This window comes from Oreochromis aureus, linkage group 2 (genome assembly GCF_013358895.1).
Source record: "Oreochromis aureus strain Israel breed Guangdong linkage group 2, ZZ_aureus, whole genome shotgun sequence".
Classification (NCBI taxonomy): domain Eukaryota; kingdom Metazoa; phylum Chordata; class Actinopteri; order Cichliformes; family Cichlidae; genus Oreochromis; species Oreochromis aureus.
The window spans coordinates 25452294-25596472 of NC_052943.1; the positions used below are offsets into that span (position 1 = coordinate 25452294).

Below are 144179 nucleotides of genomic sequence, written 5' to 3' on the forward strand. Positions count from 1 at the left end.
CACCTCAGCTTTCACTTTGCTACTGTATTTGCATGTGGTTCACTTTAACGTCAAAATTAGGCCTCGGATCAGTGACGGCGCATAAGAAACCCATCAGTCAGTATAAGGGAATCAGCTCAAACATAACAACAACTTGATATTTCTATCAAAAGCATCCTGCAAGCTCCTGGCTTAGCTGGTGTAATCAGGTTAGCTAAACATCTCCCGTGAGGAAGTAATCTACTTTGATGCTGCCCGTCTGCTACCGAAACATTAAATCTCTGTCAGGCTATACAGTCTGAGCAGCAACCGCCAGTCCAGCCCACTCTGTAATTCAATTACATTTGTTGACTCATGTCCTACTTAGCGTCCAGGCAGTCAACGGCCTGATTACGGAAGCCACAAATTGTCAAATACCAAACCTGAATAAACATTTATGTCTCTCAAAACCAGGAGGGTTGTAATTATGCTCTGTAATGTTATTTCAGAGGACATATGAAGTGTGGTGCAAGAGTTCAGCAACAAACTTCATTTCTCAGATCATCTGCATGGAAATTTGAACAGCTGCTGCAGTTCCAATTCTCAGTGAACTCATTGGACCCTGAACTCTTCCCAGAAGCTATAAACATTTAGGAAATAGAACAATATCAATCCCTGCAAACACAGTGTTTGTTTGTAGGATTGGTTACAAAAATTATTTTGTATTTTTTTGAAAGTATCTGGAATAAGCTGGATTTTTTTTCCATTTACTGACGTTTTCTATCATCTATGTCATACAGTTACTGAACATACAGTGTGAACACTGATAGATATCAGAAGTGACTATAAAGCCTTTATATACAGCACAGCACATGTGATGTATGCAAGTTAGCCACAATATTAGAACCACTAACTGAAGTATAGGAAATCATCTAATTACAGTTTATCTGTACAATCCCACCAAAGCTGGAGCGACCAAACCCCAACAAATTAAATGTGGAGCAGAGTATCTTTTTGTGGGATAATATGGGAAATTCCTTATGATGAGAGGTAAACACACAGAAACTATTTAGACAGATCAATCATGCTTTATTCCATTTAAATATTTTTTTCTTAATTGTTCCCTAAATAAATGCAATTAGTATTAATGGAGGTTAGACTTTTTTTTTGACTGTCTTAAGCAATTGTCTTTGTACACTTCTATACTCCCTTTTTCTATAACAGTAATTGTTAAACTGCTAACTGTTACTACTAATGTTAAAGGATTCACTCAGCTTTAACATCACTCTGGGTTCTTGGCTAGCTGTCGGTGCAGATGCTTGCAAAGGGTTGAAGTTGTGTTAGCAGCATAATACAATTGTTTCTGTCCAGGATGCAGTTTGCACTTCACAATCAGGCTCTCATCTTTTTGTGCAATAAAAATAAAGTAACACTAGCGTCTATGTCCCTGCTGTAGACTGTTACACTATTTCCTCCTCTGGCACAAAAACTGGACAAGCTGATTGCAGAGCAAAGGCAAGCGGACTAACTATTCCAAGGGAACTTAATCAGTTCCCGATTCCCATCCGTAGGCCCCACCCCACAACCCATGCCAAAGTCTCCACTTACACAGGTGCTGTTTCCATGCTTGTGAGGCATTTTGGTAGCAACTGGTGTACGTGTTCACAGTAATGGTTGCTTTTAATGTCGAGACTGCTCAATGTATATACATTGGTGGCAATCTTCTTCTGCATACGGGCCACATAAATTGACTGATTTTTATATAGTGCTTTTCTACTTCAACTGAGCACTCAAAAGGCTTTAAATTACATGTCTCATTCATATCATACAAACACTAAGTGCTTTCTAACATCAGAGAACAACTAGGGGTTCAGGATCCTCCCCAGGGATGGTTTAGAATGCAGACAGGAGCAGCCAGGAATCAAACCACCAGCCTTCCAATTAAAAGATGATCTGCTCTGACTTCTGAGCTACAGCCAGTCCCAGTACAGGGAGACATACATGCGAGTTTGGTCTGAAGGGAAATAGACCATAAAAATAAGAAATAAAAATAAGAAATGCAATTTCAATATTTTGCCTCACTTTTTCTGTCAACTCTGCTCCCTCTAACCAGGAAAACACATGGGCTTGTCTCTATGGTGTAACCATGTTACTTTGGTGTGCTGACATTAATGGTTTGGAAAACCACTCTCATGACACAATTCATTCTTAAAAACATCAAAAATTGTGCTCTCCTTCTCTGCAGTTTTCACACTTTGCAAAGCAATCCACTGAGCCAGACAGGATGGCTCACTGGCGCCTTTGGCGAGCTGGTTCTGACCTGTGGGCCGTATGTTTGACACCCACCAGACTGATGGAGCAATTATGGTGTGACTGAATGTAACGTAACATAAACTTACACAGCAAAAACTCTATTTGTGCAGTTTTTATACAAACAGCAACAGCCTGCCTCTTGAATGACCACATTTCCAGTCACATATCTGCCAGTAATTACAAAATAAGTATTAATGTTCTGGTTCATGAATATAAAATAATATGCTGTTCATGTTGTCATTAATTTACTTATTTGTAACCCTTAATTTATCCAAATGCTGTTTAACCATTCTACAATTATTACCAGTCTATAATATTTGAATTGTATTTCTCTAAACACAGAGTCACTGAAGATGGAAAATTTTGCTTTAATATTCTTATTTTTGGAGCATTTTTTAATGTATTTTAAGAACAGGTAAGCCATGGTTTCCACAGTGAATTAATTCAAGTGTTGCAACCATCTTTCTTAAATAAATAAATATTAAAATCAATTTGTGTACTTATTTTATATATTTTTCAGGAGTGGCTTTGTCCTGTATTCACTATAGTGTTACAGTTTGTTCGGAAATACCATAATTTGGCCACTAGATGGAGCGACTCACCTATGACTTGGACGCTCGCTGTACCTTACATTATATGCAAATATTTCACTTGATCGTATGATTCAGTGAAGAAAAAAAACTTACTAATAAAGCTCTAATAAACTCTTAATTATAACATCTTTCGAAAGAATGCGGTCTTAATATATATAATATAAATAAGTATTATTTTTTGTATGTTAATAGTTATTCTTATATATCACTCTGCAGTTCAAATGCAATATGTGATTTAATAATGATTCATCTGAGTTGTCATTTTAATTCAAGCATTTACTTCCAAAGCAACTTGTGAAGTTTCGACATTTCTTTAAGTTCGTGCAGACTGTATTGTGTTTTGTGCACCATCTTTATATTTGAAATCTTTTATACCATTCTGAAAATATGGTCTAGCACATCAAAGAGGACTTTACAACGCCGTGAATGGTTTTAAAATGATTATTTTGAAGAATTTCACCTCGTTTTATGCAAAGAATTTGTTAAACTATGCCTTTACTGTATACATTTATATTCTATATAAATAGTTTCTGTGGTGATCACTTTCTCTTTTTTTCTGCAGAAAAGATAATATGTCTCATATTATTTGACAATTAAGATCTCTTGGGGCATCGTTACCTGTCGTGTTTGATTGACGTCTTCTTCCACAAGCGGGGACAGCGAGCTGTACTGCACAATAGAGGAGGAAAGGCTGTGGGCGGGCAGGCAGGAGCACCGCTATCCAATGGGATTGGCGATGGGAGGGAGTTTGGCGAACTCCAGCTTTGTTCTAACTTACTGGGACTCCAGCACAATATGACTGAAGCGTCTGCACCGTTATTCCACGGGACGGTGCGTAGGCTCACTCGCCTGCATACACTTAACACCGCTGACTTGCGCCCCAACTTTGGATAAACTTTTTTTACGCATCTCCAAGGAGTCGGGAACTTTTATTTTCTTTTGTCTTTCATGGGATTGTCAGATTTCTTCTTGAAAATGCTATTTAAGGAATTGAAATGAGACTTTCCTGATCTGCAGGAATCATTCTCTCCGTTTAGAGGATTTTGTTGCAATTAAACGGCGCGGTGCGCAGGATAAAATAACACTTCTGGAGCACTTTGGCACACTGACTAAGTCTGGAAAGAGTTTCTCGTTGAGTTTTGTCTGCACATTTTCTGGAATACAATGATTTGGTGACTCGTCCAAACTCAGTAAAGTTGATGCATCATAGGCATGAACTCTGTCTGAGAAAGGTGGACTGCCTAACTGACCATGGCGCTCACAGGTATGGGCTCAGGCCGGCTTCATTTGATTCTACTGATGTTATGGACTCTGTCGCGGTACTCAGCATCCAGCCAAGTCCGTCAAGAGTTTCAAGTCCTAGAGGAACAGCCCATTGGCACCTATGTGGGCACGATAGGGACCAAGCCCAGCTTCACGTACCGCTTCAGCGAAAATCACAAACTTTTTGCAATTAACGCCACCACGGGAGTCATTTCCACTTCATCTGTGATTGACAGAGAGGTTTTGCAAAGTGATGTCATCAACGTAGTGGTGCTGTCCAGCCATCCCACCTACCCCACTGAGGTCAGGATAGTAGTTTTGGATATTAACGATAACTCCCCGGTGTTTCCAGATGCGTCGATTGTCGTGTCTTTTAAGGAGGACGCCAGCAGCGGCAGGCAAGTGATCCTGGACACTGCTACAGATTCCGACATAGGAAGTAACGGAGTCGATCACACCACGTACAGAATAGTGAAAGGCAACGAGCAGAGGAAATTCCGCCTGGATATTACAGTCAATCCTAGTGGAGAGGGGGCATTCTTGCACCTTGTTTCAACCGGAGGCTTGGACAGGGAAGTTACTCCCTTCTACCAGCTCCTGATTGAAGTCGAGGACAAAGGAGAGCCGAAAAAGTTTGGCTACATGCAAGTAAACGTCACTATTCAAGACATAAATGACAACCCCCCAATTTTTGAGCAGGACCAGTATCAAACCAGTGTTTTTGAGGATGCAGCTGTAGGTTCAAGCATCCTGGAGATTACAGCATCAGATCAGGATGAGGGAGCAAATGCCGAGATCAGGTACTTTTTAGATGAGGGGACACCTTTCCAAATTGACCCCAAAGCAGGTACTATTATAATAAAAGAAAGTTTGGATTATGAGAGTAAAAAAGAATATTCTCTGACTATTCATGCTGTAGATAATGGGGTGCCCTCTCTGTCAGGCAGAACAGAAGCCACTATCAAACTTTTAGATGTGAATGATAATGACCCTGTTGTGAAATTTCGTTATTTTCCCACTACTTCTAAATTTGCCTCTGTAGATGAAAACGCACAGATTGGCACAGTTGTGGCTTTGCTTACCGTTTCAGATGCAGACTCCTCTACAGCTAATGGTAACATATCTGTTTCAATCTTAGGAGGCAACGAGCAGAGGCACTTTGAAGTGCACACGTCTCCTGTGCCCAATTTAAGTCTGATCAAAGTGGCCAGTGTGTTAGACAGAGAGAGAATTTCCTCATACAACTTGACTGTGTCTGTGTCAGACAACGGTAAACCTATGGCCAGGTCTTCTTTTGCTAGTCTGGTTATTTTTGTGAATGATATCAATGATCACCCACCCATATTTCAGGAAACAGTGTACAGAGTAGATATCAGTGAAGATATACCAAAAGGCAGCTACATTAAAGGGGTTTCTGCAACAGATGGTGACTCTGGGCAGAATGCCAACCTGCGCTATTCCCTGGTGTCTGGAAATGCTTTGGGCTGGTTCTCCATCAGTGAAAACAGTGGTCTGGTAACCAGTGCTGCTTTGCTGGATAGAGAAATAGCATCTGAAATTGTGCTCAATATTAGTGCCAAAGACCAGGGGCTGCAGCCCAAGATTTCTTACACTAAACTGATAGTCAACATCACAGATGTGAATGACCAAGTGCCTACATTTACACAGAGCACCTATCATGTTTCACTGGTGGAGCACGCTCCGGCCGGCACAGAACTGGTGGTGCTGTCTGCCTCAGATGACGACCTTGGGGCCAATGGAACTATCCGGTTTTCATTTGATGCAGAGACTCCAGCCAGCGTCCAGGAGCTGTTTCGCCTGGATGTCGTGTCAGGGCGATTAAGCACAGCCGTGGAGCTTGACAGGGAGGATCAGGCCTCCTACTTACTCCACATCCAGGCAGCAGATGCAGGCAGCCCCCCTTTGCACTCTGTAGGAAAAGTCAATATCACCCTTTGGGATATCAATGACAATAGGCCAGTTTTCTATCCTGTACAGTATTTTGCAAATGTGAAAGAGAACGAGCCCTCTGGTTCTTATGTAACCACGGTTTCAGCCACAGACCCCGATTTGGGTAGGAACGGCACAGTCAAATATTTCATTACAGCTGGAGACTCTTCCAAATTTCGCATTAATAGCAATACAGGCAAAATTACCACACTGGTGCCCCTGGATAGAGAGGAGAAAACTGCTTACCAGTTGCAGGTGACAGCAGCAGATGGCAGTGGCCTGCGCTCACACACACCGGCCATTGTGACTGTAACTGTAATAGACACACAGGATAATCCACCAGTGTTCAGCCAGAAAGTGTACAGCTTTGTCATGTTTGAAAATGTAGGTGTTGGGACCGTTATAGGGACAGTGTCAGCAACCACAGTTGATTTAAATACAAACATTTCATATCTGATCACCTCAGGAGACCAGAGAGGGCTTTTTGATGTCAACAGTGCAGGTCAGATCACAGCATTGAGCCAGATAGACAGAGAGGAGCAGGGCTTTTATCAACTCAAAGTTGTAGCCAGAGCTGGGGAGATCACAGGAGAGGCCTTTGTTAACATAACTGTAAAGGACTTAAATGATAATGCTCCTCATTTTATTCACACCGTGGAGCATGTGAGCGCAGTGGAAAACTGGAGCACAGGTCATGTAATATTCCAGGCCAAAGCTTCAGATCCTGATGAAGGTGCAAATGGCATGGTGGTCTACAGCCTCAAACAAAACCCCAAAGGACTGTTTCATATTCATGAGAAGCATGGCCTCATCACGCTGACCGGGCCGCTGGAGATCACGACAAGTTCCTATGAGATTGAAGTCAGTGCATCAGACATGGGAGTCCCTCAGCACACCTCCAGCCTCATCCTCATCGTCAGCGTATACGACGTCAACGACAACTCACCTGTATTTGACCAGCTCTCATACGAGGTCATCATCCTGGAATCTGAGCCTGTCAACAGCCGTTTTTTTAAAGTGGAGGCCACTGACAAAGACTCCGGTCTTAATGGCGAGATTATGTATGACATCGCTGGTGGGAACACAGGTGATGTGTTTGGCATTTTTCCAGACGGGCAGTTGTACATCAAAGCGGAGCTGGACAGAGAAATCCAGGACAGATATAACTTGGTGGTTACAGCCAAAGACAGGGCTGTGGAGCCGCTGAGTGCCACTGTAAATGTAACAGTGATTCTAGATGACGTAAATGATAATCGTCCTCTCTTTAACAGCACCAATTATGTGTTTCATTTTGAGGAAGAACAGAAAAGAGGGTCGCTTGTTGGGCAGGTTTTTGCTGAGGATAAGGACTTTGGCCCAAACAGTGAGGTCAGATACACATTTGAGACTCCACAGCCCAACTTTGAGCTGAATGCCATCACAGGGGAGTTGACGAGCACTTTGCAGTTGGACCGGGAGTCACTCATGAGACAAAGAGGCGCCGCTGTGTTCAGTTTTGTGGTTGTCTCGTCAGACCAGGGTCTCCCCAAACCCCTTAGAGACCAGGCCAAAGTGCAAGTTTACATACAAGACATCAACGACAACCCGCCTAAGTTCACCAAAGACATATTCCAGGCCTCCATCTCTGAATCAGCTCAAAACATGACACAGCTGCTACGGGTCTCCGCCTCAGATGTGGATGAAAACAAAAATGGACTGCTCCGCTATCACATCGCTGAAGGCAACGAGGAAGGCCAGTTCACAATCGATAGCAGCTCTGGACAGGTGACCCTGGTTGGAAAGCTTGACTATGAATCTACATCTTCATATTCACTAAAAATCATAGCTGTTGATGCTGGGGCTGTGCCCTTATCCTCTTCTTGTATGCTTAGCATTAGCATCTTGGATGAAAATGATAACTCTCCCATCTTCCCTAAATCCTCACTGTCGGTTGACGTCCTGGAGAACATGAGGATAGGGGAACTGGTGGCCTCTGTGACCGGCACCGATGCAGATTCAGGTCAGAATGCAGACATAACGTACAGCATCACAGCCACAAACAACCATGGCACTTTCAGCATCAGCCCTAACACTGGCAGCATTTTTTTGGTTAAAAAGCTGGATTTTGAAACGCAGTCATTTTACAAACTCAACATCACTGCAAAGGACAATGGCAGACCTCCCCGCTCCTCATCCATTCCTGTGGTTATTCATGTCAGGGACTTTAATGACAACCCTCCCGTATTTACCCCTGGAGACATTTTCAAATCCATCCCTGAAAATCTTCCTATCTCTGCCTCAGTTATGACCATTACAGCTCAGGACACAGATGCAGACATAAACGGCCAGCTGCAGTACTCGATTGTTCAGCAGATTCCACGGGGAAACCACTTCAGCATTGACCCAAGCACTGGGCTTATATACACCAGCAAGGAAATTGACAGAGAGTTCTCAAATCTCTTTGAGTTGACAATCAAAGCCACTGACCAAGCATTTCCAGTTGAATTTCGTCGCTATGCCCTGAAAAATGTAACAATATGGGTCACGGACCTTAATGATAATGTTCCCACTTTTGTGTCCCAGAATGCACTTGTGGCTGAGCCTAACATAGTCATCGGCTCCATCTTGACCACAGTGGTGGCCTTTGACCCGGACGATGGTGCGAATGGGGAGGTGGAGTATGAGCTTGTGGAAGGGGATTCGGACACTTTCATCATGGACAGGTACAGCGGGGATATTCGCCTGGCGTCCCAGCTGGTTCCATCCCGACTCATGTACACCCTCACAGTGTCAGCCACGGACCACGGCACTGACCGCAAGACCTCCAGAACTGAGCTGACCATCATCCTTCAAGGAGTGGATGGACCTGTTTTCTCCCAACCCAAATACATCACCATCCTCAAAGAGGGCCAGCCACCGGGCACCAACGTCATCTCCCTGGATGCCTCGAGTCCTAGAGGCTCTGCAACCAAAGTGGAGTATTTCATTGTGGCGGTGCGCAGCGGCGGAAAAGCTGTGGGTCGCCTTTTCACCATCGGCCGACACACAGGAGTGATACAGACAGCTGCAGAGTTGGATCGAGAACAAGGGTCTGACCTCTACCTGGTGGATGTGTACGCCATTGAGACAGATGCCAGCCAGCCCAGAACACAGCGTGCTGAGGTAAGGACACTGCTGACTTTTCTATTCTCTGCAGGTACTGGAAAGCCAGCTTATATTTTGCACTATTGGTCTATTTGATCTGTTTGGCAGGAAAAGGGCATGAACTCACCCACTGGCATTTGTTAGAGACATTTGGATTAAATAAATGTAATAAGCAAAGTTGGAGGGTGGGTGACTGTCCAAGTCACACATAAAACAGAGCCACCAATTGCATTTGGGTGTGCATTAATTTTTTTTTTTTTTTACACACTTTGCATTATATTAAATCATAATTTTGTTGGACACGAGTAAGAAAGCCTTGTTCTTTGGCATGATAACTTTATTGTTCTCGTTTCCAAAGCATTCTAACCATAACAATTCATCTTGAGTGTGGCTCCTATAATATTTGAGTCACGGAAAGGAAATGAGCATTGCATGTCTTCTGCGCAAGCTCCTCTAGCGCTTTCCTGAACTGAAATATTCTTATCAGCAGGTTATGAACTGCACAAATCAAAGAAAGAAAGACCACTTTTTAATTTCCCCACAGTTGACATAATTCATTCAAGGCTGCTCAATTTCAAGACCCACAATGGTTTCTTTTGTGTCTGAAGCAGAAATGAAAAGTAGAGCCATTCATACGGTGTTCCAGTACAGGTATGCATCATCAGCGCTGGTATTACTTTGAGCCTGTGGGCCTAAGGCTGTTTTGGCACTGGGGTGGTCTTTGGGTGCCTTTATACCACCAGGAACTGCTCCACAGGCAATAAGTGACCATTAAAATTAGTTGACCTCTTAAGACTTTGTAAAAGGATCAGGGCAGAGAGAATGAAACTTAAGCTGTCCATTGAGTTTCTTTGCATTATGCGATGCACTGTTTTTAGGTTTTCTCTGAAGAAGATGGAGTTAATTCTCTCAAGTGTCATGTGGAAACCCTAAGGCCAGTTTGGGTGACTAATACCTAGCCGCTAGTCAAATTAAAAGCAAATGTGATTCTATATATGTTTTTGAAATTTTATCCAGGGCTTAAAATACCATGTTGTTACAGACTCGATGACACACATATCTCATATATTTAAAAAAAAAAATGTGTTTCATGTTAGTGCATTTCTAAGAATGCCTGATGCAAAATGATTTAGGAGTTTAAGATTAGCAGTTCAAGATTGATGCCTTTTCAACCAAGACGCATATTGAAACTGAAATCCAATACAGCAATCTGTTATTTGGAGACAAACTCACATACTATTGAAATCAAGGATTACTTGGCAAAATCGTGTTAGCAGAGTTAACTTAAAAGTTTGCCCAGGCCAAATGGGAATATCAAATGTTCTCTCACTTTGCCTGCAGCAAAGATGGCAATCTACTTTCCTGCAGACTCTGCTGTCGGGCTAATGAGAGAATATAGTGCTTCACTGCTTCATTCCCAAACCTTAAACTCTAGATTGGTTTCATGGTAAGTTTGAACTTTCTCACCCCTTGGAGAGATGACTTTACCATACCACCTGGCCGAGTAGTCAATCTCTCCCGTTTGAGAAGCGTGAGATCTAATAACGTAGTGGAATTCAAATGACCGTCCACATTTGGATACACGGGCTGGTTTTTGTGCTGCAAGGCAATAAGCAGTCGGTTTTATGGCCACATTTTTTTTAACAGCACAACTGAACAGGTTCTGTTCAGACTGTTTGGGTCTCCTCTGTCAATGGGACCTCAATGCACAGTGTGGTACAATAGTGTAAACCTTCTGACTTAGACTAATGTTTTTCCAGTGCAGTGTTTATACACCAGATACCCGGTAGCAACTTGGGGAGTATTTCCATCCAAGAGGTTATGACCCTTTCACATTCTCCATTTCCCATTTTCCCCATTGATTGGATGCATGAGAGAAAGCTGGCATTTTCTCCTGCACTGTGCACCACGGTTGATGTTTTGGAAACACTTAAACATAGAGAATCTTGTTGGAGATGCTTTATCAGTGGCTACAATCTCAAACAGCTCGGGATGTTTGTCAGTAATTGTTGGTTGGTGCCTTCTGGCAAACATCTGGGTCATATGTAATATCCAGTGAGGTCTTCATTTAACTAAACAGCGATTCTTCTTAAAGTTTGTTAATCGTATTTTTGCTGTTGTCATTTTGCATTTGGAAATGTTTTTCTTATGACTTCATTACCCAGAGATCTCTGAATTTCTTTCTCCTATTTCCTACTTTGGGTAAATATGCTGGGGAAAACATGTCTTGGCGGCAGCTTTATCTATTGTTGATGAATTCATTCAGTGTTTAGAAGGATGTTTTTCATTTGAGTCAAAGTTTTGATTCATCACATCCTGGAATGTCCGTGTTTACAGGCGAAGAAATATGTTGGTTCCACTTTGGGCCATCGGCGACATGACAGGAGGTGTTTATAAGCTAGATGAAACACCTGCGATTAGGGTTTATATGTTAACTGCCAAAAGTAAAATGGTCATTACATGCAAATGTCACCTGCCATGTTACAGTGGGGCTGCAGCAGACTATTGTTTATTATTGTTCTTTAGAATGGCAAAAGCATCCATCAAAATGACCCAGAAACTGTGTCTTGTATATTAAAATCATATTTCGGCATTAGTCAGAGTCATAGCCTTTGATCAGTAAACGCTAAGTGACTGAACACTTTGCTGGTTCTTAGAGGAGAAATGAAACTGTAGTTGCAAAAGCCACTCTGTCTATCTCCACTGTCTGTCATTGCACTTTCTGGGTAAAATATGTCTTCGTACCCTTTTAATGAACTTAAGCATCCTAGACATGTCACACAGCTTCCATTTGTGTTGGCAGTTTTTGCAGACTTTTCATTGCCACCTTTCACAATCTATTTTTTCTTCTTTTTTAAGTTGCATATTTGGTTGGAGCATTCCTTTGCATAAAGGAGTGAATGCTGTTGAAGAAACCAGAGAGGTCTCACTAGTCTCTGTTTCTTATCCTCTCTGCACACTCTCCCTTCATCAGCCCCCTCCTCACATTCAGACGCATCAGCCCCTATACACTGTAGTGCTACAACTGTTTTCTTAACTTGCTGTGAATCAAAATGAAGTGCTGTTTTTTGGACAGACCCTCAAGTGCCACGTCAGGCCTTGCCCCCTCCTCCTAAAGGCATTGTTCCCCCCTTAAAAGTAAACACAGTCGCAGTGTTGAACAGGCCTTCCTTTGTTTTACTTTCGCGGATAAAGTGTTGCGCTGCCCCAGCCGTGATTCGAGGGGCTTTTATTATTTTTTTGTCTGTGCCAGCGTCTTTCCTTGGCAGATTTAGGCGTGTGTATGGATGCCCCTGTCAGACTACTTTCCTCCCCTGTCTGCACCAGTGAGCGACACACAGTCAATCTGTTTGGGCCCATGAAACTGAGGAAAGAAAAGAGTGTTTTGGGAGGGTTGTGGACATGTCAGACGGTGTTATTGGGAGTTGTGGGAATAAAGGAAGAGGTGGGGTGACGGGAAGCGTTATTAGGAGGGTGTTCGAAGTGCCAGACACAGGGACCTTTGCAAGGACATGGGAAGTAAGAGGCACAGTCGTGGTCCAGGATCATGTTCAAAGCAGGTTCAAGAAAGAGGGATCAGTCTGCTAGCAGGTTTTGGACATCATAGTCGGGGAATGCAGTCAGATACTAGGCTCAAATTAGTGTTGATCCATTGTTATGGATAGTTTGAACTCCATTACTGTAGATTCGTCCTCCCCTCCTCATTAAAGCTGTATATCTTCATGTCTTTACATCTCATTTGTATTTGCGTGCCTGTTTTGTGTCTCTGAGAAACTGCTTGCAGTCTCACTGTCAGATTCATAAATCTCAATGGTAGCAAAATGTCAAAGTCCTTTCGCTTTCTCCATATTTCATGATGCTGAAGCTCCTCTAATGTGAATTCTGAGGGAAATGTGATCAGAGGCATCGTTGGCGTTGTAGAGAAGACAAAAAAAGCCTCCCTGAAATACAAAACCTGTAAAGCCATCCAGGTCAGCGAGGCAGGAGAACAAGGTCACGTACACGATGATGTGATATGCATGCTGGTTCTTCTTTGTGCATTCGTGTCGTTTTGTGAGCGTAATAAAGGCTGAAATATTGATGACTACAGTTTCCACAGAAAAGAGGGAGTATTATTACCGATAACTCCAGCTGTGCATTTAAACTTCCTGAATAAAAACAACTGGAAAAAATGCTTTCATTAGATTTGAGTCATATGCAAGTTTAGTATGAAAATTTCATGTTCCTCAGAAGGCACATTTTACAAGAACTGGATGAAAAATGATGCAGAACAAACTGCATCCTTGTGTATTGTAATTCATGCTTTAATTGTGATATTTTGCTTGTGCACATGTGCTTGGGAAAGGGTGGTAACACACTAGTCTGGCCATTACCCAGGTTGTAATTCACCCCGTAATCTGGCTGGACAAGCGATTTAAAATGGTGACCGAAGAGGTGACGCATCTGCTCAGCTCTCCTGGTAGGTGGTCTCTCCGGGTTTTGGGTGAACCTGTGAGTGAACCGGTGTTGGGGAGTGCCGGTTGTCTCAGACCGTCTATTCGTTTTACGAGACGCCATCGCCATAAAAGCTGAATAAACATTCACTCATGCGTAGATGCCTGCAAGCAAATGCTGCCAGAAACACACACACACACACACACACACACTGACCACAAGCTCACACAGACTCATGTGCAGAAATATGAAATGGTAGCAACAGTCAAAATAATTGTTTCATTTTAATTAGTATGATTATGTTACTGTCAAATAAGATCATTGAGAGCTCTTTTCTGCGGATTCAAAGTCAAACTCATGTCCGCCTTTTATTGTATTGAACTGTCTGTTTGCGTTTGCCTTTTAGTTTGTGCTTTGCTGAAATTTTGCTTGTGTTAAGTTCTTACAGATGCTTGTATTAGTGATGAAGATCAAAAATACTGTCCTGTACATTTTTTCTGAAGAGCTCTTGTACGCTAGAGTAGTTGCTACAGCAGGCCTCCTCAACATATGACTTTTTTCTCATAACACAGCTCATAACACACACTTATGAAACTCGGGCCTGAAAGGTCAAGACCTGGATCATATTGTTCTGCTGTGCCATGTTCTATAAAGTTAAGCCAACCATCGCATTAGTAATGAAACGGCTAAAGTAACCCTTTTTTTGGCACAAGACACAGAAGCTGGTAAATCCCACAACTCACTTTCAGTTTTTCACCTGCTAAATGAATAAGGAGTCAAATTCTTTATTCGTGGCATAATCATAAATGAATCTCCATGTGTTCTGTAGCAGTTAGGCTTGAAACCTTCCTTTATGATAGAGTTGAATAGTTAGAGTTAGAGCTGGATCAGGTAACTCTGAACCATCCATTAGTAAGGCGGCTGTGGGTTCAGGCTCCTGAGGGACTTCCCATGATGCACTGAGCATTTCTTCTCCACTTTGCTCTTTTTACTTACGATGCATATGTATGCCACTACTGCATGTCATTAAGTTTTTTTAAAAAAAATTAGTAGTTGTGTTTTGTCCTTGTCTCTCTACACTCATCTTTTTCATTTCTCCTTCCCGTCACCCTCCAACCATTAAGAGCAGATGGCTGCCACTCCCCGAACAGGGTTGTGATGGAGGTCTCTTTCCGTTAAAAGGGAGTTTTTCGTCCCTACCATGCCAAGTGCTTTCACATAGGGGAATGTTTGATTTTCGCTAATATTTTAAGGTTTTCCTGGGAATATAAAGCGCTTTTCCTAGTTTATAAAAGTTCTTAAATGTTAAATATTGTGCAAAAACAGATAATTAAAATAACGTTCAATCAAGAAGTCAGGAACAGAGTCATATTATGTATCTGACCTGCAGTTCAACTCAGTCTTTTGGTATTTGGGAATTTGTAATGGTGCTTTGGACACATGTCGAATCCAGTAAAGTAAACTGTCATCCAAGTAAACAACATTACTTTTAAGATTTCACTGGCATTGTCTGAACTTTCTAACACTCATTGTATTGTCTTCTGCGGGAAACTGAATTGTGCTGGTGTGGTAACCCTGCCCTGTTCTACTCTAAACAGGTTAAAACAAAAATTATTTACATATTCTATTTAAAAAAAGAAATGGCTAACCGCTGAATTATGTTCATGAAAGGAATGTATGTGTGTATTAAAAGAAAAATCTTTAACTCTGCAGTTGACTGTCCGCAACTTAAAAAAAACCCAAAATAACTTTTTCCCCGTGTTCTGCCTCATGAAAAGTCAATGCAGGACCTTCGGTTAGAATAATAAATGAATGCGGCCAGAGCTGTGCATGCTCTGCAGAGTTTTGCATCATTGCGTTTATTTTCACTTCAGAGATTCATTTCTCTTGTTGTGTGACTTTGATTGTCATGCCTCATTTGGGAGGGGGTCATTCCTCTGTCTTAAGCACACATGCTCGGACCAAATGTGCGACTGAAATAGTATTAATCTCCGCTGGGAATGCCTTTCTCCTTTGGTCTGCAGAATCTGGCCTGATCAAAAGGGAGACCTTTACTGTTTGGTACTGTAGCAGGTGGGATTTCTTCAAGTGCAATCAGAAAGGTCGATGGGAAGCTGTGATCTAAAGTTTCCAACCTTTCCAGTCACCCAACCACAAAAAAGTTTGATTGGGAGTAGCTGAAGTGGGAATGATCAGGTAGAGCTATGATTTGGTTTGTACATTTTGCCTGAGCAAGTGCTACATAAGGATATAAATCTTTGAGAGTATGACTACATCCCTGTGATTTCTTCATCACTCCTCTCTGCTCTGCTCTGACTGTGAAGGGACCATAAAATATACCCAAGTCTCTCCAGCTGAAAAAAAAAATGTTCCACTACTTTCACTTGTAAAACGAATGGAGTTTGAGAGAGAGAGCGAGAGCGAGAGAGTCAGAGTGGTGGGTTGATTTTGGCACATATTCTCAGTGGTAATAATGGATCCCAGCTACAGAATGATTTGTTCTTCCACGTGACTTACCGAGCTCTCTAGCATCAACAAACACTCCACATGCAGAAATACACACAGCAAATTTCCATTGTTTTCAAAGCTCAGACTTGACTGTGGTGCCTGGTTGACCTGTCCGTCTGCTTTGTGTCCCAGAAAAAACAAAAAAGAGCTACTTGCTGCTCTTTCTGCTCATCTCACTTCCCTCTCCCTCACGTCCATCAGCGGCACCCCTTGTGTGACATTTGGTGCTTTTGGCTCACTCACTGATCCTCCCATCTTCAGGGACATCAAACAAAAAGGACACAGAGAGGATTTCTGCTGTGCATGCAGAGTTCTCACGTGCACACATAGCCCTCATCTCCCCTGCTTGCGGTAAGATGAGCGACCCGGAGGCAGGAAGGGGTATCTCCCACAGCCTAGGCAGATAATTTAGGATCTAGAGATGGAGGGAGGTAAAAGGAGGAGGGGTAAGGAGAGTTAAGGTTGGAGCTGGGAGAAAGGGAGGGAGGAGTGGAGTAGGACTTTAGTGTCAGGAGAAGGAGACAAGCAAAAGATAGACTGGCACCAGAGAGCAAGAGCTTGTGTTATTGTTATCTCCCATCTTATTTTACGAGTTTTCCATCAAGAGAGTCACTGTAGCTCATGCTCTGCGTGCGCCACACTTTTAACTTTATTAAGAGGTTAACCATACCGTGATTTAGAGTCTAAGCACAACTTATTTTTTTTATGTTTTGTAGCTGTGTTGTTGTGATAATATTACTTTTCAAGCTTGCAAAATCTTTGCAAGCTTTGTCTTGCTCAGTCTGCTGTGCAGGTCTTAACTCAAAAAATAAGCCAAGCTGCGGTTGATTTGCAGCTGTTTTCAATTTTAGAATTGAAATATTTCAGCTCTCAAAATGTCCCTGCATGACTTTTCCGGCACTCAATTTCTGTGCAAGTTGTTAGATTTTTAGAATCATGCAATGGAGTGTTAGTCGTAATTCTGTTCGTGCTCTTCATTTGACAGCTTTTTGGACGTTTCTTTGACTTTGAAAATCCGCTGACCTATCTAATGTGATCTAATGGGTTTTTCCCCCATATTATAGCTGATTTTAATGTTTTGTTTCTTTTTGTTTTCTAATCCTTTCTTTTTCTCCTCTTAGAATTGTGTACTGCGAATATTATGGAGTGCTATTGAGGTCATTACAGACTCACGCTGTGCAGCCAGACATTGTTTAAACCCACATCATAAATCAATATATCAGCCTTAATTTGAAAGAAATGTGTACAATATATTTTTTTTAATAGCTTCAGCTGAGGAACTGAAAGAAAAGCCTACGGCTAAGTGTTTAAAGGGTTTGTTCACCTAACAAATAAATATCATTTTATCATTATTTGATGAACAAGTTAAAAATAAGCCTAGAGAGAGATTACAAAGATATTTATGTTTAACCATTAAGGTTTTACTTAACTGACAGGTGCCTCTTATCGGGTGTTTCTGGGCAGATTGATTGCTTCTGAACCACCTTACAAACAATCAGAAAACTCAAGCTTCCTCGCTGCTTAAATTCCCCGTATACATCTTCCTCCCTTGGGTTGTTTTGCTCAAACGCTGTGGTTGTTTGAGCACGTAGTCGAGTGGAACGTCCCGGGAAAATTGCTCGTGGTCACCAGGACAATAACTGGAGAGTATGAGCTTCACTTTGTAGGATTATTATCTCATTGAAGGAGATTCTTGGATCCGAGTTGTCTCCGTGCTGGCGCTGGTGCGCTGTATTTCCAAAGCAATAATCTTAAAGCATCTTTGATGGTGAAATCTCACAGAATATGCTGGGTGCACGCTTCGCCTTCAAACATTTCCATCTTGCACGGCATACTGTGTGGCTCTGCATGGCAGCTAGCAAATGCTGGCCCTCGATAGCAAACAAAACACAATGTTTACACAAATTTCGAACAACTGATCTGCTGTCAGAAACAGAGCAGCAAGAACTCCTGGCTTGAAATAGCTAACCATTTTGGTGAGCGCGGCCCTGCTCTCCCCTCCTTGGTTGGGTCAGTTTAATTGAAACCAGCTGGGGAGGGTTCTGGGTAGCGATGCATGGGGGTCGACTCAGCGTGACTCAGGCTTTTACCTGAGCTGCCCCCCCTTTTGCTTTGTTGTCAGACAAAAGTTATGTTTTTCTCAAGGTTTGTGATATCTCATGCAGCAGACTAAAGGAAAGTCTGACTGTTTTCAGCTCCTAAACGAGAGAGAAAAAGCTGTGGTTCTGGTTTCGATTACATTCGTTGACATTGTGCTATTTTCGCTCTTTTTTTTTTCTTTTCTCTTTTTGCCCCCTCTGTGATTTTCCTATGCAAATGGATGAAGTGGCCTAATTTCAGCAGGTTCTTTTGTGTCGAGGTGTAATTTAACAAACTGCTGCTCTCACAGTTGACTTTATGGTCTTTCCTTTCAAACACTGTTGTTGACTTTGTATACATTTCTTAGTTATATGTGTGTTAAAGTGCAGATACGTGCCTGATTGCTCACATGCACACCTCCGTATGCATGCCTTTAACCTACTGTTCTTGCGTACTTTTTACCAAATTTTTCAGAAGTTATCCTGCTTGCTGTCTCTGGCACTGACACGTAGTTCACTGAGATGGGAAAAAAAACTAAACAGCCCACTGAACAATGAATCATCCGAAACATCGTCTAAACTTGGCTGGCCGGCTGTTGACAGACAGATCGTAATGAAGTTTCCCTCCCACGACACTAAGATCTAAGGGTATTACATAGAGGGTGATCAGATATTACATTGTGTTTCTATCTGCTCCTGGGGGCTTCTGCTATTGAGGGCTTCACTTACAGTGAGGCGTGCAGACTGAGCACAGATGCCTGTGGGTGCATGAGAGCAAAATAGCAACAACTCAACACTTACAATTTAAGTCAATCGAAATCTGCTCACGTGCTTCTTAAATAGCCAAAAGGATCTATTATTCTTCTCATTGAGTCTTTTTTTTTAAATATTTGAGTCTCTTTGTAATCATTGTGAATGCCATACTGAGGTAATCAAAACAAATATTTATTCTAGGAAAATGTGAAGCAACTGAAATGTGCTGAAAACAGTGCCAGCTTGTTCTATGCGCTGTCAGTTTCGTTTCACTAGATGAAGGACTTTAAAAAGAGCTGCACCCTTTTTGCACGTTAGTATTTTGGCGCACGTTTTCATGCATCTGACTGATGAATTATCAAATTATCAAGGCTATGAATAAGCTTGGACTTGACTCCTGGAGTTTTTGTTTAATGATCAGTCATACTGGAGTACCAGCGTCTGACCTGGAAATACCATCAACGACCTGCCCAGCACCCTGCTTCACGCCCAGTGTCAGCTGACATAGGCTCCGGGGCCCTGGTTGGATAAGCTGTTAAGAAAACAGATTGATGGAATTAATGTAAAAGTATAACTGAATCAAGGAAACTGAGATTTCTAAAAGCATCAATATATCCAGTGTGTGCCTGACAGCTTACTTAATGGACTCTGAAATCACATAACTGAGCTGTTCAAAGGTGCAGTGCTTTTTTAGAGATGTCTCCTATTAAAGACACTTCCATTAGTTTGCATTTTATGGAAATATGTCTCTTATCAGTTATTAAAGTTTATGGAAATGCAATATACAAGTGACGTCTGCATTCTTCAGGCACGCCAGCTGGCTCGGTGCTAATCCGTCCTCCTGCAGATTTACACATGATCCTGCACAGGTTCCGTGCCATTCGATGCAGCTATTTGATAAAGACTCAGTGATCCAATGAAAAGCGACACTCTCAGGATCCTTCCCAGTCACTCTTGTGACCTTTGACCTCACTTGGCAGAACTGGAACGGAAGCACAGCAACATCTCTTGGCAGCTAAACAGCCAGCTATGTGTCTGTGACAGTGTCTGTGTGAGTGGATGTACTCTTATAGAAAGTGCGATTGTGTTTCATCAGGCCGAGAAAACACTTGTGCGTATGTGTGTGAGAGCATGTTAACATGTGACAGAGTCTTACAGCGTGGTAGACTGACAGCCCGAGCGTGAACTCTGCATGCTTTCTTTATGCCTCTGACGTCTGACAAGGCTGAGGCGCTGTTGGTAATGATGTGGTTATTACTTCCCATCATGCCTCACTGCAGGCCGGGCCGTAAAACAGTGCGGTATATTCACTGTGTCCCTCACCGACTGCCTACTGTGGCCAGCACTTTGTGGCTGTTTTATGAAGCGTTTTTCACTAAGGGATACACTCATGGGACCTCGTTCACCAAACTGCTCTTCAATATGATATCATCATCATCATCATGTAAAAGATAAAATTATAACTTTATTTGCTTTTGTCATGTCTTTGAGACAGTATTTTTAAAATTTGATAGATGGGAGATATTCTTCATTAATAATAAAAAAAAGATCCATTTCACATATGAGAAGTTTTAATATTTTGTTGATGTGTTGTCTAAAGTCAAATAGCAAATAGCCTTTGAAGACTACATTGCCAACACTATAACTGGTTGCTTATAATACAAAACAGACACCCGACAAAGAACTGTCAAGTGATTTTGCATTTTTTCTCAGTTATGACCCTCAATTTTATAAATCAATAATCAATAATGAGAAAGAGAAGTATCACAGGAAAAGTCTAATTTTCAGGGCTTCCATTACCTTTTTTCCACCTGCGTAGTGCTCCTGCCCAATCTTGAAACTTTTCCACAGGTTTTGACAAAAAACAAAAGACTGGTCCCAGTGCCAGAAAACTAGCACTCGGCATGCCACCACAGCAATTACTGGGCCCAAAGTTGTAACTACTTACATCAGTGGCTCTGGGAGGGGCTACTGCAAGAATTTCAACAGTAATTCATAGATGCAGACCCCAGATATCCATCTTCTGTGACTTTATTCCCACAAAAACTACTCCAATTTCTCCCGTATAACACTACATAACATTAGGTTCTTAAATCGGACAAAATGTGGGCTTGTCAAAGGTAGAGGTGGCACCACCACTGGTGGAAATTAGGCGTATTGTTAAATTGACTTACATGTGGTCATATCAAGGGATACACTATGGAGGACAGCATCTAGAGCAACTTATTCACTGAAGCTAGGATTATCTTGTTATTCTTATGACAACATATTCATGCCTTAAGAAATTTTCAAAGAAGATTGTAATGACAGATTTTTTTTATATTTAATGGCTTTATAGTTTGTACAGTGTTTTCTTTGTCTCGCTTGAATTCGGGGTATTCTCTTTTGGGAATTATACTCTCACTGTGGAATGCAATCAGTAAAAGGGGATGGGCATCGGATTTCAAATTGTCTTTGAAACTCAAGATTTATTCACAGGCTGCATACATAACCCCCGCTGCTGAGTTGCACGAGCTCTCTACTTAGGCTGTGAGGAAACCGTGGTTGCCCCGGGCCTGGAGAAATGCCAGCTGTGGTCATATGGAACCAGTTTGATTCCCTAACTGTCAAATTCTCTGCTTTTCCCCCAGCATATAACTTCATATAGAGGATCCATAGACATAGTGCTGTTTGGCATTAACAAAACAGCGACGTCAGTTTCTCACGAGAGTTTAGATTGTATCCAACTTACCTTAATGACCAAGTATGGGGTGCATTTGACAGTGATAATATGTTCATTTTCATTTTTTTTAAACCTTAAACTCACTGCACATTGCTCGGGATAATCTTTGGAATGAATTAAATTTAGAATTCACAGTAGTGAAATCCGGTAAATTTCCACTCCTTGCACAATCTCGAGTGCAGTATCCTAAATTTATGCTAAAAAAAAGCAGCCGGCATCCCTTCTGCACCATTTAAAATCTTCTTCAAAAAAAGTATTTGTGTCTCCCTCATTAATCTTCCTCGTCTCGCAAAATCAAATTTATATCATTATGACACAAATTAGCCCCCTACAATGATTACCCTATTGTTGTGTTGTTTACATTGTTATTTTTCCGCTGCTTTGCATACATCAGTTCGCTCTGGTTTTAATTAATTCTTGCACAGAAATGAACATGGGAGCAGTCCCGGGGTGATTCATTTAGGGTGTATATGATTAGGACCGGCCTCGAAGATCAGAGGTTCTTTTTATTCTGTGGCATTGATGCTAATTCATTTACCAAAACCCCCACAAGTCTCCTCCTTCTCGCAATCCTTTCCCGTCGTGTTGAGGTTTTATTCTTTCCGATCATAAGAGCCCCAATTCCTCTGCGCTGTTTGTGTTGGATGGAAATGAGGTCTGTCCATTTCTTTAGGGATGGGTAGATCAATGGATGGATGGATGGGGGTGGAGGGTAGAGAAGCTAGTGTGCAAGCTGTCTCTCCAGGTCTCCATTGAGATGAGATTACATCGTTGGTTGGTGGCTGCAAAATGCAGCGCTCTGCTGGCAGACACCAAGCAGGACTCACAGGAGTCTTTTCAAACCTCACCATTGTTAGCGAGGGATTATTCTTTGGGTTGTTATCCCATTATGCTGTAATGGTAGCAATTTTCTGCTTAGGAATTTGGCTTTTTCTAGGGGGAAATACATGCCAGAATGTTTTTAAATCAAGCATTTATCATGTGCAATTTGTAAAAACTGTTAAATTGTATTTCCACAAAGAGTGACATTTTAGACAACTCTGAGTTCTCTGCTGGATTTATTGGGGAAATATTTGTTTACACTGATATCCTGATACCTTGCATTTCAGCATCTTCTTTTAGTTTAGCTGAAATCTTATATTGTGTTACAGAAATACTGTAAAATGAGACAACGGTCAGGTTGTTTTTAAAGTTCCTCTCTGCACAAGGCTGAAGTCAAATTCTTGAAATATTTTGGGTATTAATTTTTTTCCCGACATTAGGGAACGGTCCTTTCTTTAATATGGGATGGGACATCAACAAGGCTTTTCAAAGTAATGCTCTTAACAGGTCATTAAGCTTTTTTGAGTTTTTCTGTAAGTTTGCCCAAACACTAAAACCTTGTGTCTTTCACGTCTGATTAGTGACACTTTAATAAAGTCGTTTAAAGTTCAGCGGACTGAATTTTCCACCTTTTCTAGTGTTTCTATGGTCACAGGGAAACGACCTGCATTCAGGCCTGTACGCAATCTTTTAAATGCAAATCCTTTAAAAGTAACTGTGTAATTCTGTCTATGGGGACTCTCCCGACTTGGCTCTGAGAGAAAGTGTTCTTTTTATATAAGGCAACCACGGCTGTTTTTCTTTCTGTCTTCTTGATCTGACAGCAATTGACTAAGCCAGTCCTTAAGGCGTGACAAAAGCTTGGCAAAATCTTTACATTTCTTTTCCTCCTCTCTCCCCCCTCTCTCCCTCTCTCTCTCTTTTCTAACTTTTCGTGGATGGGCCAAGGTAGACAAAGCCTGTCTTCTCTTCCACTTGATTGGGTCAGAAGGCTGAGGTTAAATGTTTGGTTCAAAATTGTCTTAGCATTCCCAGCGTCATGTTTTTTCTTTCCTCTTTTTTAACGGCGCTCGGGGAAGCTCGGAATACTATGTCGAATCGGCCACAATCAAATCATTTACGGTGAGCTCACAACGAAGGAATTAATGCATTTTATATGAGGATGCCGAGTCTGAGGTGAAGTCCCCTCAGCAACATGTGAGAAAACGCTCTCTCTCTCTCTCTCTCTCTCTCTCTCTCTCTGTTTTACTTATTGAAATTATAGCTGTCACCCATTTCACAAGAGCTAAGGGGAAGCAGGTCATTGACTTGATTTTCATGGGAAGGCTGATTCAGCCATTCAGGGTCTGATAGGTCCAGTATTGACAGCCCTTTGCGCGAGGGGAGGGGAGCATGCCGCCTTCATTGTACCCACGGTTTGCTGAGGAAAAACAAGAGAGCGCCTGGGAGACAAAGACCTCAATGGGAACAGTAGCCCCTGTGTCCCCTTGCTTCTGACTGCTGCTGCTGGGAGGCTTGTGTCTTCCATTCTGGCCTCAAGTGCTACTCCCACCCTCTCTCAAACACCCCGCCACCCACTTCTCCCGCTCTTTTTTCATCCTGTCAAGTGGCTGCAGAGGTGTTGCCGTTTTATCCTCTGACCCTTGACACCCTCCCTCTGAGTCGTATCGTCTCTGGGTGCAGAGGTTGTTTGTCATCTTCATTGGACGAAGAGTACTCTTCAGATCTGTTTGTTGCCGACCGTGCTAGGAGCATTACTAAGGTTCTCAAGTGGGGCTTTTGCTGGAACTGGTCACAGGTATAGGCCCAAAAAAACGAGAACATATCTCATCCATATTACTTTAAATTCATTACTGCACGTTCTCAGATCCTCAGTAATGCACCAGAGGAATGATTGTCGATATAGCAAAGAACACAAATACATGCAGAGGTTTTGTGTCACTCCTTCTTGCTTCTTACCTTTCATTAACCTATTTCTTTTCTAAATAGTGTATGCAGTTGGTGGGTGTTGGCAGCAGTTGTCCAGCTGTTGTCATTTGTATTCACTTCAAATCCTGCTCTCAAGCTCTTGCTCTTGTATTAACAAGTTTGTGTCAACCAAAGAGCCTTGGCCAGCCATCAGAGTGTAGTACATTGGTCTAGGTTTAAGGTTATCGGGTCAGTCTTATCGAGCCCTCTCTTTGAAGTAATCCCTGGCTCTGCTTCGCTTCTGATAAATACTGTATGTGGGCTTTGTCTGGGCAGGCGTCCAGGATGTGTGAAGGATGGAATATTTGCTGGTAGTGCTTACTTAGAAGTGTTCCAAAGCCCCAGCTAATATATTACCAAGGTTTGCCAGATATAATTTTAAACCTGACTTGGAGCTTAAGAACGCAGGGCTGCATTGTTGGGTGAAAACACATTTGAGCTCCTGTGAGTTGTTTCTACAGACGCAGAACTCAAGCTAAACAAAACAGTTTTTATTTTTCATCAGTCTGATATAATCCTAGGTTTTGTCATTGTCACTCATGCTTACTTATCTCATGCTTTTTCACAGCTAAATCTGTAATCTCTCACACCAATTAAAAGAACACACACGACAGAAGGAGTTATGCGATTACAGAAAAAGATGTGGGTCAGAAGCTAGCTTTTACCAGGGTTTCATGAGCAGGGAAAAGAAATACGATTGCACCGCCTGAACTTTAACCCCTCCCGACTTGGCATCCAACCTTTAGAGCACTTTCTGACCTCTAACCTTTGGGCTAACCCAGGAAATTGTCCCGACTCCCTTTGACAGCGAGTCAGTACCATCTTTCCGACGTTTGTTGAAAAGAATATAATGAGAACACAATGGAGAGTAAAATCATGCTGTGGTGACAGTTGGAGATCACAGCCCATGAATTTTTGGTTTAAGACATCAAAATGATGATAAGCCAACTGGTAACCATTAGGCCTGTATCCTTCAATGAATTTCGAGAACACACACATCTTGGCTCCCTTCAGATTTTTCCTTTCTTTTGGTGACCACAGTGGATCGGCATGGCAGATTTTGTAGGGGGACTCTATCTTCCACACATCCCACACACCCTCCTGCTCCCTTTCCCCCTCAATCTAATACTGGCTTCTTTTGAAGTGAGGATTTTCTGGAGAAGTGCTTCAAAGCCCCTCCCCTCCACCCCACACCCAAATCTGTCTATTGAAGTATGAGGGCCCCAGCTTTCATATGGGGATATGGTCCTTCGATTTTGGGTCGTGAGCTCTTTATCGTAATTTACTGTATCAGAGAGTGCTTCTCTCCTGGTATGTGGGGATTGAAAGGAATGGTCATGTGCTGACCTGATTAAGAAGTTAGCGGTGACCCGAGGTTAAACCCTTTGAGTGGAAGGGGGGTGGGGGTGAGAATACAAAAGACGAGTTGGAGTGGGCATAGTGGGTGGAAAGAGGTGGTAAAAGATGGAAAAATTATCCCAGTTCCAACTACACCACTCAAGAAGTGAAACTTTGCAGGAACTAAGGTCAAGGATTCTTTTCACTTGCTACTCCCAGTGCCTACACCCTTAAAGAATTTGAGATAATGCCATTAAAACTAACCTTTCTATTGTCACTGTGACTTGTTTTGGTAAGGACACATTTTCCTTATCATGTTCCATTAACTTGACATTACCTCACTCTTGTCTCTCCCCTCTCTGTAGCCTCATTCCTTTTCACGATTCAAGGCACCACCAGACTGTTTTTGTAGCTGGCTTGTCTCTTTGGAGGACCGGAGTAAACTGAATGGTGACAGCTTTGCCTGCCAGGCGAGTTGTGTGGCGCAGTGTCTGTATTGAGTCTAGGCTTGAGTTTTTTTTCTTCTCCCTCTGCCTCTCCCCTTTCTGTGTTTGATGAGAATCAGACAGATTTAGCCGAGGTTTGAGCAAGCACAGAGGCCGGCCGGCTCTCCGCGTACCACTGCTGCCATGCTAATAGTGGCACAGCCTGGGACCGCGGAGATTATCTGTTACCAGGCAGAGATGTCACAAACCCAGGGGGTTTTTGTTACCTTCAAAGAGACGCCTGGTCAGTCTTTCCCCTCGTTAGTTATCACACTGACTTAAATGAAAACAAAAAAGGGCAAAAACAGGGGAAAGAAGTCGTGAACTGTGACACATCTCATCAGCCAGCATTTCTAGTCTTTCTTTTTCCATCCCATTATACAGTCTATTGACCGTCCTAGAAGTTTTTATTGCAGGATTTCCGCTTTTCACTTTGACAAATAATTGAGGGCTGATGTCCTTCCTGGCAACGGATTTACATTAAAATGCTCTGACCCGTTTTGATGGTTAACTTAACCCAGCTGAGCAAAGCTCGCTCCAGCAATCAGATGTAACGGCATATTGCGTTTAATTTGGAAAAAGTGTGTTAAGGATTCTTTTCTTTGAGGCTAAGTTGCCTTAAAGGGAGGGCGGATCGGAAACTTTCTATGCCAAATCGGTGGTCAAAGTCACAGTTTCTCTGCTTCAGCAGCGTGACAGTAGCCTTATCGAACTTTAACAGCTCTCCCACAGAAGTGAAGATGTCTCAATGCTGTCTTTGTAGCAAACTCTGTCAGTCAATGCTCAGTGAAGACCGTGCAAAATTGAGCTAAGTGGAATTAATGAGCGAATTTTACCCTGGAGACCCGAGCTGCCGTTGTCTTTGTTTGTTAAAATGAACGTTTTCACTGCAACCCTCTCACCCTTGCGTTGGACTTGCCAGGATTGCTTGGGTCCAACAGGTAATTCCCAGGCATTTCCCCTTGTTTGGCTAAGGGAAAAAAAAGGAGCATCCACCCGTACTACCCATCCATGTATGTAAAAGTCATTAGCCATCGGGAGAGGAAAAAAATGGAGAAGAATTGAGGTTGATGTGTGCAAGAGTGTCCTTAATGCTCATTACTTCATTCAGGAAAGATTTGTCACATCTTGGGAAATGTTTTAAAAATGTAGACGTTAAGAAAAAAAGCAGAGAAGTGGCTTGTCAAGTTAGGGTACATTTTTTACATTTGTCTCAATGCATTTAGCTTTCAGTAATGGAAAAGAGTTTACTCAAATATTAGATGTCAGTTGCCAGGATTTCCATTTAACTCTACATATGTCTAAAAAAGAAGCAGTACTTTTAATTCTGCTAAAACTTGAACTTACTTAAAGGACGCCGTCTTGCAGTTTGGTTTAGATAAAGCTTTGACGGTTCTGTATGTCTCATTGGGTTCATCTCTATGATACTCATATCTCACTGCAGGTTTTGTTGCGAGACAGTAGTCTTTTTTTTCCAGCATGCACTATACATACTCATTTTTGATGATGCAGCATGTATGTGTGGCAGTTTCAAAGCAAACAAATTGAGCTATTGGGACAGAAGTGACAAAGAAGGACAAAAAAAGCCTGATTTCCAAAGATTTGTTCTCGCCAGATCTTCCTGTAGTAGTACTCCACATCCTTGTTTTTATAAGTGGCAACTTCTGGGTTGCATCATGGTGTGTAATTTAATTAATTCTTACAGTAACTGATAATTTCTGGGTCTATAAGGAGATAGTCATGTCATGCATCACTACTACAAAGTATTTTCTCCACAAGAAGAAATGAAAAACCCAAAGATATCTACTTTATTTTCACCTAACATAAAGAAAAGCAATAAACTGTAATAATTTCAAAGCTGTAAGTAAAAGACGTTTGGAAATTTTGCAGTAAAATTGGTGATTAATTGGTAATAATTGAATTTCTATGAATGTGTAAGTATTTGTGAATGTGTATTGGCGTGGGGCTTTGTGGGTCTTAGTGGGGATCCTCTCGGGCCCCATGGGAAAATGATAAAAGCCTTGTGAGACACTGAATCACCGGCCTTTGAGGATTTCCACAGGCCTGAAAGGCAACTGTGATAATTCAGGGACAATCCTATCCCGGTGGTCTTCCCACTGGCATCCCTTAATAACTATATTAGCAATTAAGAGAGGACGCTGAGCCACACTCGGAGCCTATAGATTGTCCCTTTTTCCCTCATCTCGGCTGGCTGTGGCAAGGCTTAATGGGCTGTGAGAAGACATCATCCATGTACTCTTTAACCCTCATCCATTATGGTCTCACCATAATAGATAACAGACTTAAGATAATGTCACTTGACGATATAACACTATACGCGGTGTTTATTTTCAGTTGCCGTCCCTCGACGGTTGCTCAACATTATAAATGAGCAGATTGTAGAGCAGCTGAGGGTGACTTAAATTTAGAGTTTGAGGTTACAGATATGGGAATTTCTCCCCTGATTTCAACACCTTCAAGGAGGGTGAGTGATGTGGGGCCCAGGCAGGATCTCATGATGGATTCTGGGTAGCATTCTTCTAGACAGGCATTAATGTAATGTAATTTTACCTAATTCACCAAGAGGATAACCCAGCTTTCATTCCATAATCATAGTAAACCTCACATGTGCACATTTCTCAGGGATGATTTGCAAACCTCCTCTCACAGCCCAGTGATCTGTCAGCTTACCTCTTTATGAAGCTCCCCTGAGGGTTCATAGCATGTTTGCATAGAGTTGTTGTTGGATGAAGCCCACATGTATGATACATAACTGGGCGCTATCATATTCATCGCATACTTAAAATTTGAGCAAGCCTTAAAATGTTACAAATGTTTCCTAATAAATCTGTATTATATGTCTTGTGTGAGAGACCAGTGATTTATGCCCCACTATTACCTTACTGGGTTGTGTCATTTAGCTAATTTTTTTGTCTTTGGTTTAGTTTCCAAAATTGTGCTTGTCACTACCGCTTATTTTTGAGTGGATGTACATCTGTAGGTAATGTTTTGGTACTTTATTATGTTACCCACCCACCACAGAAATGAGGCTTTAAATATTGTTACATACTTTGTTTTTTTACATTTAGGTTCATTTTGATGGTGGTGTCTTTTCTTGCAGGTTTTGTTAATCTAAGAGAAACTACAAGACTAGCTCAGGCATTTTTCTGTCCAAACTACTTAACTTCATAATTGTTGCAAACTAGAAGTAATCCATAAGCTGCTGTACTTACCAGTATATACATTGCCTCACACAGAATTGTTGTACTGTATTTGAAAAAGAGTTATCTAGTAAAAACAACAAAGGAAAAACTAAAAAAAACACCAACATAATTTTATCTAACAAGAAGTTATTCTACATTTTGCATTCTCTGAGATTTACTGATCGGGTCCAGACCCTAAGGCTTGGAAACAGTTTTGAGTTGATTATTTACGGCATTTTATCGTATTATATTTCTTTCCTTCCTTTATCTTTCAGTCCATCTAGATAAAATATGTGTGTTTTATATTCCTAAATCAATACTATGACTTTAATTTTAATTGCAAAATGGCCAACAATAATAAGTAAGCACATTTCTCAGCTGATGGATCCGTGTGAGTCACAACCATTTCTCTGTGAAGAACTAAAGAGCGTGTGTGTAGCTCAGGTTGTATCATAGCGCCTGGAAGAGAATAGATGCTGTGAATTATTTGCTGACAAAAAAAGCTAATTCTCCCATCAAAGTCTAAATAAGTTTGTCTGTAAGCAATTCTTTTTTGGTTTTTATTAATTTTTTTTTCTGCCATTTGCTACCTCGATTTGCCTCCTCTTACCGCACAGCATTTCTCAAACTATGTGGTCAGCGAACGTTAAGAAGTTATGGATAAGCATACTGATTCTGCTGATGAGCAACACTACCCTCCCAGCTCCCCATCCTTCCTCTATTCTGTCCTAATAGGAAACAGGGGAGATTCATCCTCCAATCTGCCGTCCACCCTCGGAGGCCCATGATTGGGGATGTGTATGGTGGGGAGAAACCAGGGATGACAAATAAAGGCTGAACTCTTGAATGGCAAGGTTCTGCTTCCCGTGGCTCTGTTTGCAGCGTGGACCCCGGAGGCCATAGCCCCTCCGCCCGGGGGGTTGTCAGTTACTGATGGCACTGTTGTTGGTTCCAGTGTGAAGGGGGCCGAAGAAGCCCCACCACAATCCCACTTGTTAAATAGCATGAATTAATGAAGTGGCAGAGCTGGGAACTTCCTACCCCTGAGCGACTTGGGGAAAAAAAAGAGGGCCACTTCCTTAGCATTTCTATGGGCCCCCAACTTCTTTTCATCCTGTCGGCTTTTTTCCTCCCCAAAACCCTCACCCCCACCCCACCCTTCTACACCCTCAAAAAGTTTTTTTTTTGAAGTCCTTTAATCCTCAGGATTTATGCCGGGTTGGTAACAGCAACTGATAAGCGGCTTCAATAAGCAAAAAATAAAATGGCTTTTGCAGAGTCGTATATGTAAATGCAAATGTGAACAGTGGTCATGGCTAACGGCACGGAAAGTCGAGATGAAAGAAAGTTGCAGATGTGAATGTTTGTGTTTCTGCTTCTTCTTTTTTTTTGACTCCCTCACTGAAACGCATCCTGCAACTATTTTTTCTTGTAGCTCATTTTACAGTTCATGTTCCAACTTTGTCTCAAACTTCGTCTCTTCTCAAACCAAATGCGCTTCTTTAAATATCCTTTCATAAGACTGCAAGGAATAAAAATTGCCTTAGCAGCAGGACACCATTCCCATGGAGCACCGGTCTCTATTTTTATTGCCAGCCTGCCTTCTTAATATATGTAATTTATGAAAGTTTCTCAGACTTAGTTTCTGGTTTATTAGCCTTGTGTTACTTGTGATGTCAGTTTTCTACACACCTGATTTACAGACAGGCAAAGACAGAGTAACACTTTTATAGAACTGTAAACTGCTCTGGTGATGCTGATGAATAGCAGTACTACAGTGCCTTTAGTGTTGTGCATGACCACAGGGGCAAAATCCCCTACAATTACAGATACAGAACAATATTTATCAACTCTTAAGTAGAAAACTCCAAAGAAAAATCCCACCTTTTTAGATATGCGTCAGGCTGTTTTAAATGAGACTGCTATTCTTAATGGTCCGTGAGGCTCATACTTGTTGATTTAATGCACACTTGAAACGTAAAGGTTCACACAGAGCGAGTGTAGGATTGCTTTGAGAGGCGACACACATGGATCCAAACACGCTGACACCTCTTGTTCTTTCATTTTGGACGAACGAGTCAATTTTATGGAGATAGATTGGCCTTTAGGCTACGGCTGCACTGAGACCTGGCTCGTCTCAAAGTTCTCTCCGGCAGTCCCCAGTGAATCACTCGGACTCAGGCCGAGGCTGCTTTGCAGATAACACAGATCACTTTGAGGTAAAGGTTGGTTGGCCGCCAGTTCCCTAATGGGAGCGTGTTTATACTTTGAGTTTTTATCTGCTGTTAAGAGCGCTCCACCATACAAAGGCTGGAATTCCTCTAGTAAATGCTTGGTACCACAGCGCAAATCATGTGAATAAAAAAATGAAAGGGCTCATTCGTCAAGGTGGGTGGAAAGGTAGATGGATGCCTATTGTTCACATATTGAAGGGGCTTCGATGTGCGATGATATCTCCTCCTCTGCCCAGACATTTACGGAGGGTCCACTTTGCCGTGAAAGGGCAGCGTAAACACGGCCTCAGAGCCTTGGTTTGTTTCCTTAGTTTAGGGGCAAAACACTTTAAAAACTGTGATCCCGAGCTTTGATAGGGAGTTTTCCACAATACCTTTCTTCCAAGGGAGCACTATTGGGACGGCAGCTGCTGCAGGCAGAGTAACTGATGTAGACATGTCTGGCTGCACCAATTTCGAAGGCGGCCATTTAGTGTTGTTATTATTGAGTGATTATAGTTGGCTGTTTTGGTAATACACAATTATTGTTAATTCATTGAATGTTATTTCAAGCGTATTCAGTCTATTTTCAGCTTCATGTAGAAGAAACAACTTCCATGGTTGGCAAATAAACATTAACACTCTTGTGCACAAAGCCAAATGACTCTCTTGCGTGAACAAAATGCAGTTCGGCCAAAATTAGAATCTGAGTCACTTCACTTACTAAGTGAAATAAGCACAAGAGAAATTTGTTCTGGCAACGCTCGCGCATGAACACATAGCCATGAATATAATTCCCTGGACTGGACACCACTACTTATTTATAAGTCCAAAGTTTAAGGATATGAAGGAGCTTTAGTACTAGTGCTAGTTAGCTTTACCGGCTAGTTTAGGTAGCTTTTTATTGTAGCCATTAAAATTCAAAATAGACTTAAAAAAGAGCTGGCAGTGTATTCAATTTAACTACTTGGATTGTTTTATACACAGAAGAAATAGTTTTCAGTTGTATTTGGTAGATATGTAGTGCTAAAATATCAGATTTAAGTGAGCCTAGTAGTAGTTAGCCTGTATTTATTAGCATAAAATCTCAGGTTTTGAAAGTTTCTGTCACTGTAGCAGTCATGTGTCAAGCTAACATTAGCGTGTTAGTTAAGCTTCTTTAACTATGTAAGGTGACAAGTACTGGGTGTGACTATTTTCCAACAATTTATCTCCAAAACTTTCTCTACAACCAATTTAAATGTAGCATTTGAGTTAATTAAGTAGTTTTGAAGCGCTAATGCACCAGGCTTCCTAACTTCTATTCCTATAAAACAAAATGCAGGCAGTGTTCTGTTCAAATAAACCTTGCCAGGCACGACACCAAATGCGCTCAATTCCCTGACCAGCTTGTTAGCTATGATATCACGACAGCACCCCAGGTTGAAATAATGAGCAGGTCATAGACTTTTTACCATAGACAAAACACTGAGAAGTGACCAGCTTCGCTCTGGGCTCAAAGGTCTCCCCGTCTGGGCCGAGCAACGTGCCCATTATCTCCGTGCTGTAGTTCCCTGTGAAGGAACCCCCTGCAGTCGCTGTCTGACTCTCATCCCCCACCCCCTCAAAGACCCGAGGATCTGCAGGTAGCGATGCTCAACTGGCTCCTGTTTTTTCAATTAAAGGGAGGGAGGGCCTCTGTGTGAGCCCCTTTGAGAAGTTTATGAAATTAACCAATTAGGACCTGCAGGGTAGTGAGATAGAGACAAGAAAAGGGAAAGAAAGACCCTTCTCTTTTGCTCCCTCTCTCTTTTCTCACACACATTGCCCACTCTCCCAAAGCCCAGCATGGATTAATCACTCTGTCTGGGCGAATGAATGGCCGTTCACATCGCCGAGGCCTGTTATTTACAATTAAGTAGTTAGACAATAAAAATTACGCCACAGAGTCTGCTCAGTCCTCAATGGCTTGCTGTGAAGTACTTTGTCATTTTATTTTTTTGCCCTTTCTCATAGTTTTCTCAACTGTTCACACCCCCTTTATCATCTCTGATTGGTTCTGTTTTTCTGCTACTTTCTTTTTTACTCTTTCTTCTCTCCTTCTCCATTTTGCTATTTTTAATTCTTTTTCCTTGTTCTCTCCTATTTTTCTGAGAAGGAGCAGAACCAGATAATGAGGCGAGGAAGGGTCCCGGCCCATTAGTTTCCGATGGAGGAGAGCATCAGATTTGTATGCCTCTCATGTTTTTATGGAGTCGAATCACTTGAGTCAAATCGCTCAGAAGTAAACATATTGATATGCTGACTCATGTAACCGTAGACACGTCAGAACATATCTGCACCGCAAATACTCGGCATGTGTTTACTTCTCTGTACCCCTGTGTATATATTACCAGCAATTGTGCAGTGCTGGCTGCATATTTTTAAACAAAGTTTCAAGTAATTTCTTTCACTGAGAAATAAATACAGATAAATTGCTACTTTTGAGTGTAAAGGAAACAAGAAAGAAAAGCAAGGATGTTGGGAGCTTTAGATGAGTGGAAACAAAATCAAAGCGCTGCACTTATCCACAAATTCTTCAGAATCAGTTCAATACCACAAAAAATGTGAAGTTTTTTGGAGATTTTAATGTCTATTATATGACGGATTTTGTTAGAGTTTGAATTTCTTAAAGGCAAAAAAGACTTCACTAATGAGAAATTTTATTGTTCACCCTGGCTGCTGTGCCATCATTACTTCTATTGTATGCATGCGTTTTTGTTAAATCTGCATCTGTTTGCAGCACTGCTCTTCACTAAAAGAGCAGTGCTGACCATATAAAAGTCATTAATAATGCATATGCAAGTTGGCATTCATTGAAAAATGTGAAGCAAAAACAATAAGCTGACTCAGAAACACCGAGTCATAGCACATGCAATTCTATCCGTGCATTCACATACATACGAACATATGTCCACTCACGCGGAGTTATGCAGACAACAGTGGCGGTCAGCAGACAAACGGCGACTTGTGTCCAGCATTACGGTCACTCATATCCCCCCAGAGAGTCAGCGTTTACTACAAAACAAATAACAGGAAGCGGCGCTGGCAGTGCTCCGAGAATTCCAACAATCCCCACCCTTGTGTTTCGTTCCTTCCCTTCTGCTGCTGACTTAACTTTATGACCTCCTTCAGCCTCGTGTCACCTCGGTCAAATCTGGCCCAGAGTGGTTTGACACTAGGCAGTGGCACTGGGTATTGTTTCAGTCACATTGTGACTCAGGGGCTGTTTGTTTGTCCAGTCACAGTATAATTTAGTAGCAATGACCAAAAATGGAAAAGAAGTGGACGGAGTGTGTTTACGTGTACATACATTGTTCTTCATAGAAATGGCGCTTAAAAAAAACAAAGCAAAACAAAAGAGAGAAACTATCTGAACTCTGGCTTGTTGCAAGCTTTGTGTGTTTCGGGCTCAGCTGCTCTTCGTCAGGGTATCGTTTTCCTCTACTATGCTGTATTTATTCTAACTGCAGAAGTAGAGTTTAACTTGGATATGCTCGCTTCCATCTTAGATCTCGCTCACTTGAGGCAACTTTTTTTCCCCCCATGTAGTGTTCCTCCAAGTAATTTGTAAAAGTAGTCCACTAAAAGCTTTTCTGCCTTTGAAGCTCATGTTCTGAAATGGTTAAAGACGCCATTTGAAAACTGTCACATTTCCTCTGATTAAATTACTCCTGAGATCACAGTAAATGGATGAGTTAGTGGTTACTCTGTCTACTATAAACAGCCCTGTGATTGATAACTGAGCCAGCTGTTGTCCCAAAACTTTCAAATAATATTTTCTTAGAAAGTAAGTGCAGCATTTAAGCTGTTATTCTCCGCTGTTAATCTTCGCACGTATAGTATGTCGTATATGAGCATATAGCTTCCAGTGGCGAATACAGTGGGTTAGGTTGTAAATTCCACATACTTGTAGTAAAGCTGATTTAGAGACATTGGAGCCACAGTTGGTTACATTTTGAACTAAATCTGGCTCAGCCCTGTTTATCTTCTAAATCTGGATGCTGGAGAACCTTCAATTACTGTCAATAGTGGTTTAATTATTCCATTTGTTCTCATGTCTTATGTCATGGGCAACATATATACATTTGTGTCACTCTTGTGGAAAATGAAATGGAAAATGATCTTGATGTAGTACCCATAAATTTGACATCCCCCCCTTACTCACCAAATAGAGCCTAATCATCCTCAGAAAAGCTAATCATTATTTACTCCGTATTTATCCTGCTTTGTATTTCATTTGAACAAAAAACAGGCCTTTCCTGCCAGAGTTTTTAATCATAATGTAAGAGTATGGGTTTGAGAGTCTTGATGTTTCATCCTTAAGCATGAACCAACTTTGGACAATGTCATCAAGATAGAAATAAACAGCCTGGCCGAGTGAAGGCGGGGAGCTTTGTAAAACTGATTACAGGCCTTCGATTTCCAGCCCACATTTGCCCAAAGAATCAACATATTTACTGTATAGCATTTCAGGAATAGATGAGAAGCGAGAGCAAACACAAAAAAAACCTCGAAAGAGAGTGTTTAACAGAAAATAGCATCACTCGTTGGGATTGCCAGCTACAGGGCATTTGCCAATAACAACATTGAGGGGAGTCTGTTGCAAAAAGGAGTGCACTCCTTTTGGGATAGATTACATTTACAACCTCTGTTGTAAGAAAGAAGAAAGGAAAAATATAACCACTGTCAGTCTTTTGGAAGCCATGGCAGCACGTTGCAAACACTCTGCTTTTATCTGCTCCTGAAAGCAGCGATACCACATTTAGAGTGTTTGGGGGTACGTTTTACCCTCTGTGCATTCACTTTACCTTTGCCTTGGTTTGACTTATCGAGGATATATGACGTCTGTAATCTCTGTTTGTTTTCATGAGTGTGTGTGCGTGCCTGCTGGTGTGTGAGTGTAGGTGAGATAATGCGGCATACATCAGCTGGGGTTTAGATTAGGTTTAGAGCATGTTGAATGATTCACTTCTGGGTTATCTTAATTCTTTAAGATAATGTGGACAGTTCTCAGACTCCCACACTCTTGCTGCTCCACTGTCCTCGCTGCCTTGGATCCTACCTGTAGTCTGCGTGAATGCAAATTAATGGGAGCGATGGGAATTTGCCATTTATGCAGATAATTGGGCTCAGAAAGCAGCAACATTTGGACAGCAACTTGATCCGTTCAATCAATTAAATTTTGCAGATTGAGCCAGAAAGCTCACATAGTACGCAGCACTCATCAGGCAAGAATTACGTTCACATTTGGGTTTCATTCCCATGCATATGCTGCATTGGCCTCAAATGGCTCCTAGTCAGGGCTCCAGCCAATGATCTATTCTCCAAAGACAAATGGCAAAACTGTATACCACTTATTTTCTTAACCCTAGCCAAAGTATAATGAACATCTGCAAAAATTACACATCTTAATAAGATTTTCCAAACAGTCCTCCATGGTTTGTTTGACGTCACTTCACCCCGCTTTCATCCCGTTTTTACCTCGAAATTCACAGTTCCTTTAAGAAGCAGGCGTTCCCACTCTCAGTGACAGACACCATTCATTAGTCGCCCATATTTGTCCATGCTGTTCAGCCTTCTCTAAACAAAGGAATTGAAGCAAACACCCAGGAGTGTCTAATGGTCTCTCCAGCTGTTGATACACTAATTGTGGAGGCCTCAGCTCTCAGCGTATCTATCTTAGAGGCTGTGATGGATCTTTGAGAACAGTTGCAGATCAAATTGGTCGCCAATGAGACGATGCATGCGGGGTTAGCATATATCGGTCCCCATTTTTGATAAATCATTTCCTTTCAAAAACACAGCTGCCTAGTCAAATTTGGGCCCGTTTTTCCCCCCTTTTGCGCTGACGCCCCAAGAATAATGAAGAGGTTTTTATAAATGTTACTGTCCAGCACACCTGAAATTGCTCACAAGCGCTGTATGGGATGGATTATCCATGTGTGTCTGCAACACCGTTTGACCATTCTCAACCATAACTCATCAAGAAGTAATCCCATATGTTGACATGCCCAGAAACCCTAAAATTATTTTGTAATAGAGATGTGAAAATGTGCAGAAATGTGTCAGAAAATGACTTGTTTTGTTTGGTTTTTTTAATTATTGAACACTACACTTGCAAGAGATTAGAAAATACAGGATAGCAAGTGTAAGTATGTTGAAAAATCATACATTTGGTGATCTTTGACTCTTTGTTTCTTTGTCCTCGTTCTTGAATTCTCACATACTTGGTCCCCTCTGGTATGCAGTAATAGCCACAGAGTGTAAAGCACAGCACTTGATGCCATTCGTCATTGTTTGAGAGGTTAATCCCAAGCACCTCACAGTGCCACGAGACCTTTATAAACTTGGCAGTGTGCATGATATACTCTAATCTCACAGTTATGTCTGACCACAGTTACAGAGTGATACAATGAGGCTGGAACCCATGCTTATTCATCAACACTGGCAGGCATCAGGCATTCCACACTGAAATATTGTGTAGTGGGCAAAATAGGAACCAAAGCAGAAAATAATCCAGAAGGGTGGAGCAAGAAGATGTAATAATATTCCATGACTGTGGTCCCAGCCTTGACAACTAGCCTCTGCAATACTGGATGGCAAAATGGGCTTTTTAAAAGCAACCATGCTACATCACTGGTGGTAGAGTAAGTCACAAGTTTGTCAACCGGCAGAAAGTGGTTTGTGGCTTCTTTGTAAGCTTTCTCACCACGTTGTTTTCATTCGCTGTTTTGTTTCTTTTTCATTGCACTTTTTTGCTGCTTGGTTTGGTTTAGGCACCAAAATGTTCTTCATTAGATTAAGGCAATAAAATCCATTGGTTGTGTTTGGAAAAAGATTCTGATTTGGGTTAAAGCATGCCACCTCACACCATAAACATGCTGAAAAATGATGCTCGCAAGTACTTTTGAGTGTAATGCAAAGAGGTCCTTTATATTCAGAAGCGAGACCTATCTCACTATCTCCAAAAGCTTAGTGCTTCGTGTCACTGACACCAAAGGACATTTTGTGTGCATCTGTTAGTCCCAAATGCCCTGGGGATAGGAACGGGCTGGCTTTACACATGAGTGGGTATCCTACTGAGTGTGTAGAATAGTCCAGCTATATTATAGCTTTCACTCTTCTATACTTTCACACATTCAGATTTCAGTGAGGGGTGGATGAATGTCCCACTGTTTCATTGATGTGAAAAAAAGACAAAATCAGTCAATATATTCTGTAGGTGGTGCTGTTGCTGGAGTAACAGAAAACTATTTAGGAATTTTGCCTGTCAACGGTACACTCATAAAGAGAAGTTGTGGCCCTTACATTTATCTACTGAGTGAAGATGGGATGGGTGGTGAAATGCAGATAAAACTGGCAGATGTGTGTCTGTAAAAGAAACTTACTGAGTGAGAAAGTCGGTTTGTCTACGGTCAGCAGATAAGTAGAGAGTGAATTAGACACAGTTTTGTAGCTATGAAACCGATAGGCGTGCAGTTCGCATCTGCTAATGCTATCAAATAACCCTTCGTCTGCTCGCTGCTCACACCTAACAATTCTCTTGTTAAATTTCCATTCCGGGATCAGTCCAAACAGACATTTCTCACAGTGATCTTTGTCCGGTTTGGAGCCTTAGTTTAGCAGAAAACAAACAAACCAGCAAGTTGTTGGTGTGAGATTATGTCAAAATCTTCTCACGGTGCGACAAAACCCTGAGTCCATTTGGTGTTTGTTTCACGTGAGCATGTTTGGCTTTCAAGTAATGAGCCCGATCTTTAAAGGTACCCAGCAGGCCGGGGAGTGCCTTTGACAATTCCATTCCCCGCCTGGCTGACCTTAATCTGGATTAGTTGATTTTCTTTCCTTGGATTAACAGCTTGTGGTTCAATTAAACATCACGCAGCCCAATGAGTTTGAATCATGGCTTTACACAGTGCTGCAGGGAGCTTTAAGCGTAACTGAAAAAGCTCCAAGCTCAGTGTTTCCTCCGTGGGAATCCAGACCTCCACTGTCCGGCCAAACCATCTGGCTTGGATAGGTTTTTTTGGCCTACTAAGTCTAAGGGCTACAGTGCTATGTAAAGGCATTCCTAGACAATGTGGAGACATACAGAGGAGCAGTAGCTAAAGAGTTAGAAAGACTCTGAAAAGGAGTTAACGATGAGAACATACCTTAGAAGTATTTTTGCTTGAGTTGAACATTTTTAAGCCAAACCATGTTAGCCTACAGAACACTGTGTAGAGTTTGCATGTTCTTCCTGTGGTTGTGTAGGTTTTCTAACTTCCTCCCACAGCCCAGTCCATATGTTTGACCAGCTAGCACAATTATGGTAAGGCGTGAATGAGAAACACTTGCTCACTGTCAAGCTTTTAGGTGTCCTTGAGAAATCAACTCATTCAAGCTACATCAGCTTCAATAAAACTTCCTAGGTACCAACAGTAGATGGCTGTGTTAGCACTGAGCAGCTGAATGTGTGTAGATTTATGAGCATGAAGCAGACTGTACTTCAACGTCTGCACAGCAAAGCCTCCCTGGGTAGAAAGATGAGAATTCAATGGTCCACTGATGAACCAAGCTTGGTGTCAGATGGAAATTATATCACGCTAATAGAAAATAAACCTCTCACTGTGTGACAGTCTGGTGTGCTGAATTTCACACAGTGAAGCCAGTAGCGTTTATTGTCTTAGAAGTATTCTTAGAAGTATTGTTCTCAACTTTTGAGCTATTGTTTTATCAGGTAGGAATAAACAGTTGGGGTCCAGAGCTGGATTTACTTGAAACCTGAGCTGCGTGTCAGAGGAACCTCAAATGCAAGAGGAGCTCTAGTGTGCTGTGAAAAAATAGAAAGTGGAATCAAGAATAGCGTGATGTGCATGTGAGCATAGTGGATGGTTTGGAGATACACAGTAAGACTTAGTTTGACTGATAGTGGACATGGTTAATATATCTTCTGGCATTTTCACAATAGCAAGCTTATAACAGCTGAGATTTTCTGCCTTACTTGATGTCAGATCCTATTTATGGTTTAGTTTACAATTAAATTATTTTTCAAATGCCAAAATCAGCAGCTTAAGAATTATTTGCACATCTGTAACAGGACATGTACTAAAAAATAAACTTTTATTAGGGAAACTTGGTTTAAAGTCTGCGCTGTTTAGGAAAAGACTCCTACAATAAATTAAGCATATATAGTTTAGAGGTGCTGATTTACCCTAATGTCTTCATAAATGCTGTTGTTTGCATACACCCACTTTTGTATACAAATGGATTTTTCTGTTATTTAGCCTACGCTAATTAGATGGACAAAATAATCAACATTAGACAATTTAAAGGTCGCACGAGAAGGTATTACTTCCTCAATTTGCTCTTTTTCCTGTTCAAACAGGATGCGCAGGCAGGATATAGCACAATGAAGGATCAATCTTGAGTCCAAAAGTCTAAAATGGGAGGTTATGATGTTTTAGCTTATGTCTAGAAGTGGAGGGTGAGATCACCACTATAGAGTAAGTGGTTACTTTTATTCGAGGCGCCGAAAGGTCATAGCAGTGTTTTTACAGAACGGTTTGTACTCTAATAATGTCTGCAACTTTTTTTGAGGAAGAACATCCCCCATATCCACATCGGATATTTAGTGCATCGCCTCAGCTTATTGGTATAACACTACGCTGTAGAACAAACCCTGCAGGACAGCTGAGAGACAGACTGAAATAAAGTGTGTATGTGAGTGTGTGTGTGTGAAGAAGAGGCTAAGAGGAGGGGAGAGTAGAGGAAAAAAAGGCGCAGAGAGGGGAAACAAGAGGCCCGATTGACTTTAGGGCCTCACTTGTCTTTTTCTGCCTTCTCAATTGCTGCCCTCATTCTCTTTTTCCACTTTCTAAGCTCCCCCTTTTCTCTCAGTCCCGTCAAGCCAAGTGGCTGATTTCATCCATGCATGCCGTGCCATGGCTATGGAGGGGGTTGGATGGGTGGAGGTGGAGGTGGTGACTGCTCCTGTCGGTGACTAGATCATATGTGACACGGTAAGCCTTTTTACCCCGCCTCGGCCCTTCTTAAATCCTCTTCTCTGCACTGAGTGACAACAACCAGACGTCCTCCGGCTTAGACGTTGGGAGCTCTTTTCCCTTCTGCGTTGGATGACGTGCAACTGTCAGTCCGGCATTTCGACTCTTTGACATGCACTGCCTGTTGCATGGTATTGATACTGGCGCAGTTTCCGATCACACGCTTTGCCCAAATCCGCAATGAAGTCATGAAAGGGGTACTGACAGTTTGTGGGTAAACTCTGGCTTCGTTAGGGACTCATCTGTGACATCCCGTTCGAGTTTCCCAAACAAAAAAACCCATATCTGATGTATAACATTGTACATGCCCAGGATCAAATCTTGCCCACTGTGTATTTGTGTTTTCCAAAGCCACTCAGTCTAAACATATCTCATAAAGATTATGGTTCCGAGGGCAATCCGCCTTTCCCTTTGTTTAAAATGTTGTATAAATGTTGAATTAATATGCCACTTCTCAGGCTCTGTTTGTGTGCTTGCCTGGGTGCGGAGTGAGTTCTGGACACGTTGTATATGTTATGTTTCATCTCCACATTGCTTGCCACAGATATTGATAATGACGTTTGAATTTTGTTGTTGCTGTCTGTGCTAGACTAAACAATTTCCCCACTAGTAAACATCAACGTTTTTTTTTTCTTGTTCACCGTTGTATGAAGTCCTTTGTTTGAATGCTTGCTGATTGCTGGTTTCACTTCCCAAGTAAAAAGAAGAGAAGAACAGCATCGCTCTTTTGTTGTCTGAGTATTTATTTCTGTCAAATTCCCAAATACCCACAAGTCCTGTTGTCTGGGCAGTCTGTCTCTTTTTTGAGGTAAAAGTCTGGAGGATTTATTTAAAGCAGCAAGTGATAGAAATGAACAACAGAAGTCATGCGCTCTCCCTATCCTTTTTGTCTTTCCCCCGATCGACAAAATGCTTGTCAGAGCCGCAAGAAAGGTCAACTAACAAATGACACCCTTGTACTAAACTGAGCTTTTGACCCCAGAGTAACCAAGAGCTCCCACAATGCAACTTCTCAGAGGAAGTTGCATTGCATCCTGACCTCGTGCTCTGACCCTCTAAACCCTAGAGAAAACCTAAAGGTGTTATGGATGATAGCAGAGACAGCTAAAACTGAGGAGGAGAGTGAGAAAAAGAGTCCCGGAGTATGAGGTGCTTCCTCTCACATGGGGCGTCTATGGGGCCTTTATGAGTTGACAATTAATAGCCTCTGTAGGCGCCCTGAAAGCAGAATTGAGACGAATTGTCTCTTGGCTATTCAGCTGCGTTCAAGCGTGCCGCCAGACAAAGAAAAAGAAAGAAAAAGAAAAGAAGAAAGCAATGGCTGTGAAGGCAGATTACCCATAAGGCTGTTTTTGAGACATTTCCTTTTTGTTTTCCAGACATAGGCCCTATGGGAAGACCCCATGCACTCAGACGCACACACCACCCAGAAAAGTGACCATTTCGAAAGTCAGGCATCTGCCAAAAAGGCGCCACTTTAAAATAGTGATCTTTCAGCGGCTCTTCTTATTGCGAGCCTGTAGCTTCAGAACTGGTGAGAGAAAACAGATCATATCGAGGCTGACGTTTGTTTGTTCGTGCCTGACGTCTAAAGGCAGAAATTATATTCACTCGTTTCGGTAGCCGCAGAGCGACATGCTATACGTCAGTTGCTTTAACTTTACAGACGGCGAAGGCAGGGATGTTAAGGCCGGGCTGTAAATCAAGATGAGAGTGCCTCAAATTATGTTGAACTTTAAAGGAATGAGAAGCAAGGCTCTCGCTGCATGGAGAAAGTTTTGGAGCTCATTGGTTAAAAAAAGCCCAAAAAACCCAGAGGATGAAACTGGGAATTGCCACGAACAGTGGGAGATAATGAAATATGCAGGCAACATGGGAAGGCCGTTAAAGGCCTTTCTTTTTTTTGTTTTTTAATCCACTAATGATGTCTTAGAGCTCTAGAATTCGTCTTTGGCCACAGGATTTCTTCCCATGCTGCTTTGTCGTGGGGGCTGAAGCGCATACAAATGGCTTGTTAATTAAGATGGATGGTACTTCTAAAAGGCCCATCTTCATCATAATAAATAGGGAGTTAAACATGTGAGGCCTTGTAAGACCTCTGTGTAGTGTGGAAGCGGAGGTATGTGTCCAGAATAAAGGGGGGAAGGGTGGCTTTACCGTCACGCATGTATGAATGAGCATGTCATAGCCTCCTGTGCGATCGGTGCAGTCTGCATCCGTGTTTGTATCTGTGAGTGAGAAGAAGAAAAGAGAGGCAGAGCTGTCTCCAGGCCCTCCAGCCTGTTTCCATGAATGGCCTCAGCAGGGGGAAACTGTCCCTCATTGTCAAGTTATTTGGCAGAAGACTTTTTTTACACCACCTCATGTTAAATTCATCAACATTTCTCTGTCAATTTTTTTTTTCCTTTTGCCCCTCAGAATGTCTTCAGATCAGGTTTTCTTGCCAAGCTGTTTCCTGCTGAGGCCTAAATGACCGAGGCAGATGTATAATACACCAAAATTACATTTCATGGCAGCGAAGCAGGAATAGGAATAAGGTATTTATAGGATCAGGAATAACACGGTCGAATATGTGACGTGGAGCTGTGATTTTAGGAGCTTTATTAGTGTGGTCACTGGGTAACTGGTGGTCAATATTTTTTAATGTTATTACATGATCTGGTCAATAGAATCAGAGTAGAGGGCAAAGGGGCCACTGTTACGGCTTTTAGCAGTTGATTTTACAGTGAGGCTGAGGCTTAAATGGGATGTGTTACTGTGTGATATTTTGTGTTGAAATTGCCTTTTTTACAATAATCTACAGGACATGATACATTTAGATTAATTTGGTATGCAAATGACTTTTCCAGGAATTTGCATACTTTAGCTTTAAGACTGAGAGCAGGTGGAAACACTGATATAATTAACATACATAAATAAAAAAAAGGTGGGTTTTTATTTTAGGTCGTTTCCTATTTTTGGTCTTTTTTGATAGCTGAATGCAGATGTTATGCAGCTAACAGAAGTCCTAGGTGGATGGATAAACTTGCTTGTAGTTACAGTACGTAACTTCCCATAAAACCACAAATTGCCGTTTTTACATTTCAGTTTGTGTTTCCATTTTATGGTCAGCTCAGCTAACCGCTGCCCGGTTCAGGCTCCATGCTTAACACACAGACGTGAGAGCGGCGTGTATCTTTTCTAATCATTGGTAAGAAGGAAAAGCAGAATTCCTGGAGCGTAATACACTGAAAATTCCCCATATTCATCTTCAACTTACTAAATGGCGTTACATTTAAGCATCACACAAGAATAGAAACATCTAAAACCATCAAAATGTGAAACCTAAACGTCCGCCCATTGTTCCAAATTATCACTTAAGCTGCCATGTTATTTTTCATTTAATCAGCAGGACCTTGGGTGGCAGTCAGGCTTCCTCCTGGAGCACAGGTCAGCCACAAGTTGACTACTAGAGCTCCCCCACATTCACACACAAAATCGCACACACACAAATATATCCAGTCTACCTACCCCCACTCTGCTGCTCCTCTGCACTAATGTTTTCAGGGCTTTTTCACATAAACAGGGGCTGCAGGGGGTGCCTGCAGCTTTTCACACAACAATCCAAGTCCTGTTTTGGATTAAAGCCGGTTTCTACACCACCGCTCACATAGACACGCACAAAACCATATGTGTACTTATATTCCTGACCCTTCCACTCATGCACTTTTTTGTGTTTCGTTCAGCTGATTCTTTTTTCTTTTGTAACTTTACTTGCAAAGCAGTTGTAATACTATGAAATATAGACCCTCTAAGTCAGTGGAGGGATACATCTCAAAATGCTCCGTTACTAACAAACAGGTAGATGAAACGTCTGGGAGGAAATTTCCTTTCATCTTCTTCCAACACGTCACTATGATGGAAGTCAGATCTAATGGACAGATAATCTGATCAGTCGTAAACATCATTAACGTAGGCTAATTGTTTAATTATCTTCAGAAGTAGCAGTCTGCATTGGGGATGAAGGGGGAGAGTGTCATCGCAGATTTGATTTATTAATAATTAGGTCAAATCCAGACCCTTCGTTAATGTGTTTTCTCATTCCCTCAGCTCCTGTAAATCTTATGCATTTATCAGTGGGTGACAGTAACGATGAAACTGATGCCATAATGGTCTTTAAAGCCTCGCACAGACCTTCCAGAAGTCTTGGAAACCAACATTGGCTTTAGAGAAAGATGGCTGATATCTACTGTATGTAACTCAGATTGAGCATTTATCTGTAAAAATCCCACTACTGCGAGGTCTGTGATTACGTGCATTGCTTGGAACAATTTTCCCGTCTCACATATATTTACGACGGCTCCAGACATATTGAAGCAAATTTGTGTAGAAAAATATTACTTGGTCCTTTATTTGAGCACCGCATTGAAATAATAGTTTGTTCATCTAAAGTAAAAATGTACAAGAACCTTTATTAAAGAACCTTCCCATTAGGTGTGTTAAGTAGTTTATGTTGTAGTCTGTAGTCTCTGTTTTTGATGTTCTAAGTGATCCATTTGGCACAGACTCTGTCGTCATTACTGTTAAAGAATTTAATCTGTGGCAAAGCATCTGACTTTACTGCAGCTACAGTACGGGATGAAACATGAAGCTTTGTTTTTCCATTATTTTAAATCAGTTTAAGGATTACAAGCTCATCCACAGGCTGGGAAATATTCTCAAATCTCTTACCCTTTGCAAAAATGTGCTGTCATTAGGAGCATTTTTAAGCAGGGCAGTATGTTAACCCTTAAGAAGTAAACAGTAGGACTAGATGCATTATTTTCCTCTGAAACATAGTGCAAAGTATCCAGAAATGATACTGAGGCTGATGAAAAAGTCACTGGTCACAAGTCGTTTTCTATTAAGCTTTAGGCACGTTGAGCCATTTCTACAATAATTGATGGCTTATTTACAGCAATAAGCCCCAGAAATGGTTAAAAATCTGAACATAGTTGCGTTTTTGATCTATTTTAGGGGTAACAAAGTGCTGTGTTTCTCATTTACTCTGCTTTCCATGGTCTGCATGGCTTGAATGCTGTGATTGGAGGTAATTGTAGCGAGAGCGAGTGAGAGTGATAAGGCCATAGACTCACGCAGAGTCAGTGGCACCAACACCGAGACAGGCGGCCGTCATGGTCTCCTTCCATTTTTAAGAACTCCTTAAAAAAGACAGACAACTGATAAAAACAAAATACATTTCTTCTCTTATATCTTCAAAGCATACTTCTCACAAATAGGCTAATTATTTTGTTTTTTAACTTTCATCTCACCAGAAGGAGAAAATGCTTGTTTTGATGTTCTTCTAACCTTTTAATCCATGGATACAGAACGCGCTGCAGTTAATAGGCTATGGTAATTTCAGCGATGGCTTTGAATTGTACTCCAGCTTCAAGGAGAGCGAAATCTTGTCTCTACTCTGATCTTGCGCAAGGTCTAATTAAACTTTCCATCTAACTCTCCCAGGTAGGAATAATGGAGAAAGAGTTATGGCTGTTTATAGTGAAGAAGAACCCCTGTATGCGCTGCTCGCGGCCGGATACGAGACCATTAAAAATAGCAATCCATCACAATTTTTTTCCACTCTGCTGTGTGCACAGATGGCCCAGAGCCTGGGTGAAACAATACGCTGGCCCACATGACCTGGAAGGTTATTTGTTCTGTTGGATTATACAGTATATTCCGCTCGAAACACTCGGAGGGAACCTCATTTGGCAAGAGTTCGCAGGGGGCTTGAAGAGGCCTGCTGTAGACAAACAATCTTTTAACAGTTGGTGAAGTGGTCCACCGAGAGCAGAGTGATCCCTTTTATTAAAACCACTTGTCCAACATTGTCTCTCCCCTTGTTGGTTGCGTATGGCCGAGGTGCTCTCTGATCATTTGCAGACTCTCCTGGTTTTTTTGTGTTGTTTTGTCTCATTTTATTCCTTAGTGTTGCTCTTTTTTCTTTTTTTCATGGGACTGCAGAAAATTTTGGGGGGGACTTGAGGGGGATATGATCGTATCCTGACTTTTCCCTTGCACTGTGCGCTGAGGTTTGGCTGACATCCAGCTTTGTCTGCTTTTTCCCGGGCACGTTCCCATCTCCAGCAAATTCCTGTCTCCAGGGCGCGCATGCACTTTGCCGAGCCTGATGACTGCGGTTGGAAGATGAATTACTCTGCAGGCCTTTGTTTGACAGATGGAGCCAGTTGCGATTGTACACGTGTTAAAGAAGCCGTACAGAAGAGCTCCGTTTGACCTTGTCTTAATTATTTAGTTGTGTTTCCTTTTGTTGTTAGAAGACTGAACCAAGATGGCACTTTTACCAATATCCTTGACCCACAGAACTCGTGACTTCTTTAGCTCCATAAATCTGGAGACAAGAGTCTACGATGTTCTGTCTAAACAGCTGAAATAACCACAAGGAGAGCTAGAGGAGGAAGTGAAGATGAAGTGAAATAATGATGGTCTTTGTCTGTGTGCCTCTAGAGCTGCGGGAAATGTATCATGTTGAATGTGGCCTTCTATCATTCAGGTCCACTTTACAGTTTCTCTTTATACATAGCAGGGAATTCATCAGATGCACATGGATCATGCCATACGGTTTTCAGATTAAGTAAGGCAAACACAGACACGGGCCTGGGCTTTTTCTAGACGGTCGGTAATCCATTTCAGTTCAGAGATGACAGATTCCTTCATACAATACAGTGCCCCTTATATAGTGCAGGAAGTGTGGAGACTCCATGATTTTCCAGTATGTTGAGAGTTAGTTTGAAGCTCCTGGAAGTTTGATGCTTTGTCGAAGCAGTTATGGGAATTGTTTCAGATGTCCTTACTGACCTGCATGGGTGTGGTTCCTCAAAGGTTTCCCAGTTAGTGGTTGGAAGGGATGTAACCTCTCAGTCAGAATATGAGAAGGCTCACTGATGACTCTTCTGCTCCTTTTTGGAAACGCAACACTTGAAGTATTTTTCAGCTTCTGTTGAAATACTCAGCTAACCGCCGCAAGCTGTACCAACCTTCAACTCTTTATAGTCCTTGCGTTACACCAGCTGAAGTGTTAGATCAACAGAACCTTAGACGTCCATCAGGTCGCTCTAAAGAAACAAACCTCGATGGAATTCATTTTGGTTATTTGTTTCTTACACGTCATCATAATCAAAGGCTTTTAGTGTCAACTCTTTTATGGCACTGCGAAAATTCCTTTGTCCAGTTTAGTTGTTTCAACTCGGCCAAAAAAGCCTGAATAATTTTAACAGCGTATGATCCTGGCTCAGACTCTGTGATGAAGTGTGGTATTTTGGATTGCTTTGTGATCCCAGTTTTTAACACATTAGGCCCAACTTGATCTTCGTGCACATCAGTGAAAAACGGATGATGCAAAGTGGAATCGTTCAATCTCAGAGGCCGAGTATAATGAGCACGGGAAGTCGGTGCTTCCCCCAACCCTTGACCCCAAGTCGTCGGCGGCATCTAATGAGACATTTAATCATTTTGAAATGATTATTTCCAGCAGGAGGCGCACCCAGCTCCAGCAATTTTTTCTCCTTTTTTTAACGATCAGATGATCTCAACATTTACAGGCCAACTGTTGCATCAGTTGCACTCAGAGGTCACATTTTTTTCAGCGAGGTTGGAAGAAACGTTTGTGCTAATGATGTGAAGTTCACCCTTTTCACTCAGAGGTTCGTGGCGTTCAGTGGAGCAAGCATGCACTGCATTACTCATTTTTAATGCACACCATTGCTCACTTAATTATCAGACTCTCTACTAGTTATTAAAAACAACTGAGTCGCTAACTGACAAAATATGTGTGCAGTGTACATGGGACTGGACTCAAATAATACATCTTTTGCTTCTGCATTAAATCTCCCCCCTGCCTGTGTCTGACTGTCTGCAGTGGACCTGGCAAGAGAGCAAGAATGAGATTTTTTAAGTGGGAAACATATGAAAACCTGTGCAACTTCCACTTTTTAGATGTGGTGAAAATGGCTTTCAAGGACGCAGGTGATAGATATATATTTTTTTCCAGCTGTAACCACAACTGGTTCCTTCTCATTGTGGAAAATAAAATGTGGTGGAATCGAAGACGTGTTCTGGTATATGCTGTTACGCTTGAACTGAATTCCTTTACTTTGATATTGCTTTTAATCTACGAAGGAGGCGCACCCAAGTATTTCTAAAGATGGATAAATGTGGAGTGTTGGTACCTGGAGGCAGCCTCTCGGGTTGAGAAATTGAAGCAATATGGAAATGCCAGAAGCTGCAGTTCCTTGTAAGTCCACTTTATGTCTGACTCCAAAAGTCAATCGACCCCCATTATGTTGAAATTTCCAAATGTACAGCAGAAATAAGCATGTTTACAGCCTTAGCCTTTACAGCCTTTGTAATAGTCTTTAGATTTAGTGTAAAGTGGTCATGAGCAATAGTTTTCTAGACTTTAAGAAAGAAAAAACATGCAGTGGAACACTACCAGTCATGGATTTGCCTCACCACAGCGCAGACCTCAACATTATTCAAGCAGTGTGCTATCATCTTGACAGAGAACAGGACAAAAAACACCCAAAAAAGGCTTTGAATATCCTACTTAAGCACTACTTAAAGAAATTACAAGAAAGTTTAGGCTGTGTTGAAGAATAAAGGTGGTCACTCCAAATATTGACTTTAAAGCTCATTAGAATTGTACAAATTCTTTTTTTGCATTGTGTACTATGTATGTTCCCACATGCTTCAATACATCTCTGCACTTTTTTCCCATTTTCCTAGCAAAATGTAAAGAAATGAGGTGTGGCTCAAGATTTTTGCACACTACTGTGCAGATTTTATTTGTAGCAGCGTGATGATTTTTAAAGTTTCAGTTCATCATCTTTAATCGTCCCCAGTGTTCTGTATTGGTAGAAAGAGTATGTTACCGTGTAACAGTGACATTTGTACTAGAAATACACATTGCTTTTGAAATACTGAAATATATATTTTTAAAGCTCTGAGCACAGCAAATTTGACAGTTCATTCGCCCCATCTGTGTTTGACTCGCAATCAAAACAGAGGTCGGTGAGAAAAATGTCTCTTGTGATTTAAGGTGAACTTACTCTTTAAATTTCAACTTTATTCTTAAGAAAAGAGATTTGATTACATAACATGAGATCAGACATCTACATTTTTCCACCTGTCATTTCTGCATGCATCATACAAGCTCTGGGAATTTTAGATGAATTTATCACTCCTGAGCTCCAGTCTCAGGCTTTCGGACAAATACTTTCCATCACTTACGGTCTTATAATCGACAGCGCTCAGGAACCGCTTGACACCTGAATCATTCATACGTCCCCATAAATAATAAAACTCTGGCAGCCAGTTAGCAGCACCTGCAACTTGAAACAGTAGTTCGTGAAACACAATCTTTGCCTTGTAAACTAATGTGTTTCACCTGCCTGGGCCACGGCGTCTGGGCTAACCGCCTGCTCGCCATGAGCAGCAGACAGGTAGAGGGAACAAAACCTCTCTTCCTGCTTCTCTCAGCCTCCCTCTCCTGACCTCGCTTCCTCTTCCTCCGATGAATTTTTCACCAGAGCGCTTTGATATGTTGCTGTCTCGTGGGAGCCCGGGTAATGCAAACTGGAAGCATAAGGCGTAATTATTTCTCAAAACTGCACTTCTACCCTAATTAGTTCACTCCTCAGAAGTGGGCCTTATTTACACATCAAGGGGACACACAGGGCGGGAGATAAATATTCATTGTTTGTTGACTTTGCCCCGGTCCCTCGGCTCGGGCGCAAGTTGAGTCGAGAGCCGCTGTCATTGTGGTTGTTTATGAGACTTCTGTATTGCCGGTGCCCGGGACATAATCTGTCTTGTTCTTCTGTAATTATCTCCACTCATGCAGACAGACAGACACCAACTCAGAGTGGGTTTAATAAGTGGACAGCATCCTGGCATCCAGGCAGTGTTAAGCGATTGGATTCGTTCTAATTGTGACCTTGCTCAGACTTGCCCTCGCCGTGTCACATTAGTGAACAGCAGAAGCGTATTTTATTCAGTCAGGCTGTGACACTATTCCAGCCGTCTCCCCCATCAGGCTTTTTGTTCTGGGTCAACTTTAATGAACTAAGCTTTTCCCAAAAGGCGTCAGTGGCAGCTGTTATGAAGCACTTCCTGCTTCTGTTGGTTGCAAAGCAGATTTGTGGGACATGTGAAGGCCGCTTTTCCTGTAAATAGCCCAGTATGAATAGACCGCTGTGTTTAAGCCCCCCACCTCTGTGGTCATACGGCCTTGAGGCCTGTTGTCTGCTCTATAAATGCCCACTGGGAAACTCTTGTTACCTCAAAAAAAAAAAAAAAGTGCTGCACCCATTGTAGACTTTTAACAACTGTTCTTTTCCCATTTCTTTATATCATCTCAGTAACGGTTCGCTGCGTGCGCGTGTGTTACAGTGATGCCTGGCACAAGAATTACCATAATCACTGTCAACATTAATGGAGATCCTATCACTGGAGAATTTAAACACGGCTTTTCCATATTTATAGAAGCAATAAACAGAGAATGCGCAGCAAAATGTCTGTTATGATTCAAAAGCGAGCCATGTTTACTGGCTTTGAAATGCATATTTGGGTTAGTAGATGAGGTGGAAGGGATAGCAGTTTAAGTTGTGGGATGCGAGTGGAAATGTAATATCGCCATGCTAGACGCAGAACATCTGAAACCATAAATGTGCCACTCTCACTGTCTCCAGGGTTTCCACTTTCCCCCTCAGACGGACAGACAGGGTCATGTGACTGCTCATACCGTGCTCTTATACCATAGGTGGTTGAAAGCAAAGCAGTAAACTTATTTAAATGCACAAACCATTGAAAATGCATAATGTGCATGTCTGTTGCTTGTAGCTTGTTGAATTTCATTCAATTTTTTTGTTAGAAGACCTGGCTCACGGTTAGCATTCTAAATTATCGATGGAGTACCGATTGCTTCTTTATCATCTGCGTTAAGCTTTGTCAGTGAGGGTGCTGGCTAAGTGGAGCATAAAAGATCGTCAATTCAAGAGTTCCTTTACTATAAACAAACAACTTGTCCAATCAAAAGCACAACAACAAACGTTCTTGAAGGGGCGTCCGCACATGGAGTATTAGCTGCAAGCCGGGATGGTGGCAGAGGGTTCTCCACGTGTGGTCACAGGACGTTTGTGCTCCACATGGTCTTGTGTGAATGAGCAAAAGCCAAAGGACGCTTTGATTCACTTGAAATCGTATAATTTCTATAAACAACTGATCTAATCATAGGTTTCACTCTTCCCGCTGTCGCATCTGTATTAGATTTAATTTATTAGAACAAGTCTCTCAGTGTGGGGGGGCAAAGTTTTTCCACATGGGGGGTCCGTGGTCTACTGTAATGTGTGTTTATTTTGGTTTGTAAGACTTGAAAGTGAAAATCCCTGCGCTGCAGTTAGTTTGCTCTACTGTTACATTTGCTGCGCGTCTCTGCGGAAAAGAGCCTCAAGTCAATTTGTAAATGATACAGTTTCCATGAGCTCCAGTGACAGTGGGGTATATGAGGTCTACCATAGACCCACAATGCACCTCTCTAGATATGTTGGTTTACAGAAGCTTATCGTGGGTTGGTGTTGCACCTAAAGAAGCACCAACTATCAGTTCTTCACTTTTCATTTATCATCACATTTTTATAGAGCATTCACTCTCGACCAGTTATATAGTTTTGTCTGTTTAAGATGTGACTTGTTCTGTTAGTAGATCAAAATAAATTAACTTTGGATGGGAGGAAAGTTCAGGCTTTCTTGTTTGTGAGCTTTCACTGCAAGACTCGCAGCTGATAATTTCACACTTTTTCCTCTCTATACCCTGTGGAGCCAGAAAATGATCAATTTCTCTGCTAGTGCAGCTTCTTCATCTGAAACCCGAGACGCCTCAGACGTGTTTTTTTTTTTCTTTACAGCAGTCTTAACAGCTGTTGCAGACAGACTGTAGCAGGTTGGCGGGACGTTAATGGAAAGTGTGGTGTTTATTCTTCCTCCACAGGTGGAGATCACGCTGCAGGATGTCAACGACAACCCGCCCGTTTTCCCTAATGACATTCTTGACGTGACCATCGAGGAAAACGTTGGAGATGGCTTCAAGATAATGCAGCTAACAGCCACGGATGCAGACGAGGTAATGGCTCGGTGTCTTTGTGCTTTTCTTTGCCCGGTTTCCACTTCACCGCTTTCTGAATAGATATCCTGGGAGCGATTTGAATTAAAAACGTGCTCTAAATTTTTGTTCCTACAGTGTCAAAACCACTAAAGATTGAAATGTTTTTTTTAACATCGTTGTCAGTATTAAAATCTTTACGTTGGACCGTTTTCATACCAAAATTGCAAATATTCAAGGCAGAAATGAAATGGAAACAGTCTAGACTGCATGTCCCTGATTGATTATGATTGTGAGTTCATTATTATTCTGATAAGGGTAGTATTTATTTTTACAGCAGTTTTTAATTTTATAGTCGCTGTCATTAGCAATAAAAGTCAGTAAATCGTAACCTGACATATGGAAAATCTCAGCAGTATATTACCTCAGAATTAAATAAAACATTATTGTCAATTATCAAGAAAAAATTTCTGGGTTTTTGCTGTGATTTAAAGACGTTGCCTTTAGCTGTGGGGAATTTTGAGGCACATTTTATTTTTCACTATCATCTATAGATATTGCAGCAATTATTTGATTAAATTTCATAAAAACAGGGAATTGCCTGTTTTAGAGTACAGCGTTAGTTGAGTTCAAGCTCAGATGTGCACGTACTCACGACTCCACACAGTGACACAAAGCAGCCAAGACAGTTTGGGAAAGCACCATCCTCTCCTCCCTCAATACTTACGCACTACCACAAAAGCATAAATCACCACTTTATAGCAATTAATGTGCTTTCCCCTAAGACACACACACATTTAGAGTCTGCTCATTTTCCCCCTTAAATGTTGATGTTATCTGAGATGTCTTGAGTCCGCTGGTGTCGCAGAAACATCGATTGATTCTTCGTCCTGTCGTCCTGATAGTCCCTCCGCGGTCCCCGTAGTTCACATTACATCAGCAGTATCACTCTGAATTAGTCAAAGGCTCCATCTTTGGCTGCTTTCGGCAGGATACGGACATTAAATCCTGCAGCGAGCAAAAAGCAGGCCCTGCCGGCATCTCAAAGGTCTGCGGTCCCTCACCCAAGCCAAAGGACACAGTTGAAGTGAGTGGAAAGAGTCGGGCCATAGAGGGGCGAGAGATTAGAAAGCAGGAATATGGACTCAGATTTAATGTTAACTTATGAGGCCACACGTTTTTTATTGCACAGCTGTTACCTCGCTCCCATCTCTTTGCTCTGAATGTGAGAAAAGTAATACAAAGTCCCACTTTATGCCATTTCTCTTTTGTCAGATGACTATATTGACTGTAAATCTCGGACCTGGAGGCAGGTCAGTCTTTTCAGTAGGGGGATTTAAGGACGTTATTTGATTATTTTCTTTTTTCAGTTCCAAACTATTCACAGTTTTGATCTTGAAAGGCTTAGCATATGGTATTGAAATCAAACTGCACAGTTGTTCACTTTTTCCACATATCTGAAGTTAAGAAAAGCCTGACCTGTGGTGCTTAGGCTGAAATCGAAGGCTTTTCGGTAATTTGTAGAAAATTAAGAGTTCATTCGTACAAGCACGCATATGCATATGAGCCGTGCTTGAATTACCAACCTAAAGAACTTGAATTGAAGAGAAGTCACATTTCGCTTCCAAGCAGGGATTCAAATGAAAAAAAGAAGTACTTAAAGAGAATGTAGAGGAGCCTTTTTAGGAATTACAGATTCTAGTGATGTTTACTCCAAACTTCAGCGCTGCCATGAATAGGCTGCTAAATAGAAGCCTGTGCTTCATTCCAGCTCTCACTCAGAGCCAGATATGAGGCCAGCCAAGCTTTTGCCCACATCCTTACGCAGGAAACTTAAGTTGCGCTGACACTAAGCGTACGGAACGCATTGGAGCTCTTGTTGAGAAAGCCACATGTGTGAGCCAGCGCAGAGTAGCCAAGAGTGCAAGCTGTTGGCCAGCTGACGGGCTGAATTCAGACATCATAATGATCCCATCCAATTTAACAGTGCTACATGTGGGATTCATGTGTGAGGGTATTAAAATGCTGTTTCTACCCATCCGCTTTTCACTGTGCCCATTTCCACCCCAAAAAAGGAGGGGGGGATTGCAGTGGGGTTGAAAGGAAATCAATATAAAACTCTGCTTCTTTGTGTAATGCAAGTTAGGCCTCTCTGAGAATGTTTCTCACCTCATTTAAAAGAAATATGCAGCCATTTGTTCTTTTGGAGAGACTGTGAGCATTTTATTAGAATTCTGACCTAATGTGGAAAATATGTCACAGGTAAAAAAAAAAAAGAAAGAAAAAAACTTTATTAATGAAGAAAAATGCAACAATGGGGGTTTTAGGAGAGATCCCTGGAAGGAAGCACAGGCTCCAAGTGAACAGTAATGCATTCCAGAGGCCTGAAAACCCACAACAAGGAGATTTCTGGCTATTTTGCACACTTGTAGAATGGATTTACACACCAGCAGCGCAGACTGTTGGGTCATCCTTAACTTTCTTTATCTGTAGCTGTTAGTGACAACACAGTGCTTGTTTTCCAAGAGTCTATGTTATGATTGGCTTGCTGTCTTGGTGCTGTTGCATACAGGAAGCTTGCTATCCCCACCGGCGCTGTCTGCTTCGCACCTCTCGCTTCTCATAGGAACTGCGTGCTCCCAAAACCCACTCATCTACTAAATGAGTTTCCTTCTGCCCCTGCCTGGTGCGCTTTGCTCCCTGGAATGCTGCTGTTTAATTGGCCAGCCCTCGTTTTTTTTTTTCTTTTCCTCCGAACAACCCTCCATGTCTTTGGAGAGCCGTAAAGTAGTCAGACTCTTGAGTGGAGGTCAAGAGGGCGAACAGTGTCGGTGTGAGTGTGTTTGAGTGCGTGTAAAGATTTTATGAAAAGAGAAAGACATGGGATTGTTCAGGAGAATCAAACAGTTTAAAAAGAGAATAAAGCTATTTTTAAATGCCTGTGTTTATAGTTTTTGTTGGTATGTGTGTGTGTTGGACTGAAGCCTAGATGGACCCCCATCTCGGCCTCCCCCACCTTCCTTGCTCTGCCTTTGAACCCTATCAGAAAATTAATTGGCAAACCATGGGTGTTGGGTTCCGGACTGCGGCCCAGGTGGCTAATGAGATTGCCAGATCTGGAGCCACTGATTGATGACAGCAGGGTCCTTCGATGAGCAGAACCTCACTCCGTCCTCCTCATCTCCCCCATTTTTTATTGGGCCTGGATCTCAGACCAAGTCTGGTAATGCAATGAGAGACGAGGTCAAGAAGACAGAGTTTTTATCTATCATAAAAAACAGGCCATGGGAAAGAGATAAGAGCAAGTAAGAGAAGTTAGCCTTATGATTATATTGACTCTGTGTGTTAAATGTCTGCATTTAGGCACAAAGAATGTGCCTAAATGCAGACAGTTAAAAAAAAAAAGTTAGACAAGGGAAGAGAATATTTTATAGTTTTGTGTGTTTTTCTTCTGTCAGACATGGCCAAACAGTAAAATCTCCTCTACATTCACTTAAAGTTTTTAACCTTTCAGAGTTCACTGATTTAATGACAGGATCGCTTTAAAGAATCCCACTGTAAAACATTACATTTGCATTTGTCTATGTACTATATGTATAAATAGTTTGTTCAATCCCAAATGCATTTTAACAGTGAACCATTTAAACTGTGATTACCTTTCAAATGTCTTTCAACATCAAAAAGTAAATAACAAGTTCGAGAATTCTTAAATCGATTGAGGGATACAATCAATAAGATGTGGCTCTGTGGTGTAGAGGGGAACACATTTATCCGCTTTGATTCCAAAAGGAGAGATGGACTCGTGTATTCCTAGTGCCAGTCCCAAGCCCGGATAAATAGGAGGGTTGCCTCAGGGAGTGCATCCGGCATAAAATCTATGCCAAATTAAGCATGCAGATCCATTCCCTGTGGTTTCCCCTTGAGAAATAAGGGAGCAGCTATTTTCTTACACATGCAATTATATGCATTATAATACTGTAATTGAAACCACTGAGTTAATGAAATAAATAGTTATAAATAAATATTGTTCATATTAACAAATGCAAGTTCACTATCTGTTCAATAGATTTGGAAACGTTAAAAACCAAAACAGTGATCTGATCGACTTGAAATTCTTTATTTTTACAAAAATATTCATCTGAAGACTGTTTTATTGCCAAAGGTTGAATCTGTAAAACATGTCCAGAAAACAAAAAAATGAGAGACCACGAGGAGCTTTATACCACAACCGCCAACTAACACATCATTCTCCAGCTGATTTTACCATGAAGCACCGCTGCGTACATACAGTTTATTTCAACACAGCTTATTCACTTAGGCAGTAAATGTGTCAATACGCATATAAAAACCAGCTTAATGCAGCACTTCTACTCTACAAGCCTCTCCATTGTTCCAAGGGGATCAAAAAGCATCACACAAACATCAGGCATAGCTGAAAGAGTCTCTTTTAGCTTAGCTCTTAACCAACTGTAACCGGAGCCCTCGCTTCGTCTCGCTGAGCAGCAGTAGCTTTTTGATGTTGCTTTTGCCTTTTTGGCAGAAGACACAGAGTGAGACAGTTGTCTGATCTCCTATTGTCCCCAGCACAAATGTAAACGTCAAGCTCTGTCGTCAGCCTCATTCACATAACATAGTGCATTCAGTCCCCGTCTCTGATTCCAAAGCCTCTCGCTATAGTGATCGCATGTGTTATGGCGCTTGTACTTGTCCAATGTAATAGATGATCTATTAGTTGCACTTATAGACGAACACTATACCCCCCAAAAGTTCAAAGAGGAATCTCTCGTGAATATCACCACTCAGCTCTTGTGTTTCTTCGTATTTTTTTCTGTCTAGTTTGACCTTTAATCTTAAAAAAGGCCATTTATGTTTATCAGCTTTTCAAAAATCTTTTATTCCGTGTCATTTATGCTTATAAATGGGTCCTCTGTGTTGTTCAGCAGTGTTGCCTTCGTCCAAGAAAACTTGTTCCTTCTCTCTACACTGCTAGACATTTTCCCTTAACCTAAAATCTTAGTGCTAAAGCAACAACATTAAGGGCCTGATAAGATGGGTGGATTTCTCGTTAGCATGCTCAAAGCTTTTTTGTTTGTGAAGGTCAGTGAGATGTAATCCCTTCAATTCAGTTTTTTCCCACTTGTGCTTTATTTGGTGTCACTATCTTGATCTGTGATCTTATTCATGGCCTTTTTGAAATCACAAGCCTCCACTTTATGTACTGTCTCTGTGGGAAAAGGCCATGTTAGGGGTTTCATTCATGCTAGACAAGTAGATATTTTGTTCTGGAGACATTTCCTAGTAGATAGATTTGCTTTGATGCCTCTAATTGTGATGGTCTTCCTCCTGTATCTGAAGAACTTAAATTTCAACCGTGATTCAGCACAACAAATCAAACTGTTTTTATAAATACTCACTTGAAAGTAATGAGTTTGGGTTTACTTCCTGAAACAAGGAAAAATCATATTGGAGTGAAATAGATGACTCTATCCTAACTTGTTGTTTGGTGTTATCACATTCTTTTTAACCTCAGGGTCCCAATGCTCTTGTGACGTACACGATCATCAGTGGGGCAGATGACAGCTTCCGTATCGACCCTGAATCCGGGGATCTCATCGCCACCAAGAAACTAGACCGGGAGAGACGTTCAAAATATTCCCTCCTGGTGCGTGCAGACGATGGAAAGCAGTCATCTGACATGACGTTGAACATCACCGTCAAGGACGTGAACGACCACACGCCAAAGTTCTCCCGTGCAACGTACTCATTTGATATCCCTGAAGACATGGTGCCCGGTAAGATTTCTTTAAAAATTCAAGATTGCAAAGGCAGACGAGCAATGTTTGATCTCATGCAAAAGCCCTTCAGACTGGACTTCTCTGTTAAGATCATCAGTTACAAATTATTGGGGGTAAATTCTTTGTAGTATTTTTTTTTTCCTGTGCATCTTCCTTCAGGGGGAAATCATGAGTTTAATGGGTCAAAGTGACAGTAACTGATATTTGATTTATATGGAAATCTATCAGCAACAAGCAGGATTTACTACAGTACTGACAGTTGTCTGGCCTCGCGTCCTCACTCCTTTCTCCACTTAACTCTCAAGAAAAAGACGCATAATTTTGGTAATCAAAGATGAATGAGGGTGTCATTTAGAAATGTTTCATGTAAAGCTCTAATAAAACACTTAATGATTAGCTGTGTGCTCAGCCTCAGCTGTAAGCTGAAAACATCAGCGACTGCTTTTAGTCCAAAGCAGAAAAGGCCAAAACATTAAAAAATCATCAGTTATTTTAGCAACTGGCGCAGCAATAACTGAGTCACTGGTATTAATAAACCTCTCTCTAACCCCCTGCAGTTATTGTTTTTTTCTAAAGGGCCATAAAGTCTAACTTCTCGCCTCTGTGTTACAACCCGTGTCTCACAGGCTCCATCGTGGCAGCAATCCTGGCCAGCGACTCTGACTCAGGGGTGAACGGAGAGGTCACCTACTTGCTGGAGGAAGACGACGAGGACGAGACGTTTCTCCTGAACCCCGTGACGGGATTTTTCAACGTGACACGTCCACTAGACTATGAAACTCAGCAGTACTATATTCTGACAGCGAAGGCCCAGGATGGTGGGGGGCAGGCCAGCACAGTCAGAGTGTACTTCAATGTGTTGGATGTAAATGACAACGCGCCTATTTTTAACACCGCCACGTACAGCACGTCTGTCTCTGAGAGTCTGCCGCCCGGATCCAGTATTATCACTGTGGGAGCCACTGATGCTGATGATGGTATGTATATATAAGAATTTACATAGGATATAGTAATGTACTAGCACCTGACTAGTACTTTTGAGCTCATCCAACCACAGGACCAGCATATCAGTCTAAGCAGGTTCACATGAGCACATATGCGTCTGGAGGTGTTGTGATGAGCATTGCAGTATGTTGCCAGCAACATCGTCCAGCATGACTGGTTTGGTAGTGGGTCAGTGAAGGTGCACTTCAGACCTCCATATGCTAGCTACAGTACCCTGACTTTTGTTAGGTAGTAGCACAAAGTCCCAGTGTCAGACATACTGGTGCAGTGGGTTCCTCCTGGTGCAGGATAATATCTGGTGGGCAGAGTATGTAGGCAGTGGTGAAGGATGATGAAGGCATTGATCCCAGTGACTGGCCCTCACGTTCCCCAGGCCTGAATCCAACAGGCACCTGAGGACACATTACTGAGCAACATTATGACAGAACTTGGATGAACCTGCGATTTCAATATTTAACCTTGACTTTGGCTGTGATTTTGAATCCAGGTCTCAAAGGGTTGATGATTTTTTTCCCCCTGATTGTTAGTATGTCATTCAATTCTTAGAAAAAAATTATAAAACATACATCAGTAAAGATTCTTTCGTTTGTCAAATCAAGGTGTGATTTAAGTATTAATTTTACATATACGTGTATATATAGTGTAGTGTATATATAAACACATCACATCATTGTGTGTAAGCATATTAAATATGACAAATAGGCATCAAATTTTTGTTTAAAAAAAATGGATGAATGTCCTCAGTTTTTTTTCCCACACATCTATCCAAACAAACGAGTGAGTCAGTTTTAATACACTTGTGATACATTTCAATTAACAAATATTCAACTGATTTTAATATCTGCCCTTCTAAAGTAAGCAATGCGGAATTGTCCCATGTTTTGATATATAGTGTTTATAATTATATTTTTTTAAATTTCTCGTAAGCTTAGTTTCATATTAAACATCACCTATCAGACAAAATGAGAAATAAAGTACTGCAGCTGTGGTACTGATTTCACTCTATGCAACAGTTCAGATGACTTAAAACTGATATGCCACTAAATATTTTGAACACATGTGCTGAAGATAAATATGTCCGAAGATGAGCATTTTTAACTGACTTGAAAAGTCACAGTCGTCAAGTTAAGTCCTGGAAGTATTCCGGTGATGTCAGTGTATTTAAAAACGCTGCTCAGTGGGCATGTTTAAAGCAGTAATGTACTCTCATCGTATAAATCAAATATGAGCTAGCCTTAGTAGATTAATTTAATAGAGGCCTGTCACTTTGTTATGACAGTTGGTTACACAGAAGCTCTCAAGCCTACATTTTATTTTTCGTTTTTATTTTGAGTCGCACATAATTGATTTGATGAAATACAACATCTTCACCATGTGATTAAGCGGCCGGAGTTATTTCTGCGTTTCAGGTGGTGGGTTTCGTGTCTGTGAAGAAGCGTGTGGTATTTGAACGGCCACCGCTACTCTCCTCTGCTGTAATTATCGCTTCACCCGGGCCTAATGTGGTTATTGTGACCTACATTCCTGGGAAATATGCTGCCTAGTTCTCAACCAAAGTCTGGCTTCTTTCTCCACCGTCCACATAATCTGACCACGTCCTGCTCCCAGATATATAGCTGCCACTCCGCACTGTCAAAACAAAACACCGCCATTGTTAGCGCTTCCTAAGCCCTGACCCCTGACCCCCAGACTTTGGCTCTAGACAGCGTAGCCAAAACTCAGATAGAAGTAGCACTCAAGCTTTTGATAAGAGATTACTTGTATACTGTAAATGCACACAAGAGTGTGGGAAGGTGGCACATGAATACCCCATTGAGTTGAATTACAGATGCTCAATTTAAGCTTGTTTTAACCCCCACTTCCAGGGCGGTTGTACAGATTAGGCCAGATTTCAAGGTTGGATAGTTTAGTGCATCTATCCATTCATTCACAGACATTGTAGTTATGTCACTTAAAATAAATATTTCAGTTCAGAGGGATTTTCCAAAACTGCACGACCACACTATCCATTGAGGAAGTGGTTACAGTGGTATTTCTTTTCTGATAGCAATCTGTCATTTTACATGAATAGATTGTCTACTTGGATGATAAGAGAAGCACAGAGCTGTTGCACATGCACAATTTCTGGAAATGGAAGTTGATAATACATATAAGTGCCTAATTCAAACACATGGAGAATATCTTACAGTTATGTCTAGAACAATGGATGTCAGTCAGAGTTATCAGTATTTGACCTCCAACATACCGGCCTTTCTGTTCAAGGGCACATTAAATAATTTCATTTAAACTCAATTTAAAATCTCAGAGTGTAAAGTGAGGTCTTTTAATATGAAAGAAGTGACTGCGTGGAAGACTGTGTTTAAGTATTTTCAATTATCAGATTGTTTTGGTGCAGAAAATCGCTTAACAGATCAGTTTCTTTCACCTTCCTGGTATTGTTTTTATCTTCTAAAGACCTGCATCTTGCCATGTTTTTCAGGCCAGAATGCACAGCTCCTCTACAAAATCGCATCTGGGGATCCCCAGGGCCACTTTGTCATCACCAAAGATGGGGTCCTCCAAACTAAGAAGTCTTTGGACAGGGAAACCCAGTCTTTCTATAACCTGGTAGTCACAGTAAATGACCTAGCCCCACCTCCCATTACCCGCTTCACCAGCACTGCCCAAGTGTCGATCATTCTTCTGGATGTCAATGACTGCCCACCAACCTTCACGTCTCAGAAGATGACTTACATCCAGGAGAACACTCCAGTGGACACAGTTGTGTTCACGACCCAAGCCACAGATGCTGACAGTGGGCCCAACAGCTACGTGGAGTACTCCCTCAGAGGTCCGTTCGGTAACAAGTTCAGCATTGGTACAATAGACGGAGATGTCCGGTTGATTGGGGAACTTGATAGAGAGGAGCTTTCCAACTACACACTCACAGTCGTAGCTACAGATAAGGGCGAACCGCCTCTCTCTTCGACAATGGATGTGACTATGGTGGTTTTGGACGTCAACGACAATACCCCGAGCTTCTCGCAGAATATCTATGACATCGAGATCGAGGAGAACATCTTGACGGGGACCGATGTCATCCAGGTGTTTGCTAGCGATGCTGACGAAGGCACCAATGGACAGATACGTTTCTCTATCTCTGGGGGAAACACCAACTCTGATTTCCGGATCGATTCTGTCACGGGGGTCATCTCAGTGGCCAAACAGCTGGACCGAGAGGCACGTTCATCCTATTCATTGGTGGTCCAAGCTGCAGACCGTGGCAGCAGCCCCAGGGTGGACCGAGCAACAGTCAACATTGTTTTACTGGATGTTAATGACTGCTCACCTGTTTTTGAGCTCTCTCCTTACACTGTCAATGTTCAGGAGAACCTTGAGAACCTACCGAAAAACATTCTGCAGGTTAGTTTTTGGGCTTTATTTATTTTCATATGCCAAGACATTAAGTGAAATTCACAGAAAGGTCTTCCAGGGTGAAAAAAGGTTCTAACAAGCTTAATGCCTCAACCAAATTCGTAGTAGTTAAACTAACTTAATAAGTGCAGGTGTGTGAGTGCTATTAGGGCACTAAACCACTAAGTTTGGTGGTCTTATTTTGCTAAATGCTGCAGCAAATACTTGGGTGAAATGATAAAGAAATGATATACAACTATCATTTGTTCTGCTCAATTAGGGCTTTATAGGATTTCAGCGAAATATGAAACTCAGCTAAATTGCATGACAAGACGATTAACATTCTAACCACCCTGATGACTAAATGAGCCATGCATAAAAAATGGACTGGAAATGCAGATTTCCAGTGACAGAGCAAATTGCTCTTTCACTCGTGTACCCAGTGAGGAAATGAGGATACAGTTGTGGGCCCAGGCGCAGTGGGTTTAGCCACATAATTTAGCTATACCTAACTGATACATGCACAGGAAAGCCCACAATGCATCTGGGCACACCAGTGAGTAGTTGCAGCAAAGTAAGATTGGCAAATAGTTATATACTTTAGAAACCATTAAATAGATGTCTGTCTGCAATTCCCACAGCAGCCCACAGTGTGTGACTCTGGTTTTCTTCTTGGTGGATTCCCTTTGAAAGTCTGATTAGACAAAGTGAATAAGTAATGATCTTCCTTCCCTCAGCAATTACCTTCATGGTGCCGCTGAACACCGTGACGGTAATTAAGCCTCAACTGTGAGATTCAGTGAGGTCCGTGGTTATGCCGGGTTACTTGCAGACAGGGTTAAAGTGATGCAGCTTTGTAAATCAAGCTCCATGGGATTAAAAAAAGGGAAAATTTAAGTTTGTTAACAGCTTATTTTTGATTTTAAGAATATAAGGCTTAGATCTTGTAAACCCTGTCAACTGGTCTATTTGCTCAACACACTGAAATGTCAAGATTATTTATACAGACGAAGAAACTTTTATCTTCACTGATGGAAGTGCACACACACAAAACCTGTACCTTAACCTAATTTTACAGGACTTACAGAAAGAGATAACTTTTACCATTATCCTGTACAAGTCATATAGGTTGAGAGGAATTATTCATCACCAACCTCATTCAGTTATTTTAACTGCATATAAATCTCAGTCAACATGTTTTATTGCTTTTCATTCATAAGAAGAAGGTGTTGTATCTTCTTTTAAAACGGACACTGTTTTACTTTAAGTATTTATATTTTACCGTTGTATTTTTCTTTCATTTGCATTCTGATAATGTGCCCAAAGCCTGGAATAAGAAGCTATTTAATAGATTTAATTATGTGGTTAAAATTAACTCGTCTTATAAAGCTGCAAAATTGAAAAGTTAACACATAATAAAACACATAATGAACACATAATAAAAAATTAACAATAATTACAATCTTTTCTTACATAAAAGAAGGAATATCACATTAAAATAAAAATGTTACAAATTTTAAAAAGTGTGTTTACTAAAGTAAAAGAGTATTATCAGTAAAGTTTAGTTCAAAATACTGACTAATGAGGCTCTGTGTGTGTTGTATCGTTACTTATAGAGTAAGTTTACTGATCCAAATGCAATTACAGACTTATTTTAAATTCACTGACTGCCATATACTGACTAATCTGTCTAAAGCATCATGCAATTTCTCCGCGTAATTGGCTGGAATTTGTATAAAAAACTAACGCAAACTTAAATTACTTTAAAATGATCCATTTTGCACTTTTCACCTTTTGCTTTTTGTATTATTTTTTCTACATTTTTTTCTGTTTATTGTAAATAAACATTTTTTCATGATTTCCAGGTTATTGCCAGAGACGATGACCAAGGTGCAAACGGTCAGCTAAGCTACATGCTCAGCGGCGGGAATGATGAAGGCGCGTTCACCCTGTCCTCCAGCGGTCAGCTCAGCCTGACCGAGACGCTTGACCGGGAAGTGCAAGAGAAATACATCCTTCTGATCACAGCCACCGACTCAGGTATGACCAGTGTTGCCAACTTAGCGACCTTGTCGCTATATTTAGCGAGTTTTCAGACCCCCTAGCGACTTTTTTTCTATAAAAAGTCGCTAAAAAAAGACGTGAAAGCACGTATCGCTTTTACTCTCAACAAGCAGCGGGTGCTGTAACGCAGTCAGTTCTTCTTTTACTCTTTTACTCTTATGCTGTTTTGTGGATCACAAGGTTAAAGGAGCAGGGTTGAAATTGTGACATAAAAAAAAAACAATAATTGCTAAAAGAAATTTAATTTGTAGTTCTAAATAAATTCTAAATGCATTTAGGACGTTTTTTACTCACTTTATGTCTTTTCCACTTCCACTTCCACTGCAGCACCCACGGTGTGGGACGGAGAGATTTCGCAGGTCTTTCCTCCCCACTGCTGTCAGACTCCACAACAAAGACTTTAACTGATCAAACACACACATCCACACATGTGCAATAACACTAATGTGCAATAATCTTTTCTGGCATCGTTGTATTTTTACTCAGTTGTATATAGCATTTGTATTCTATTTTTATCTTATTGTATATTTTATTCTATTTTATTCTACTGTATATAGTATTTTATTTTATTCTATTCTGTACAGTTGTGTACTGTATTTATTCTTATTTTATTTTTATTCTAATTTTTTCTTCATAACTTTGCACTGTCCACTTCCTGCTGTGACAAAACAAATTTCCCACGTGTGGGACTAATAAAGGTTATCTTATCTTATCTTATCTTATCTTATTTCTCTCTCCAACAACATAGGTTACAATTATATTAGCGTGACCAATTATGCAAATTAGGTGATGACGTCATTTAGCGACTTCTAGCGACTTTTAGGACAACCAATAGCGATTTTCCTTACTGAGGAGTTGGCAACACTGGGTATGACTGCATTAAAGGTTTCGAGCTGCGAAGGCAGCCGATAGCGTCTTGAAATGTTTGGCGCTTTTTAAGCAAAAGATTATTTTATGCAGGCTCAGCCGCCTTATGTTTCAGTATTCCAGAATCAATTGTTTACGTCTGAACTCATTCCACGTGTAACGTGTTCAAGTTATCATCCATGATCTGGTTTATCTAGTGAGCACTAAGCATTGCATATGTCCCTATATGGACATTGTTGAATTTAAGCAAAGCGCAGGCAATATTTTGTAATCAGCCTGCAAAACAGCTGAAAAAGAATATTGTCATGAACTAACAGCAATGTCAACAAACAGCATTTTGATTTCATAGTCTGCTCCGAGGTCTTTTTGTGTGGCACAATAACCCAAACAATCTGGAGTTTTTAGCTTGCAAACTAGTGGGTGTTTTTTTTTTTTTTTGACCTATTCCACAGAAGTCTTTTCAGCGGGTTCAATTGAATAGCATCCTCTGTTTATTTGGATACGGCGGTAGAGCTTGTTATAGCCAGATAAAAGGTTAACTTGTTATTGCATAGAGGCCAGTTAATGTGCAGTTAAAGGAGTACATGCATATCCCCGTTGCAGCCAAATCACATGGTATCCCAGTTAAATATATGTTTCCCTGAGCTCCTCTGGTGCGGCCGTCATGGTCTCAGGGTGGTTCCGTTTCATTCCTGGATTGACCATGTGACGGTTCATAATGCTGTGTATTTTTGACTTTATGCTGAGACTTTGGTGAGAATTGGCCCGGTGTTGCGTGGAGTATCTTGTTTTGAAAAACACTTAGGCGGTATATTCATTACCTCATCATTTAATCATTGGAATATTAGAATATTCATTATAAAAGTGTCTATAAATCAAGTAAAATCAAGTCCCTGCTCAAACATGGGTTTTTTTGTTTTGTTTTGTCAAAGTAAGCCGTTGTGAGATCTGTGCCACATGGACAAAGTTGCCCAACAAAGCGAACATGCTAATTAAGATTTGATCTCGTTTTGTACCCTTCACGCTGCGTCCATATTTAGAGCCCTGACAACAATTCCAAAATATTTTGACAGGACGTCTCAGTATAATGCCGAGGCAGAAAGAGGGATTTGGGGTAGAATATCTAAATATCAAAAACACCATAATCATAGTACAGTCCAAATTACCCAGCAGCATTTTCTCACATTTTTGAGGCCTCAGCTGAGTCAGTGGAGGGAAATGTTTCTCCCAGGCGCTATCTGTCAGGAAATGTTTGAAGGTGGATGGGGCAGACATGTCTCCAAGTCTGCCGTCTAACGTGACCCATTTGCCACCGCACGCATTCATCTTTACTTTTTAAAGCCCGCTTTTGTCTGTCGTAACATAAAGAACATAGAGAAAAATAAATCCGGAGGATTTCTTACGCAAAGGCGTCCTATTCTTTCAGAAAACGTCTCGTCTGTCTGTTTGCTGAAAAACTGTTGTCATGGTTGTTATGTAAAATCCAAGGGAAAGTCTCCCTGCAGCCATTGTGCCCTAAAAACTTGATTATGACAAAGAGAAAGTGCTACATCACTAACTTCTTCTTTCTTTCTAACTCAGCTTTTTTCTTTATACATTCTATAAATAGATCCTAGTCTTTTTCCACACTGATGTGTAGAGCTGTGTCCCTGTGCATTTTTGCTTTAGTGGTCCCTTGTCATGTGTCATTTTGGGTGCTTTTTTTCTTTTGGTTTGTTTTTGTAGTGAAGGTAAACTCATTAAGAGAACTCCTGTATTCTCCCTCTGTTGTGCTAACGGCGAAATCTTTCATGAAATGGTTGGAAACAAAGGCGCCCACTGGGTGCTTCTCATAATGTGTTCTGGCTCGTGAGAAGAACACAATTTGGTAAACTTCTGCAATTATTTGAAAGTCTGTGCTCAGCCCCCACAACTTGTGGCATCCATACAAGCTGCATAAAGGTGTTTTACAAGGCATCATGTAGAGAGGAAATCTGACACAGAATATTTCTTCTTCTTTTTTTTAAGTCTCCCTTCCTTGTTTATGGGAATTTGTTTTGTTTCTGCATTTTTGAGTTTACTAGTTGTGCAGATACATGAAGATATTTGGGGTTTGGAGTACGCAGACCCGGACTGTTGTTTTTACTCAGCCAACATCTGGGATCAGCTGCAGGCAAGTCAGATTTTCAAGCCACTGCTTAGTAATGTACAAGTTTTGCCTGCTCGGAAGAATGTACAACAGTGAGATCTCCCACAGAGTCGCAAATGCTTTTGCAAAACAATGTTGCTGTTATGGCTTTAAGTAGGCATCTGTGGTTGTGGAGAACATATTTTCATGCACACGGCAGTTTGTCGGGTTTGAGGTTTTTGTATCTGATCAGCTTTAAAGTTAACCCTAATGCTTTTGATTGATAGAATGTATTTTTTTATTTTGTTTTTCCTGAATCCATGAATTTTTGAAACAGTAATATAGCCAGAAGCTTCTTTTTTCATAAAGGAGTTTCTTGCTAAGGGTGTGTCTGCCTTGGTTTGTTAATCTCTTGGATCTTTGTAAAAGTAGGTTCTCCCACTTTAACTTCCTCTTTGTCAATGTTTTTGGAAACCCTTTAAACTAATAAAAGTTATAAAAACTGACCTAATTTGATTGGAACATTTACATTAGAGATTAACTGATTGCGTGCTTATGCTTGTATCTGCAGATTAGTAGACATGCATTGATTATTTGTTCATACATATGTTCATATTTTTTTGTGCATTTTTGTGTTGCCTTCGAGTTTGTGCAAGTCTGCGTGTGGTGGTGAGAGCATCCTCGGGGCGCATTGACATGCAGAGCATTTGACCACATTTATTAAAGAGAAGGCACAGTAAATCCCTTGGCCCATGCCTATTATGGCGGATACGAGCGCATAGAAATCCCATGTCTTTCACATCCCTCCAGCACATCGCTCCATAGTGCCGCGCTGTTTGTATATGGTCTTTTGGCTGGTGGGTGAGGGGAGAGTTTTGGGGGGCTAAACGACCGCTTAGCAGATAAAGAATTTTAATGACCATGCCTATTTAAAAGCAGGATCCTTTATGCTCTCAAATGGCTCCCATGAATCTGGCGTGTAAACCCTTCAGTATTCTTGAGTTTTCTTTCCCCTGGACTTGTTTGGTTGAATAATGATCTGTCAATCTCCAGCCTGTCGTCAGGTTTTGAGCAAAAACAACAAAGAAAATTTAATGCCAGCATATATCCATCGGTCTTTGTCATATTAGGCAAACATGGACGGAGCAAACAAAGTCCTGCGCGTACACTGATAACGTGGCGTTAAAACGTGGCCTAGACATCGCTAGATCACTGTCCAACACTTGCCGTAAAAAATCTTTAATAGGGTCCATTTCTGATGGTTTCACCCAGTCTGCAGTCTAGTGGCAACAAAGGACTTGGCCAAATAAAATATCAGGTTCCTCAAATGAACTTTAACAGAGCAGTAACATTCTGGATCAGCTCTTAAAAAACTCTGCAGTAACAATGTGGTCTTGCAGAGTTTTTTCCTATCGCCTGTTTTCTCTTTTCCACTCTCTGGTACACACTAACAGTTGCTGGATCTGAATGTTTGTGTAAATAGCTTTGGTAAATTGTGGAGGAGGGAGAAGGCGTGTATTAAAAAGGTGGTGTGGGCTGAATGATTGGTGCTTCGGCCTGGCAAGATCCACTTTTTAATGATGTTTATTCACTGAGGAGCCTGGCTACCACATCGCTTTCTCACAAAAATAAACCCATCAGAACTATATGTGACCATTGCTAACATACTTTTTTTTTTTTTGCTTACTGAAAATCTGTGTAATATGTATGTGAATATAAGTGTATGCTTTCGCTCTTAAACACTTTTCCAAAGTCATATTTCAGCTTTATGTGGCCCATGTATGAACATTATAGAGTTGTGTTATGAGCAAGTTATTCTGGCAGTATAAGTTTTCCACCTCTCACACTATGTTATGATCTGCTGGTATTGCTGTGTCACCATAAAATGGAAAGCAGTCACTGAATGGTGCACAGACCCAGTGCTAGATTGGGATTTCCAAATATTCTTCAACACAGCAAATAAAAGCACCACAGTAATAAAAACACAAAAGGCAAATCACTTCATTAAATTTCACCACGGGCCCTAAACTATGAAAAAAAAAAGCTCCGCTCTGTGTCTGTCGATAGGGTTTTTTGTTTTTTTTTGCATGCTTGCAAACCGCCAACCCGTATCTGTAACATATGTGGAAGAAATTATGCAAAAGCATTCAGACGCAGCACTCCATAAATAACCGGGGAGCTGTATAAAATTCTAGGTTTAATTTGATGGATGCCACTGACATTGCCATATTATTAGGAATATTCTATCTCCCTTTATGCTGGGTAGCAGCTTTGAGTGTTCTGCTGAGATATCCCTTTCACTCTGTTGCTTGTTAACTGTGAGAAAACCTCTGTTTACTCTGTTATGTTTGGCAAACTGTGCAGTGGGACAGCTTGCACCCTGCTCTCGGCTCCATGAGGTCTTTCATGGGTGCCGGACAGGGTTGCATTAAAAGAAGCTTTGTCGCAAAGCAACAGGTTCTCAGAGGCAGAAAAATGTCAATTTTGGCTTGTTGGCAGCCAATTCTCACCCCCCCTGAGTAATGATGTGTTTTATTTACGCTGTCCCTTAAGAGCACAATCTAGCCGCAGTCCATAAACCGTAATTAACCGTTTAGCCTTAAGCTTCAGGCTACAGATGGGCTGTCTCATAAATTTACACATTCATTCGTCTTCCCAAAGTCAACCTGTCCTCAACTTCCCACTTTAATGAACCTGGCTGTTTGGACATCCCAGCTTTGTCCTTCCTCATTTCTTTTTTCGATAAAACATCAGGCAGTCATATATTAAAGAAGAGATTATCTCTTGTGCCAGCACAGACACTCAAACCTTCTTCTTAGCACGGCTTAAGCTGAGCAACTCGGGGTGACTCGCAGCCTTTCCCAGGAGGTGAGCGCTGCTGTCTCCTTAAAAACCCCCCGTGAGGCTCTCACAGCACCGTGCACCCTCATAGCAGCTGCAGCGGTCAGAAAACACGTAGCTTAATCATCATTAACACGTGTATTTGTACCCCCTCTAGTTCAGAAAGTATGGCCACAGCACCTTCTTAAAGGTTAATGTGATTTGTCCAGCGGTAATGTACACTAATAAGGTGCTTAGACCCTGCCATATGTTTTTGCTAGACAATGCTTTCTGACTTGAGAGGTTTACGGGGAAAACTGTCTGTGGATCTCTTCGATGGAGGAGGCTACAGCAGATGGTCAGTTGGTCTACTTTAGTCAGAAAGCTTGTTATTTTGGACACTTCTTCCTTGGGGTAATTCTGGGCTTTTCCAGTTTCCCCCAGTTGTGATTCGAACTGAAAGAAAGCTCTTAGATGTGATCTCAGATGCAGCAGTGAAATATTAGTGGGAAGGTTTATGTGTCAGTCCCATTGCCAGTTTAACAAACACTTTAAGTTCTTTTAGGATTATTGTGAAATATCAAACAGAGGACTCTGTTTTAGTTGTCACTGCTCCAACTGTGTCATTCCTAGATCTGAAGGGAATGCGCTGCGTTTAATTAAATGGTAATGGTGCATCTAGATTCAATTAAAGCAGGGTGGAATCCTCATGTGGCCCGAGCACTTTGAGCGCCCCCCCGACGGCTTGAGTTGCTTTGTGTGCACTGACGCCAGTGTCTTTTTCCTTTATCCTGTAGTGTAATGGCTGCTCACGGGATGAAAACCTTTTATCTGAATACCATCGGTCTGATGTCTTGCATTGGAGAAAACCCTTGAACAGAAGGCAGAGTTATCACATCAGAACTTTGTGGCTCTGGTACAAAAGCACCTCATGGAAACATGGTGCCAGAGAGTTCACTATTTTCTTTACTGATTGAGGCAGCACACTCCTCTCGGCCCAAACCTCGATTCCTTCTGTGCAACAATAAATAATAGTAAGCCGTCAGTGGCAGTAGCTTTCAAAGCAATTTTCTTTGACATTTGAATGAGATTTTAATGAGACAGTGCGTAATAATGCGAGGTTGTACTCACCAGGAGTGTAGTGTCGGGTGGGGGGGGGTGGGTTTGCTTTCCTAAATGACTTGAGATTAACCCCTGAAATAGGATTACACTCATGGCACAAACATCGGCAAGAGGTAAGGTAGTGCCTTGATTACCTTATCTGTCTTATGGCTCTTAAGGCATACTGGTGCTATGAATGCAAACAAAACTGATCACGTTTTCCTAATATCAACTTGAATATGCTAAATATGCTGGTACATATGTTGTTGAATATTGTCTTGGATAGTTTTTGTTTCATGGAGGCTAATAGCATTAGATTACCTTTACAATGTCTTTAATGTCTGTGGTTAATGCAGCCCTATAAAAGTTTAAAATTTACCTTAAGAACTACTGCTCACATAAAAGAAAGGGTCTGGGGACAGGACTTGCCAATGGAAAAAATATTTGTCTAACCACAGTGCATGGCTGCCACTGGTAGGCAGCTGACTTCCCGCTGCAAGTTTCCACCAGTTCTCTTTCCATGGTAAAATGATGTCATTTGTCGTCCAGCGGTGGGCCAAATTGTGCTCTGCCAGATCCAGGCAAATTTCCTCGCCATATCCCTACCGTGCACGAGGTGACACCCGCCTTGTCTGCAGTAATCTAAATCATTGACCCTGACACTCTTCCCTGTGCTTTGCCAGATTCCAGCGAAGACTGTTTGGAGGAGATGCTGGCATTTCTCAGCACTCTTGGAGAGCATTCCTCTCCTGTTGAGTCACTCCCTCCACAGAAAGAAGAACTGGACGGAGATTATTTTGTACGTTTAAAAAAAAATGCTCTGGGATTGATTTCTTACTATTACAGGTACAGGATGCAGAGGAAATTTAAGAATCGGAAACAGATGATGACTTACTCGGCTGCAGCGCTGACCCTGTTATTTAGTCTGCCGTCATATGAATCTCAACAATGTCTCACACCAGCCATAACTATTTGAAACAACTGTCATCTACATACATTTGCATACCTGCCAAGATATAGTGTTCCTTTACTAAATCTGTCGTCCCACGCAATGTAACAAGATAGATCTGAAATATTTACACATCGAACAGGAGGCTTGGAGGGGGTAACAGCTGCCAGGGGGTTATGTGATATCAGTTAGCCCCATGAGGCTAAGAAGGCACGTCCAGAAACTGCACGGAGTTGCATGATGCTGTGAGAAGCGATACACCAAGAAAGATGTGAAAAATCCTCGATTTGAGCCCATGCCTATCATCTGCGGGGTCAACGCAGGTTCAGGTTTGCACAGAGGAGCGTCAGAGGGCTTTGAGAGCCCACAAGTGTAGTTTAGGTCTTTATTAAGGGGGGTGGGGTGTCTCTGTTCTGTGCTTGCTAAGGATTAGCTGGTGTAACAGTGTCCTGTGCCCCAGAGTCCCTGATGTGTTGGGTGACAGTCTTTGAAGGTCCCAACAGAGAAGGCTGACCGTCCACAGGCAGTAAACAGGTTGTGACATCACATCCTGTGCAAAAATGAAATGCCTAAAAGGAGGGCGGTGTGCTCCACATACACATAGATGCACACAGTCGGCGCTAGCGTTTTAGCTTGGCTGGCTTCCTCTCTTAGTGAGGGGAACAATGCTATTAAAATGCGACTGCTGCGCTCGGTCGGTATCAGTTAAGTTCAGAAAAATACTGCAGCGCACTTGATATTCAAAAACAAATCATTCCTGCATTGACTCAAGTCTCTTGGTGTGAGCTAATGGCTTTGGTAGACAAAGCCACTTAGCTCTCAGAGCCTCTTATCAGCCATCAGCAGCTCCAGCCTGTACAGAACATCTTTGATCAACAGCAGTCTTAGCGAGTTGCTGACTGTCAAACACACTTTACTTACCACCTGCGGCTCCATGCTGGTTAATTTAAAGTGATACAGACGCCTTGCTGACTTGGATCGCTCCTCAATTAAGAGGATCACCTGAGGAGGAGCGAAAGCTGCTCTAATCTATTGCCATGACAACCTCCTGAATGATGATTCGTGTCAAATGAAACGTGCTGAGACAGACGATACCTCGGGTCCAAGTATAGGTGGATTAGAAAGCCACAGTAAAGCATGATGTTAATTAAATAATCTTGCTGACACATGTTGTGGTTATTACATAATAGGACTGCGATGAAGCTATATAGAGGGGATTGGTTTACATTTTATGCTCAGATTATGTTTCCCCTGCTGTTAATTCTTTGTATTTGGCACCAAATTTGTGGTCAGATGTCCCGTGTAACTAGCTGCAGAGAATGTTGTTTATAAGCGGATTTCTCATAATCACAAATATTTGTAAAGGTGGAAATACTAAATTCAACATTGCCTATGTATGGGTATAAACACGGGAGTCAGTATAGCTAGAACAGCAGAGGACTCTTCAGTGATTCGCTTTGGTAATGAGTCACTAAAGATTAGTGTTGTATGGTTTCTGGGTCTCTTTTGGGATGAAATGTGTTTACTGTCACCTCTTTTTGTGTCATTTATTTTGCTTCTGGAATTCAGCTCTGTTTATTCTGAATGCCAATGTCAGCCACTTCTGTTCTGACCAGAAAACCTGGGTGCATTACAAGCCTGAGGCCAAATGTCTGTTTATTATCATAAAGCCAGGCAGTGAAGTGATGTTACGGTAAACTATCACAAATCTCGTTTTTTGAGGAATCCCCAACCCTCCTGAAAGAAGTGGCTGCGGTATCCAAGCCCCACAGTAATGTTCAAATTTGTTGATGTTCACAGGGAAAGATCTCTTTTGTGCTCTCTGCCCGCAAGGACCCAGAACTCAGTGTCAGCAATTCCCCAGCAGCTGTAGAGCCTGTGGAGGATTTTTTTTTGTGCTCACACACACAAACACACACACACACTCTTAAGTAGTTTGAGCATAGTTTGCAGGGAGCTCCGATTTGCATGTAACGTACAGGGCTCTAAACTATATTGCTTTTCATACTGATAAGGTAGTAACAGTTGATATTCAGTTTTATTTATATAGCATGAAATCACAACAACAATTGCCTCAAGGCTCTTCATATTGTAAACTAAAAAACCCACAATAATACAGAGAAAACAGAGAAACCCCAACAATCAGATGACACCCTGTGAGCAATCGCTTTGGTGACAGTGGGAAGGGAAAAACTCCCTTTTAACAGGAATAAACCTCTGACACAACCTTTTAGTGGCATATAAATATGACTGAAAAACATCATTGTGTCAACAGCACTCGTGTATAATCTCGGGAGACTGCAGCAGCAAAGATGTTTCATCTGACTTCCAAATGAGAAGAACTGGTGCAAAATATAACAGCATGTTGGCCTGATTTCCTCATATTTATAACTAATCCATGCTGGCTACGCAATAAAGCCATAGAATCCCTCTAGCTTTCTTTCTGAGAGAATCTTGGTGGCCACCATCCAAATGTTTTTTATTATCTCTTATTAATCCAGGCCTCCACGGTACACAAGTTCAAGCATCTGATGTTTTGAGCAGCTGAGTACACAGGGAGATGAGACACAAGATCGGGATCGTGTATGTTTTTATTTGGTTGTATTATAGTTGACATATTCACACAGATTCCTGAAGAGAGCTGCAGGAGGGAACAACTACATGTAAGAGGTGGGAAAAATAGCTCCTACAGCTTTCACATCTCAGCTTTTTTCAGTCCTCAGGTGCTCTCTGTCCTTGTATTATTCATACTGTAAACCATATGGAAATCATTCAGAACTCAAAATAGCATCAAGCTTTTAAGGATGTCTCCAGATCCCATATTGTGACTTTCACTAACAAGCCTGAAAACTCGCGCTTATGTTTGGAATATAGATTAGGCAGTTTGCTGTGCCTTTTAGGGATGGATTATAAAGGGCAGCTCAAGCAATGCAGATGCTTAAATGTCTTTTTTCTGTTCAGGTTTTTCTGCATTGCGGCTCGTTTTCATCTGCTATTGATTTAAATCCACCCCCCCGGGTCGCAGCAAACCGTGTTTCGTCACCTGCTCTGGGAGAAAAAAACGGTCGGATTTTTGCTGAAAATAGCACTTCTTCTCGCTCGAATATCTCTCACAGTGCCGCGCACCTTAAAATAGATACCTCTCTGTGGAGATTAAATCGGTGAGCGTCCAAGACCCCAGGAAGGACGCCTGAAAGATTTGGTTTCAGAGACATTGAGCCCCTTTGATGTGTTTTTCGCTGATGTGCGTTGATGTGACAGTACAACCCGTGGAAAGTGCATACCCACGACTAAAGACATTTTCTTGAATTAAATGCAGCAGGAACAGTGTGGTCGAGTCTTTGCAGGAATATGAATTGCTTCAATGTGAATCTTGCTGCAAATGACAAGTCATGTACAATAAATCATGTGTCTAAAGTCAGAAGGGGACTTAATGGCACTCACATGTGTCTCCACAAAAACAGAGTTTGTAATTGTGTCATTTGGAATAATCTCCATATTCAGTTTGTCGGGCGAGCTGAAAGGTTAATGAGCTGTTTCTGTCCCAACAAGTGAGTCAGTTTCTCCTTCACTTCTCTTTAAGGTGTTCACTCAAGGAGAAGTAAACTGCTACTGTCAGTCATGTTGCTTTTTTTCCTTTCTTCCACCTCCAGGCACTCCATCACTGAGTGGGACAGGGACGGTAACAGTTATGGTGGATGACGTTAACGATAACGTCCCCGTTTTCACTTCTTCTATCTTTCACACCACCATCATGGAGGATGCCCCAACTGGGACAGATGTGCTTTTGGTCAACAGCTCTGATGCAGATGTGGGAGTTAATGGTGTTATAAGGTATTCTTTTTCATTTTCAGTTGTTTATTCCAACCAGACTCCAACTTATTGCAGTCAGTGGGACCCCTGGTGTGCTGTAGATATTCTGATCATTCAAAGTGGGAAATGGCTCTTTTGAACAGGATTTATAAAATGAAACCACTCAAACATATTCAGATAGCTGAAGTTTGCAAGTTCCTGAGCTGACTTGGAAAATCAGAGTTTTTCCAAAGCTCTTTTTCTAAAGAACATGAAATATCAAATAGAGAAAAAGAAAAACATTAGTGTCCATATGTCAGTGAAGCCACTTCTTATAAGATGTCACTCTATAAGGTCCCAGCAACTACTGAGTTCCACAGTCAGGCCAGCTTCAGTTTGATTTCATGCTCTGATTTCATACCCTGATGTGAAAATACCCTTTTGGGGCCGTACAGTAAAACTCTTTACCTCACTTCCAACTCTGTAAAATTCCAGACCAATGTTGCAATGGATGATAGAAATTTAGTCACGGAGTGTAGCGTCATAGTCAAAACCCAAAGTCATTGTTTTGGGTTGCGATTTTCAAGCTTTTTCACACTCACAAGCCCCTCCATGGGGAAGCTTGTAAGAGTTTCTGGCCAGTCTCTCTCAGGCCGGACACTGACTCAAGTCCAGCCCCCTCTCTTTCTTCGGCAGCCCCACTGGGTACACATTGGGGGGTACCGCAGCGTGCTCCAGTTTCCCAAAACATAGTAATGAGGATGTTAATTGTCTATGACAGAACGAGATGTACCCATCAGGGGTTCGGGGCCCAGAACTGGTTACAAATAGTTATTAGTTTTGATTTTCACAGCCCGTTAAATGTAAGTCCCGAGCTTGGACTTGTCTCTGGACTATGTTCTGACCACAAGCATCTGTGGACAGTTTACATTGTTTTCAATGTCCAAATAAGCTTTACACCCGCACTGCATTCACACGTTGTTCTGCAATTTGTCATTCCATCTCTGGAGGGGGATGTTTTTTCAAGAAACCTTTTCAAAATATGCACTGGTGTGTACATGTATGTGTCAGTTTACATTTATGTCTGGGTCCTGCCGGAGACTCGGGAGATACAGGGTGAAAACTGATATTTGTTTGAAAGCAAAAGATTTTAGCCCCCTGAGTCTTGACCTGATGTTATGTATGTTTTGTTTGCTTTCTATACCATGTATTTTTATAACTATTAAAATTCTTGTCATTTTTGGATTACAGTGTTCCACAATAACAAATATAACAACGAGGAAGATAAACCAAATGCATGATTCTGGAGAATGCAGCCTAGACCCCACAGAGCATTAAAGCAAATGGACACTTTAGTTAAATATGTCACTGATTTGATGTGACTGCAGTGTAGTGTGGGGACCATCTCTGACCATATTCCCCCCTCACTGTGCTAATGTGAACCTTGAAACAGTGCCCTCTATAGGCAACTTTGTGGCACTGAACAAGGTGCTTCAGTCAGTGCAGAGTAGCAGACTATATAACTACAGTCTATACAGACTGTATCAAGTCATGTAGTATTTGATGTCAGAATCAGAATACTTTAGTAATCCCCAGGAAATTATGTGTGGATGAATTCAAAATTGCTGTTTCAATAAAGAATAATAAAAGATATTCAATAACACAAAATGAATAATATTGATTTGTATTAGAGATGACTGCAAAAATTCCTGATACAGCATCATTATCATCATCAAATTGGTATGCAGACTTTGTTTGTGGGTTGTTTTTTTTTATCTCAAAGGTTTCACTAAAACATGTCCTTCTGTGTTTATCCTACAGCTACAGCCTGACCGGAGGACACGGTCAGTTCTCCATCAACCCAGCTACAGGACAGATTATCACCAGCTCCCTGCTGGACCGAGAAGACAGGGCCAATTACCAGCTGCTGGTAGTGGCAACAGATGGAGGCCAGCCTGAGGGCTTGTCCAGCTCCGCTACTGTGTCCGTGACAGTGGCCGACATTAATGACAACCCCCCACGTTTCCACCACCACCCCTATGTCACCCACATCCCCGCCTCTACTGCAGCAGGTGAGCACATGCATTAAAAGGTGCTAAATAAAAGTTGTGGTGTGCACCTTTTCTCTCTGTCATTGTACTGTGTTATTAGGCATAGCTTAATGTCAGAACATGCTAAAATAAACTCTATTTTTTAATGTCTACATAAATAATTAGTCTGCTAAATCATTGTGCCAAAGACTCATTCATTCACATTTATGTCTTCAGGGTCCTTGGTCTTTGCTGTTACTGTCACTGATGAAGACTCTGGTTCAAATGCCCAGCTACACTACTCCTTGATGGGCCGCAACGCTGAGAAATTCAAGATCGACCCAGTCAGAGGTGCCATCACTGCCAATGAGAGGCTAACTGGAAATTCAGAAGTTACACTTACAGTTCGAGTAAAAGACGGCGGAGCTAATCCCAAAACAGATACGACTACCGTGACTGTTCGCTTTGTTACTGGAGGAAACTTCCCTGTCATTAAGCTGAGGGAGCGTGCGTTCACATTCCCTGAAAGCCAGCCAAGCAACCACATTGTTACAACTGTGACCGGGTCTTCTATGAGAGGTGGGCCGCTGTCATATTACATTGCCAGTGGGAACCTGGATAATGCTTTTCATATCGACCAGCTGTCAGGCAAGTTGTCTATCAGACATCCACTGGATTATGAACACATACAGAAGTATGTCCTCTGGATTGAGGCCAGAGATCAGGGCTTCCCACCTTACTCCTCTTATGAGAAATTGGAAATAACTGTGCTGGATGTGAATGACAATCACCCAGTATTTGATAAGGATCCCTTCCATGCTGAGATACTGGAGAATCTTCCACCCAAGGGGGTGCTCATGGTCTCTGCCGTTGATCTGGACAGTGGGACGAATGGACAGCTGGAATATGCTATCATTGAGGGCAACAAAGAGAACAGTTTCAGCATCAATCGAGCCACCGGTGAAATACGAACCACCAGGCCACTGGACCGGGAGAAGGTGGCTCTGTACACTTTGAAAGTCAAAGCCACTGACCGTGGTTTGCCACCCAAAAACACAATAGTCAAAGTACTAATCAACGTACTGGATGTGAATGACAATGCCCCCAGGTTTTCCAAGATCTTCAGTGCTACAGTGGCTGAAAACGCCCCTGTGGGTTACACTGTCACCAGAGTCACCACCACTGACGAGGATGCCGGTTCAAATGCCATTAGCCGATATTCAATTACAGATACCAGCCTTCCATTCAATATTAATCCAAACACAGGAGACATAACAATTAGCAGGCCACTCAACAGAGAAGACACTAATCACTACATTGTCAAAGTGTCCGCCCACGACAGTGGCTGGACAGTAAGCACAGATGTCACCGTATTCATAACTGATATTAATGATAATGCCCCCAGATTTAGTCGACCTTCTTACTATCTGGACTATCCTGAGCTCACAGAGGTGGGCTCTCTGGTCACACGGGTGTCTGCCACTGATCCCGACGAGGATTTCAATGGCAAAATTTTCTATTTCATCCGATCCCAGTCAGAGTATTTTAGAATTAATGCCAGCACTGGAGAGATATTTGTAAAGCAGCAGTTAAAATATCAGAACTCAACAGGTGCTAGCAGTATAAATATAAACCGCCACAGCTTCATTGTGACAGCCTCGGACCGAGCACTCAAGCCTTTGATGAGTGAGACAACAGTTATTGTGAACATTGTAGACAGCAATGATAATCCCCCTGAGTTTAATTCCCCCAGCTACTTTACACCTGTCACTAAAAGTGTAAAAGTTGGCACCCGACTGCTCAGGGTTGTAGCTCAGGACAAGAAAGATTTTGGCCTTAATTCCGAGGTAGAGTACCTAATGACAGGTGGAAATAGCTCTAGTAAATTCAAACTAGATAAAACAAGTGGATGGATTACTGTTGCCTCTTCCCTTACATCTGATATGAATAAAATTTTCCAGATTAAAATCACTGCAAGCGACAAAGGAAATCCTCCGTTGTCTGCACAGACGACAGTGAGTATAGCAGTCACGGAGGAAAACCACCACACACCCGAGTTCTCGCAAAGCCAAATCTCAGCTACTGTACCTGAAAGCCTTGCTGTGGGAACAGCAATAAGGACCCTGTCTGCAAGAGACAAAGACAAAGAAATGAATGGCCTTATCACGTACAATATTACTTCAGGCAACGACAAGGGTCTGTTTGCACTTAACAGTAGAACTGGAGTGTTATCCTTAGCTCACCCTCTGGACTTTGAAGAAAAGCAACAGCATGAGCTTAGGGTTTCAGCCACTGACGGTGGTTGGATTGCAAAAACAAGCTACGTCTCCGTCACAATACACGTGACTGATGTGAACGACAACCCTCCTGTGTTTGATCCTGACGAGTACTTCCCCATTGTGCAGGAGAACGTTCCCAGTGGCACCACCGTGATCAAACTGAATGCTACAGACCTTGATTCGGGAGCTAACGCAGTCATGGCTTATGTGATTCAATCGTCAGACAGTGACCTCTTTGTTATTGACCCGAACACGGGCACCATCACCACCCAGGGCTTCTTGGATTATGAGGCTAAGCAGGTCTACCATTTAACAGTGAAGGCCTTCAATGTCCCAGACGAAGAGCGCTGCAGCTTCGCCAACGTCAACATTCAGCTAAAGGGAGCCAACGAATACGTGCCGCGCTTTGTCTCCAAACAGTACTACTTTGAAATCTCAGAAGCTGCTCCAAAAGGAACAGTGGTAGGGGAAGTATTTGCCAGTGATCGAGACCAAGGAGAAGATGGAGTAGTTTACTACCTCATTTTTGGTAGGAGCAGAAAGAAGGGCTTTGGCATCAACAAGAGGACAGGCCAGATTTATGTCACAGGTACTCTGGATCGTGAGAAAGAGGAGAAGGTTTCACTAAAAGTGTTAGCCAAGAACGCAGGAAGCATCCGTGGGGCAGATATTGATGAGGTGTTTGTGAATATCACTATTCTCGATGCAAACGATCCGCCTGTTTTCACTAATGAACTTTATGATGTCCAGGTCAGTGAAGGTCTCTCACCCGGTGGTCTGGTGACTTTTGTGAGTGCTGAAGACTCGGACTCTGTCCCAAGCTGGAGCAGATTTTCCTACTCCATAGCTCCTGAGTCTGATAAAAATATTTTTACTATCAACGCAAAAACTGGCCAAGTGTCTGTGGCTGCAGAGCTAGACAGAGAAACAATTCCTGTGTATAATCTGACGGTTCTCGCTGTGGATACTGGCACACCTCCCGCAACCGGAAGCACCACGGTGATTGTGAATCTTGACGATATCAATGATAACGGCCCAACTTTAACTAAAACCTACGCTGAGGTAATGGAGAACCAGAGAGCTGGCACTGCAGTCACAACACTGACAGCCTCTGACCCAGATCTACCACCCAACCAAGGCCCTTTTCTATATAGCCTCCTCAGTTCTGGCTCTGCCAAAAGCTACTTCAGCCTCAGTCCAGCTGGAGTCTTAACCACAAGTCGGGAGATTGACAGAGAGCAGATTAGTGATTTCTACCTCTCTGTTGTGATCAAGGATTCTGGCGTGCCGCAAATGTCCTCCACGGGAACAGTTCACGTGAAAATAAATGATCAGAATGACAACCCTTCAGAGCCCAGATCCATGGAAATCTTGGTCCACTACTTTGGAAACATGTTTCCTGGTGGTTCTTTGGGAGACGTCAGACCCCAAGACCCAGATATTCAGGACAGGTTCCACTGTTCCCTTATACCTCCATCTTCAGGTCTGTTTAGTATCCCAACTGGAACGTGCAACCTCAACTCTAAAGCTCGCTCAACAGATGGAACGTTTGACCTAACCATCCGCAGCAGCGACGGTGTCCACGGTTCAGTTAGTAACACAGCCAAAGTCCTCTTCATGGGCTTCAACAATGCTACGGTGGATAACAGCATACTCATCCGACTCCACTCTGATGGAGTCAAAAGCTTCCTCACCAACCACTACCTCAGCTTCCTACGCATTGCCAACTCTCAGCTAGCAGGACTAGGCACAGGGGTGCTGCTTTATGGAGCGTTTGAGCTCAACAATCAGACTTTCGTGATGGCAGCTGTGAAACGCGGCCACGGACAATATGTCAACCCGAGCGGCGTGGCCACATTCTTCCAGAGTATCAAAGACATTTTATATAGACAGAGCGGGGTGCAAATAGATGCGGTGGACCATGATCCTTGCACACGCAACCCGTGCCAGAATGGAGGCAGCTGCAAGAGGCGTCTCAGTGTCGGGCCTGATATGAAGACAGAAGAAAGCGTCCCAGTGATCCTTGTTTCCAACCACCCCCTGCAGCCCTACGCCTGCAGCTGCAGGCCAGGATACACAGGACCTCTGTGTGAGACTGACATTGATGAGTGCCAGCCATCGCCCTGCCACAATGGCGGCACCTGCCATAATCTGGTGGGGGATTTCTCCTGCACCTGTCCAGAAGGTTTCACCGGCAAGGCCTGTGAGAGGGATGTCAATGAATGCCTTTCCAATCCCTGCAAGAACGGGGCGCTGTGCCAGAATTTCCCAGGCGGCTTCAACTGTCTCTGTAAATCCGGCTTTGCAGGTACTACACACGCAGGAGTCACATTTTATGTCTGACCTCAAAGCCACTCGTGTTAGGCTCGGAAAAAAGCACGTGGGGACACGCACACATGCGCGCATTAAAACTCCCACAATACTGGAATCACACACATGACTTTAGGTCCAATGAAAATATTTGCTTCTGAATGTTTCCAGGAGGTGTTGTAGCCATAGCATACACGCATCGCTGCCAAAAACAGTTTGATTTTTGGATTGCTGTTTGGGGGGCGGGGGGTATCAGCTGTGATGCATATCAGCCCGCCATGTTTGCTTTAATAAAGAGGATGATGCGAAGCTGACCGTAGTCAGGACTTGAGTCTTGGCTCCACACGCAGTTCACCACTATCGCATTTCATTGTGTGCGTTCATGTGCATGCAACTCTGGCCACACACAGATACATTTCTGATCCAACTGTATACACAGGGATTTCTTAATCAAGGATTTCTCATTTGGCAGTGTTTTGAGCTGCATGACAAATGAGCAGCTTTATAACAGATCCAATCAGGCCTTTTAATTTGGAAATGTAATGAATATGCTTCATTATTACCCTTGATAAAAAGGGAGTGGATTTTAAGTGGAATTACTTAGAACGGTCATTTGGACCTTCTATGTTGTTCAGCCTCTGACTGTAGCATCTGAAAGACATTTTCAAAGCGGGCTGTAGCAGGCAATTTGCCTCAAGTCAAGTCATTACTGTCCTTTTTTATTATGATGATAAAAAATGACCACAATTCTTTAGGTTTCATCAAGATAAATGACCATCCTGCAGAAACGCACCTATTGACTTACAGTAGTTTGCATGCCCTCCTGGTGAACTTTCAACTTCCTGTTTCCACAACTGGTGTTTGGCAGCAGAATCTATCTCCATTAAGCAACTTGTCTCAAGATTTACAGCATAAAATGCATTTTCAGAAGTTCGTTGTCAGTCTTTTTCTATTCTAGCACTCGTGAACCGCCTGTTCTCTCCAAGCCAGTGTATTATTTGTATTATCAGTGTCGCGTTCCTTATCGTGATGTTTAAACTTCATTTATATGTTTGCTTGTATGTATGGTGGCCATTTGTGTACATTCCAACTATTTGCCTTTCTGCCCTGCAAAAAAAACCCCAAACAAACAAAACAAAACCAAAAAAAAACCCAGCCTTGTCCAAACATAATTTGCAATGAATTTGAAAATCTGATTATTCCTAGTGAGAAGAATCTGCCAGATGAATGAGATCATTTCTTTTTTTCCTATAAAAGTTTCAAGATGTTGTTTTTGGTCAAATGATATCATCTTGGGCAAGCAATGCTATTTCCAAAATAGCTTTGTGAAACTGCACTGAAACAGGTGAACTTACGATTTTCACTTTTATCGTATTGTTGTTTGAACTTGAATGAGATTTAAAGGTGTAGTACGTAGTTAAATTGACCTTTTTTTGCAGTGCATTTCTCAGCTGTAAGGCGATGAAAGGCGTGCATGACTTGGCCTGTGGGGAAAGTGAACTGTGTTCCCTTTGGGGTTTTCCTGTGTTGTCTGCCACCCCATCCATTTTAATTTGTGTTGTTCTGTGAACCCAGGCAAAACGTGTGATTCCATCATCAATCACTGTGAGTGTAACCCATGTTTTAATGGCGGGTCCTGTCAGAATCGAGTGGATGGATATTACTGTCATTGTCCATTTGGTAAGTAATAGTAGGAAACTTTCAGGGTATTACAGAGTCCCGCTAAATTGAAAAGCAAGATGGACAAATTCAGATGTGCACTCTCCCAGCAGCTATTTCATTCTTAACCCTTGATTTTTTAAACAAATGTGGAAACTGTCATTTCATTTTTTGTCTCCATTTTTCATGTGTTGTATTGCTGTCCTCAGAAGTAGTCTCCAGTTGATGCAAGAAAAAAGTTTTCCACTTTTTGAAGAGTCTTTTGCAAGACTGTGATCACACAGCTACGATATCTGCTTTGTTACTTCTATATACAAAGCAGATAATGCTGCTTGATAAAGATTCTGTTTTATCTGTAGATATTTTTATCACAGCAGCACTGTGAATCATTCATTGGCTTCCTCCATGATTCCACTTTCGGTCTGTTTTTTTCCTCAGGGGTTTTCGGCAAGCACTGCGAGTTGAACAGCTATGGCTTTGAGGAGCTCTCCTACATGGAGTTTCCGTCTCTGGATCCCAACAATAACTACATATATATCAAGTTTGCTACCCTGAAGAGCAACGCGCTGCTTTTGTACAACCACGATAACCAGACCGGAGACAAGGCGGAGTTCCTGGCTTTGGAGATCTTCGAGGGACAGATGCGCTTCTCTTTTAACTTGGGAAGTGGAACTTATAAATTGATGACCATGATAAAAGTTTCGGATGGGCAGTTCCACACAGTCATTGCCAGGAGAGCTGGGATGGTAAGAATTCCTAGAAAATATCTCATACTCTAAATGTTTCTCATCATTTGCTCTTGCTTTAAGTGGCATATTAGTTTTTATGGGTCTAGCAGCAAAAACATTTAGGAAAATCAGAAAACGCTGCATAGTTGCAAAGGGACGGCACATTCAATAGCATTTATGTCCTGAGCTTTTATAGCTGAAGCTGCCTCCAAATTTGGCCTTATATTCTTTTTTGCACCATCAGATGATAATTAAACTTCCCCAAACCACGGGTAGCTCAGCTTATGGTTTTCATGGTTTGTAATTATATTTTATTGCTAGTTGTGATTTACAATACCAGGATCCAAAATGGCCATGAAGGTTGAAATCCTGTCTCCTGTGCTCTGAATGAGAGGCTTCTCCCTGCCAGCAATGCAGTGGCAAGGCAGGAGGAGGAGAAAAAAATCCAGCTAGGCCCTGTCAAGCCTTCTATAATGTAGCTCTCCTGCTGGACTTCAAATCTGTCATTTCCCACCGTGCACTGGGAGTTTCATAGGAAGCTGGTAAAATCGTTAAATTGTCAGTTTTGAGATGGTGCAGAGTGACGGGTGTAAAGGAATACAGCACACGTTGAAAGCCGTGATTCTGTCTGCAAATGGTACCCAGTGAATATTATGCGAAGGTGGTCCTGTTGGGGCTGTTGAAGAATGAGAGAGAAATGTGAGTGTGTCACGCCTGAAGTGCCAGCTCCCTTGAGCGGTGTAAAGTGAACCTGATCACCGTGTTTGCGAAAGGTGCTACGGGTCATTTCGGTGGCCAGGCTTGAGGTCTGTTCTGCGTTCCTGCACCTAAATTCTGAGCCAATCCCGAAAGCAGACACAAACCACGGACACAGTCATGCACTGCTTCACCGTGAAGGCTCCAAGTAATCAGAGGGAGCAGAGAGTTCACAGACACTGCAACCATCTCAGTTACTGTCATCTCTGCAGGAATCAGTTTTAATTGTCAAATACCATAAATGTTAGGCAAATTGTCTCAGTCCAACGAGTTACAGTGTACGAAGACGTCAGTTTTAAACCACAGTAATGGAAAATGTTAATAGTTAAAGGTTCAGTTGAGAGTTTAAGGAAGGATGTAACTGTTTCCAGCTTTAAAGCATCCAAAGCATCGGTGTCAAAATTCAAACAGCCATATTGCCTTGTTCCAAGTGAGTTATCTTAATGTAGCATCCTTTAATATATAATCTACAGTACCATTAACTGTATTTAGCAAAAGCATTTGAATGCAACATCAAAGTGCATTTCATAAAGTTTGACATGTTTCTCTTTGCTTCTGTATTTGTGGTTAACACTGCAGCTATTGGTCCAAGTGCCATAAACAAAGAAGAAGAAAAAGTCATTTCTAATGTAAAATGTGAAATTTCGCAACTGTTACTCATTAGCTCCCAAACAGAACCCTATCCGTGTCAGATTTAGCTTATTTTTTTAACCTAATGAAGGCCAACTGGATACGAGCTGTTTTTGAGAACTACTTCTTCTTTTGGCTGCTCTCTTTAGGCGTCGCCACAGTGTGTGATTTGCCTCCATCTCACCCTCTCCCTGGCATGTCTTTGTGTCACACCAACCTTCTGCACGTCCTCCTTCACTACATCCATAAAACGTCTCTGTGGTCTTACTGTCTTCCTCCCGCCTGGCAGCTCCATCGACAGCATACTTGTCCTCGTGTTGCCGTGCCGGACCATCTGCTCTGCAGTCTGAAAAGCTGATCATTTTGCAGAGTTTGTAGTAATCTTTGAGGACATGAAAAAAGAGGAGTAGTGGTTGAAACAATAAACAGAAATCTCCATGGAGATTTGTGAATACAAAAAAAGAAAAAACTCGGATGAGTCATTCTTGTCAAAGACGCAGTGTTTCTGTACTCCTAGATCATCCTAGAAGAATAATAAGCATTATTTGGATTAAATTATACATTAATACCAATTACAGTGATATCGTGTGAGAACAAACTCAAATCTTCTGACGATGATGTTTCAAATTCAGTTTGACAGTTTAGGTCTCGCTGCCGCTGATTAACACCAGCAGCAAATCATTAAGGTTTGGATTAAGTGAGTTATTTGTCCTAGAAACAAGCACAAAACAAATGTTACTCAGCTCATGTACCACAACACAGAGTAAGGCTGTGGTCCCACCCCCCACCCTATTGTATTAGTCATGGGGAAAACAATGATCTCCTGTGGTGCTTTCTTCAAATTTCCTCCAGCGCTAGCCAAGCTGAAAAATACACTCCTCCTTGTTTTTGGGATGCATTTGCTCTTCATTTCTAAGGTTTCTTTTGAGAAATAATTCCTCCTGCACAGCTCGTGACAGTTGACAGTGAATGCAGAAGCATGACTGCAGTGCCTTTGATCACAAGAAAAACATTAATAAAATGTTTATGTGGTTCTGATGTTCTTTATGGCGCCTCGGAGTCACAAATGCGTTCTGTTGTTCTTCGACTCGATCTTGTCTCTGTAGTTTTTTCTCATTTGATTATGTATGTTCGTGTGTCTGACTCGGGTGTGACACGAGTGTACTAAAAGTAGTGTGTGTGTTTGTGTGCCTGGTGGGGTCGTGGGTGATTTGTGTCAGAAATGTAAGCCAGTGTGGTCCGTATTTACTTAAGCTCCATGAGAGGTGGAGCGTGATTGCCCTGGTTTTTCAACACTTTCACACACTTTTCCGGGCAGTTTCCTCACCAGCCCATTTTGATTTTTTTTTTCCTAGCAGGGTCGTTTCTTCTCTGAGCACAGAGGGAGAAAAGAGAATAATCCACATCTGGCCAAAAGCTTTTGTCCCATTAACGGGAAATAGGAAACGCTTGCTGTAATGTATGGCATTTCTGTGCCCCTCTCCCATCGAACACTCATGAAATAAAGAAAAATAATGTGACTGCATGGCTTGTGGTGAACAAAGCTCACATTAACCACTGAACAAGACTTAGGAACACAAATGTTCAGGAGCAAATACTGTAACTCAGCTGAGTGAAGTAACCCTCAGCTTATGGTGCCAGAACTCATGAATAAAAGATATGCCAACAGTGCTTGAGAAAATATTTATTTATATTCACACATTCTGATGGGTTTTAGGGTTTAGTAATTAGCCTTGAATTACTTCAGGCAGGGGTTCAGGCAGGAAATACAAGTGGTTTGAGGATTTTGCCTCTCGTGACTGTAAACTTTGAACAATAAGCGTATAGCACCCATCAGGTTGCTCTGTCCCTCTGTCGTTCACTGTCACATTATGGGGTTTAATTAAACAGCTGTTGCCATCTTTAGAAGAAAGAAACAGCTTAACATTTTTGGAAATACTTATTCACCATCTGGTATAACAGAGAGAAAATTAATACCGCTTTAATATATAAGTTGGATATGATTTTACCAGCACACAGCTTAGCTTTGCACAAAATGGAAAATCTTTTGACTACTGAACTTCAAAGATGCTGCTAGCTGGATATTATAACCCTCTGACAGAATACGTCTGTACCAGGCTTTATGCTAAGCTAAACAGCTTATAGCTATAGAGGTTTTGCTGACACGTGACCATTTTGGATGCCAATCATGGCGACAATTTAGGATCAAGTGACAGAAACCTAAAGACTGGTCTGCAACCATCTGGCAACCACTGGTTATGAGGTGAATATGAGTATTCCCTGACCACATGTCGATTGTTGGATGCTGAAGGCAGTCCCCACTCACACAGACTGGTCAGTGAACCCCTGACAACCACCTGACCTTAGGGAAAAGTGTGTATTTCCCAAACAGTCGCTAAAAGCTTTGTCGTGATTGCTTTAGTTGGTTGCTGCTATCATAGCCTGCATGGAAGTGACAAATGTAAACTTCCATTTCTGGTTTCTGTCCAGAAATGGACAGACTATTGACTATTTGATGGCCTTAAGATGGCTCCAGTCCAGAAGCTACAGTCGTGTTTTATCCTTTCTATGGGAGTTACCTGCTTTTGAAACCATCCCCAAGTGGCCATTTGAGGAAATGCTGATTTTAGCTCAATTTTTCACTGGTTGTAGACTTTGTTTTGTTTTGTTTTAATGAAGATATAGTCCAAAATATATTGAATTGCTCCATTAATAACATAAAATTAGTTTAGTTACTCAAATATTTTTTTTAACCTGCAAAGAAAATGGTTTACCAATGGTGCCCTATTTTGAGCGTATTTTTAGCATGTGTCCCTTTTTTACATGGGACTGTCTTTAAACTGACCACTAACAAAAGGAGTGTAGATACATTTGCTAAAAACACAATTTGAAATGCATCCCGTGTTTAAGCCCCAAATAAAAAGGGGGGGTTTTCCACATTCTGGAAAAACACTCTTAAAAAAGAAAAAGTGACTGATAGGCTGATATTGACTGAGTGTTTTATGGCCCACCCCCACCACAAATAACAGTGAGTGACACATGTTGTTGGTGTTTATGTCAACCACACTCTTCCAGAAACATTTTTTTACTTAAATGTAATTTCCTCCCTGAACAATAATTGTATGAGTCAGTGTAGCTTCACAGCTGTTTCTCTTAAAGAGAATCACACGTGACAGCAGTATGTGTGTTCTTGTCATCATGCAGGCTGCATCCCTGACCGTGGACCTGTGTGGTGATGACCAGGAACCAGGCTACTGTGCTGTGAGCAACGTGGCAGTGCACACTGACTGGTAAGAAAGCAGCACACACACACAAAAACACATATATGCATGTATTGCCCAGTACGCTGAACAGCTGTTTCTATGATCCGTAGAAACTGTAAATGGGAAAGCGCTGTTGACAGTTTCACTTCTGAGGACTGGAAAACTTGATGAATAATTTTTCACAACTGTAAAAATAATGGAAAGTCATACATAACCAAAAGGTTTTGTATACCTGGTATGAGCATACTTGTCTAATATTTTACAGCTGTTGCGTTGCACTCTGCAGTGAATCAACACTACATAATCAAGAGGTTTAATTAACCACATATTGTCCTTCTCGTCAATGGATGCCGATCCGTGTTTTCCAACATTTTATGGCTTTAAAATGTTGCTGTATGTGCAGCAGCTTGTACAGATGTTCTGTATCCTTGAACTTTTCAACTTTTCTAGAGGTTACCTTAGAAGACTCATTACTCTGCCACCTCCTTAGTACAAATTCCATTTAATGTCCAAGTGTGTCCTTGAGGCTCTACTCAGGCACTCGTGTAAACCAAACTGTGTATTTCGAGGACTGAGAATACATCTAACACAACATCCAAGGTCTCGACTGTATTCCTCTGACATTGTCAATACACTTGTCAAAGTTTACATCTGAAAATGAGAAAACAGCTTACGTTTCAGCTGCCATTTCTCAGGATAAACTTAGCATGGTTTATTTCCCTTTGCTTAATTTAGACATTTTGTGAGTTAAATGACCCACAAGATGATTCATAAGAACAAAGTGAACTTTGTTAGGAAGCTTCATAACAGTAAGCAGCAATTTATATTTTTGTCTTGCCTTAACTGTTTTTCTTTAAGCAGTACTTTAGAGATTAATTGCAGAGGTTCAACCTTTAGTTTCACAGTGATGCTTCCAATTCTATTAAGTGCTAAACTTTAAAGTAAGAGAGCAAAGAATGAAGCTTTACTTTTGTTCAAACAAATATTTCTATATTTTTTTTCTAAATTTTTATGGCTATTCTGGTTAAAGTGTTGACCTTTAATTCTTTTTATTATAGTGCAAATTCCTTAATGCTGTAGAATTATACAAAACATTGTGACCTTGTGTTGTGTTGTGTCTTGTGTTACTAAGTCTCCTGTTGTATGCAAATTGCTTAAAATGCCTTTCTCTTACATATTTCTACACAAATGACCCAAAGTCAGAATGAAGTCATCTGTTGTAAATATGTGATATATGATGTAAACCGTCATTAAATTACTGGATGACCAGTGCTGCTGCACAGAGCCAGGCCCTGTGGGGCGAAAACTTGAGACTGTGCATGTTTTTCTGTGTGTTTTTCGCTGTGTGTGTGCGTATTGTATATGTGTGTATGCGTGAGAGACAGATTTGGCAGATGAGGAAAGGCCACAGAGATCAGCAAAGGTTTATTTTGCAAGGGTCTTGGGACCATATTGTTGTGAAACTCGCTGACCCACAGTGTTTTTCTGTGCAGGCTTGTGAAAATGTGCGTGTCTGTGTGTGTGCTCGCATACCTTTGAATACTTGAATGCATTTTTGAGCTTTTGGATTTCTGCTCATATGTTCTTTTCTGTCGTGATCCATCTTAAGTCTTTGTGCACTCCTGTTCATCTACCTCTGTGCGTGTTTGTAGGATCCTCGATGTGCAGCCCAACAGGCTCTCGGTGGGAGGTGTGAGGTCAATAGAACCCATCCTTCATCGTCGCGGTCAGGTCGCCACCCACGACTTTGTCGGCTGCATCATGGAGTTTGCCGTCAACGGCCGCCCGCTGGAGCCCAGTCAGGCGCTGGCATCGCATGGCATCCTTGACAGGTCTGCATCCCAACCTCTCCCCCCTTACTCCCGCTCCCAGCCTCTCTCCATCTCCTTTTTCTTCTTCCCATCTGTCCGTCTTCTCTAACCTCCTTGACTCTCGCTGTGGGACATCTGTTCACACTTTCAAACCCTCTCGGGAGTTTTTAAAAAGATGTCTTTTTTTTTAAAGTACAAATGGCAGATTTTTGACGGGGGAAACCAATTGCAGAATTCCAGAGAATTTTTTTCTTCACTGTCTTCCTCGTGAATAGCGAAGCGAGGACAGATCTTTTAATATGCTAATTCTCTGAGGTTCTTTATGGGTTTTTTTGTATTGCCGCACGGGAAGAGAAATCACAGCTCATCTGCTCCTGTTTTTGGAGTTTCCTTTTTCCGCGGACCCCCCGCCTGTGGGCTGCGTGGCTGACTTGTCAAATTCACTGTCTGATTGTCAGTTTGTGTGTCATTGTGTCCGTAGATGTCCGAGACTGGAAGGAGCCTGCACCACCAGCTCCTGCAGACATGGGGGCACCTGTGTAGACCACTGGTCTTGGCAACAATGCCAGTGTGTGGATGGCTTCACTGGCAAATTCTGTGAGAAATGTAAGTATATGCCTTTGAAGTCTCTCTTTTTGCTGAGTTTGCACTTACTTAGGAATATTCTGCCATGATTATTTATGAATTATCCCTCCTGAGTCATCGTACTGCACCATGTAGCTTAATATAGACCACATCGGTGGGTTCTGAGCTTCATTTCAAAGCAGTTGTGTACTTTATAGGAGAAAAATTAGACTCACATCAGAGACCTAAAAAAATGCAGAAAACCCTTTGAGACACATGAGAACTGACAAAAACTTATAGCTACTGTGTAAGGTGCAACATTGTGTTTAGCGGTGTTACCAGTAATTATTACCAGATTTTTTTCAAAGACTTTGATATTGTTACTGGAAACAAACAAGATCATTACTGCGAGCTTTTCCCTGTTTGCCATCAGGTTTGATTTTGTGGGAAATCTGCTGGTTTGCTTACTGGCACGAAAAAAAGGATGAGAGACATTTTCTTCTAGCACACATGGAGCAGAGCAGGCTTTCTCAGGGCCATATGTATTGTTTGCTGAAAAGAGAAAAGAAAAAAATAGGCAACAACAAGACATGCAGTGAATGAAAGTGTCATATAGACTCTAGTGCTCTGGTTAATTTAATTTAAAGAACAGATTGTGTAAAGATTTACATTTTAAAACCCTGTGAATGTGGGAGAGAAACATTCATCCTCAGATAATATGTGGCATGAAAAACTTTGCTACAGTCCTATTAGAGAAAACAGTGGTTGGAGTTTGCGGCACAACCAAAATTATTGTGATTTGGTACAATGAACATGCAATTTTGCAACTTTGCGGAAATTTTTTGAGATAATATGCCAATTAACTGTGATAAATTAGCAAGAAAAAAGTCTTAAAATGATCCCATCTACTTTCACAATAACTGTTTACATTCAGGGTCAAAATCTTACAAATAGTGAAGTAGTTACTGCAGAATGGTGACTTTGCTACAAAATGACATAGGTGCTCAGCAACATTGCTCTTATTTGGGTCTATAACCAGAATACAGCCAGCTGAGTTGAGTCCCCTGTTGCAAAGAGACACATCGCAGAGAAGTTGCACTCATTAGCACAGACTGACTGAGACTGATTGCAACATGTTGGGAATCTGTCTGGATCAGTAAATTAGACGGCAGTTGTCTCAGATGGAACGTAGTTCAGGTCAGACTACAGTTGTCTAGACACAGGTTTCCTCCCACACCTGTCCAACCGTGCTCATACAGAGGTTGAGGGTGTTGCAGGCTCAATCTCTCGGCAGGAATTGGTCACTGCAACTACTAACAGTCAGTCTCTGACAGTAAGTAAACTCACCACGACCAATTTTTCTGAGTCACAGAGTCATCAGTGACTGCTGATAAATCTTATAATCTGTTAAAATTCTGTTTCATTCTCATCTGTGCTCTTATTTCTAAGCACATTTTAAATAGAAAACTTAAAAGTGACTTTTGAGCCTTTTTTCCGTTTTCCAAAATATACAAATATCCTCATAAATACACTGCTTTTATGAAACAATATCACATCAGTGTTTTATTACCATTTATATGGCTATTTATGCTGGATAACATACTAATCTTTTAATAGTGTATTAGCAAGAAGGCTCATATTCATTACAGTAATAATGAAATATGCCAAAAGGCTTGTTGCTTCTTGAAATGAAATGATGCAATTAGCAATGCCTCAGGTTTATAGTTAATATGCACACAAAATTCACGTGCTTTCCCACTAAGTAATAATGACATGGCTTGCAGTTTTCATTTCAGTTATTTTCCTACTTAATCTCTATTAGAAATTATTATCTTGCTCAGCAATACACGGGCTGTTCTGAAAACTGACTCGATGATGTTATGGGAAGATATCAGTAATCGCTGGTAAGAATGGAAGGACCGATTCGTGGTTATGGCAGTCGGATTAGGAAAATCATTTGCACCTGACCGTCCGCCAGGAGCAGAGTGGAAATGGAAGTTTAAAAGCCGCCTGCGAAACTCGTGTGAAGTCATGCAAGATATTTTCTGTCTTTCTCACACAGACATGACAGCCGACACCGCTCTGTCTCTGGATGGCACTGGCCGCCTGGACTACACCCTGAAGCAGGGCCCAAAACGTGACATCTTGCTGAGACGGTCTTTGCAGGGAACGACCTCTGACCCCATGGCTCCCAGCAACTTGGAGGTCAAGTTCAGGACACGCAGCAAGACCGGCACTCTGCTGCATGTGCAGGAGAGCAGCAACTACACTAGTGTTAAGGTGAGGAAGGTTGCCTTGTGTGTGAGTTTAATGAGTTGGCAATGCATGAAGAGTAAATTTCGCAATAAAAGCTTTCCAAATCATGTTTGTGAACAGTAAATAAGTAGCTATGTTTAGAAAGGGAGGCTGATCACTAAAATCTAAAGCCCCGGATCAACTCAGGTCTAGTAAAATGAAGCTTCTGTCTTTGATGTTTCATATATTATCGATGAAGTTACTATGTAGATGATATTTTAAGCACCTACGTATCAGCTTCTTTTGGTATGACAGAGCTGTTAGCATCACTAACAGTATTTATGCCACAGCTCCTGATACACTGTTAAGACACCTTGAACATTTGTATCCTAAACATGTCTAGGTAATATATATTTCTGTGTGTGCTACGTTCCACTTTCACTCTAGGAAATCTGCCCCGTCTTTCTCGCCCACTTTCCTACTCCAGTCTGTCTTTTCTCTCTTCTCGTCCTGTTCAGTACACCCTCCTCCCTTTGCCTGATCCTGGGCAGCTGCCCAAAGAAGCCTGAGCGGTCATTCATTCTCTTCAATTTCCATGTAGACACCCTGCAGTCTCAGCACCATCAACCCGGTCCCACTTCAGCATCGGGCTTTGTCTCTTATGATTTTGTTTTCCGCCACTGAACGGCTTCTGGTGCTCATCAAATCACCACTGCGGCTTCCTAAATAGTCCAGAAAAGTATTATAAGTGCTTTGAAAGCTAAAAACAAAAGAGCAGTAGGGGAATACATACTGTGGGTGTACATATGTTGAGAGAGAACTATATAAACTGAGAAATGAAAAACAAGATGTTTAATAGATAAACCCCTTGATTGGTTTTCCAGCTTGAGAGCTCTTAGTATTCTTTGGCTGGGGAGACTTCCACTTTTCCCTTTTTAAATCAGTTCTTCCGGAAGCGACTTATCACTGCTGATTTTGGGGGAGGAGGGCAGGATTACTTTTCCATCGAAGTCGGGAGAACACATGAGATTACCATACGCAGTGTAAGCCACAAATTTGCTGTGCGTGCCAAAGCAAGCTTGATTAATTTCTTTTTAAAACACAATCGTCGTCCCTCTTCAGTAAAGAGCCTTCTCTTGTGGCTGTTCGAATATGTGCGCTTTCTCTAAATTTGTCGTACTCGAGCTTCTGATCATCTTCTGGCTGAGTGACTGTAGCTACACACACAAGTTGTGAGAACATGATTGACTGCAGTGTGTCCCAGTGGGAGAAAGATTTATTGTATGAGCATCCAGCTGCATTTTTGTTTTCGAGCTCCGACCAGAGTCTGAAAGCACTGCGGTGGTAGTTTTGTGGGGACTGAGACAAGACTTCCTCTCATCGGTCGTGATTGATGTTGACACGATAACTTATTGCATTAATCTAAAAAACTGCAGTTTTAACCATTGTTTATCTAGACTTTCCTCAAAGAATATTTTTTATTGTATGCTTGACATCAGAAATAATGGCAGTTTGCAGATTCACATGATTGTTAATGTCTTTTATATCCTGTTTATACACATGCTTTTACCAAAGCCAGCTAGATCCGGTTTACTTTGATCACTCTGAGCTGTGAGCGAATAACTAAAATCTAAAATTTGCTTCTCTCAGCTGAGGAACGGCAACATCCACTACATCTCAGACGCCGGCGTTGCGGGGAAGGTGGAGCGCACCGTGGTAGACGCAGTGGTTTCAGACGGCCAGTGGCACACGCTACAGCTGGTCAAGAACGGTTCATCCACTGTGCTCCAGGTGGACAACGGCCAACCCAGGCTCATCCAACATCCCACACAGGATTTTGGAGGTCTCAGCGTTTTAACCTTTTCGCTCGGTGGGATTGGACCGGGGCCGGCTCAGCAGAAAACTGGAGCAGGTAAGCCTGGACAGTGTAGCTGTTACCTGTCATTGATTGGGGGAAGTTTCCAGTTTGGATTTGGGAGACAGACACTCTCTGAGATTAAGATTAAGTTAAAACATTTTCCTTTTGGTAAATCTTAACTATAAAGTTAATGCTGGAACAGGTCTCCCCTTAGTTCCTTATTTATGCTGCAATAGACTTACCATGATGCACTGAGCATTTCTTCTTCACTTACTTACTTACGCCACTTTGCATTTAATCATTAATTATTATTCGTCTCTGGCCCTTTTCCACAGTATGCTTTTTGTCCTCTCTCCCTCCCCTCACCCACAACCAAGTCGCAGCAGATGGCCGCCCACCCCTGAGCTTGGTTTTGTCTGAGGTTTTTTCCTCATAAAAGGGAGTTTTTCCTTCCCACTGTCGCCAAGTGGCTTTCTCTCTATTCTTGCAGGGTCTTTACCTTACAATATAAAGTGCCTCAAAACAACTGTTGCTGGGATTTTCCACTATTTAATTGGAATTGGTGGAAAAAAGCTCCATGCAAAATAAAACTTCACAATGACATACCCTGTCTGCGACCAGACACCTAAAATAACTTCAGAATTCCAGGGTTTGAAAAGGACCAAGATGATTACCAGAAGTTGATCGAGAGAAAGCATGTTGTTCCTTGTAACAGAAGGTTTTGGTTAACAGTAGTCACTCACACATAGTTTTATTTGTTCTCTACATGTTGGAACAATCAATATAGCTTAACTAGCCAAAGTTAGTGGACTAAGTAGTAGAGGGGCTATATGTAACATATATATTATCTATATAGAATAAATAGTTGCTATAAACCAACAAGGTTAAAAATAGAAGACATACAGTAATTTTTCTTCCATATAAGTTGTATTTATCAGTATACAGCAGTTGCTGCCTATAATCACTAGTTAAACAACACATACTGCTGCCACTGACAGAAAACTACACTACACACTGTTGCTACGACTTGCCACCGCAGAACTGGTGGCAGAGTGGGACGGTGAAAGTCACCATCCGTTTGCCAGATTTGCTTGTAACTGGCTGCTAAGAGCTCACTTTAATGTACTGTGACTGTAGTGTTGCAGATTCAAACCCCCAAATTACAGGATAAATCTGAATGGGAAAAGTTAAAGAGGGGAGTTTGCCCTTCCTTAATTCCACTACAGATCCTGACACAAGACTGTTGGTGTGTCTAAAGAAATCGCATTTAGTCAGAACAGCTCCTGTGCTGCCTCCTCCTCCTCTTCTTCTTCTTATTAAAAAGGCTTTTCTAACTTTTTAAAAAACCTCATCACATTTAGTCAAGAAAATCAAATTTTAGATACATGACGGTCCAACTGGAATACATTTAACAATAGTTTCACACACATGTTAATGATTTCGAAAAACTCAGTCACTCTTTACCCAGTGCAAATTACACAGTGTTTTTACATGTTATGGAAAGCTTTTCTGCAGACTAAAGGTGTGTGCATGGACATATAGCACAAGTATGTGACAGCACACGTGAGCTCGTGAATCTTTATGAATTCAGTACCGATTTTTTTTCTCCTGCATATGAATTAATAGTCTGCCTTCAATTGCTGACCATATTTGGTGGCGATCCAACAAGACTCTGAGTAACTGGCCTGAAATCTATTTCTATTTGACACTGCAAAGATTTAAAGTTATGAATTTACAGTAGTTAAATAAATGTTTCTTTATCAGAGTATCATTTATGGACAAAATAACTAATTATAATTTAATCTGACTTCGTCTTGGAGCGCTTGTCTGTGAAGCCTCATCGACTCTTTTCTTAGTTTAGATTTAAATCACAGATCAGATGTCCTCGAGCATGAGTTAAGAACAGTTTGGAAAAGGTGAAAGAGAGGGTTTCCAGGAGGAGGTAATGCAGCACAGTAAATTTCAGGGTTTCAGGGGAGGGAAAAACTAACCTAATACTATGGACTAATATGGTAAAAATGAGCAATTTGGATGATTTGTCAACCTCTTTTACACAAAGACTGGGGCATATTTCAAAACAAACATATTCTCAGCACGCAGATCTGTGGCAGACTGTTTGTGAACCCACCCCCTAACTCAGTGTGTATCTGAGCATTTGTGTAGAGCTGTGTACTCGCTTTCTGAGGGCTAATGAAAAGACACAAATGGATTTAATCTGCACTGGGATAAATTCAATAAAAATGTAATTGCACCGGTGAGGCAGCACTGTTAGGCAACACACAAAGCAAGAGATTAAATTAGACACAGAGACGTTCATCCAACCCAGATGGATGTCTTGAAGCTATAATGCCTCTGACGATGGATTCTCTGTTAGAAAATATTTCATATTTCTTCTCTTAAATTGACCAGTGATTTATTCTGCCAGTTTTTAGAATATGATTTTTCTATTTTTTCATTGGAGGAGGTGCTTTCCATGATGAAAATCTTTTTATGCTAAGCTTGAACCAATTACCCATCTAAACAAAATTCCTTCAGCTATTATTATAGTTGCCAGTTCCTGGTATTTATGAGGAAGCAAACCAGCTTCAGCAGACGTTTTGAAAAAAACAGTTGGTCTGGTGGCAGTCAGAAGCAATTCCCCTTTAGGCCACTGTTATGCCCCTGTTAGCTGCTGTTGGCTGTTTCTTGTTATCTGAGCCCTTTCTTTTCTTCTTTTTGTCCACAGGTTTTGACGGCTGCTTGGCCTACGTGAAGTACAACAGAGAGAACCTGCCATTTATGGGAGAGCACAGCCTCGTCACTTTAACCAAGACCAGTTCATCCGTCAAAATAGGCTGCAGAGGTCCCAACCTGTGTGAGAGCAATCCATGCTGGGATGGCCTCATGTGCGTCAACCAGTGGTACACATACCAGTGTGTCCCGCCTGGCGACTGTGCCTCTAGTCCCTGCCAGAACCAAGGCAGCTGTGTGCCGGACCCCCTCTCTGGTTTCACTTGTGTCTGCTCCGAGCTGTACACAGGCAAGACTTGCGAGACCCTGGTGGCCTGTCTGGGAGTCGAGTGCCCTCAGGGTACTGTGTGCAACACAGCGAATAATGGTGGATTTGTCTGCAGCCCCAGCCCCACATCAGAGACAACGGTCCTTCCCATCTGGGCGGTGCCAGCTATTGTCGGCAGCTGTGCCACTGTCCTTGCCTTGGTGGTGCTCAGCCTGATCCTGTGCAACCATTGCAAGGACCGCAACAAGACCAAAGTGCCAAAGGAACCCAAGGAAAAGAAACCCAAGGAGAAAAAGAAGAAGAAAAAGAAGAAGGGTAGCGAGAATGTAGCATTCGACGACCCAGATAACATCCCACCATATGGAGATGACATGACGGTACGGAAGCAACCGGAAGGGAACCCCAAACCAGACATCATTGAGAGGGAGAACCCTTACCTGATCTATGATGAAACAGACATTCCTCACAACAACGAGACGGTCCCCAGTGCTCCCTGTGCCCCCTGCAATGCCCCAGAGGCAGATATTGAACATTATGATATAGACAATGCCAGCAGTATCGCCCCTTCAGATGCTGACATCATCCAACACTACAAACAGTTTCGCAGTCACACGCCCAAGTTTTCCATCCAGAGACACAGCCCGCTGGGCTTCGCCAGGCAATCTCCCTTACCCCTCGGAGCAACAAGCTACACCTACCAGCCTCAGTACACCCAAGCGCTGAGAACCACCCCCCTCAGCCATTCCCACTCAGCCTGTCCTACTCCAAACCCTCTCTCCAGACACTCTCCAGCCCCATTCACAAAGCCCTCCTCCTTCTACCGAAACACTCCCACCAGAGAACTCAACCTGGCTCGTCGTGAGGGCAGCCCGCTGGATCTGCACAATGACATGTGCCAACCGCCACCCATGTTCAACTACGCCACCCGGTTGGGGAGGCGCAGCAAGAGTCCACAAACCATGGCCGGCCACGGCCACACCTCGAGGCCCGGCAGTCGGTTGAAGCAGCCGATCGAGCAGATCCCGTTGGAGACGGGGCCTCCCGTGGGGCTGTCCATCGAGGAAGTGGAGCGGCTTAACACTCCACGTCCGCGCAACCCCAGCATCTGTAGCGCTGACCACGGGCGCTCCAGTTCAGAGGAGGACTGCCGCAGGCCGCTGTCAAGGGTTCGTAACCCCGCTGACGGCATTCCTGCCCCAGAGTCCTCTTCAGAAAGTGACTCACATGACTCCTTCACCTGCTCAGAGATGGAGTATGACCGGGAGAAGCCTGTGTCCTACAGCTCCCGGGTCCCCAAGCTCTCGCAAGTCAACGAGTCAGACGCTGACGACGAGGACTACGGCGGGAGGCTTAAACAGAGGCGTTACTCGAGTCGGAGGGCGGAAGGAGGGCCTGGCGTTGCCCAGATGCCCTCTACTGACCAGCACTACACCCTACCCCACAAACTAGGTCAGCAAGCCGGTGGCTTCAACTGGGACAATCTGTTGAACTGGGGCCCTGGCTTTGGACATTATGTAGATGTGTTCAAGGACTTAGCCTTGCTTCCCGAGAATGCGGCAGCAAAAGACATTGAAATGAACAGTGGAGATGGCTCAGTGACCATTCTTAATGAAGGAGAAGCTGAGCAATATGTATGAGACTATTTATTACAATGTTGTACAATATGGTGTCGTTCTCCAATTAAAAAAAAAGAAGAAGACTGTACATTTCGAGAGAACATTGGACTTTGTGTTTTTTACATAACTCAAAATAATAAGACGACTTTTAATGCAGTAAGGCAGAAAAATGGCACCTGTAAAACAACAGATTTCATCATGAGCCACCTTGGAATGGTTTACCAGTCTTTTCTAGGTTCAGACTGTACATTCGTGCATTCATCTCTCTGAGGCCTCATTACAACATATCCACTGACACTGAAGAAAGAAGTCCATGTCTGATTTCAATTTGGTGACTGCAAAGCTCCATTCACATTATCTTGATTAAACACTTCTGTTCTTTATTACCAATACTGCTTCTCCTTTCCAGAACCTTCTGTCACATTCACAGCGGAGAGATAAGAGGGTAGATAATTTAAAAACTCACAGGAAGAGAATTCCATAGAGCAAGAGAAATCTCCCAGTTTCTGTCTTTTTAGGGTCATTTTTCTAATTTACTTAAAAGGAAGCATGTGTGTTTGATCTAACTGCACCTGTAGGTGACGGGACACAGCCCTCAGTGTAAAAGTATGAACATTGCTTTGCTCGCACGGTATTGCAGACCCCACCGATGTTATGATCCCTCAGTGTCTGTCCTTCTGCCTGCCCTGGTGTGTTTTCTTACAGACGACTGGCTAAACGCTCCAAGAGTGAGATTTAATCAAGCCCCCTGCCTTACAGACATTTGAGGATTTCAGTACGGGACAGAACTATTCTGGTTTTCGGGCCCAAGTTCAGGAAGAGAGGAGATTTTTCAGGAGGGATGAGGGTGAGGGTGTCGTTAGTCACAAAACCACATTGTCAGACCAGCCAAGTGTTTTCAGGCAACGATGATGATGATGATGATGATGATGATGTATGAATCCTGTAAACATGACCCCAACTAAAACACTATGAACTTGTGTACATTTTTTTTAAAATTCATGAGCAATCATGGAGTCATTTGTCTTGATGTTGGCGTCCCTGTTCATTATTTTGACATGTATGGTTTCTACATTTTTGTACTGTTTATTAACTTAAATTACTTAAGCTGTGTTTTTATGAATATTTTCATATGCTGAAATGTATGTTCTTACTTTCGGGGAAAGTAAGATTGAAGACTTATTTTTTACATTTGTTACAAATGTAACATCAGTATTTTCCACTTTTGATAAAACTATAACATGCTGTATGCTTTGTACCTGTAAAAAGCCAATAACAGAATAAAAAAAGTATTTATTTAAATGTGCTTAATTTCTCTTTTTTCCCTCCTCCTTTCATTTAGATGCAAGTAAGCGTTGGCAGTTTTTAAAAATAGTCACCTTCATGCTCAGATTACAGCCGTTCCCAAATCATTCTGGTGGGAAGTTATTCTGTATTTTTGCCTCAGTCTGTGCAGTTTTTCATTTGTGCAGAGTCTCAACAAAACATTTGAAGAGGCATTTCAGGACCTGAACGAAACTGAGCCACCTCACTCGCAGCCAAACAAAACATCAAGCGGACTCCACGACGCAGGGCCCTATATTGCTTTCAACAATTATTTACATCTGTCTTATTGAGCAGAAAGGCTTTTTTTTTTGTCATAGCTCAGTGATTCGGCATGCAACATGCTTATCTGCTCCATCATCGAGGGGCGAGAGGCCACGAGAGAAAAGGCAGGGAGCCATGAACCCCGTGAAGAGTGACAGCCTGAATCTGGGTAATATACCACGAGGGGCTCGGTCTTGCAGAGAAATCTGTTGACCAAAGCCTCTTTGAAATAAAACAATGATAATGAGGAGTTGGGTGGGTGGTGGGACGAGTGAGTGGGAGATGAATTCAAATAAACCTCACAGTGTCTCCTCTGGTGTGACGGCGGGGGCTCTGAGACATCGGGCAGAGGCAACTTCAGTCCCCCCACCATCCTCTCTATAGGTAAGCAGAAGAAGCTTGTATACATAAAGGGAACATTGTTCTACAGTGCACAAGGATGTAAAACACTCATGAAAACTGACATGAATCTGTCTTCCTGATTTTCTTGGGGGTTGGTTTTGTGACGTGATGTGTATGTGTGTCTGTTTGAGAGGGGTGTCCTGCTGTTTTTGGATGTTTTCCAGATGGCTCCTTGACTTCGGTGAATAGCAGAGGAGCTTATGATGTGTTTAAGGATTAATTGTGGCATATGTCCTGAGTGCAAAAACTGCATGTTACATTATAGGACGTGGCCCTTAAGAAAATACAGCATCTGTTACTCCTGTCAGCTCACTTGCCTGTTATTTCAGTAAGCATTAAGCTATTTGTGTTAGTAATGACACAATTATAGAATACGCTACCATGATTGCAACTCTCATTTTGGAAAGCCATGCAGCAAAGTAATCACGTGTGTGCAAGTCAGCCATAATGCATTTTGCAGATCTTCACATGAACTCGAACGAAGGTGTGAAAGAGGCGTTGTTGGATTTCCCAGGGAGCGCCCCTCCTGACTTTTTTTTTCTCACACATGTCATCAAAACATGATTCCCATTAAAATGATTTCCATGTTGACTCAAGAGTTTCCCTTATGTTTATAGAAGGACATGGCACTGAGCTCTGAGTAACTTTCTTAGAGCAGCGTCTCCCGCCACAACAAAATCCTCCTGAAAGCTTGTTTATAAAGATTGATTATTTTGAGCTTCAGTCTCCTGATGCAGCAACAGTGCCTCCAAAGGTTTGCATTAAAGGGCTCATGATAATTAAAAGCACATTCACTGCGGGATCAAAAAACACATGTCACTCCTTTTCTCATTAGTCGATGCTAATGGACCATGAGTGTGGATGTGTGCTGGACAGACACTGAGGGTGAACAACCCAACATCAAAACAACTTAAAAAAAAAAAAAATAACACTATATCTCAGAGGGAATGTGTCCTTCAATAGATGTAAGTGAATTATTCTGTTCGGCTGGCATATCCTGACTGCAGTCCAGCATGCACAACATTCCCAGTTGACCCCTATCATCCTTTTTTTTTCTCCTTGCTTTAATTCCCCCTCTATGCTATTAAAACTAAGACAAAATTGATGCAGAATATCTCCTAAAATGTGCGAAATCTCCATATCAAGCATGTTTACCATGAAAAATAAAGAAGACAGACTAAAGAAATGAAGGGGAAAAGTGTCTTTGGAAGGTGTTGGACCACTTGAGGCTGGTTTCAAAATGTTTTTGGTCTTTATTGAGGTTTCTCACGTGACATCATGCACACGTTGCTCAAGAGTCAGCTGCCATATTGGACAAAATGCAACCGCAGTTATATCATGTCTTTGAAAAAGCGTGTATTCTCTGATTAGTTGGCAGTAGTTGCTGGACGTGGCTGGCTGTTGCTGAGTGAAACCGGTTGCAAAGAAGGCACTGCACCAAAAACCTCCCTATGAATCTTTGGTTGCTCACAGATTGCCATGATTGCCTGTAGTTTTTTATGTTTGTCTGCAAATGTTTGCTAACTACAACTGTATTAGTAAAATCTGAAAACATGTCATGCAAATGAGAAATGGAGAAGGGTCAAAAGTTGCAAAAACTTCTAGTTGCAGCTTTTAAAACACATTGACTGCATTACTGAGGCACGGTCTCCATTTCCAGTTTGCATCACAGTGTTAAGAGTTACACTGCAGCTTGGAGAGTTGCTGAACTTTGTTTTGCAGACAAGTCTGTCAGTCTGTCTTCACTTCCAACCAGCAGAGCAGCAATATGCCAGCGACCAAAGTAATCACAGGGAAGTTTTTGCCGCCTGGTTGAGGAATATATGTTTTTTGCAAGGGAGTCACTGACTGGTCTGTAGATCTGCATGATTTGGACTGTTGGCAATTATTTTCCCAGTGACCGCTATCAAACTCCAGCAACCCTTCACAGCTAGTTGAGAAAGCCTACTTTTTTTCCCTCATGGCTGGTTGTTGTCAGATAGTTGCAGACCAGTCTCTAGGCTGGTGTGACTTGGCCCAAGGTCCTTGGACCCTGTCAAACTTCCAAAATATTGGACAAGTTATCAAACATCATTAGTTGTAAAGGCAGCGTTATCTCAACAGGCCAAAGACAGAAATGTTACAAACACCACTGATGGGACAGATTTTACTGACTGAGTGGTCACGTTGCACCACAGGCGTGTGTGGCTGTGCTGAGCAGTTTGCAGGATGATGATTTGTGCATTGTTTATTTACAGTTTAAGTATCAGACATGGTTCAATACATTTGATTTTGACGTACTTTTGAAAAATATGCAGAGACGGGGAAGTTAAGATAGCAAACATTGGAAATGTTTGGAAAAGCCGGATGTTCTCGATTTTGTCATTGCACAGCTGGGATTCTCGGGCTGTCTTTCGATGGCTTTTCTCATGCTGCATTACATTTGGTGCTTTCATGATGTTGGTGATGACTGCCGTCCAACAAATCCATCTCCTTTAAATGTTCAGTTCATGTTGAGATGTGACGACTGCAGAGCCCGTCACATTTCATACTCATAAATTATTTCTCTCAGCCTTCCTGGCCAAATTGTGAAATGAAACCTCTCCAGTTAGGACAGAAACATATTAATCAGTGGACTTGCAGTGATTTACAAAGATTTTTCAGACACAAAAGGACAAAACCTCACTGAAGACACTGTCTCGCTTTCCTGAAAGGTTCAAAGGCTGAAGTTTTTAATTAAGCGAAATTTCTACTGCTGAACTTTTGGAGGCATTTTTACTTAAAGAAACACTTTAATAGCATCACTGTTGTCAAAATCACCCCCCTGAGTCACAAAGCACATTGTAAAGGTAGTGTTGCAGGCTGAGTAAAGCTCTGACTGATAATTAAGTTGATCTGTTACATTAATATTGACAATATGTCCATTTAAAATAATCTAAAAGGTGGTTGTTATTAAGTGCATTGATGGTTCTATTGAGCAGTTTTGCTGGGCATGAATATATATATATATATATATATATGTATATATATAAGAAATGAACGACACTTAGTGGTTAGATTATTCACATCCTCCTCTGTTCAGTATCCTCAGTACCCATCAGACAACTCATTACATCTCTCCTTGTTAGTCAGGTCTTTGTTCTGCAGCAGGATGGACAAATCACCAGTCCGTCTTCTGAAGGCTTACACGTGAAATAACACTGATGCTCCTCAAGTTATGCCCCGATCTTTGGGGCTCTCTCGTTTCTCATTTCACATCTGCATCAAAGCTGCGAGGCTCGCCTTCGATAAGTGTTCTTTAATGCTGTGTGTACTGCAGCCAGCTGATGCCTTTCAACACACATGAAAGCTTCTGCAAGGAGTCTGAGTTGTTGGGAAATGAAAGGTAAAGATAGATGTTTGTGTGTGGTTGTGTGAGGAAGATGATGACTGTCCCATCTTTGGAAAAGCTCCTTTCTTCCTCGGTAAAACTCCGCGGTTTTACTCCAGCACCGAGGGCCCTGGATTAAACTCGGCTCTGGTTGCCACCAGCTTGAGAACATTTATAGAAGTGTGTGATGGATGCTAAACAGACGACATTGTCACCAGGAGACCCCTGGCTCGAGTGTCACTGCACTGTCAGGGAGCCACTCTGTCAGGCTCTGCAGAGGCAGCACATCTGTTTGTGATCCCAAGTGTGATATTCTGCTGCTTCAGCAATTTTTGACTTTTGTTTTGTTTTGTATTTCAGGAAGATGCTGCTGAGTTAAGTGCCGGTTAACTCACTGCATGTTTGGCAACCAGCAGAGTCATACATATAACTCTGTATACACTGTTTGAGTACACACTGTACTCCCACCAGTTTCTGTGCTCTTAAAAAGCATATGCTGGTATATTTTACATCGACTTTGGTTAGAATAAAACACAACTAATTAGCACACTGTTGCACAAGACAGCAATATGCCTTGAGTATGAGCAAAAATGTTTTTCAACATCATAAAACTGATTTATTGTTTGTTAAACAGTAACAGTTAATTTTTCCCCTCTATTATGAATTGTTTGCTCATTTGCTATAAAAATGTTGAAAATGATGGTAGGAAAAAAGTGCGGAAAAATGAAAACCTTCAAATAATGGAAAGTACTTCCATCACAACTGAGAAAACTCTAATAACGAGGATCATGTGATGGGGTTGTAAGCTCCAGAATAAGCAATCAGTGGACTTTGAGTTTAGATGAGCTCCTTGAGATGTGCTACAGTTCCGAAAACACACGAATCAAATAAAAATCTGAATCTGTAATAAATCATGGCAGTAATTGGAGCTCCAGCACTGAAATGAGTCACAAGGTTGCAACTTAATATCCAGTTTTGATCCTCACTAATTTCGGCTTAAAAGCAACATTTGATGCTTGAACTAAAATTCAGCAATGGCAGAAATCAGTTCCTTTCTTAACACATGAAGCAAATGTGCATTAATACCCTTAAATTTAGTTAGGACTCTTTATTTAGTTAAATAATTCCAAACTAACTGCAATTAAACTATAGCAACTCTTATCGGAGTTTAAATGCAATGGTTCTTATTCACCCTTTTACTCTGATCTACACTACAAGCTTCATTCACAACATTTTTTTGTATGCTTTTATTTGTAACATTTACAAATATTCATAATCTGATTAAAGCATCAACAGCATCTCGGGGCCCATCAGAATGATCTTTTTCTCATTTACTTGTTATACTTCCTATTATAGTGTAGAACCTTCACACAAGAGCACAATAATGCTCCCCTGGTCACCTGTGGTCCCCATGTGCCCTATAAATATTACCCACAACTCACTTCTGCTTCCCAACAGCCGCTGTTTCCTCCCCTCACCCCCAATTGGTCACAACAGTTGGTTGCCCCTCCCTAAGCGTGGATCAGCCGGAGGTTTCTTCCTGTTAAAAGGGAGTTTTTCTTTCCCACTGTCACCATGTGCTTGCTCACAGGGGGTCGTCTGATTGCTGCGGTTTTCTCTGTTTTATTGTTGGGTCTTTATCTTACAACATAAAGTGACTTGAGGTAACTATTGTTTGTCACTATATAAATATAATTTATTATAATTATCTCATTTTAAATTTATGTAAATATGAAATTAATTAAATGGACTGCACACACTGCCAGAATGTAGTCATTAAACTCCAACCTCCATCTCTGCCTCACTGTTTGTTCCATTTCCACAAATATGTTGTTTATTCTCATCTCAATGATCTCAAGCACTCACCCTTTCCTCTTTTGATTTATACTACAGCACAAAGTGGATATTTTCTGTAAGTAAAACAAAAACTGCCTAACGTCTATCTTCCACCTTATTCTGTGTAAATGTTACCTCTGTTAACCCTGGCATATTTTATCTGAAAAACTTTAAAGCAGCGCACTAAAAGATAAAGCCTTACTTTGTCATTTTGATGAAGGCTTTGAAGCAAAGCAACAGTTTGTAAAGACTGCATCATCTTTATAGTTTTCATACTGTCATCTTTACTATTTCTGTTTATCTACTGTTTACAGAGAGAAGCTTGAGAATGCCCACATATTCTAAAACAAATTTCACAAATGTAGAAAAATTTCAGGAAATGCATTACAGTCAGGCTCTGGTTTTTAGAATTTATCATCATTTTGGGTTATTTGTTTTGTTGTGCGGCTTTTCTCTGTTCTTCTGCAAAGCAGTGTGGGATTTTTGTTTTGAAAAACAAAGGTTGCTATCATACTCATGAAACAGTCAGGTTTTCGTTTCTTGACTCATACAGCAAAGGCGAGCAGCGATGACACATGGCAGTACGTACGACCAGGTCCGCGAGGGTGGATTTTCTCATATAGTCTTCTTCAGAGTTTTTAAACTCTGCGGCTGCAGCGCTTTAATCACACTCAATTTGTTTGGACCACAGCTCCGGCTCCATGGGAGGGGTCTGCCACGAATTAATCATGCTTACACACAAAAACACTGCATACATGATGGTCAACAAGCAAATCTCACAAGCAGGGCCAAAACTCAAGGATCGGTATATAGCAGGACACGCACAGAGGTCTCCATGTGGCCAAGTATGCCTGGTGTGGGTGGACCGGCTATCTAAATGTTTACTTCTCTTTTAGCCACTGATAACAGCCACTTTGAATGCCTCAGCTGCAGTTTAATGGGAGAATAAAAGAGAAAAAGGCTTTTTTTATATAATGTCGAAGAGTTCATTTGAAAGCTTCAGGGCCAGCAATTATATCTGAAGCTTTAATGGCTACAGTGCAGTTATCTCAATCATGGTTAGTCAAGATTAGCCTTAGATTGAGGAAGTGGATTATTTAATTACACTTCAGCAACTACTAGGAAATGAAACGGAGTGCTTCAGTTTCAAGTTTATTGACACCAAATAAAATTAGTGCCGTAAGATCCTCCGTTATTGAGTGTGCTTCTCTATGTTCTGCAGCTTACCTCAGAGCTATGTGTGTGTGTATATGTGTGTGTGTATATGTGTGTGTGTGTGTGCTGCAGATTCGGTCAGGACAGTAGCATTTCTTTTATTGTGCTGAGTAAAGGAGAAGCTTGCTGAGAACAGAAAACAATGCTACTTCTGCTGCCAGGATCTTAATTCAGCAAAACAAACATCCGTGATGAACTGAGGGAGGTTGTTGCTGCTTGGTCCAAACCACAATCACAAACCATCAGCAGAAGAGCAGAGGAAAAAAAAAAAGTTTATTTTCTGCAGCAGGGTAGTACAGGGATACCTCTCCTCAGATTTACATTACACAAAACCCATTCTACTGCCATGTCGCACACATTGTAAATAAAAATGTGTAGTTGTCATGCAGACTTTTCTGCCTTGGAGAAGTTTCCAGTCAAAGCCTTCAGAAGGACATTGTTAATATATTTATATGTGAATGCTGCTTTCTGGATGATGAACACAGGGATTTATGACTCCTGAGTCTCGCGCTATGCTTTGTATGTTTGTGTTATATGCTTTTATGCTTCTGGCTACAAGGAAAAATTTCCCCACAGGGACAATAAAGATGAATTGAAATCGAGAGGATCAGAGCGCAGAAAGGAGCAGCAGCTCTGAGCTTTCAGTTTCTTGCTGAGGGTACCCAGCGGAGTTTTCACGGTAAACAAACAACGTTCAGGGTTTCACACCAAAACACGTTGCCCATCCTTCATGAAGAACAAACGTGCTGAATCCACTGATGAAACCTTTAAAAAGGAGGTTTTATGTTATGAAATCCTGAAAACTCTAAGCTGATTTGCAGCAACTGTGTTTTCTTTTTCTGCTCAAACGGTAAAGCAATACTCTCTACGTTAAAAACTAGACTTACAACTTTACTTTTTGGTAAAGCTTATAGTCAGATGACCCCAAGCTCTCCCTTAGTAATGCTTCAATAAGCTTGAGCTGCTGTGGTCTTCCAATCTTGAGTGTTTGTCCTTCACACATCTCTTTTTACTCTTTGTGTATTTTATGCCACTACTGTATTTATTTAAGAAGTTGTTAAACGCTGGCTCTTCTCCCATAGTTTCTCTTTTGTCCCGTCTCCCTCTGCTCTCATCTTCAACTGTTCAAGGCGGATGTTCGCCCCTTCCTGAGCCTGATTCTGCCGGAGGTTTATTTCCTGTTAAAAGGGAGTTTTTCCTTCCCACCTGTCACCAAGTGCTTGCTCATAAGAGTTCATCTAGTCTACTATATATTTATGCTTTATACTATTGTTTCATTTCTGGCAATGTGGCTGGCAATATCTGCAGGTAAAACTTGTGGAAAGTCAATTTATTGCCATAATAAGAGCAGATTCCAAGAGCAGATTAAATGGCCTTCATGCTAAAAGTCAAAAAGCTTGAGGTTGTGGTTTTGGGAGTAGTGTGTAAATACATTTCTTAGGACAGAATTAAACTTGAATTGAAGAGTTCCAGTGTTTTCTGTAACCTTTGTAACTTTTTTTATTGAGTGGATTATGTTATTAAACTGAACAAGTTTGGTAAGTACTTCAGTTGTTTTATTTCTCTAAGAGCTTGTGAATTCTGTGCGACTTTCTATGGTTTTGTTGTTATTGAAATGAAGCCTTTTATGAGTTTGTGGAGCTGGAATTTAGCATTTTCTCCTTGTAAATATGTTCTCATTCAATTGCTTGTGGGTTTGGTTCCTGGTTTTTTGATTGGGTTTGGAGACCAAGTGACCACAGAGAAAAATTGGACAGTTCTACAACACTTATTATGTACTGTCGATATGTTTGTCCTCAGGCACGGGCAATTCCATGATTTTTTTTTTCCCAAATGGAGCTGCATGGGGCCTGTGGGAAGTCAGAATCGATGCAGCACTGAAAATTCTCCTTTCAAAAAATATCTCCTCCTTTTAAACTGAGTTTTTTCTCTTTGTTGTGGCCAAGTCCTGCCCATAAGAAGTCAGATGATCTTTAGGTCTCTCTCTAATGGCAACCTTATACGCACACCAGACACTTTATCAGATACACCTTGCTAGCACCAGTTTCGGGCTCTCTTTACCTTCAGAACTGCTTTAATTCCAAATTCCTGTCCGTGCGGATTTCACCAGTTTCCTGATCTTTCTGTTGCTGTTGCCCCTCTGCTTCAGCCTTCAGCATGTTGTACTTCTTTGCTGTAGCAAGTATTTAGTCGAGTTACTGTTGCCTTCCTATTAGCTCAAACCAGTCTGGTCATTCTCCTCAGACCTCCAGCATCAACAAGACATTTTCACCCAAAGAACTGCTGCTCACTGGAAAATCCCAGTAAACCAGCAACCTCTGAAACCAGCCATGTTTTTTAGGCAGTGGTTTTTTTTAAGTCATTATATATTGTTCAATAACAAATAAAAGAACCTTGAACCTCGAGAACAACAATCAATCCCCATTCAGTTACTTAAATCACCTTTCTTCCCCATGCTGATGCTCAGTCTGAACTTCAACTTGACTATGTTTACATGCCTAAAAGCATCAAATCTATTGCAGAAATGTCATGTAATTTTGCCAGGCCACAATTGTGATTATGCTATAATAAGGCCACTATTTTCTGGTGAATCCCTTGCTTTTGATGCAGTGCATCACTCAGGTCCCTGGTAAATGTTAATTAGCCAGCGATAACTAACATTGCAGACATCATAAAAGTGGGTCAAGCTGGTGTTAGCTTTAGGGTAAAGCCTTATCTTAGTTTTATAAAAGCATTAAGGATCAATCTTGACTTTGATTTAATTATAACAGTAAGTTAGAATAAAACTCCTCATCAAATGAGTATAAAGTCAGCGTGAACCCAAAGTAAAAAAATTTCAAATGTGCCACCCATTGATTTTAATTGTTTACACTGAGATTGTCTCTCCCCCTGTGGAGAAACCAGACACAGTTTCGCATCGTGGTTATTTCACAGGCTGGGCTCAGCGACCCACACTAATGTGACGCTGAAGTCTTCTCTCAGCAACAGCACATTATGAACCACAGAAACAGCTGCTCTGCACTGTATGCAATTACCACATTTTCTCTGCAGGCTGCTGTTGTGATGTTTATGAAAGCCGAGTGCTTCTGCGTGCACGCTGCTGCGGGAGTGTGAATGTGTGTGAAGCACGTTCGTAAACTCTCTCTCGCACACACAGGTGCATGAATGCACATGCAGTAAACAGCTCTCATGCTGTTTACACAGAGACAGCTGTAACTGCTCTTTTTGACCTTCCTCTTACTTCATCTGCACTCGTTTCCAGCCTGTAGCACAGGATGATTATTAGTTATGAGGTCTGTAAGTGAAACAAAAAAGCCTAAATGTCACAATCCACAGCACCATTACAGATAATCTATTTCATAAATTTGAAACTGCCTATGTTGGGAGGATCGGGAGTTGGCGGAATGACGTTATTAGGATAACAGAACTACAGATTGAATTTATCTGACCTGCTAAATTGGAATTCCTTGCAGAAAATGGAACAACATGTGAACAAGCGGCTCATTAAAGCAATTAGCACAATATGGGCCTTTCAACGGCACATCAGTTAGTGCAATCTAAAACAGATCCCCATTTTTGCCAACACCTGATGGAATTTTGTAGTTGAATAGTTTGCAATAGCCCCCACTTTGCCTGTCTTTCACTCTCCTGACAGACTGGCATCTATATGCAGAGCGAAACAAAAGTCACGTACAAACAAATGCCACTTTTTAGGTATGGAGGAATGTGGTCACACTTGGCAGCTGATAGGAGCACATAAATTTCCACAGAAAAGAAAAAAAATGCTCATTGCCTCATTGTCCCTGCTTTGCTCATTGGCTACTTTAGTGGCCTGCTTCCCTTTGGATTTTCCCATGCCCTGCTATCTTTTCTCAAGTCTTAATCTTTTCATTCTGTCAGGCCCACTCTCGGCAGCCTCCGCGCCATTTCCAAAGGTCTGGGCTTCATGCTAATTGTCTCTCAATGGCACGGTTACCTCCCACCTACATAATGCACCTTGTTTCCTCCACTCGGTCCGGGCTGCACCATTTTTGCTCATTCAAATTCAGGAGGGAGAGGGACTGTAAAAGCACTGCCTCGGGCTACAGCGAAGCAACGCGAAGAAAATACACACGCACACACTCACACACAAAAAATTGATTTGCTTCCCTGTTTTTAGAGGGAAACTTCTGTGGGTGGGCTAACCGGCAGGACATTTTGAAGGATGAGTTGCATGTGATTGCTGTTGTGTTAGACAAAACGTAATTTCTCAACTACAAGTTCTCCGTTCCAACATTTATCACACAGTTCATCATGTTCCTGCGGCGGTGCTACCGAAGCATGCAGGTTATTTTTGAATTAGCTTCACTTTCAATTCAAGTGCTTGTAACGCATCTGCCAGCAGTTTGATCTATAGTCCTCGGATGCAGCGGAAAGGCACAGAGAGGTTAAGGTTATGAAAATCATAGTTACAACATGAATGCTGATCCCCTCTTGTGGGTTAAACGGGAGTACTGTCGTGAAAGGCACACATAAATTGTGCTAATTGTGTCCACGTAGACCTAAATTGGCTGTTTTTCTTTCACTGGAGAGATCTCGGCCACTCAGGACTAAGACGACAGCCATGCACCATTAACATCTATTCAAGTGCGCCCGCTTTGATCTTCTCTCAGAAGGAGAGCAATGGGGGAACACAGGGGGAGAAAAATAAGGAGAAAAAACATCATCAACAATTCAAATGCACCCAATTATTGGACCATAAATAAAAGCCTAATTAGCATAAATTGCTTCCACATTGTTGCTATTTTTACATCATTTCTTCTTCCAAATTTCAGGCTTGTGTATTGTGTGCGCAGGCTTCTGCGTTAGTGCTTGAGTTATGATGGAGATGCTTAATTTCATAGTGAAATTGCCGCGCTAATTAAAACTGGTGGATAAATATTTGCTCGCTGCACAGCACCCACATGTGTTTTTATTTGGAAGCACAAAAAAGCGAGCTGACCCCGACTGTCACCGCAGCAACATTTGATCCGTATCACAAAACTGTCAATGCAGCATCTGCGACGCATCGAACCGATGACTTCAGTTTGCATCTGATGTCACGATCATCAACGTCAGCAGTTATGTAGCCATCAAAGGTGGCGGGTGGGTTGCGTGTAGTTGTCAGATAAGTTCAGGCTCAGTTGATTTTGAGTTTTCTAAAATTAGGAGCAGAGCGAGGGAAAGTACTGTAACACGGCAGCCAGAATTAGATTCACACGTCGCCCTGAAAGGTTTTTGTTTCCCAGCATGATGGTGCTCATAAAGGGCGGCCTGTCTGCTCTGTCTGGTTTGGGTTATGAAGTCACTTTTCAATACAGAAACAAGACGGCGAGGATCAGGTTGGATAAAGGTTCTTTCCCAGCGTCTCCTCAAACATTGTTTTTGATCAAATAGGCCAGGATCTCCAGAAATGGAAACAGTATCTCACCATTCCTCTTCCCCTTTAACCCTTAAGGGACACTTAGTTGGAATCAATCTCTCCACGAATTTAAGGCAAGGCCTGCTGGGAATTAAACCTGCCTTTTACTGGTCGCAAATAGGTCTTTTTGACCAGTACAAAATGATTATAATGAGGTTTAAAGATGGCGTTCCCATGCAATGTGAAAACTAGCTCTCCTTTGCAGCCTCGGGGTTAAAAACCTCAACACCCAGTGATACTCCACTGTCTTCTCCCACACAGTTTCAACACGTCTGGCCAGCGGCTCGGCCTGCCATTTGACTTCAAGACATCTTTTGTTCTCTTGTGGTTTCTAGTTCAGTTTTTATTACATACTCCAATTCATCTAATTCCAATTTATAATTTCCATTCTCAGGCGTAGAAGGTTACAATAATAAGCGGCAGCTTCTCTCAAGTTCGAATGTTTTCCTTGGTCACCGTTGATGTCATTGAGCCATTAAAATGCCAAAAAGTGACTTAATTGTAATTTCCATCCAAGTCGTGGAAGGAAAGCGCACTGATTTCCAATAAGTGTCCCTATAGATTAATGCATGTGGTTGTTTTTGGGGTGGTGCAGGTTGTGTGGTCAGAAAATAAAAGTAAGGGTCTTTTTTTGTTAACCGGTTTGGTTTTGTTAAGAAGTGGTGTCTTGAGGTCATTTCTGGCCCAAGTGGACACAAAATAGGGAAGCTCTGTTTTTCTTCAGTTTGTCTGACGTAAACTAAAACTCATTTGATCTGATATACTATACATATAGGTCTATAAACCATCTCTTCCATCTGTTTCGCAGCTGGAATAAAATGAAAAAAATCAACCAGTATAATATATAAAAGTATTTGTTTTTATTTTTATACTCAGAAAACACATAAGCACAGATCCCTGAGCTTCCCATTAACTTTGTGGAGAGTTTTAGTGTCTTTGAGCTTATTATTTTGGTTTAACAGGTGACTGGTTTCCACAAAAAAAGACCCAATAAACTCACTGAACTACACCTGCTCAGCAATAAAAGCTTCAAATCTTGATAAATGCCTTTGTATTCAATTTGAGCACTCAAAGCACTTTCTAACACAAGGCACACACAGTACCTTTATCTATACCTACCAAAGCAAAAATATGGGCATTGAGGGCAATTTCCTGAAACTGATTATCAGTATCAGGCAAGAAATACATGGACTTTTTCTTTGTGTTGATAGCCACCCTTGAAAACTGACATAATAAATGCCACGTTGAAATTTTTTTTACTTAAAAAAGTGGCATTCTGCAATATATTCAGTAAAAAAAAACAAAAAAAACATTGCCTCTGTCTTCTCCCTGTGTGTGATTAAAAAAAAAAGATGGCAAAAAGTTGTACTTGTTTGCCTCCCTTTTCAGTGTGAGTGGGAGTTTGTGTGTAGGTCAAATGTGTGTGTGTGCCTAAGCACCAGACCACCTCTCCGTGTTGATCAATCAAAGAAAACCAAACACTGCTCTCCCTTCGCATCAGACGCCGTGAAATCAGGCACGAAGAGGAGAAGCTTCTCTGCTCCAACAGATGCTGAGGTTCTGCCTGCTTTTCAAAGCTCCTATCGTGGCTGACCCGCCACTGAACCTCACGGCTCTGTCTCATAGTCACTGCCAATGTAAGCAGATGCCTCTTCGGGGTTTGAGCTCGGTCTCTTATTTATGCATGGGATGATAATGCTACCCTACATGTGATACTTCAAGAGAGGGAAGAGTCAATAACTAATGGAATCCGTGCTTGACCAGCACTCCTCTTCCCTCTCGGTGTACCACCCAGGTTTTCTGCTGATATGCTCACCTCTGCTGAGCATCGTCTTCGAGCCCACACAGTTTGCCACAGCAGCTTTAGCTCAATTACTGCTGGTCCTGCTGGATTGAGCCCTTTATATCCCCAGCTGGGAAAGCTCACTCGTCTAAACTCTGAGAGCTTTTGGAAATATCTATAAAATGACATCCAGAATAAAACCCTCCCTCCCTGCCTCTCCCTCTGCCTACGTACATGGCTCTATAATACAGGGTTTTAGAATTTGAAAGAAGGCATCAGCCTCCGTTAAGTCCTGCAGGTAGATACTTTGCAGGCAAAAAAGTTCAGAAAAATCTCAAGTTTGACTTCAGAGTGAAATTAAAGTTAAAGGACACGTGCATGGTTTGAGGCTTTACCGCCTCGTTTTGATATGACAAAATGCCCTCTATTCTTTACATCTTATATATGGTAGGTTCTCTTGAAATGAGAGGCATAGCGCAATATTCAGGTGATATTATCTCATTTAATTATCTGTGGCTTTAGATCCTTATGTTTTTGTGGTTTCTGTTTTATTATAGAATCTGCAGCACGGCTCCAGAACCCGGAATCCATATTCATCTTTGTGATCTGTAAAGTGATTCAAAGAGTAAACTCTACATGATTTTGATTGAAACTGAGTGGATTTTAACTCTGATAAGTCAGTGGATATTAGTATATACAGTACATGTTCCTATCTAACACCATTTGTTTATTTAGTTGGCTGTCAAACAAAAAGGTAATATTAGAGCAATATTGTACTGTAATATTATAAATGCACAATTTCTTCTGGTTGCATGTGCATTTCTTATCCTACATAACTTCCTAAACGTGCAGTGCTTTGGTCTAAAACTGCTGAAAGGATTTTTTGTGTTAAACCGGCTTTGTTGCTTGTGGTTCTGATTCTTTTGATTGCAGACATTGTTATTGATTGACTTCTGCATAGAAAATTATTGATGCTTCCAAATAAATACAACCCTATGAGTTTGAGTACTGTAACAGTACTGCAACACTGAAATGGCAGTGACTACCCTGTGACAAACTACAGGGAATTTTCAGCAGTAATTCAGTGTTCCTTGTGAATACTGTAAACACTGATGTCTTTGAATTAAAATAAATAAAAGTGCAAAGAATTGTACATATTTGTATTTAAATGTAGTATTTTGCTTTTTTGCTGAAAAACTAGTAAAAGTGTGTTTAGGCTCACTCTGCGTGGCTGAAAACTGTGTTAAAGTTGACTGTTTACAGTAAAAAATTGTAATGTTTGTCTAGCGTTCATGTTAAAATGTTGTTTGACATTGTGTCAGCAAGAAACTGATGTCACTGATTGCAGTGGGCACATGTGAAGTGAAATTTAATCCTGGCAAATCTAGTTAATTTACTGTAATTTAACAGTCTTACAGTGTACATACTCCAGTTTGTTATATTTACTTTCTTTTTTTTAACAATAAGATAAATACACAGTATGAGTAACTATGCCAAGCAAGAGGTAATTTTCCGTGTCCTGAACTTTTAGCTGCTAAAAAAAAGCTTCTGAGCTGCAGCAGAAGGAAAAAGTTTAGGTTAGCTACTAGTTTGGATTTCTGATGATCCCAGCAGAGGCAGGCATGCTGCAAAAATGGCAACAAATCAAAACATACAATGACTTTTGGAGTTGGTTGCGCACTGGCATGAATACTTAATGCACTGTGCATGTGTGCAGAGCCAGAGGTAATTTCCAGTTCCAATTCCAACAATAGTTACATCTAAAAAACAACAAACAGCACCTTCTTTCTTTTACAGCAGCTGAACGTATATGTTCAGTGACTGATTTTAAGTTACGCACACAAATACGCAGCTGTAGTAACGGAGTAATTATATCCCACTGTATAAAATATATGTCAAATAGGCTCTTGAGCCCACTGTGAGCAAAGCATAAAAGGCAGAATGTGAGAGTTCAACAGGTCAGCTAACAGGAGGCTTTGCCTGAATATTTCCAGGCGATTAAATTTGGTGGTGAGCGTCTTGTGAAGACCCTCCAAACTCTGCACCTGGTTCGTATTCCATTCTTACAATCTGCTTTCTTTGGACCCTGCATCTTCCTCTTATTTGATTTCAGCTCTTTGAGATATAAAATACATGCTGATACTTAAAAACTGTCTTTGGGGATGAGGAGGTGAGGTGAAGAGACAGGCCTTTTGAGAAAAAACATTTATTGAGATTTGGCAGGGTGCTGCAGACTAAGACAGAAAGCTATACAGTCTATAGAGCAATAATTATAGGATCTATTAATGCTTTTTTTTTGTACCCACCATTTGAACAAGTAAATCTTGGATTGTGTTCAGCATTTTTACGAGACAGTTCAAAGTACTTATGGCACCAAGTTTTCTTCACATGCTTCCTGTTGCTGCTGAACAGTGTCAGCAAACACATCATCTGATCAGATGGATGCTGTAAATGTAGAAGCCTACACAGACCTCAGTTCACATCTGTGCAGCAGTAAGGATGCTCTACATTTAAGTTTTTATTACTTAGCGAACGGAGGAGGCTCCAAGGTTAACAGATAGCAGTAAATTCCTGCGCTTCATGCCATTATCTTGAGTAAGGGCACATATAATGGATCATGAAGGGTTTACTGGTACTCCAAAGTCCTTTCTGGCTACAAGTATGGAAAGCTACTTCTGCTGGCAAAAACAAAATAATTCATCAGAGACATGAAGATAGTCAAGTAATCAAAGCTGGAGACAGCAGATGCCGGTGTCAGCATTACTGGATTAAGTTGTGCAGAACAAGGAACTGACTGAGCTTCTTTTGTAGCCATAATCTGCATTGATCCAAAAAATGATTTACCCACTGTGATGTCATACATTGTGTTTTTGATGACCATTTCTAACACTGTGACATCGCCATGTTTGGTTATAGAGCTAAAAGTGATGTGCAAGGGGTGGAAGTGATTCGGAACTTGAGGAATGGCACAACTGTTTGGGTAGTGACTTCCATCCTATAAAATACTCGGCATTATATCTATTTTACTCTAAACATTAAGATACGATATCAGCGTTACTGCATGGAGAAGACTTATATATCCAGAGATTGTCAAAATAAAGTCAAGAGGAAAAAGTTGACTGAGGCGATGAATTAAGTAAGAAGGTTGAACTTCTTTGTGGAGACAGGAAAGTTGCCCCCTGCTGGCAAGCATAAAAAATACAGGTTTCAGATCTGTCTATCTTTCATATTGAGTTAAAGGTTTTGATGAATGTGCTTTATACAGCCAGAAGTCAGAGTCTGTTCATTTTAAACCTCGATCCACCTTTATTCTTTTTCATTTTTCAAACATTGTCAAGATAACAGTGGGAAAATTCCATTGGAAAAATAAAGTAGGGTAGTGGGACCCCCCCTGCTCTCATTAGCCATGCTCATGCCCATGTAAGAAGCACAGGTGACACATATTGTCTTAAAGATGGTTCACCTCCCTCAGAGGTCCTAGTAAACAATGGGTTGTCAGTCACGCTGGAACTGCTTCAGCTATAATGAATACAGTCATTCTTTTTTTATTTAGTCATCCCTTAGTTTTCCATCCCTTCCAATGCAGACTACTTAAACTCTCAGTGACCTGACTTCTGGTTTGGCCTTACACCAGTATGCTAACCTGCGGCCTCAGCTATGTAATCAGCTAACCCATAGTTTGGTGTTTACTTCTGGTCATTTTGTAGAGGAATAATCTGTTTATACTGATGGTGGACTCACCTGCTACCCCTTAGGGGAAAAAAACAGCCTTTCTGGTGGACTTGTTAGTAGGTTTGAGCTGCATATGCTTCCCTAATCTGCTGAGAGGCTACTGGTACACTTCATTAAGGTAAGTTGCTGGTCTGTGCTGTTGTTGAAGTTGCTGTTCGGTGACAGGCTGTAGACTGATGCTACTAAAACTTAATTAAGGTCAGATGGATGCCCCCTGCTGTTGCCATTGCTTGTGTGCGGTGCTGCCAGATTTAACTGGTAAAAGCAGATGCTGGCAGTGCCTGTTTGCTATGTACCACTGGATGCACTGACAACTGTCAGTGTATTACTTTTCTGCTGAATAAAACTTTAAAAATATGGCAGATCCACCGCAGGATCTGCAGTTCCATATGATTTCTTAGACAGTAAATGTAATCGGAAGGTGTAAGTCACAATAAATTTAAACTGATGTGCTTCATGCGTGTTTTTTCGGGTGAGAGTTATGGCTTTGGCTGCCTCTCAGTGTGTGGCTGGAAACCAAATGGTACAAAAAGTACCCAAACTCAAAGATAACGATCCACCCAAATTAATTTTCACCAACCCATTTATAGGAAAGCATTTCCCAGGTGGGCAGAAATCCAATCTGGCAGTCCTGATTATGTGTTGCTTCATACTGATTTAATGGAGCTGATTTAATTTTCCTTGCTGCTTGCAGCCTGTATTGTGATGCTTGCACGATACACATTTAGTAAAATGCATAAGCCCACATTTAAGTGTTGTCTTTTAGAGTTATATGATATTGCAATTGCGCTACCACTTTGGTGGGATTCCCGATTGCTCTTTATGAACCGGGTCCAAATGTGATGGATGCTTTGCTGTAGATTTAAACTTTAACACAGACGTCTTGCATCATAAAACCTTTCCCAGTGATGCTGGCCTTTTAACACAAACTGCAGGTCCATTCAGCTCTGTGGCAGAAATATTGGCTGTAGTTTTGTGTCACTTTGCATGACTGCTGTATGGTAGTTAAAACTTTTACATTCAGTCTGCTGCCCATCATCACCATCATTCAGGGTACTGTACATAAGTACACAACTGCATGGGTTTTTTGCTATAAATGGCTGATATAATCAAAAAAGTCATTACTTTTTACTTTTAGATAGCAGTTTACTTTATGATGGTTGAAGGGGTTTTGTTTTTGGAAATAACCACATAGTGGTTGGCACCACATAATGGATTCTACATTAATCAGTAACTGCAGCTGTCTAGCTCTATATTTTACCATGGTTTGGTGGTTAAACGTTAATTATTACTAAGACAGTCTCTTCTCTGCTGAGTTTGATGAATGCTTGCATATATATTTACAGCAAATATAGTTAAGGAGCAGTAACGGACTTTAAACATGCTTTTTGGCATTTGTGTCTCTGCATACGTTTGCATTTGAGGTGGATTCTGGCTGGATTCAAATGAGTAAAATATGTGCAGAGAAAAACAAAAAAGCCATATTTGTCATACTTGACATTCCAGCATTTTGTGGCTTCATGATAGTAAAGATGTTTTCCTGACTTATCCATTCCTCAGATTGTATCTGTGCAGACCAGAAGGAATGTAACACTGTAGGTTCGTAGGCATTTGAAGCCTTTTAAAAATATATATATATATTACTATGTTGTATAGCTTTTTTGCCTGATGTAGACAGCTATTTTACTGAGATGGTCTTCACCTATCACAGTATATATGTGGGATTTTGGCACCATCATCCTCAGAATCAAGCATGCATTCAAACTCTTTCCTTTAAAATAACTCATATCGTAAGATAATTAAGTGATAACTATTTATTTTGCTCCACTTTCCCACCGTTTAGATTAGACTTTAATTGTCAGCTGCCACCCACAACAAACTATCTGCTCTGTTATCTCAGCCGCTCTTACTCATCACTCCGCAGGCACTATCAGCTGTCTGCGAAAGTAATTAGATCATCTCCAAAAACACGGTTTCAAGCAGAGAGGCTCAGCCTTCCACTCAGAGACGAGAGAGATGTTAAAAGACGTGTGCAGTTAGAGGTCGACCACAACTGTGATCCACAGAGATGCGGTCCAGTAATTGAGGATACTTTGGCTGACACTCAGTCCCTGAGATGATTTACAGCGTTCTGATGGTTTTCCCAACTCCAGGGCCTTGGCGTCACAGACAAAAGGAGTCTGTGCTGCCAGTCGTTCAGATGGATGAGACGTGAATGAAGCTGAAAAGGAGTGAAAGCCTGGAGTCTAAATCTGTAATCCACGCTGCGTGCAGCTCATTGATGAGGTGCAGCAATGAAATGCTTCCTCTGTAGTGTGTCTGACAGCAAAGGCTGTTTGTGATATCCAGAGCCAGGAGTTTTCCCAGATGAAAAACTTTCCAATACCAATTATAGTCTCAAGTGGCTTTAAAGAGCCCAGAACCTTTTCTGGTCGAGGACCTCTGGCCACTGGCTTTATTTTATTTTATTTTTTTGAGTATTTCAACATCAGTTTTTATCGACCTGAGAAAGCACTTTGTTTGCTGTGTCTAAGCAGGAGCCCTGTACACTTATCTGAGCAGTGGTAGGAGGCAGTGCACCAACAGAGCTCTGTGCGTTTGTGTGTGTGTGAGAGAGAGAGAGACGGAGAGTGGTTAGTGTTGGTCTGCACGTGTGTGATTTTTCTTTGAGTTTCGGGCTGGATAAGAGAGGCAGGACATTAGAGAGCAGCCAAGAGGGCCTGGGTTTTCCTGGCACACAATAGCAGGAAGTGCTGCCACGCTATAAATGGAAGCTAAAATAGTGGCAAAACTCAGTCAGCAAGGCCTTTCTGCCACCAGCCAATAGGATTTATGGGCTCATACTACTTTTTTTTCCCCCCCAACTTCCACGCTGTGATAATGGAATAGAAAGGAGAACCAGGAAAGTTGTAGACTCAGGCCAGAATGAGTTGTTATTCAACAAATAGCTTTTGAAAGTTGATACTGGTGGATATGGTTTTGAACTGGACCTGCCACTGCTAAATTGGAGCCAAAATTCAGAATAAGCCTGACCACTTACTCCCATAAACTTTCTAAAGACGTTCTGGAGATTCATTGTTTCCTCCAGAAATGTGTTTTCTGGATGATGGAAAAGTTTTTTTTGGTTTTGTTTTATTTATTTATTTTTTAAGTCAAATTATTTATTTTTTTTAGGCAGATTAACAACTTCCTGGCTTCATTTGTAGCTTTACAAAGCTGGCAAAAAAGAAAAAAATCCAATAAACTCAAATCTTATCTCTAGCTGCAGTGTAATTCTGAGTAATTTGGCACAAATCACAGTGGAGGTTATTAAAAAGATCTCATCCTCTGCCAACTTCTTGTTAAATTACTAAATCTGAAAAGATTTATAAGCTCATCTCTCTTTGGCAGCTCAGCACAGTGCACCTCCTTGAAGAAATTAGTTTTGAGCAGATACTAGCAATCACTAAAGGTTCCTGTCATGTTACAGCATGGAAATATTTAATGGGGTGTTCAAAATTAGGCTGGTGACCGGTTCAGGGTGTAAACTGCCCTCATCCAGTGTCAGCTGAGACTGGAAGTGGTTTAAAAAATCCCACTAAGTTTAGGCACACAACTAAAGTGTACTTTAAGAAATGTAGCATAGTTCCTTAAGCCCTGGATTAATACCATTTTGGCCCATGATAGGATTCAAAGGTATGGATAAATACAGTGAGATGAGAAACTGTTTTTGCATATTTATCACACTTACATGTTTCAGATTATCAAACATGTTTTAATATTAGACAAAGATAACCCAAGTAAATACAAAAGGCAATTTTTAAATGAATTTCATTATCAATGGGAAAAAAATGTATTCAAACCTACCTGGCCCTGAGTGAAAAAGTAATTGCCCCCTAAAACTAACAACTGGTTGTGACACTCTTGGCAGCAAGAACTACAATCAAGCGTTTGCAAAAACTGGCAACGACTCTTTTACATCACTGTGGAGGAATTTTGGCTCACTCTTCTTTGTAGAATTGTTTTAATTCATCCACATTGGTGGGTTTTCTAGCGTGAACGGCCTGTTTAAGGTCATGCCAAAGAATTTCATTCGATTTCGGTCGGGGCTTTGAGTAGGCCACAAAAAACTCCAAAAAACAACTACATTCTTTTTTTTGTTTTTTAAGCCATTCAGAGCCATTTTTTTTTTCCACAGTCTCCTTCCTATTGTTGAATCATGACTGTGACTTTAGTTGTACGTTTCTTTAGATGCTCTTCTGGGTTCTTTCGTGACATCCTGGATGAGTCGTCAGTGCCTCTCCTGGGAAAGTTCGCTATTGTTCCAAGTTTTTTTCATTTCTGGATAATTGTTCTCACCGTGGTTTGCTGGAGTCCCAAAGCCTGAGAAATGGCTTTGTAACCCCTTCCAGGCTGATATATGTCATTACTTTACTTCTCAACTGTTTCTTTAGATCATATCATGATGTGTTGGTTTCTGAGATCTTTTAGCCTACTTGACTTTAAAGCAGGGAGGTTTAGGGTAATTGTCTTAGTGGTCTCCAGAAGATAAGGCGCTAGAAAATATATTTTGTTACCTTTGGACAGATATAGGCTATAATTTTCTCCTTTCTTCCAGTCTTTCTGTTAAGATAAGGTTACTGTATTCTCGGGACACTTTATTGAACATATAGACATGAGGTGGGGATTTTGCAGAATGCCCAAAAACTGTGGTCACTGCTATTTCCAGGGGATATTCGCAGACGGGTTACTGTTTTACCCAGTCTGTATAACTCATAGAAAATGCTCCTAAAATATAAATTAGCCTAACGCTGAACTGTAAGGAATCTGCTTGGGTCCTGACCAGTTACTCTACAGCAAAGAACTCAGTGGACCTAAAATGTTGGATACAAGAATGTGGGCTTAGACACTAAAAGGATTAAGTATGCAGCACTATTTTATAGAGATCTGCAGATTAGCTCAGTCCCAACGAAACATAAAAGGTCTCTGAGGGAAAAGTGGGTCACTGCAGCTGCAAAGAAGATACTATAAGTAAGAAAACTAGTCACAAGTTGAAGTTAAATTTTAAAGATGGCACAGACGGGATGACAAAATGACAAAAACAAGAAGCCACTGCCTGCCTGGCCTCACTGTTGTCTTTGTAGACATTCAGTTTACTTCTTAGGCATGCTGATAAAGAAAGTTTAAAATTCATCACTTCTGGAAAAGACATTACATCCCTCCCTGGCTTGTGCTGTGTGGCTCTTTCCCAGGAGTCCATGAAAAACTTCACAACCTCCCCTAAATGTCAAGGGTAAGCTTAGTGAGAAGAGCAGGCAGGAGGCAAGAGGGCAGTGAGCTAGGGAGCGCATCTTCTATCCCAAGTATCTCTGCAAAAATGTGTAGTCATCAGTTTGAGGAAACAGAGATTTCCCTTATTGATGTGCTATGAAATATAAGAACCTTATGTGATATAACCTTACATGTGAGTCAGATATGCTCCGTGCAGAATATATGGAACACCTTGTCCATTTAACATTTATTTTTAGCTGCAGATTTTCTGTAAGTCAAAAAGTGTGTGGGCAGAGATCCTTCTTTGGACAGCAATCTTTAGAAGTAAATCATGAGGATTAAACTCCTACCCTCCGTGAAGCCGACAGCAGGGATAATGGATCGTTTACAGCGCGCTCTCTGGCTTCAAACTTGGACTTTTTTTTTGACACCGAACACAGTATTTCCTTCACATTCCACTCCAAAGGTCCCCTTCAGTCTTTATGTCAATGATAAATCATTGTTATTTCCTCAATTTCATACATTTCATACAATTTCACATTTCCATAATGTTCAATTCTCCTAGCTTTCCATAAGAGTTTCACACATGCACTGTACAAAAGCTGCTTTTCCATTCCACTGCTTTAGGACCATATTTTGTCAAACTGTTGTATGACAACCATGCAATTGTGCATTAGGGCTACATGCTAAAGTCAGTTCTTCTCAGGTTACAGGAAGACACTAACTCTTGAGAGAGTCTGTATGCTAACAGTTCTGCCAGCTGATGAGAATTAAGACGTGGGCATGACAGATAAGGTTAAGAAGCAAGAAGTCTGCGTTATTCTTTTTCTGGCATTCTTTATATTCAGATGAATATTTCAAGCCTCCGTACTTTGCTGGAATGTGAACTTCTTCTCTCACTGGCTAAGGTTTTTAAGTTTGCTCTTTGGATATAAAAAGAGTATTCGAATCATGTCAGAAATGTCAACGTAAACACGTAAGATTTCAAGAAATAAAAACTTTTTCAGATGGTTATCTTTTGGCAGAAACTCCAAGCATGCATTTACCAAAGAGCAGAGATCTGCTGTCTAAGCTGAAACCTCTCAACATTTTCTGTCTGTGGTAAATCTCACCAGTAGCTGAGTCGAGCCAAGGGTGGGCGTGGGTTTGTGGGTCAGCCTGCCAAGCAGCGGCTCAGCTGGCATGTCAGCCCGCTCTGAGATAATGTCAGCACATCTGAATGGTAATAGTAACCAAGGACTTAACACAGAGCAGAAATTCTGATAACATTAAAATGTCAGTAGCTTTTTGTAAAAATTCATGCACCATGAAATCAATCAGGACACGTCAGCGGAGCAGGACAGAAGGAAATGCCACGAAAGATCATCTTCGGAATCAGAGTTTCTATTAATCTCTGGCACTTTTTTACACCAGTAACATTGTTATGTATTTATTTGAGGCCACATTCCCAAACTAACATAGACAATTATTAGAACGACAACCAAAAGTCCAGCATTCACTGTCCTCTTGTTTGTCCACTGTCTTTGTAACAGGCTAAATGTACCATTTTATTCACAAGCCACCTGCTCATTTTATCCTCATTTATCCTTCTGTGACAAACCTGTTTGCAATCTACAACAAAACCTAGAGCAATACCTTTGCCAAGATATATACTAGTCTGTGGTGTGTTTCCATTGCCCCACAGTTTCACTACCAAAAAACAAGTTTGTCTGTTTTCTTTGAGTCTATTTAAAAGGTTTCAGCAGTAGCAGAATCCAGAAATACATAGGAGGAAACAGCCAATCAGTTGTGGCAGGCTGTTTCAAGTCAGGTTACAGTATAAGGTTTCAGAAGGCTTTGACTGAAAACCTAAGGTACGACTTAACTGTAGTGTAAATCTAATGCAGAAGTCAGCCTTGCTGGAGCTTTCTCTCAAGTAGTTTGTGGCTGCTGTTGCTTTAGACATGACGATACCGGTGATAGTGAAAAATAATGGTGAAGTTAGAGGTGGCAATAAAAATAGAGCAGGAAGATTCATTTATAACTGAATTCAGACAGGACAAGAAACTGTTGAGATTAAAAATTTATTTTGCAGAGTATCCTAGGCAAAATTTCCCTAACATGTTTTTTTAATGGTGGGAGATACCGGAGCTCCCAGAGAAACCATGCACACTCCCAGGTTTGAACTTAAACCCTCTTACTGGGAGGCAACAGTGTAAACCACTGAGACATCTGCCTTCTGCTAAAGATGCTGAAAGCTCAGGGAGATGTCAGAATGGGGAAATTAATTTCTTTCTTTCTTTCTTTTACTACCAAGAATAGACTGAGAAATATTTTATAGAAATGTTTTGACATGTGCAGCCCTAAACAAGTAAGCACTGGTTTTAAACTTGAGAATAATCTCTGCATGTATTTTCCCATGAAAACGTGGAGAGACTGAGCCATAACCGGGGTTTAGAAATGGGTGAAGACCAGATTGTTTTTTTGTTTTTATGTATCATATTTCAGGTTTACTACCTGTGCTCCAGTGACAAGCAGAAAAAGCTATAGGTACTATAGTTTTAATACAGTTAGAAGTTTATTTTCTATATCTCCCTTTTTATAAGGAGCAACTGTGTATTCAGAATTATGAAAGATGAGTGTTGTGTGTATAAAGCAAAATAAATACAGAGCTATTCCTTTGCTTCCAGTAAAATGGGACTATGGGAAAGAGTTCTTCTGATTCACTTCTTGTGCCTAAACCAACCATCATAAACCTCCATAATCATTCCTCATGAGCTATGTGTCAGCCTAACCCCTTAATCACAACCCAATCAGAGGCACTGTGGGGCAAGCCATAACTTCATAGAATTCCCAAAGAGTCTTTTCAAAGTAAAAGCCATCTAGAGCACAGATTTATGTGTGCTGATTTATACCGTCTTATTTTGGAGGAGGGGAAAAAAAGAGACCTATGTGAGCTCATAGCTGGTTACGGTCATGTATATACAAGCCTGTGAACATTTAAATTTCCTATTCTGCACAAAGACCCTGACAAATGAAATTACACATAGTGAGACATAACAGAATGGGCTTTACATAAACAAATGAAGCTTTGGTGTAAGTCCTGTTTAAATTAGCCTTAAACCAACTGTTTTTGATTATAAAAACTTAATGTTCCAAAGCCATAAGGATGGTACTAATTTAACAGGTCAAATTAGTTGAATGAGAAACGACGCTTAACATTACGTACAGCAAAGACTGGACTGAATCTGCAGATGAGATAAAATCGCAGGTGTAGTCTCCGAGTTCACGTTCCTGAGATTCGCTCGCATCTGGGATCCACACATCTTGCCACTATTCAAACAAGCTGATTGGATATCTACACAAAGCATGACACCGTGATTGGTAATGTTGCTAATGCACTGCGAGGAATCTTGGACAGGTTGTGGAATGATAATCATTATGCCTGCTGTGACTCACTCAGGGTAAACATTAGCTTAGCTGGTAGATATTTCTGGCCATGTGCACCTGTTTGCATGTCACAAGCTAATTCATAACTCTTTGAGCGCCGCTCTATGTAAGGAACACATTTCAGTCTTAAACATGTCCATATGGACAAATATACTTGTTGGGAAGAGTTTGGTGGATTTTTTTTTTACTCTCCGTGCTAAATTATCTCCATACCACTGAGGCTGCGAGAGGCTGTGGATCTAACACGAGCCATAAATTTGCACAACAGCTTGCATGGAGGATGGACATTCAAGTAAGGACTTAATAACTTAATTACTGCAACACCACATGCTGCTGAGATACATCTCTAGTGTTTCACAGCCAGGCCCTGTAAATCTTGTGTTTAATCAGCTTGTAAGGTGCTCGGGACATCAAAAGCTACCACAGCTACTCTACCATGTGTGAGCACCCGACTCCACACCATACATTACTTAACCTGGGCTTGTGCTCATATAAAAGATGACTGGGCTAATGCTGTTTCGTAATTCTTTGTTTGATTTTGTGCCAAATATTTCTATCATAAAACTTGTCCCTAATTTCAGTCCAAACCCAGTTCTAAACACCATTCTCACAAAGATGCAAATTAAATCATTGAAAATAATTTTAGACAGCGCCTCTGATACAATACAGGCATTAATCTGAATTTCCTGTCATGTAATTGCCAATAAGGCATATTAGCACCTAAGCAAGGCAGCTGAAACCAACCAACATCACCACCCCTCTAAGGTAGATACGGTTACTCTAACATATCCATGCTTACACAGTGCATTCCCAAAAAAAGCAGTATGCTAAAGAGACCAAAGCAACTCCTTAGAGGCTACGTTTTGCTCCTAAAAAGTTAAAAACAAAGAAAACAAATGTCAATGGAAATGTTACTTTCAAGTACCACCAGAACAATCATATCTTTTTTTCAAAAGGTTCACTGTTTAGACCATCCATCCTCCTTTGCTTATCTGGGGCCCTCTGCTCCCAAGCCACCTCCTTCATTGCTTCTGATGAGACCCTAAGGTGTTACCAAGACAGCTGACATGTATAATCTTACCATTGTGCCCTATAGGTCTTCCCTGGGGCCTCCTCTCAGTACTACATGCCTGAAACTCCTCACCTAGGAGGAGTCCAGCACAAACCACCTCATCTGGCTCCTTACGATATGAAGGAGTAGCAGATTTTCATGGGCTCCTCCGAAATGACCAAGCTGTTCACCCCTGGTCTAATGGAGAGCCCAACAAGCCTTTGAAACAAGTTCATTTTTGCTGCCTGTCTCCACAGTCTCATTCTTTCAGTCATTATCCAGAGTTTGTGGGAATAAGTGGGGTGAGAATGTGGGACTGTAGTTCAAGAAGGAAATCAACACTTTTCTTTTATACTCTTATTTCTCTTTCACAACAGACCAGTACAGCATTCACATCAGCAATCTCCCGCTTCTTCCCTCAATCACTCTTGAACAAGTCATTGAGATATTTGCATCTCCTCCACTTGGGGAAGGAACTCTTTCCAATCTGAAGTGGGCATGCCAGTCTTTTCCAACTGAGAAGTATAGTCTTGTACTTGGAGGTGCTAATTCTAATTCTCATCCCACCCTTGGCCTGTAATCCATCCCAGCGCAAGCTGGAGGTGATCAACAAAGCCAAAAGAACCACGTCATCCAAAAAGCAGAGAAGAAATCTTTTAATCACTTAACGCTATGCCCTTCACACCTTTCCTCTGCCCAGAAATTATGTCTGAAAAAATTACAGAACCCAGAAATCCCTGACGATGATGGAGTCCAATCCTGAGTCTGAGTTATTACTGGCAATGCAAACCAAGCTCTCACTGTGGTTGTACAGTGTCAGAATAACCCATAACAACAGATCATACCCCATACTCCAGAAATCCCACCCCCCACATCAGCGACACATCAGATGCTCTCTCAGACCACAAAACACATGTAGCTTATTGGGCAAACTCCCACACACCCTCCATTATCCTCAAGAGGATAAAGAGCTGGTCCAGTTCAGCGACCAGGACAAAAACCGCATTGTTCTCTTGGATGGGAGTATAATATATTAGACTATAAAACACTCTGCAGAGTCTCTGAGGAGTATATGCTGACCTCTGGGTTGAAACATCTCAGGAAACACATCAGGAAACTGATGCATTCAAAAGACCAAACACTGAAACTGAAACTTTCTGAATTTAGGGGGATTCAATATTTGGCATGACTCTAGTAGTTTTATTATGATTGTTCTAATCTGTTGTTTTGAAATGGAAAAAAAATGCACGAAAAATGTATTTATCAAATTTTTACAAGGTTGAAAAAATATTTTTGACTGGTTAGATCTTTATGGACATTTTCTTCTAACCTGGGATAATGCATGTAATATTTTTCATAATTTAATTTAGAATTTGAAGTAAAGTGTAAATGAATAGTAAATATATACTGTAATGCTGTTTTTAAGGCTTTTCTTTCATTTCTAAATGACACTGTTCAGTAACAAATGAATCATCCCACACGCTATGCAAACACCTTACTGCGTCATAACATGTGGCCACTTGTTTATTATAGAGAATACACACCAGCGTTTATTTTCACAGATGACTGAGCTCGTCATGGTGATGCTTTTCACTCCTTTCAGTCGCTGCAAAGTGATTAAAGGCGACACAAAGCGCCATCCTCCCACAATAACTTTGAACTTGCCTCAAAACAAGTTTGAAATGCCGGTTCTCACGAACGACAGCCCCAGAGGTGAAGTTTGTGAATCGAGCTATAGATTGCGAATGTGAGCCTCCCCCCACCCCGGAAGAAAGCGCTAATTAGCTCAGATGTCCGGGCGAATACACACCCCGTTGCACCCCGGGAGATGAGGAAATAAGTTGTTGTTTTACATCCACTGCTCATGCTGCATGAACAAGTTTACCTCAGTTAAATTAATTAAAGTAATCTGTTCATAAAAAGACATATTACCTCATACGCTGCAACAACAGCTGAACAGTTTATAATTATGGGCTCATAACGTTATTTGTGGCAAATAAGGGAATCCCTTGGCTTTCCCAGCAGAGATGAAGCCATGCGGAAGCTTCTGTTCCTGGACTGGATCCGACACAGCGGGGACCACTCCGAAGTTGATTCTGATTGCACTGATCAAAAGAAGCACCGTGTCCCGATATTTCACCGGAGGCAAAGAAAATGAGACTTCAAAGACCTCCATACTAATCCCATTAGGATTATTTCATTAAGGACTCAAGAATATTGGATGCAAAACGAGACGAGGGATGTCACATCGCTTGGTGACCTGGGGAAGGATACAGGTGTCTGTTCGGCATCTGTTCAAAATCACACCTGCATCACTTCAGACTGCACAATACAAGATCAACGCACAATCTCTCTTTTTATTTATTTATTTACTTTTTTTTGCATGCATGCATAAAATGCTGCTCCACAGTTATAGATTTTGGCAACTGCTCACTCTTCCCATTTGTTTTGGTTCATTGCACAGGTTGCTCTTTGTTCATTTAATTGTCATTCCTGGGGAACATTCCCCAGCTTGGTTTAGATTGGTTCATGATGCTGGAAAACAAGTAAGATATGATCGTAACCAGGCTGCAGCCACATTTTATGTTAGATGTGGAAGTGATCTCAAGCTAGGCTATAATTGGATCAAACCCCTTTGACCCAAAGGTGGTATCACTTTGCAAGATATACAGTCTGTATGTGTTTGTGTGTGAAAAATGTGTAGAGTGTGGTTGTATGTTTATTAATCATGATGAAAGCATCCCTGATGTCAGCTCTGAGACAGTATCATGCACACAGGCTATTAGGGGGAAACAGGGCTTTATTGTAATGGTTTTAACCTTTGAATTGCCTTTCTGAATCCTGTTTAATGTTTCCTTTTTTCCAATAAAACATTGTTTTTGTCTTAGAGTCTAAGAAATATACTTATTTTTTAACCTTTCCCCATCAAATGCTCAGAAAGGACAAGTAAGAACATAACTATTCATATGTGCACAGCCTAGTTATGTCATTTTATGACTTTTACACAATGCAAAAAACGGTCAGATTGGGTGATCTTTTATAGTAGACCAAGCTTTTCTCAAAAGTTTGTTTCCACAAACATCTTCAGCTTGATTTGTTAGTGTAACCGACAGTGTTGGGGTGCCAGGGTGCAGCTGTCAGGTTTTAATAGAGTTCATCTTCATTCTGTTTTAATTCATTTATATGTTGTACATTAATCATTTGTTATAGGAGGGGTTTAGCCAATTTAAGGAGCCAGTTAAGGCCAGTAACAGGCCTCAGTTATTAAAGTGTTCAGTGTGTGATTTTTTTGATGTGTTATTAGTTTGTAGTGATAGAAAGATGCCTTTCAAGCTGTGTTATCTCATTTCAGAAGGTGATTAACCTTTCCATTTGTTATTGTTGGCAGTGTTTAATCATTGTATTTAGAGGGTTTAAGTGAACTATTTATGTTATGGTAAGTATTCCACTCCACCTCTGTTTTCAGTCCCATTGCAATAGGTGCAAGTCAAGCACCAGTCTGCCTGTACTAACTTTTGTGAATTTGAACATTCTACTGTAACAGGACTCCAGTGCTGCAGCAATTTGGTTGTGAAATTTCTTCACCTCCAAGATCGTCATAGATTGCATAACATTAAAGTCTGGTACTTTACTGCTGAGGCGGATAGTGGATAAAAGTCACCAATACTCTGACTCAGTCCTAAACCTCCTTTGGTATTAGCGTCAGGACAAAATCTGTGTTCTAGGAGCTTCATGGCATGACCCAGTGTTTTTGCCCATATAATGTAAATTGTATGTTAAGCTGAAAACCAAACCATGTCTTTGATATATTGTCTGTTTGGTGGAAATATCTTTGTAGTTCGTAAGAGTGGGCAGTGTAACTGGTAGATTCTTTGGGTGCAAGTCCCCAGTTTGTATTGTCAGAAGATTTATGGCAATATGCTTCCTGGTTAAATATTCTCCTAACTTAGTTTACTTGGACTGAGGGCTGTTGATATCCCAAGTCCAGATGAGGTCACAGGACAAATGGCTTCTGTGATACAGACTGTGTTTTATTTTGGTAATGGGTCATCTGCAGTGGTGAATAAATTTGGTTTTCTCAGTTCTCCTTTTAAGCCTCTTTCTGACATTTTTTTTTGCCATGGCAACCTTTAAAAAACACACACAAACTTTGTACTAGTTTGTGCTAGTACTGAGTTTAGTATTTTCCATCAAGAGAATTGTTTAGAAATGTGCGCTATTGATAAAATCAAGAATTCTGTATGTAAATATGTAAATTACTGTGGGCTTGGTAGTTTGGTATGTTTTTAAAATTACCACAGATATGGGTGATGAGATGAATGTAGAGATTGTGGAGATTAAATTGTGGTTGTGGAGAAAATGTTTTGCTAAGTTATTCAAAGACAGCTACTTGCTGATGAGGGATTTTATTAAAGAACCTTAGTTCTCCATATGTTTGTCTGCCAGCAAATATTCACTACCAGTGTCAGCTTTATCAGGAAGAGACCTATGTTTGAGTCTTTATTTTGGAATAAAAACACATTCCAGTGTCGGTGTGAATGCTTCTGGGCACCAAGTGGAAACGAGAGAAACGCTTAACGGAGTCTGCTGTTAACTTATCGTGGGTTTGGATAAAAACAGCTGTGTATGAGATTAAATAAATGCAATGCTCTAAATTTTTAGGAGGTTTGCTGTGCCTCCGTTGCTAAAGGTCAGCAGTGAAACGGAGTTCAGGTTAACCATATGAAACTGTAGCCAAGAGGCTGGAGATGGGTGGCTGCGAATGCAAAGGAACAATGCCTGTAATATTCAGTTGAAATAATTTAGGATATGCATATGTAAATATGCCAGTATGTAGCAACAAAAGTACTTTTAAAATGAAGTTTGAGCTGTGGCACTACTTGGTTGATGACCACAAAGTGCTCTTCTCCTCTATGCCTGTTTCGAATTGGCTCTTTTTTCACAACCTTTATGGCTGTCACTCATGGCTATGTTGTAGCGTTTAGGTTCTCCCATCAAACTAAAATAATACTCAAAGTTCAAGAGCGCCATTCTAACATGTAGTGACAGGAGACCTGCTTCTTTTCAAAGATTCGGCACTTTGGGACACAAGAGCCAGCTCTTCTAGGGCCGCCAACTTTTAGCCTAATTTAGCAAATATGAAAGTTTTGTGTTAGTGAGCAATTTGTTTTAATTCAGTGTTTTTATAAAAGCCTTATTTTTATGCATTTACCACTACTGGGGTGAACATGGATGGGGTCAAACCCCTGGACAAAAGTTTGATATCTTTTTCCTCCACCATGGAAAGTGGCTAAAAGTCACTAGCTACCATTCTAGCTAGCTTTTCATCCTTCTTAGTGTTTGGCTGGCATCATTTTGGTCTGAGTAGCAGAAGGTCGTGGTTGACCTGCAGTTTTCAGCAGGACAGGTGATGCTGCAGCACTTGGCTCAAAACTGGACTCTGTTCCAGAGTAAGGGGGTAAGTGGGTGGCATCTAAAAGGAGGTGTGTTGTTGACCCTGGTCTGGCAAATATTTTCATTTTCCATTCTGCACTCAGCTTTGCAGTCTCCAATGTCATTGATATCATGCAGCTAGTTGCTCATACTGTTTCAATTTTTGCTCATTCCTTCACTTTTTCCGGACAAGGTTGCGTCCTAACTGAACGTTAACAGTGAGTGTTTCTGAGCGTCTGCCCCTACCCCCTTGTTTAGCATAATTGTATGATCCTAATCTGTCTTGGCACTTAACTGGCTACATGGTTTGCCCATCAAAATAAAATCCTACCCCTGCCAGCAGGGGATATTCAGCAGAGGTGATCATGAGAGCAAAAAATCTGATTTAAAGCCCGCTCGTTCATAAACAACACGTCACTTGTAACATGAGGGGAAAATGCTGCAGTGCTAGAGGTGAGTGTTGTATTACATATATTCTTGCATATTTACCCCAAGCTTGTTAGTGTTGTGAAACATTTGTGTATTCTCTACCTGCTTTATGCTCTGCTTAGCTGTCCTTGTTCTGTCATTAGCTGCAATCTGTCTGACTGCAGGAGAAGAACCTGGTCAACACAACAAGAAAGGGTGAGCAACTGAACTTTCAAAATAAGATTAGTAGTAATGTATTTGTAGAATAAGTAAAATGGATGAAGAAAACAGATGAAGAAAAAATAAAATGCCAGATTTAAAATCTGTGACAAAAGGACACTTAGGTGAGCGGTATTATAGTTGGGTGACATACAAGTAAACAGCCACATTGTAGAAAACTGAAAAGAAGCACACCAATGACCATTTGATCAATGTCAGCTTTTTAAAATATGAGTTTTTCCAAAACCTCCCAGCTGTTTGACAAGTTGAGAGGTTTTCTGGGAGTTGAATCCTGTCAGTACTTTATTTATACAGGAAAAGTGTATGTGTAGTGTTAATTTTCTGATACATATTTATCGTTGTTTATTGATTAATCCACTACACTTGGTCAGGTTTATAAAATGATACAGCACCAGATGAATTTAAGTTTACTGGCTTTGAGGTCATTGAGTACAACATTTAGCAAATGTAACATTGCAACTTTTAAAAAAATGTATATCTGACAGACAGTATGATGTATGCACAGGTCCTGGCCTGTATTTTAGGTTAAGAACAGTCTTAACATTAACCAGCCACAAGGGAAAATGTTATGAAATACTGAACTGTATATCTGACTATAAACATTTATATGCTCACATCCATATTACACTCCATTTAAACCCAACTGAATATACATACATAGCATAAATACACGTGGATGAAATACATTCTTGACAGCTTACAGGTCACTTGCCAGATTTCTTCTTTGCCTCGTGTTCAATGAAACTCTCTTTAATGCAGTTAAGTGTTAGCTGTGCTTTAGGACATAAACCTAGTCTAACAATAAGCTGAAGAGCTTTGATGTCTCTAAGAGCTTCAAAGATGAGAGGTTTTTCCTCTTAATCATTAATCATGCCCTTGAAGCGGGAAAGTTTTTGAACTGAAATACAAAAAGATTATTTTTAATAAGGATGATAATGTGGATTCATCTAGGCCAAGCCCCCACTGGGATTTCCAAAAAATAAAGACTGTACAAGTGGACGCTGACTGCAGTCCAGCATGAGCAGAGGGGTTCCTCTATAAAAACTCAGCTGGGTAATTGAAACCCAATCACTATAAACAAACTGGTGGGATATTAAAAAGTCATGTAAACAGTGTAACTGTGACAAACAAGCTTCGTCTTATATCATCATAAACTATCTGGTCACTTTTGCAAAATCCCTTCTATCTAAATAAAAGTACTTACTCATGACATACTTCATACATCCAAGACTAACTGTGACATCCAATCTCCTTTGCTTTTGTTTAGCCTTAAATCACTGTTAACTAAATAGTTTGAATGGATGGCAGATGTTTGCCATGGCGGACATTTAAAACTATGTAAACCAAGTAATAAAGTGGGAATTCAATAAGTGCTACGAGGTCGTTCTCTCTTTGCGTTCCTTCTTGCAGATTTATACAGCTCGGCGAGAGCATTCCAGTTTCCGAAAGTTTGCTTGCTTTTTGAATAAATGTAAAACAAACCCAAAGACATAAAAGAAGATCTAACCCAAAACAGCACTTCTCAAAACCCTGAGGGGGATCTTTTATCTCTCTCCTTTTTTTACCAGCATTATTAGCATAAGGTCATTATATTCCCAACATTGTCAGGAAGAGAATCCGCGCTCCTCCAGGAGTAAGTTTAATATTTCTTAATTTGGCCGATTCTTTTGGAATCATCCAGAACTGTAATCTGATTAAAACTCTCGTTTGCGTTTGAAGTCTGTGAAAATGAGGAATCAATTACAGAGCACACACCCATTTATTCCTCTGTTCCTGGAGAAGCACAGTCATTTGCCTCGTTTTAACTGTGTCAGTGCTCTGTGATTAATTAGCCACAGTGCAGGCACACACATCTCAGAAAGCCTCCAAACACCCTCCAGCTTGTTAGCACAACCTGCCAACTGCAGTTAATGTTCCCACCTGTTCATGTGAGGACCAAAACACTCCCCCCTCCGCCCCTCTTTCATCTGTGTGATGTTCATCATGCTGAGTTGACTGCAGCACAGACACGGCAATCATTTCCTAGTCCCTTGGAATCACTGAATAATAAGCTATTTTGGCTACTTGGCCCCCGAAACAATGGCTTTTATTACAGTATCAATATAAGGTCTGCGAAATAGAAAAATTCTTTACCCTAATGTGTTCCAGAGAGTTATTGAAATTAATAGGAGTTTTTATTCCACCTGCTTAAACTCACAGCTTACAATGACTGCTCTTTTCCCTTTTTTGGCAGTGCCTTCCAATCTCACTGGCTCCAGGCTGGATTCACCACTGGATCACTGAGGCTCATGATGTATTGGTTTGGCAAAACTGTAGATGACTTGTATGTTCAGAAATGTATAACAGAGTTTTAGCAAATAAGAGGACATAACAAACATGGCTGTCTATAGTTGCTTACTGTATCGTTAATAGCTTAGCTAATGGAGCTCTAATTCGAAATGTTATCCAGAGCAGCCATGTTAGTTGAGTGTTTTACTCTTTATATCCAAGTTGCTAAACATTACTTTAAAACAGGCATCTGCTGAAACTCTATTCATTTCAAATGTGTCACATCGGGAGAAAAACTAAATGTGGTATAATGTACTTCTCCTCGCTTAGCCATGCTCATTTATCCAATTTGATCCTCTTTAATACTTTAGAAAGTTTACATCAGTCAATGCAAAAATATTAATTAAGATTAACTGAAGTTTTCTTGTCTTTTCCTTCAGTGTTCTCTCTTATCCATGTACATACTTAGAAGTCAAAATGTTACAAGATCCATGAAATGCTAAACCAACTCGGAGCGCACCTATATACTGGGCACCCTTACGCTGTAGGCTTGTGCAGGGGCCTGGGTTCAGTTTTGCCCCAGACAATTTCCTGAGTGTCATTTCCCCCGACACTCTTTCTCCTGGTTTCCTGTCCACTCTCTGCACTGTACCATCAATAAAGGCAAAGTGACAATATAAATCTGAAAAAGAAAAAAAGCAGCTCCAGACATTTTGTCACTTTAATAAGACAGCAGAGTGAACGCCTGCCATAGACTCTAGAGAAGCCACTTCCACTGAGAGATTACTGAGTTCCTAAGTATGTAAATAAGAGAGATGGATGCATTAACACCTTCTCAATCTCTGTTTGAAAATGAGCTTAGAACATCCTGCGGTGGTTTAAACAATGTGATCAGTGTAAAACGTTTCTTGGCTACTTTTTGGTCTCAGATAACCTGAATTTATCCGACTGTCCAGGCAGTCTGTCTGTTTTTGCTAACACTTCGTCAAATCTCTGCAATTACCTGGTGGATATACTATTTTTAGAAAATAGAAACCAATATATTTTTCTCTCACATCTGGACCTGAACTGAAATGTCATCCTGATGATATTCTGTTTTTCTGACGCTCACGCTCACTGGCTGCTTTCTTACTTTGGGCTGATTGACGTCATTGGTAACTCCATTTGTCTGCCTCACTGACCTCTTGAGAAAGGGCCTGTGCACATTATTCTTCTGATAAGACCCAAGGTTGCTTGCTTGTTGTTTTTCCTTTACATGATCACAGGCTCAAGGGCTTGGGAGCGAGACATCCATCTGAAGTTGTTACTGGCACCTTACGTGGAAGCTGTGCAGACACCTGTGCGTGTAGATGGGTGAGTTATGCACTGCGAAGTGTTTTAAAGTGTGAGTTTGTGTCAAAGGAAAACAAAACAAAATATTTGAAATGCCTCATCCTTCTCCGGACCCCCCAATAAGAAGGAAATGAAGAATTTCCTGCAGGGTCAATTCTGGTCTTTGTCAACTATTTTGGGTATCTCTGCTCTTTCCTGTTTTCAGAGTTTTGTTGGTGCAACATAAAAACTTGCAATACAGCAGCAGGTGCCGTCAAAAGTTCAAAGGGACTGACCTGTAATTTACCGAGGGCCTTTTTCTCGGATCAACCGTTAAGACCACCCCCCCCCCCCAACATGCACACACACCTCTGACCACTCTCCGCATGCACTCATACACACATAAAAAATAATGAACACAATGAAAGGACTTTAATCCTTGAACTTGACAATAGGATTACAGTGTTGAAGAGCATTGCCATCACTATTGTACTTCCTGCCCCCTCCGTGTCATCTGAACTGTTTCAAATCCTTTCAAAAGGCAACGCTCTGCGGTGGCACGAGCCCTCCTGCTGCTCTCATCCTCTGAACTGTACCCTGATGTCTAACTCAAGCAGACAGCTTTACTTGGGCAAAAACTTAATGTCTGCACTACTGGAACTTATAAACGATGCGTTTTAGGACCCTTTCTTCTCCTAATTGGTAATTGTGAGAAAAGGAGAGGATGACTCATATCTGAATTATTCACATGCAGCGGCTTGGTTACTGTGCTGTGACACTAGACAGCCTGCAGCACGGAAGAGGAAGCCGCTTAGATTGGTGGGTTACCACAACACCTGTCTATTAAATCTGAGTTTTAACATCAGCTTGAAAATAAATATGATGATGCATGTTCTTTATTATCAACAAGTCAGACAAAAACACAAAAACAAGCAATAAATGCCTCCAAACTATTGCCTGTTTATTCAAACTTGTCTTTTCTGAAAAGTGAGCATGGATGAACTCCAGAGTTGCACTGGGTTGCTTCTTCGTTACCAGAAACATGGGCAACTTCATACATTCTTTATACACATTTTTAATGTGCTACACTTTAATAAATACACCTTTACATCTTCTCAAATTCACATCAAGGATGTGCAGCCAGGAAATCTGCAACAACTGCGTTGTCATGTCAGTGTGAACCAAAATCTGTGAGGACCTTATTAATAATCTCTGCACCAGTTCTGAACCCGGTACTAGTGAGGTCTGGCTGATGATGTGGTCAGTTTTGAATTCATTTCAGTGCTCTTGGAAGGAGACTGTCCTCTAGAAAAAAGTTAAATATTAGAAAGTTAAAGACAGACATTTTTTTTTACTCATTTCAATCTGAAAATTCAGAAAAAACAGATGCTAACATCCTGTTGATTATCAAGTTCATTTAATTCATTTCATTTTTTAACTTGTTTAAACTCAACCCAGTGACCTTTTCAGTGGTATACAGCATCCAACAGGACGTATTTTACATCATGTGCTTTCTCACTGTTGGAAATGGTCTGGTTTGGGCAAGAAGGCAGCGTGAAAACAGTATGGAGCTGCGAATTCACAAGACTTTACCTGTGCATTTCTCACATTGTTGCAAACTGTTGCAATCGGACATCACGCAGGCTTTGCACTATGGAGCTGGAAGGAGTTAGGGGTTCAGTCTGACTGCATCAAACTTTTTCATTTTACTTTTGGGACTGAATTCCACATACAGGGTGGGAATGTTAATGCACAGCTGGATGAATACACTGGTGGTTTTGGCTTTTTGTGGAATTTGTTGACAATAATCCTGACATACCACACAAGCCACATGGTTCACGGTTCAGTGCAGAGCACTATAGATATATCATTATGCATTGTATTTTGTTGCAGATAAAAGCTGTGTGTCTCGTTGAAAACCAAGATGACTACATCCAACGAAATGTTTGTGCCTCAAGATAACAAACTCTATTGAATTTAAAATGGATGCCCCAATTTTAAAACTTGGAAAGCCTGCCATACTTTAGAAATTACTGTAGCTGATGTAATGCAGATAAAACTGCGGGACAAATATAGTCCAGGGGTTCAGTTGGTTTTTTACAAAAATAGCTTCCCAATATGTAAATGAAGCCCAGTGTCCAGTAGGTAGGCAGGCACATCACAGCTGTTTTTTGTAGTCATTTATTTGAACATTTTGCAGAACTCAAGTTTTATTCAAGCCCATAGCATAAACATTTTGAATATAAACATGGCTTATAAATTTAATTTCAAATCGAAATAAGGCACGATTTGCCACAGTCTTAGCTCTGCCTGTGAAACAGATGTGCTCTCACTGGATCCTGCCGGACCAGAAGCCTCGAGGATGGTTTTCTGTCTTTTTACATTACAAACATAAAATTAAGACATTGCACAGGGAATATACTTTCAGGGCTGCGTTCATGCTGTGCAAGTTTTAATGTTGCTGCTCTCACAGGAATCTAATGACATCATCACAGACTTGATTTATGTTGTGTTGTTTGCTACCGCTGCAGACACACACCGTCTCACGTTTCTCCTTTTACAGTATATCAGCCCTGGACGGAGCCGGGAGAGAGAACTGTTCACATAGCACGCATGTGTCATCCTTAACTGTTTATTTAACCCTCTTCACTTTAATGCAGTCAGTCAGGTAATCTTAGTGACAGACTTTTACCCCGCCTGACTTTTTCATGCTTTACTACTATGTCGCTGGCTGGATTGTGTTTGTGGCAGGAGCCCTCAGTGCCAGTTAGCACTACAAAGAAGTCCATGCTTACAGTTTTTAAGGCCAGAGTCGAGGAAAGTTGTTGCATAGTGGAAAAATAAATGTAAAGCAATGACTGTTTTCTTCCACAGTTTTTGGATTACAGA

The 144179-nt window shown here is 41.4% G+C and overlaps 1 protein-coding gene and 1 long non-coding RNA gene across 2 annotated transcripts; both read left to right on the forward strand.

Moving 5' to 3' along the window:
* Positions 1-3673: 3673 nt before the first annotated feature.
* On the forward strand, positions 3674-103858 carry LOC116311470 (protocadherin Fat 4). Its single transcript, XM_031728594.2, has 17 exons — positions 3674-9218; positions 53816-53947; positions 59457-59718; positions 60348-60698; positions 63206-64128; positions 65985-66159; positions 77681-77861; positions 79641-79891; positions 80087-84436; positions 86014-86118; positions 86536-86843; positions 91416-91501; positions 93127-93306; positions 93767-93891; positions 95912-96129; positions 97735-97996; positions 100668-103858. Exons 1-17 carry the CDS (start codon positions 4116-4118, stop codon positions 102575-102577), a joined length of 14922 nt encoding a protein of 4973 aa, XP_031584454.1. The 5' UTR covers positions 3674-4115; the 3' UTR covers positions 102578-103858.
* Positions 103859-137149: 33291 nt separating this feature from the next.
* Positions 137150-140556, forward strand: LOC120441130. Its single transcript, XR_005613801.1, has 4 exons — positions 137150-137281; positions 137407-137516; positions 137636-137687; positions 139945-140556. It is a non-coding gene; the product is annotated as an uncharacterized LOC120441130 (long non-coding RNA).
* The last annotated feature ends 3623 nt before the right edge of the window (positions 140557-144179 follow it).

What these genes read in the sequence shown, in the direction of transcription:
- LOC116311470 (XM_031728594.2), top strand. Translation starts at nt 4,116, where the DNA reads ATGGCGCTCACAGGTATGGGCTCAGGCCGGCTTCATTTGATTCTACTG. An exon ending in CCAGAACACAGCGTGCTGAG is followed by an intron (nt 9,219 to 53,815) that starts GTAAGGACACTG and finishes CTTCCTCCACAG; the next exon opens with GTGGAGATCACGCTGCAGGA. An exon ending in CCCTGAAGACATGGTGCCCG is followed by an intron (nt 59,719 to 60,347) that starts GTAAGATTTCTT and finishes CGTGTCTCACAG; the next exon opens with GCTCCATCGTGGCAGCAATC.